General features: G+C 41.0%; 1 protein-coding gene across 2 annotated transcripts; it reads right to left on the bottom strand.

The window, feature by feature from the left end:
* Positions 1 to 25,370: 25,370 nt before the first annotated feature.
* On the bottom strand, positions 25,371 to 88,535 carry SEPTIN7 (septin 7). Of its 2 annotated transcripts, XM_082479527.1 has the most exons (13): positions 88,439 to 88,535; positions 53,303 to 53,409; positions 46,895 to 46,995; positions 46,082 to 46,216; positions 42,947 to 43,064; positions 41,012 to 41,104; positions 39,708 to 39,804; positions 37,545 to 37,596; positions 36,508 to 36,633; positions 31,970 to 31,990; positions 29,104 to 29,239; positions 26,943 to 27,082; positions 25,371 to 26,392 (listed from the first exon to the last, which is right to left on the bottom strand). In XM_082479527.1, exons 1-13 carry the CDS (start codon positions 88,446 to 88,448, stop codon positions 26,353 to 26,355), a joined length of 1,176 nt encoding a protein of 391 aa, XP_082335653.1. In that variant the 5' UTR covers positions 88,449 to 88,535; the 3' UTR covers positions 25,371 to 26,352. The 2 variants fall into 2 exon arrangements, with proteins under 2 accessions (XP_082335653.1, XP_082335654.1); XM_082479528.1 differs by lacking the exon at positions 31,970 to 31,990.
* Between the last annotated feature and the right edge of the window lie 44,236 nt (positions 88,536 to 132,771).

Genomic DNA, 132,771 nt, shown 5'->3' with positions numbered 1-132,771 from the left:
CTTAGCTTTCCTTTCAAATAGGCAGGGTCTCCCCTTTTCTCCTTCCTGCTCTAGACCTTGTTTTGTTGGGTTGGTTTGCTACCGTCAGAAATGCCATGTGGAAGGCTACCTTCAGAGCATCCCCATCCCACGTGAAAGTGGGATGAAAGTTCCCAACAGCACAGGGGGAACCCACTGCCACGACAGCCTGGGCTGTTTATTGGGAAGATTTGGGCCATACAGCGAGTTCTCCATGCTTCTTCAGACACAGAGAGCCTCAGCAGCAGCCCTGTGCAGAGCCCGTTCAGCCCCACCAGCCATGGAGCATCCAGGGCTGAGCTCTTGCCACGCTGCATGGAGACAAGCACATAAGCCCACCAGCCTCAAGCACTCCCATGGCCGCAGGGACCACATGTTGCTCACCACTCAGACTGGAAAGGCTCAAATGACTTTCTATGATGACCGGAGATGCCTACAAGTGAAGATGGTTTTAAAGGAGTGGGATTTTTCAAAACTACTGGGCATTGGCCTGACACCATTCCCAGGATGACTCTGGTGGGACCAGAGTCAAGCCAATGCTTGGTGCTTTCCAAACTCTTTCCCTGAGTTTAGAAACATGCTAGCCTCCCATTTTTACACCCCAAATATAGGGAGCTCTGCACAGCATGGCACTCAGAGGATGGGGTTTATTCCCTCTCTCCAAGGCAGAGAGAAGAGAAGTTAAACTGCTGAAGTCCTCCAGGACCAAAGCCCAGATTGAAGCTTTGGTTTGTGAATCAGCCCAAAGCCAGTACTGGAAATACCAGCAAGGGAAAAGCTGAGTTTAACAGATGCTGTATATGGTCTATGGCTAAGGAACTTTAGTTTCTTTGTCCTTTTGTCCTAAGGGAACAAACCAGACTTTGTGCACAGCTCTGAAGAGACAAGGGAAGAATGCAAGCCGAGACAAGGGAAGAATGCAAAAAAAAAAAAAAAAAAAAAAAAAAAAAAGCCCTAAAAGGCAGAGCAGAGGAACAAAGTCCATCTCTGAACTCACCCGAGATGGGGGTTATGCTAAGGAGCCTCTCAGTTTTTTGTCTAGGTTTCCCACTCGCTCTGAATTAAGCTTGAAGTCCAAGCCTGGATGGCAATGAAGGCTTGGTGAAGAAACAGCTTCCTCAGCAGATGTCAGGCAGTCCAGCACTTTCCCTCCAGTTAACATCACTGTTGCCTAAAAACAAAGCTTCCTCACGCTCCACAAACAATTTTAGGTGGTATCTACTGCCACTTGACCATCCTCCACCTCTACTTTCTTCAGTCCTTCTTGCCACACAATTATCTGCACATCAACATCTCTGCCAGCCCATAGCAGGAGCTAAGTGGCTCTGCTCCGTGCCACAGCCTCTGCTGCAATGGTTTCCCACCAGTGCTTTGCTGGGACTGAATTACTAAAGGGCACCTCCTGAATGTATGAATGCTGAATTTAGCCGAGGAGACCAAGGCAATGATTTAGTCATTCTTGTTAGACGTTATTTTTAGTCATCATCATTAAAGAGTGTAATTTGTGAAGAGAAAAAAAAAAAAAAAAAAAAGCAGACCATGATTTTGAGTAGGAATCACATTCACAAGGAACATCACTCCATCAGTTAGAGGGGGGCCGGGTATGCCCCATGCCCGAAGGCAGCCTGTGAAGAAAGCATTTGCCTGGGAAATGTTTGCACGGGATGAGCAACGGGTAGATTCACTCACACATATAAGGTGTCAAGATCTGCCAGCCACAGAATGCATCAGGGCCGTCACACTGAAGAAATATCATATACCGTTTGCTCCCAAGAAATCAAAATCCCTCATGAGGAAAAAGAATGAGAGGAAGGGAGAAGGCCCATTGAGGTTTTGTCATTCTGTTCTGAAAGAGGTAGCGCAGCCTCACTCCTGGGGTTGCTTTTCCCCACGAGCAACATCTCAAGGGCTTTGTAAGGTGGTACCTCCCTCCCTACACAAGCCCAGTTACCACCTTGCAGGTACATGGTACACAGACAGAAACGTCCTTCATTGCACATCTCTTCCTTTTGCCAAGAGCAAGCCATCGCACTGGAGTCGCTCTTAACAAGGAGGTAAAATCAAACAGGTTACATCCAATTCCCCCCACCTTGACCCCTCCACATAGCAGCAGTTGGAGAAGACCAAGGAGAAAGTGGAAGAAGCTCTGGAGGGAGATTTGTACCAGTTACCGTGCCTGCTGCCAGCCACCTCTGCTAACCACCACAGCTTGGCCTTCACTTTTCCAAAGAGAGCAGTGATTTAAGATGATGCCGTTTTGGGGGGTGCCCAGCATAAACACTGCAAAAAGACCAGAGTTTCAGGGGGGTTTTAATGTTTTGCGAAAGCACCCAGACAGCTGCCCAAATGGAAAACTGAAGCATTTTCCCTTTTCTTACTTCATCCTTGCTCCTGGCTAACCAGCAAGATCAGGCGAGCAGCAGATGCACAGAAAAATGAAAACCGGTTGGGAAAACACATATAAAAACAGCTGCAGTGACCATTTTGCAATGCGGAGAGCGCAGCTATGTGAAGAATACATTTCAATGCCAGCAAAGAAACTCGGACAATTCTGTTAATTAAGAAGCATCAATACCCTGCACCACTCTCCTGCTCCCATGACAGGCAACAGCTGCTCTTGGCTTTAGAGCAGCATTCAGCAGAGGGGCCCATGACCCGTAGCAGAGGATGGAGATCATAGAATGGTTTAGATTGGAAGGGACCTTGAAGATCATCCAGTTCCAACCCCCCCACCATGGGCAGGGACACCTCCCACTAGACCAGGTTGCTCAAAGCCCCATCCAATCTGGCTTTGAATGCCTTCAGGGACAGAGCTTCTACAACTTCTCTGGGCAACCTCTGCCAGTGCCTTATCACCCTCAAAGTGAAAAAATTTCTTCCTAATATCTATTCTAAATCTACCTTCTTCCAGTTTGAAGCCATTCTCCCTTGTCCTATCACTACATGCCCTTGTAAAAAGTCCTTCCCCACCTCTCCTGTAGGCCCCTTTTAGGTACTGGAAGGCCACAATAAGGTCTCCCCAGAGCCTTCTCTCCTCCAGGCTGAACAATCTCAACTCTCTCAGCCTGTCCTCATAGGAGAGGTGCTCCAGCCCTCTGATCATCTTTGTGGCCCTCCTCTGGACCCGCTCCAACAGGTCCATGTCTTTCCTGTGTTGGGGGCTCCAGAACTGGATGCAGTACTCCAGGTAGGGCCCTACCTGAGTAGAGTAGAGGGGCAGAATCACCTCCCTTGACCTGCTGGCCACACTTCTTCTGATGAGATGTGGGAGGGATGATTTTAGTGACCCTTGAGCATCAGCCTTCCTACCTGCTTCAGCTTCCCCAGCTGTGAAACTCACCTCTCCTCTTTTGCAGCTACGCATGGCTAGTACCTATGGAGGATAATCATAGTAGCAGTGATAATATAGGTGCATCTTCCTTGCAAGGGGCTGGCTCATTCCTAACTTACTGCTCAGGCAGGGTAGCACATGGTTTATGAAATAAGGACTCCTGAAACATAAGCTCGCTAAAACTTGCAGTAACACGGGCATCTGGCTTCTCTCTTGCAGCTTTATACAGTTCAGAAGGGCCTTTGCTCCCCTATATTGTGTTTCCAGATCCAGTATCTCACTGCTTCTGATCCAGTCCTTTGGGAAGCACAAACTGTCCGAGCTCTGCCAGCTGCACTCAGAGAAAATCCTCCTGCAGCCAGGCTTTTCAGGTCCTTCGGTTGTGCCAGTCATGCACTGCCTTCTGTGGGGCTGAACTTTCCCCGCATAAACGCTACATAATGCTGTGGCTGGTCACCAAATCACACATTTATCTCCTGAACAGCTCATTCATCATCTGCAGCTGACCATTGACTCTGCTTCAGACCAAGGGCAACAACCTTCCCAGGTTAGCGCAAGAGTATCTGTTCTCCGTTTCCCATAGGGCACCTCAAGCACAGGTATGTAGGAGGTGAGAAGCATGTTCCTCACAAGCTCCGGGTCCCAATGATGGCCTGAGCAACCACCTCCACACTCCTTGCCTCAGACACTGATGGGGGACATACCCCAACATCTGGAAACTTTGGTTCAGGGAGAGAGGTGACAGCATCGGCTGGCTCTTGCTGCTGTCTCTGTGGGCACCAGGCCCCCAGGTACATCACTGCATTTGCCTTCTCTTTATCCCTCCTCCTTAAATCATAAGAGTTTTACTTCTCCAGGATGCCAGAAGCACTGAAGCAGCACTTTGAGAACCCACTTGCTTTGCTGAAGTAGCAAACCATGCAGCGTGGCACTGGCTGGGCACTGGGAGCTCCACTCTGCTCAGGAAGGGAGGCTGCAACACTCACTTGAGAAATGTCCAATTTCTCTTCCCAAATCATATCGTAGCTTGGTTTTACCATACGATTACACATAGGAAAATTTGAAGGACTAGACAGCAGCTCGTTTCACCACCGTTGCTGCAGAGGAGGTGGCAAGGGAGGACAAGTGGGAGCAAAAGCAGCAATTTGCCCTCAGCAGAGCAAGGCTGGAGGTGCTTGGTAGTGAACCCCACATGAGCAAACCAGCCTCAGCCTCCCCGAGAACCCTGCCAGCACATCACCCCACGGGCCACCCCACACTCTCTGCCAGGACTGCCTGTGGGGTGGTGCGTGCATATACCCACGTAGGACTGGAGGGGGATAGATGAACACTGGTTCCTTCTCTTCTAGAAAGGTTTCTAGGAGCCCCCAAACTGGGTTTCGACTAGAATGATCCAGGGCATGGGGTGAAAAAGTCAATAAATGGGAGTGAGAGGAGTAAACAAAATTCATCCAGGCAAAGCAGAGGCAGAAAGAGGCGGGCAGAGGGCTCTGCAGGACTCAGCACGGGGGAAAGAGGAGAGAATAAAGGGAAAGCCTCAAATCGGACAATAAAGTGGTAAATGAGGCACAAAGGACACGTGAGAACAACTAGACCGTTGCTGCTAATCCAGCCACAGTTTTCAAAGCAGGATCATGAGTCACCAGCCTCATCAGGGCTGGAACAGAAACCCCCAACCCCCTCCCCCAGCTTACCACATGAAAGAAAAGAACATTCTCTTTTTTTTTTTTTTTTTTTGGCAAAGCCCAGGGCTCCCATTTGTGGCACATGGGAGACTGGAGGTCTGGACTCAGGTGCTGGAGGTACCTGTCCCTGGTACAGAGGGGCTGCAGGAAGGCTAGATCTGAATGGAGGGATGCTCCAGGGGAGCAGGGCTCTCCCACCAAGTTCAGGGCTCGCAAACACATCGCTGGGCAACGTGCCAGGCTCGGGTTGTGCTCCACATATTGGCGTTTCAGTTTTGACAGAAAAATTAAAAAAAAAAAAAACAAAAACGAAGACCCCACAGGACTTTTTCTGGGGTTTTTAATGAGGTGCATTCCTGTTTTTTCCTTCTTGCCCCAGCAACACACTGCGCAGTCTGAGCTCCCACCCAGCCAGTCGTTTGGGCTATTTCCACAGCCCTGAGTCACACCAGAGGCTCTAACCCTGCCGCCAGCAGTGTGGGGAACTCTACGTGTTCCCCAATACCATCACGGCCACACCACGAGAGCCAGCAATACCTCCTAAGTTCCTCCTTGCCCATCACAGGCATCTTGAGGCACTTCCAGAAAGCAAAAGGGCCCGTGATGCTTTTGCCATGTTCTAGCACATCTGTAACGATGTTGTGGCTCTGTTTTTGTGCCACTCCACGTGGGAAGCCTAAAAACGTGTGGGGGCATACTACTGCAGACAGCACACGTCCCCATCAAAGAGGGCACCTGCAGAGATGCTGCCACTGTGCTGCTTCACAAACCCGAAAAGAGCTGAACTGCGAGCAAAGAGTGTCGGCCAGCTGGGAGGGTTTTACAGCTTTGGGTTTGTTTCTCCCCTGCCCTGCACTGCAGGTTTTGGGTACCCAGAGCCGGACAGCAGAGCTATACCACCTAACGTGGTAGAAAGCAGAAATGTGGGCTCACCCCAGCAGAAGGCAAGAGGGCTGACTCCATGTTCCACATAGCCCAGGCCACTGGGGCGCTCGCTGTTGCGGCGGATGGGAGATGCACGTGTGTGCACATATTTATACGTGTGAAAGCACAGGCGTCTGAGAAAGGTTTCATTTCCTTGTGGCGGCTGCCGAGAGATGCACTGAAAGTATTTTTAGGAAGTCCAACGTCCCCTTGGCATGCAAATCAGCCGAGCAGCCTGGCAATCCTCTGGGCAGCCAGTCTTTCACTTTTCACCCACAGAGCATCACCCCCAAATGGGGTTCCCGCAGCGGGGCTGGGATGCGCAGGGGCGGCCAACCAGGCAAACATGTCTCACCACCAACCAGTGAGGTGTATTGCACCATCAAAGCCGCGGGGCTCCCTGCCCGGCCCAGCCTGCTCGCTTCAGGTGGTTCCCTCTTTTATTTTAAGCCCAGAAGTCATTATCATCAGGGCTCCGCTTGTTATGAACCGCAAACAAGCGGGAGTCCTGCCTGCACGCTCTGAGAGATGCTGTTGAGCCGAGGCAGCTCTTTTTGGGGTGAAACAGCAGGACGCTTCACCATTCTTAAAGCTGGCCTCTAGGAAGAGGTAACAGTGCTCGATGACATTAGCAGTTATTTATGTGTCTATAAATAGCGAACACCCCTGTGCCAGCTAATGCTATTTCCATCTCACAGCCGTTTCACCTGGTCCCTCACCCCGAGTTTCAGAAAAAGCCCCATCCCGAGTACCCATATGCACTTGGCAGAGTTTTTATTTCTGGTCTGGAGGATGGGATAAAAGAGATTTCCTCCAGATTTTACAGGCTGCCCAGTGAGACCAAGAGGGTGACAAGAACCAGAGGAAATCAGCCTTGGCCTGGGAACGGGGAGAGAGATGCTCCGGTCCCGGCCCTGGCACAAACCCATCCTGCCTGCAAGCGCCCAACAGCACTGTCTGTTGCCATCTCCAAAGAGGCTTTATTTAGAATAAAAACAACTGTTACAGGGCCTCTGAGGACAGGCCACTGTGCAACCCTGTCTCTCCCTGGGACCGCAGGGCCGGGCTCTCCGTTTGCCCCGCTGCCACGGCGGGGACATGGATCCACGGCTCCTGCCTGCGGCCAGTGGACAAGCAGGCCAGGGAGACTGGCCTTCATTTTAAAGGTCGCCCCAGAAGTCAGGAGAGATATGGGGTTCATTGACTCATTAAGCAAACAGGGTGAAGCTAAGCTCATCTCGCATCGCCCATGGGCGGCCAATACCCAGGTGGAGGCGAGAGCGGAGAGGCCGATGGCAATTCTCCGACCCTGCGGCTATTCAGGTTTGGACAAATGACCCCTCTGAGGGACACGGCTATAAATTGCTTAAACAAACACAAAGTTCAGACAACTGTAAAGAACGTGTCTCGCTTGCCAAAAAAAAATAATTACAAAACGCCAGCGTTTTCCAAAAAACAAGTCCATGCAGCTCTCTTGTGAGAAAGGTGGGAAGATGCCAGAAGCTCGTGAGCAGGGCAGACGAGGAAAGACTGCCCAGACAATACTTGGAGGGGTGGGGGCGAGCTTGTTTTGCCCCTAATAAAAGATGCGAGGTCAACTGGAGCCCTGCACTGGTTTGTAGGGACAGCAGAGACCCCCAGGCACGACAGGTGAGGCAATGTTTGATCGCAGCCTTCCTGAGCAGATGCTGGTGCAGCTCATTTCATCACCCCACTTGATCAGGAGGTCACTCACCTCGGCACGGTGGCTTTTGAAGTCCCCTGTCCTCAAATCAGTAGCAACTTTCCACACGATGATTTCAAACAGCTTCAAGGAGAGGGAGTAACGCAGCAGCCGTGTCCCACCGAAACAGCTCTTATGTGCCCTCAGCCTCCAGCGAGGAGCCGGGACACATGAGCATCACCTACTGCAGCGGTGAGCTTTGCCATTGTGGTATTTGAATAAAAGTTGAACCTCTGCTCCCTTTTCTCTCCTCGAAGACTGGGCAAGGGGAGGGGGAAGGTGACTCTGCACAATACCAGAAGCAGTTGAAAACCACCACCCAAACCCAGTGTCTAGGACCTGTGCTAGTGAATGCTATCTGTGCCTAGACAATGAAAGCCTCAATGGTGGAGCAACACGGCCACCAACACCAGCATAACTCCTTGTGTCCAAAGGCTCAATCCAGTAAGAGGATCTTTTGTGCTGAACACTGCAGGAGTACCCTCCTGCAGTACACAAGTGCCACGTAATTCATGGCATGAAGAAATGAACATGCCTTCCCCATACAATCTATCCAGACATAAGAGAGAAGAGCACAGATAACTTTCACCCCCAAATCCCACCTAGAACCCCTCACCCACCCTTCACCATTCAAACCACTATGCTGGAAGCTGTTATTTTACTGTTTTACTCGGAGGGCAAGAAAGAAAGAAGCCTCCAGAGGACAGAAAGCCACCAGGAGTTTACACAGCCACATGAACCAGCTGGGCCAGGTCATCAGAGCAGATGAACCTGAACTTCCCGAGTTCAGCTGCACAGAAACATGCATCCAGGTATGCAGCTTCTCGTACACCCCTCGCTTGGGAGCGCTGCCAAACCCTCTTCAAACACTCCTCCAACCACGCTGCATTCCTACAGGTGGTTTGGCACATGAAAAAAAAAAGACACATCTACCCCCAAATGCTGTTTTCTGAAATTATTTTCAGCCCCTCTTGCAAGCAGAAGATTGGTACCCTTCACATCTGTCTGAAATAGTTTCCTGGTGAGCAACAACGCATCCCATCACACCGCCCATCCCTCCCAATGGCTGCCCTTTTGCTGTGCACCAGCTGCCTCACAGCAAGGGGATTTAAAACCTTAGACCTCACTTCTTCATTTTATCACCAGGCCCCATAATCTGCTTGCGCTTTGGTTGCCACTGCAGGGATAACAACCCCCAGGCATATTTAGGAGGTAAAGCACACTGTGTGAGGAGCTTTAACACAACAGCTCAGATCCCAAATCTTTCACAAAGAACTATTTAAAGCAGGAACATAAACATCTAAAATTTTAGGGTTTATTTTACAGGGAATAAAAACAAGAAGCAACTCTTTTGGACTAAAACCTTCCTCTTCTCCCTCACCCTGACTCACTGCAGCATGACTTACCTGCCATCCCTACTGTTGGATACTGAAATACTTCTTCTGAGGTCCCCAGTACAGCAGCACACTGGAAACTCACCCATAAGACTAAAACAGCTTCTAACCCTCACCTAGGAGAGGGCCTTCATGTCCCTATATAACCTGACCCCACACCTGACAGCTGCTGGGGATTAAGTTCCAGCTGATGGAGGTCAGCAGTAATTCACAAATACCACCTCAGAAAGGTGCTGGGATCTCCATGCTGGGAGGGAATACTCTGAGTCAGAAAGCAGCAGGGAAGCACCCTGGTCCCAGGAGGATGGGATGGGATGGGATGGGATGGGATGGGATGGGATGGGATGGGATGGGATTTCTCCTTGTTGTAGCTCTGCCCATCCCCTCTGCAGCACCTGGAGCAAAGCCCAGCAGGAGCCAAAGTGAGCCTATGTTACCTGAGCAGTAAAATCAGGTAGATGAGATGGCAAATCATGACCAGGCCTGCACAGAGATCCGTATGCTGGGCTGGGAGCTGAGCTGGTGTGCTGCCCTCCTTGCCCTGCCTGCCTGCGGTGAGGGCCCTGAGCCCCCTGCCTGCGCCAGCCAGGCCTGTGGGGAGGTGGAAGGCAGCCATGGGTGCGTATCCAGAGCAGCCTCATCTCCTCTGAGGTGGTCCTGCTGAGGGGTTTGTGCCTTCTGGCTCTGAGAAGGGGTTTGAATGCCATGTTGCACCATGGATGGGGGTTTTCTAATGGTGCAAGGATCCCCTAGAAAGAGAATCATAGAATCATAGAATGGTTTAGGTTGGAAGTGACCTTGAAGATCATTGAGTTCCAACCCCCCTGCCAAAGGCAGGGACACCTCCCACTAGACCAGGTTGCCCAAGGGCACGTCCAACCTGGCCTTGAACACCTCCAGGGATGGGTCCTCAACAAACTCTCTGGGCAACCTGTGCCAGTGCCTCACCACACTCAAAGTAAAAAACTTCTTCCTAATGTTCAATCTGAACCTGCCCTCTTCTAGTTTAAAGCCATTCCCCCTTGTCCTATCACTACATGCCCTAGTAAAAAGTCCTTCCCCAGCTCTCCTGTAGGCCCCCTTTAGGTACTGGAAGGCTGCAATAAGATCTCCTTGGAGCCTTCTCTTCTCCAGGCTGAACAGCCCAAACTCTTTCAGCCTCTCCTCATAGGAAGCAAGAGGGAAAGCGGAGGGGGGCTGGCAGAGGGGGAAGGCAAGGCTTGCTATCACCTGCTGGTGAAGGGAAAGCAGGAACATCATCCTGATGCGGGACAGAGAGTGGGATTCTGCTTGGTACCTTCCCTGCCAGCTCTCGTGTATGAAGGTTTTGCAGAACCCCTGCCCCGCTCAGACCGGGAACGGTGATGTGCAAGGCTTGGGAACGCCATCCCTTCCCCACTGCTGAGCAGGTGGGCTAATTAAACAGGCTGTGCTGTTAAACAATAATGAAGATTCATGGCCTGGAACAGCGTGATAGTGTCTCAGCGGGGTCTGACAACATCGGAAAATCGTTATTGCTTTTCCACTTGTGCCTGGAGAGCGCATCTTCATGGAGCATCCCCGGCTGCCACCTGCCACCGCTGGACTGAGAGCCAGTGCACGAGCAGCTCCTGCAGCCAGCACTCGATTCGGGTTGCTGCCCCACACCGGCAGGTGAGGCTGGAGATCTGGAGACATTTACAGTTTGTGGGGGCTGTTTTCGAATCCTTGGCAAGGTCTGATTGGAGGAAAGATGTGGATTGACCTCACTGAGGATTAAGCCCTTCAGCCTAAGCGTGGGCACCCAAAAGGCTGAAGCACCTCACATCAGTAGCCGCACCAGAGCTCCTCATCTGACACCTCTCCGTGGCAAGGCAAGGGCTTGTTGATTGATTTTTGTCTGCCTGCAGGTCATGCTGACCAAAGCCACAACATCACCAAGAAGGAAGTCAACAGGAACACAGAGGAAGGAGAAGGAATTCCCGTACACACTGCTGGCTGCTGCTAAAATTAAACGGGAAGGGTGCTGGTTCCTAATTTACTATTCCTTCCTGCGATTTCCCATCCACCGGGCTTGTGTCTGCACTGCGAGAGCGGTTCCCGGGAATGGATGGCTTTCCGCAGCAGCTGTTCCCGGAGAGCGGCGAGCTGACATTGCACGGCATGTAGATATTTTTAAAGTTATTTGGCTTCCCCTGTCCTTGCATATTAGCTAAGATAACACGGCCAAGCACTGACGAGACACCTCACGTCTAAGTGGGGTTGGGGCACTGTCTTGGCCACCTCATCTGGGAGAAGAGCCCTTTTCCCCTGTGTGAGGAGCAGCCAGCTTGGCTCATGAGGAGGTGGTGGAGGCAGGAGAGCAGTAGCACCGCCAGGAGCTGAGCACCCCGCAGCAGCACCGGCTACACCACTGGCTCACCCATGGGGATCTGCACACCTGCTGGGTGAGGGTCAGGGGTGGAGAGCAGCCCTGGTACTCAACCCCAAGGCAGGTGACCCAAGCTACGTCTTGCTTCACCCAATGGTTATCTGGCGACTGGGTTTCAAAGGCGTTTTTCACAGGTTGATGCCTCCCTGAGGTAGTAACTCAAAATCCAGAGCTGCCAAGGATGCGGCGCTCATCCCGTTGGCTGCAGCCCTGCTGCTTTCCCTGGCTGGAGAAGGGGCTGAGCTCCTCTTCCAGGAGTTAACGAGAAGCCGACTGCTAATAAATCAGCCTCCCGATTGCTCTGTGCTCCCTGTTAGGCCTGGGTAAGTGACTGCAGGAGATGGCACCAGCATCACTGGAGGGGTTCAACAGCCATTACTGGTTTTGGGCAGCACCGGTGAGAGACGATACCTCTTGCCAACGGGCAGGCTGATGAGGTCTCAGCACAACCCAGCTGCTTCAGCGCTTATTTGGCCGAGTACCTACCAAATCTGTTTGCATTTATACGGGGGAGGAATACAGCCGCTGTGGGGCTCCGAGCAGCCGGAGGAAGCGTTTGCAGGAAGCCGGGGTTAAGCGAAGCCAAGACCACAACGGGGTTCCTGCCCTAATTATAGGACTCATCCTACTCAACGCAGGTGCCTGGTCTCCCCGCCACATCCAGCCCCCGGTCTGAAGGCAGTTGCCCAAAGGTGCTGCGAGCAGCCAGGCTTCCACCAGCCCCCTGGTGCAGGTGTGTAGCATCCCTCGCTTTTCTTCATTTTGGGGAATATCCTGGACATATACAGCCTCTGTGTTGGCCGAGGGCAAGGCAAGCTCCACCTCACCCCCAGGCATCTCCTGGAGGGGCGTCCCAAACAGATGTGCTGCTTCAGGAAAGCGCAGAGCACCAGCAGATCTGGAGAGGCAGAGGCACCCCACCCCCTGCCATCCTCCACACGCGGGGAAAAAAATCAACTTTTTCCCCACTATACTATTTCCTTGGAAGTTTCCTTCTGTTATATGCATGGGATGAGCCTGTTCAGACCGTTTCTGCCATTAAAACGCCCTTTCTCCTGTAAAACTTTGGTGTCCTATACCAGCTGGGGCTGGTCCAGCCCTGCCTCTGCTCTGCTCCTGGCCAGCCTTGTGATTTTGGGGTATGGAGTCCCACATTCAGGACACCCTCTTTACCCAAACAGGTTTCCTGGTAGGAATAAAGCTGGAAAAATGCACATTTTCCCACACAGGTCCCGGTACGCAGTCCCGGGGCACCACTGCTTTCTGCCCACACCGCAAAGGCAGGAGGTAGCCTAATTGAGGACAGCATCACCGAGAAACCTGATGGTGCAAAACCATCGTGCTGTTTTTAGCATCTTCTGTCCAGGAATCTTATGAGCGTGTGACTGAGGAGGTATTTTTACCTTCCTCCCTTGGCATTCCAGGCGGGATAGCTGGTGCTTCCGCAGCCTGAGCCAGTCACAGGGTGCCTCCGTGAACACCAGCCAGGCCTGCTGCCAGGATTGCCGATTTCCAGCTCCCAACACCAAGAGAGCCCGCGACTGACCGAACCGTGGCATTTCTCCACAGGGTTTAGTCTTTGGGGTCAGAGCCACAGCTGGATGCTTGAAATCTCCACCCCCCACCCCCCTCAGTCCTTCTGTAAACAACAGCAGAGGAGATTAATAGGGACAGAAAATGTGAACTGAGGACAAAAATGATGCAAAATCGTGGGAGTTTTTCAGATAAATTATATGTAAAGGCTGCCCACAGCTCTTCTGCTTGCGGAGTCCTTACTCGTGCATGCCCAAGCCCCTAAACCCAGAGTCAGGCTCTTGAAGACCCAGACAGATGAAGAGCTGGCCAAAAACCAGCAAGTGAGAGACAGAGGAATGGACTTCCAGCAGCGCTCAGCACCCCAAACCCATCCTCCCCGTCCCCACGACGCTGCTCTCCCTCACGTGACAAAAGAAAAATCACACCTTGTGGGGGAGGTCACTGGGGGACCAATCCCTCCCAGACAGCGACTGGGACCCTCACATGCATTTCCCTCATCCAATTCAGTTTTCATGTAGAAAAATGTCCACAGGGGCATCCCTGGCACACCGGGACTTCCCTGTGGACTTGGGAGCTGCTGGTCTCCCCAGCAGAGCCATTACAGCAGGTGGGACTTGTGGCAGCAGTACCCTGCCTTAGTACAGAAGGAAAAAATACCTTCAGCTGACTCCCCACACAGGCAGAAGAGACATTGTTGAGACTGGGATTGGGCCAAGGCACCAGCTCACTCCTTTCCTCCTGAGAAAATGAAATAAATTGCAGTCAGATAGGAGCAAAGAACAAGCAGTGCCTTTAGCTGTTTGCTGAAAAGGTGATTTTGCATGTGACAGAGATGTTAATTTCCATGTGTTGGTTCAGCCTGGAGTCAGACGAGACATCTGAAGGTCCAAAGCAACCTGAAAGTCACTGGCGCTTCTGCCCCTTCGGTGCAGGTGACATTTCCCCCAAGCCCCCACCACCACCCTGTCCCTGGCAGCACTCGGAGCTTGAGCTGTTCCTGGATGCAACCCCAGCAGAGAAGGCAGGTAGTGCTTTATGCACAGCTTCTTCATCAACTGCTGGCCATCTGTAAGTCATCCAGGTCTGAAGGTCCACCTGCACACTTACACCTCGGTGGGTGCCACATAACTCCTCAACTTTCATTGTAGGCACCAAAATAAATCCAAGGTGTGTGAAATCCCTTGGGGTTTTAGTGAGCCCAAACTCTTCTTTGACACAGTGATGGTCATCTGAGGAAAAGGATGCAACCTCCTCACTCTCCTTTGGACCAAGCCAAACGCTGGCAAGGCTGCGGTAGGAAGGATGGTGCTTGGTGTGTGGGCTGTAATGTATTTTGCTGCAGGGCAAAGACCTTCTCAGCCTTCAGGATATATTCATAAGGATATCTCGATTGTTAAGACGTCAATGAGAGCCACTCGAAGCACTCAGCTTGAACCAGCAGGGAGTTAGTATCCCTGACAGAATTCCCTCCTCTGGGAAAGCAGCCCTCAATGAAAACCCAGCACATGTCCCTTCACGGCGTGCAGCAAATCGGCTCAGCATGCCAAAAACCAAGTGGTGTGCCTGTCCTCCGGCACTCAGCTGGGGCCGGGGCACAGCTGACACCGCAGGCGGGATGCTGCCGGCTGCAAATTTGGGCACCGCTGCCCCTTGCAGAGACAACTGACACAGCGGTGCCCGGGGACAAGGTGCTCTGCAGGGCCCCGAAGCTGAGGTGGATGCCCCTGCCTCTGGCAGATGCTGCTCCAGGATGTTGGGAGATGTGGCGGCGATGGCAGGCGCCAGCCCCTGGAGCCGGAATTAGGTCAGTGGAGTCGTAACATCTGGCAATGTTGCTGCCTTTCCGCGGGGATTAGGCACAAGCACCGCTCAGACGCTGTGACGTCAATACCCCGAGATGCCGCTGGTGGATCTGAACATCTGTGCTCTCCCTCCACCCGAGGGGTTCAGGGGCTGCTGTGGGGACCCGGAGAGGAGGGAGCCTGTGGCCACCCATCCCGCGTTCCTCTCCTGGCCATGGCCTCCCCAGAGGGCATTGCTCTCCCTGGGGACAGCTGCTGGGTCTGTCACCTGTGAGCCATTGCGACGGCGTGGGAGGAATCCCAGCAGCGAAAGCGAGCAAACCTCCCCCAGGAAACCGGGAGAAACTGCCGGTAATGAGGCAATTAATTATCCGAAAAGGCTGAGAGCTACCCCAGGAGCTCAGGAAACCCGGCTCAGTCACGGGACGAGGCCACGGCCAGCGGGGACAGCAGCTGCCGAGGCACTTTCCCATTCACGGTGCAAAGCGAGGGTCAGCTTTTTATATCCCATATATAAGCACACAGTATCTCTGCCTAAGCTCACGTAAATAGAGTCATGCAGAACAACTTGCTGTTTTGGAGACACCAGTCTCGATTAGCACTTTAAGCAGTGTTAAAAATCCCTCTTTCTGAGTCGTGGGATACCTTTATAAGGCATTTACATTTTCTGTGTGTTTTTTTTATTTCTTTTAAGTGCACACAGGGACAGCAGCAACACTGTCAGGTGGTCCCTCCTTGTGATGCTTTCACCAGTTCAGGGTGCTCCATGTGGCTGTGGATTTCAGACCCGTTTTGTTCAGGGTTTTGTCTTTTCCACTGCCGTTGGAGCAGCAGAGAGGTGCAGAATAATTCAGGTGGGAAGGGACCATGGAGGGGTCTCTGGTCCAACCTCCTGCTCAAAGCTCGGAGTGGGATGCTTAGGGCTGTATCCAGCCAGGCTGCAAAACGTCCTGGGTGGGAGCCCGCAGAGCCTCCTGGGCACCTGCACAGCCCCTCGGGGGACCTCCCCTGAACTCACTGCAGTTCACTGACATCCATCAGGTACTGGTGGGGATGCAGTATCCACATGTGGTCTAACGAGTTCCAAGTAGAGCGAGATAACCCCTTCCCTTGACCTATGGGCCATGCTCCTGCCCTTTGGGGTGGGATGCTGCTGGTTTCCAGCGCTGCCAGGGCACACTGGGGGCTTATGCTCAGCTCCTGTCCCACCAGCTCCAGGCCTTTTCTGAAGAGCTGCTCCCCAGCCAGTCCCTCCCCAGTATCACTGTCGGGGGTTAATCCTTCCCACTCGCCACACTTGGCACTTGACCTCGCTGAATTGCAGGAGCCTTTTGGCATTTTTTGAAGCCAAGGTGTGCCACCGGGACTTCCCTTGATCTCCAGGACCTTCCAAAGGTGACAGACAGGGGTTTTTCAAAGGCAACGGCCAACCTTCTCTGCACCCTCAGGTGCACATGCAGCCTGGCTGCTCAGGCAGACGTGCGTGGGTCCAGACTTGATCCAGTTCCTCCAGACTCCTACCAAATGGGACCACCACGTCCAGCCAGGACTATGAATTACAAATTCTGGTGCAGGAAGAGCATGTGGAAGAAGAACTGAAATCATTGAGTAGGAAGGAGCAGGTGTTAAGCTCACATCTTTTCTAGTCATGGAAAATTAATTTTCTAAGTAAACGGGATCGTTTGTTTGCGTGCTTTCTCCATGCAACCACATTTCCATAGCTTCATGTGGATGAGGATTGTCCTTGTAGATGGAAAGACCGGAAGACACGTAAACCTGGTATTTAGGAAAAACAATATTAATGGTAAGAGCAGATTTAAAAAGGAAGAGCTTGAAGCTAATGGAAAACCGGTCAGAGTAAGATGAATCACATGCCAGAACGATGACCATGACAAGGGCAGAAGATGAAACAGAAAGTGGAAGCGTGCCTATTGCCAGTGCCCATAATGAAGCCCACTACTTATAATCACTTTGTGACTTAATAAACTGGTCTCCTCACCCGTATCGAGTGAAATCCCCCAGGCTTTCAGGCATCTGCCGTTGACCCTCTGTCTTTACAGACAGAATTATTTTTGTATCTTTTAAATCAGCGTCACGTGTGTCTCTTCCACAATTTCCAGGAATTTCTGGGCTAGCATTTACTGTCCGCACAGCTACAGAGATGATCTTTTGTTGTACCAAAATCTTGTGATCTGACTTAATTTTCTGGCTGCTTCTTTTTCCATAATAGGATCCCTTCTTTTGTTAGTTCCTCTGCGTTTAAAACAACGTGACCTTACCTCTGGCCCTCAACATTACCCACCAATGACCCAATCAAGATGACTACAGCATATTTTTCTTACAGAATATTTTTCTCCTTTTTTTTTTTTTTCTTAGAGCTCAGCCTCACTATGGAGATTTTGCATTATTTTATGCAGCAGTGGCAGACAGAATTGCACTGCAGTCAGAAGGGGATTGTGTCGGCAGTTTTGGGGTTGTTTTTTGCTTCTTTATGCATTTGTTTGTTTAAATCACTGCATTTTTTGCCATTACCAGCTACCTCATGGTTCATACCCATGACCTTTTTGGTTTTGCTAGCCAGAGGCATGGAAGAGCTGAGTATGTCTCAGAACAACAACAGAGGTAAGGTGAAGGCAGCACATAGAAGAATTGAACTGGCGTTCTCTCTGATGAATTAGAAATCATACCACTAAACCACTCTGGACCCTTTCTTTGCCTGTATCCTCCTATGCCAGGAGTACCATAATTTTAGGCTTCTTCAAGCAGCTCCCATTAAAAAAAATTATCTTTAGCCTTTTCCCTTTTGGGATTAGTTCCAAATGTCCTTCTCCCCATCCCACCAGTCTGAGGCTGAGCGATGCAGTGGATGAAGCACACAGAAACAAAGAGTGAAGTGGCTCAACAGGTTTACAGCAGCTTTTCCAGACGCTGAAAGTTAAAAGACACCCGAGTTATCAGCTGCAGACTAGCTGATGAGTTTGTGGTTGCAAGGATGGCAGTAAAGCCGGAGAGCCATACCTGGTGGAACCAGTGTATCTCAGGTCTAACTGCTGTGACATCAACCGGGTGCCACGGTACTTGCTTGAATTCACATTTCAAGTGGTTTGTTTGCAACCCACTAGGGCCCACGGAAGACTTCAGGAGGTTGCTGAGATTTTGCGGTGGGAACCAGGAAAAAGAACAGCAGCAGCAACACCCTTTAAACCAGAAACTCGATGCACCATTAAAGGGAGGGTGCCGGGTAGATGGGAACGGTCTTTTTTCAGCGGTGCCCAGTGACAGGACAAGAGGTAACGGGCACAAACTTGAACATAGGAAGTTCCAACTAAACGTGAGGAGGAACTTCTTTACTTTGAGGGTGGCAGAGCACTGGCACAGGCTGCCCAGAGAGGTTGTGGAGTCTCCCAGTCTGGAGACATTCAAAACCCGCCTGGATGCTGTCCTGTGCAACTTGCTGTAGGTGACCCTGCTCTGGCAGGGGGGTTGGACTAGATGATCTCCAGAGGTCCCTTCCAACCCTGACCATTCTGTGATTCTGTAATATAAGCAAGACACAAGGAGTCGTGCTTTCAAAATTCCCTCAGGATGAATAGCCAGCTCATGATCCAACGCATCCCAACACATGGGACTACAGCTCTGCTATGCCCCATTTCAGCATCAGGACACCTCTTCCTGCAGGCCAGAGCTAGTCTCAAACTGGGCAGCTGTGTCCCTGTGCCCAATGGCTGGAGAAAGCCCACAGAGAGCTGAAGTGCATGAGGAACAGCCGTGAACAGGAGAGGACGAGGGCTGGGTGCTGCTCACCCACCACAGCAGTTACCGACTGGCTTCGCATCATTATCCCCTTGCTCGTCGGAGCTACAGAAACCTCAGTACAAGGAGCTTTTGTAAGCATGGTGGGAAGACGACGTAAGGTTAAAAGGCAGGAGGGGATGATGGGGAGATAGAGGAGAAGGGCAGCCCCCTGGGGTCTTATCCCACAGTAGAGGCAGGAGAAGGAGAAGCCAGGGCTGAGGGAGCAGGACATGGCCGTGGGGAAGACAGGCAGGAGACTGGGGAAACAAGGGCAGGAGGAGAAGGAAGGTCCTGGAGGTGAGTTCTCACTAAGCTGCCCTGCAGGGAAATGCTAGGAATGGGAAACTGGAGATGTTTTTTAAATTGCCCCTTTGAGAAGCCGTTAAAACACAACACCTATGCACATCCCTGCATTCTGAGCAGCTTTTTTTTTTGTTTTCTCCTCCCTGCTTCTTTCCCAAACCTACTAAAGCCACCATATAGGGAAAGTGTTTGTCAGTAGAAGTAGAGGTGTTCCTGCATGCCCTCACACACCACCAACTCACTTCAGCTTGTGCTCATTGAAAGACATCAGGGGAAAGAAACACCTTCTCTAGACAGGAACCATAGCTCTAAATTCAAGGTACTCCCCTGCTGTGCTTCTGAAGACTTTATCTGGGACACTGGCAAGGTGCTCCTGAGGGAGGCAGACGCTGCAAACACAGCCGGAGGTTTCTCCTGCTCCAAGAGAAGGAGAAATAAACCCTTCAGGAACCCGTAAGTTGGATTTCATAAAGCAGTGGATGTTGCCACCTGCTGCTTAAACACAAGCAGACAATAGTTCCCTGGGCTTTGGGTCATTTCTGGGGTTTGAACAGTTTTGTAGCCCAACAAGCCGAGTTAGGGGGCATAGAGGGAGGTAGCACTGCATGTTCCAGAGACTAAGAGCTGGGTTTTTTTGCACTTGTAACTCAGCTGTCAGTGACTCCTCTTCCACCATACTGCTGGCGATGGATCACAGAATGCTCCCTTATCTGCAGTTTCTTCACTGTAATCAGGTTTGCAAGTCAGGTGGGCTACCACAGCAGGCAAACATCACCCACAAAGCCTTCAGTGGAGCCCAGGTAGGTTACTCAGCTGCCATTTCTTCCTTGGTGCCTCTTAGTACAAGGCACAAATCTTCAGGGATGGCGAGGATCCAGGGTGGCCAAGACTTGGGTACCCAAAAGCAAATTCAAGAGAGAAGGAGCTTTTTTCGAGTTATTTTTAAAGAGCTGTAAAAAGCGCATAACCTAAGCAAACTGGGGAACAGGTGTTGAACCGCTGCCCTTATCTGCAATTCAAAGAATTAGGTCAGAGTATTGAGGATTAGAGCGTACATGCTTTGTGCGGGATTAAATAAAAAGGGAAAAGGCCCACGTTTCTGCGAGAGAGGGGCTTGGCAGTCAGGGAGAAACCAAACAAAACCAGCCCGGGTTGCTCTGCAGGCAGAGCCGATGAAGCCACAGCATCAGATTGCTATTCTTCCCCCGGCGAAACGCCTCTGAGGAAAGATCTACTAATTATAACCACCTGGAAGAGAGCATCTCAGCTGCAGATGCAGTCGTGATGCTGGAGAGGGGACAGCAAGACAGAGCTGGGGACAGGGCTGAGCAGCCAGAGCAGCGCCATGGCTGGGAAGGGACAGCACATGGTGACGATGCTACACCCATCTGTAGGGCCAGGAGAGAAACCCCACCTGAGCTTGGTGCACAGTCCTGGGGAGAACGGAGATGCAAAGTCTTAGGAAACATCCTGATTCAGTCTGAACCTACATCCTGTAAGGTCTCTGGACAGGATGAAATTACACAGCTACTTGCTTTTTTTCCTGGGCATTGAATCAGCTCCACATGGGGTCTAAAACCACCAAAGCAGCAGCAGAGGGAAGGCGAGGAGCTCACGCTGTACCAGGTGTCAGGACACTCAGCCACTGAAGCTGGTCAAACCCGCTTCATCCATTTTGCTAAGACTCATGCCCCTGCCTCCATCCCTTGGAAGAAAGGTATTTTTTTTTTTCTTTTGCAGGGAGACCAAAAGTTGTTTTCCAGATGGAAAACTGAAGAAAACTACATTTTAGGTGACTTTCCCAAGTTCTCAGAGGCTTTTACTAGCCAGGTGATAGCCTGAAAGCTGTCACCATGAGTCTCAGACTTGGCACATACAAAGTAAAGCCTTCCTCTTGGTGAGGAACCAGTGATGTGCTGTTTTTTTCACATTGCTCCAGTTCATCTTTGCTAAAGCCCACAGACCAGGGCAGACTTTTGCTGTGAAGAAAAGGGCGATATCATATCGTTTCTGAATTTTAACTTCACCTCAGGCATAAGTGAAGTTCAAATGAGCAAAGATTTCAAAACTTCACCATCGCACTTGCCTTGTGAGAACCATATGGATGAGTTAAGTCTGGGGAGAAGTGATTCAGCAGCTCCCAAAAGGCGAGGAGCAAAATTAATCTCAAGGTATTCAAGAGAAGCTCTTCAAGAGTATAAAAAGGGATTCCTCTCTCCTTTTAGTAATCTTGTTAAACTACAAAAATCTGCCTCGGTCACTGCAATGTGACTGCTGTGACTGCTTTTTCCTCTCATTGGCTTCCATGAAGATTATTGCTAGCAGACTAAAGGGGAGGGGGGGGATCAGAGAAGCCAGAGGAATCATATTGTCTTAATAAAGCAAAACCGCAAGTTTTATCTTGACTTACATGGTCTAGCTGTCCCAGGGCAAGCTGAAAGATGATCACCTTCATTGAAAAAAATTGCTCTGGCTGCACCAAGCCAGCATCTTGGCTGCCTCAGAGACCTCTCCAGATGACAGCACAGAGGTGATGTATTACAGAAAGAGAACCAGAGCTGCCTTCCCAATCATGAGGGGAACGGATAAAGATTTCTGCTTGTTTTCCTGTGTCCGTCGGTAATTTCTTCTCACAATATTGCTCGAAAATCTGTACCCTCACAGCTCATTACAAGAAAAGAAGGTGCAGCACACAGGGATTATTCACACCTGCAGCCTCCGCAGCAGCACTGCCCTGTGTCCCATGGTGGCCACGGCTGGGCCCCGACCCGTAGTCGCAGATGCCCTCCCGCATCCCCTCCTGCTTACACGGGGATGCCCCAGGCAGCTGTGGATACCTAATGAACGGATCAAACTGCCTGATCTCACAGCTGTACATCCTGGTGACCACAAGAAGGGAAAGACCTTCTATTTGCTGGGCTTCCTCACTGCCATCCATAGCCAAAGATGGCTGACAACCTGTATCCACAAACAGAGACGATGGGAACAGTGCTGTGTTCCAGCATCAGCAGGTGTTCAGATCCAAGTGCGGGGGAAGGAATCCCATTTGCACTCTCTGAAGCCGACCTCTGCCATTTTTACCAGGATATAGCGCACATTTCTGAAGATGAACATTTGTGACTAGTCAGAAGCAAAGGAAGCTGCCAAGAGCAGCAGCCGGGTAGTTCCTGGGAGAAGCAACCGTGTGGCAACAGGAAGGCAGAGGTGGGCAAACCCACACCACAGCGCAAAGCTTCGGAAGTGCTCCATTCCTGAAGGGGTTGGTACGAGCAGCTCCTTTCAGGAAGAGCAACACAGCAGATCCCAGCGTCAGGGGCAGGCAATGGTGATGGTTGGCCACCAAACCCATGAGCCACCTGGCAGAGCGAGATACTCAACAGCACACAGGATGAAGCAGACATGGGGTGTGGAGAAAGGAATAATTTTCTTTGCTGAGCCTTAAGCAGCATAAGATCAGGAAACGGAGATGTTGGCAGCAGAGAAATGTAAGACGCATGAAGAGAGGCTTGTAAACATTAAGGTTAAGCTGGTAAGAAACCCAAGAACTGCATGCAAAAGCGACGTCAGCAGCTTGCCCTCGGGGAGAAGCATATCCTTGCCTTGGGGCACTTATCGCAGCCTGTCCTTGCTACCCAGAAACAGATGAAGCTTGATAGCGCTGCACAGACAGGAAGATGAACCCTTCATAGGAGGGTTTGCTCCACAAATTCACCTACACTTTCTGCTCATTTCCAAAGCGTGAAACTGGTCACCCTGCCCAATTCTTGACTTCCACATTGATTTATTTGTATCGAAACCTTTAAAAGCACCGATATATAAGCCGTTTAGATTAAAACCAGATTGAGGGGTTTCTTGAATCACTGAAGACAAAACGAGTCCTCAAACAATTAAGGATCCCTTTTTTACACTTACTCTGGAAATTATGAAGGTGAAAGCGTAGATCGCCTCATTTCCCCAGGTGCAAGATTAAGCAATGGTTTTGGTATTGCTCGAGCAGCCTGACCACAAGGAATAGTCAGATGATACAAGGTCACCTGAACTCAAGAGGTCCAACATGTGGCCTTTCTAAGAGTCAGAAAGGGCCTCAGCTGGCCACTGACTACCCAATGGGAAAACTACAGTGAAAACAAAGAACCACAATGCCACTCCATCAAAACCTGACACTTCGTATTTCATGCTAGAAGTAGGGATATTAGCAACCCGGTACTCAGGATGCTGAACCTGAATCGTGGTCAGCCAGATAAGCAACCCACCACGGCAATGTATTTTACATCAGAAGAAAGTCCCAAGTTTGCAGTCTTTATTCACTTTTTCATAGATAAAAATATAGATGCATTTTCATATCTGTCTCTATATAAGAGTAAATATACCCATACCCCCATATAAATGTATGGGCTAGTACAGCTGCACACTGAACAGGGCTGTTTGCAGTGCCATGCTTGACAGGACCACAATTATTTTCTCTTCCTCACTACTTCTTTAACAGAACAGACTCTAAGCCAAATTGAGATCTTCATTCCAAATCAGAGCAGCAAAACATCCAGCCTCATGAGTGCCTGAAGACTAGACTGTGTTATTCTACCATTACAGAAACACGCAGATATACAGAATTGATCTTTAATACCTCTTATTTTGTGCCTCAGTAGAGCAGGTAATATTTCATAGCATACCATAGGGGAAACAAGAGACACGTCTAGCACGTGTCCAGTGACATCTGGATGCAACAGGTTTCTGACCAATAAGCATACATACCACAAAGCCACTGCTGCAAGTTCTTTTGAGTTGTGACACAGATATAAATATAAGTACCTATTTATTAGCATGAAAAATGAGTTTGACTTTACAGAAATAGCTCATTTAAATTATTATTTATTCAGTGGAAGAAAAAAATTCTGGTTGTATACTGTCTCTTCAGCTTATAGACTTTATTGGCTACACAGCTACTATACTGCAAGCTGCACAGGTTCATGCCTCCTATTTAATGATTTATTTTTTTTTTAATAAAAAAAAAAAAAAAAACAACAAGCAAACCACAACTAGAGAGCAGGAAGTCTGAAAAAGAGTTCTAATTTTTGGCAAACTCGTCCTCTTCTTGTGTAGCCCAAACTCAGCATAAAAAGCCAAAGCATTTAACAAGTTAAGAGGTGACAAAAGTCCTCCCAAAAGGACAATGCTCCATTTCAGAAAAGAATTTGGAACATTTGATTTCTACATGCTCTAAATTTCCATTCAAATACAAATGCTATGTTATAGAAGATGTATGTGCCCTCACACAAAAGATCTAGCAAGAGCGTATACTAGTTTCTGGTTATCCTGAGAGCGTGTGTGGGAGGACAGAGAATAGGAGTGGGGAGAATGAAGGCAAGGCACGATTAAAACAAGTTTCCTGATAAAGGAAATCCCCATTTCAGAGCAAATGGGAATGCTAAAGCACTAGCATACCCACAGGCAGTACATCCTGAGTTTTGATGAGTCCTAAAAGCAATTCAGAACCTGCAGCTTCTGTCCTAGATAGTAACACTCTTGCCTGTTCTTTACATCATTCAACTTATTGAATTAAACTGAAACCTGAGGGGGTGAGGGGCAGGTGCAGTCAACGTGCATCCTCCGGGATGTATTCAAAGATGAGACTTTGCAATTCTGTTTACTTGAAAGGGAAAGCTACGTCCACTTACTGGTAATTGGTGTCTTCTCTGAGAACAGGCAGACAGGATATTTGAAATGAGTTATAATGAGGCCTTTATATAGACTACTGAAAATGCCTTCATTTCTTTGGGAAGCTAGCTGAATAAATGATACTTCTGATAAGCATAACTCATGTATAAGAAAAATGAACAGAAACGGAGCGATAGCAGCGGTAATACAAGGGACACCCGCAAAAAATGAGACATTCTTCATTGTTTCACAGGCAAAGACAGTCATAAGAATCCCCATCAATTTTTTAACAACTTACAGGCTCTATTTTAAATATCAGGTTCCTGGCTATTACATTTATTAGAACTGACACAATTAGGCAAAATAAAAAAAACCACCCTTGCCAACAAACCTAACACAAGTACCCGAAGAAGCAGCTGCAAATGTGTTGTTAGACAGCACGCACTCACTAAACCCACATAAAAGCAGAAGGCGTAAGAGACAGTGTGAAAAAGGCCTGACTACAGAAGCCGGAGCTGGTGGGACACAGCGCAGTGGTGCAGACATTTGGTGCCCTCTCCTGGGCAAGACAGACCCATGTTTTGCCAATTCAGAGGCACGGCCACAGAAACTGGATTTTTTTCTAACAATTCCACAACGCAAAGGCATTTTCTATACCTTGAACTAATTCCTCAGACAAATTAAAGACACGGGTCAATCAAGTCTGGAAGAAAGAGTGAAAGTTCAAGCATTTCCCAAAGAAGTACTTGGCTGTTTAACTCCTTTAAAATTTCTGACACTGCAGCGCGTTACATCACAACATTGTTTATTATGTGACTTTTTACAATACAAACAAAAATACAGAAATGCAGTATATGAATACAGCTAAATGCGAAATGGTGATGTTTTTCTTGAGGCCATATTCCCATTTCTAGTAAAATAAAGAAAGACTGCACACAGGTAGAAACAGGTTGGTAGTTAACTCCACAATTTTGCCTAGAAATGACCTATAAATGCATTTTCCTGCTACTTACCATAAAATGTAAAAAGGGAGTTAAAGGAAAGCTTTACTCACTGGTTCCTACCATATGAAAGAAGCTATATTCTATTTAGGAGGGCCAATATATGGAAAAATATCTAAATTAAATGTTATTACAAAAAATGAAGCAGTAATGAGATCCTGCTGGCTAAAGAAGTTACTAAATGAGAATAGCATATATTTAAAGAATCCAAAACATAAAAGGGTTGTTATAAAAAGCTTAGGTGCACTGTAAGCCTACAACTTTTGTTTTTCCATATGTACTTTTAAACAATGGAAGTGTCAAAAATAGGGTCAACTGTGTTAGACTAAATTACATTATTGTATATGCTGCACTGAATGGAATTCTTGTATTATAATAACAGAGAAGCACTGTTTGCATCATATTATGGCAATTTATCCTCACTAAAAACCGTCTAGAGTCCTTGCAGTTTTTAATATCCTGTAAACCGTCAAACCACCAGAACATGATTGTACAACAGTAACATGTTTTCTTTTGCATTAAAATGACATCTGTTTAAAAAAAACAAAAAGGAAAAAAATAAGGTACTTAGAGCTGTTATTTTTCCAAGTACACAACACCCTAGACAATTCAAGGCATCTCATTCTCCATCAAAATTAACAAAAATTTGTCATGCTGTTAAATCCATTACTATGGATACAACTGGTGCAAAATTGGTCAAACGGATCCAACAAACACTGATGTCCAGGCTGGCATATTGGCAACTAATACATAACTGGTGGTCAAAATGATGCACTTAAAATATCTTCCCTTTCTTCTTATTCTTTTCCAAGGTTCTAAAATGATATAAAAAAACAGTTTGTTAGATAATGCATACAAGCTTTGATTATTTTTTTTTACATCACTAATGTACATCTTTAAAATATGCATTTTATAAAGCCTTACTGGTTGCAATACGATATATGAAACTTACTATGTACACAGTACTTGTATTACATGAAGTCAAACATTGCATTTATCACTAGATTTCCCCTTCCAAGGACTAGGAGAATTAAACACTTTGATTCTCAAAGCTTTAACTCTTCAACCCGCAGAAGTCTGATGCAATCTAACTTTCAAATACAAATATAATTTTTTTAGAGAGATCCAGTCATGTATGGATACTAATACTGCAGATTAAAATCTGCTTCAGAAGCTAATAATTTTCCCAATATTTCTGATGTATGCTCCTGTGTACCTAAAAGCAGTTCAAGATTGTTCTTGGCTTTTAAGTGACACTTCCATAGCGGTCAACCACCACTGACCGTTATTACCACAGAAATTGCCTTTTAGTGGAAAGCTACAGAACATTTACTGTGAACTGCAGGACAAGACACCAAATTTTACCTGGAAGAATTCTGTTGTTCCAAAATACGTTGTTGGGCTTCCCAGTTTGCTTTCTCGTCCTCAAACTGGCGACGCTTTTCCTCTAACTCTTTGTGTTGTGCTTCCAAATTCTTTTTCATTTGCTCGTGGCGTCGCTGCAGCTGTAGAAAAAGTTATGAACAGAGTCAGCACAGAAAACAGCAATTTTTGGGGCCATAGTAACAAACATCAGCAACTATAGTAACATAAGAAAATATAGTATTAAATTTTCTCTTCAGAGAAAGTAACTCTTAGACCAAAACCTCTGAGGTTATAGGTATTGCCAATAACAGAAACAGGAAGGGTATTAATCCCATAGCCTCATTTTAGAGTTAACACACCCCAAATGCTGCCTGAGTTACAAATAGGTGTTGTAAGCAGCTACATGTGGCAAACAAAAGGAAATTCAAGAACACTTTCATATTTGATACAAATATTAAGCAGCAAGTTGCAGAGCATTTGAGTATCATTAATGCATAAATTAGCAGGATCTTTCACTTTGTGTGGGGAAAAACCCCAAACATTTATTTCATCATATAGTATCAACTATATTAAGAATCAATTTGGAAAAAACATGATTAAGTGGATTAATTTATTCACTAATTAAATAAATTATGATTAGTATTATTGAAGTGAATTGTTTACACTGCCAGAGCAGTATAAGAAATCTCCTGCAAGTTGATGGGACGGATTGACAATCAGATATGTTGTAGGCAAGAATGGAGACACCGTCAGGAAACGTCATTCCTTTTGTTTGATGTAACATGTTTTTGAATTAAGTTAAATAAAAATTCCTATTTCATTACTCTGTTCCAAGTCCCTCTCTTACACAAACCCTTCAAAACATATTTCCTTTTACAGATTTTTTAAATGCTTTATACTCAGCACTGTCTGTTGCCTACATTTCTACATTTAGAGAAATACAACAGAAATTTATGAAGTCATGAATGGTGAAGAAAAAAAGGAATGAATTGCATGAACATTTAAAAACTGATATCACAGGATATACTCGCCCCAAAAGTCATGAGACAGTACATGTAAAACAAGAAGAAATATTTTTGTTAGTTTTTCATTCATGTAACAAGGAGAGTGTGGAGGCCAGAAGTATAAATGGGTTCAAAAAGATTCAAGACAGAAATTGAGGAAGGATAAATCCAGTGAGTAATTAAACACTGGGATCCAGATAAAACACCTAGCTTTACAATCCTCAAATTGCTGACTGGTGTATAATAGCATTTATATCCTTATCTATTTGCTTCTCCAAAAGAAAAAAAAAAAAAAAAAAAAAAATCTAGATTGATATATTTTTCCCTCTGATCCAGTATGCCTTGGCTCCTTACAATGCCCAGGTGGCCAAGCATTTCAACTACGCTTCCAAGTTTCCTCACTTTCCCTCAAATTTGGAGCCAAACTTTCTTCAGGAACTTTGACAGTTTTGAACTTCTCTGTTAGGCTTCTTGTGAGAAGCTGCCTCCTCAAACTTAAAATTGATTTCCTACTTAAACATAATTTTATAAATCTCTTAAAAAGACCACTTCAAGAGCAGCTTGAAGCCCATAAACAGTTTCACTGTGAGGACTTCACCTGGAGGTGACAGAAATTAGAGTTAAATATCCTTACAATTTATATAAGTTCAAATGACACCAAAACCTGACAACAACATAACCTTGCCTCTTTCTTAGTCTAGTAATTCTCATTTAAATGATTTCTTATAGACATCATATCAAGTTCCTGAAATGCTTCTTTAATATGCAAAGCAAATTATCATAACCACATTAGCTTATGTAAACAATGAAACTCTCAAGAACTTTTTAAAGCATGTGGAAGAAAACAGGCATAAAATAGTCAAAAGAAGAGGGAGAAAAAGAGGTTAAGTAAGAAAGTGAAGGAGTATTTTAACATACTGCAACTGTGAAAATAGAAAAAGAATGCATGCGAACATTAAAATTACATTTTAGGTTCGGGCTTATACTAATTCAGCACACAAGAAGCTAAGAAAGAGTAACTGAGTTGTCTTTCAACGTAAAATCTAACTATGGAATCAATTACTAGACAAATGTTAAGTTTCAAAGTCTTGGCAAAAAAAGCCATCTCTACATTTGTTCAGCCTCAAGCATATTGGGGTTTAAGACATTTCAATTACCTCAGCTTCAGAGTCCTTCAGTTTCTGAACTTTTTCTTTGACTTTCATCTCAAACACCTGTTCCATTTCCATCTCCATTTTTTTCATTTTGGCTACATGCTCCCTCCTTTCCTCCTCCATCTGTGCCAACGGGCTCCTGCCATAAATCCAGAAGAAGTAGTTAGCTAATAAGAACTTTTTTCCTATCTGTTACATGAGGGCATCTGTAAAAAAAACCACAAGATAAAAATGCTGAAGCATTAAAGACAAATAACATCGCTGTACGCACTGCTAGCTTAAATTCTATTTGCATTATTTTACTAACTGTTTACTATTTACTAACTGTAACTAACATTTCATACAATATCTTTTCCTCCTCCACAATTTATTTACATTACATTTAGGTTAACAGAAACTCTTGACTTTCTATCTTTAGTAGAACCTGGTCATGGGAAGAGAGGAAATCAAAGTTACAACAAAAAAAATTAGCATCTTCTGAGTGATCTTCAGGTGTCTTTTTCTCTCCCATTCCAATATATGAAAAATATGGACATAAAAATTTTAAGAGCTTGCAGACAGAAGTCCCATTTCCTCTCTAAATCTTCACTGTTCAAAGTGAGCGTAAGAGTAAGTTAACACTACAACTGCGTTGAATGCTGTCATCATACTTCTGAAGAGATAGCGACTTTGAGAAAAAAAAAAGGTTCAAGCAACTGAGCATCAGCGTTTCAAGAAAGTGTTAGTTGGAAGATTTTCCTTTAGAAAATTTAATAAACAATCTATAAAAATAACATACATGATTTTTAATTTTTCTATGCACTTTATGGTAACTACTTTCCTGGATTCTACTGAATTTTTAAAGCTGTATAAACCCGCTATCCAGGTGATACAGGTTTTAGACAGCAAGTTTCACGTTAAATACCGAATAAACAAGGACGATTTTGATCTAGTGATGATTGCTACATACAGTCTTGTAAGACTTTTCCGCTGTTCAAAAAAGAGCAATCGAAACAAATCACTGGCCTCTTGTTTCAGTTTTGAGTATATATGGCTTAAAATGACAATGTTTTAACTATCGTGTTGGTAAAAGTGAAGAACTACTGAATATATTTGGAGATTTTACAGTCAACCTGCAGCGGATATCTACTGTAATGTATGCAAAAGTCACTCAGACTAGCAAATTGTAAAGTAGAGGCGGCAAGCCTAAGCCCTACCAAAAATAGTATTATTGCTCTCAATTCATTAAAAAAAAAAAAAAACCCAAAAAACAAAACAAAAACCCACACACAACAAAAAAAACCCCCAAACCCGTTCTCATTCAAATCATGCAGAGAAAGCATTCTAAAATGAGAAAAGAAATGACTAACTATCAGTGATGACTGAAACATAATTAGCAGTATCTATTTGTATTCAGAATTTGCCATTCATTCTTCAAGGAATGACAACTGTATATTAACTATCAGGTTTGCCTATTAATGGCTCATTTTATCCTTCCTGCTTGCCCTTTTAACCAACTAACCTTACAGTGAAAGGAATCAATGTCATATGAACTCAAGGCCATATGAACTTTTTCCTCAAATACCAGTATTGTAAAGATGACAATTGGTGGGGGGTGAGGGGGAAGAAAATGGCATTTCCATTTAAAAACCAAAAATTAAACTGAATCTGAACTGGTAGTTGCAAAACTTGGATTGATGAGTAGAATGCTATATAATATATGGAACTGAAACTGATCCTCAGTCCAATGTTTAGCCCTCCAAAAGGCCAATTACTAGCAACTTTTGTCAAGGAAAAAAAAATGGTTAGACACGGGTGGAATACAATAACACACAACAATAAGAAAATGAAAGAAGAGGTGAGTAGCAGTACTTGTGGAAGCTAAACAGCTGTCAAAACAAGACTATTTTCTTGTTGTTACCTTTTAGAAGTGTAAAGTTCTCAAATGTATCTGCTCTTCAAAAATTAACCTAGGAGGTAGATCTGAATACTGAGGAATCATTGCTGCAGTTTCTACAGACTTGAAAGGGGAGCAGAACCGTCCTTCTATTGACAACCTAATAATCTAATGGGGATGTCATGCGAGCTGTATTTGAGAAAGTGGTAAAAATCAGTCTGGGCAGAAAATTTGATATACTAACAAGCGAGCATTTACAGCTGAGATCTTTACAACATAGGCCACAACTGGTTTTGTTACGTCTTAGGTACGTGATATGGGTAAAAGCACATCATCCTGTACTTCAGGATAAAACTATGCAAGGGACTTGAACAAAAAAACAGCTGAAGGAAAGAAAAAAACCGAAACCACTAAACAAAGATGTAAAACATTTAACTGATTTAACAGGATGTATGTTAAAACAGCCCTCTAAGTTAATCTGCAAATATTAAAAATTATTCTAGATATGCGCAAAGTGGAACCTCTGCGAGCCAGTAATAAGATAAAATCATGGTCAGGAAAGATTAATTAATTCCCCAATCCACTGAAGAGTTGTAAATTTACAGATAAGGATGAAAATTCCACTAATTCTTTATAAACATCTATGTAAAGATGATGGAGCTACGTATAGAAAATGGGGTAATTTCATAATTTATGCACTTCTACTCATTGTAGAAATTTGATTCAATTTGTCTTGAGTCTTAGCCAAAAAGTTTCTAAAGAGAATAGGTTTTTACAGAGATATTTGTCACTGAAATTATTTATAAATTCTTAAATTTACATTAGCACAGCTTTAGAACAACAACAAAAAAAACTGCTAGGGAAAAAAACCAATGCCAAAAGCAGGATAACAGGAAACTGTTTTAAAATTGAAACATTAAACAGTGAAACCCTTTTTGTGTTTATAAAATTTTTGTCTTTAAGTTTTTTGGAAAAATTTAAATGACCACTTACATGCCTTCAACTGTGTCAAATCTAAAAAACAAAAAACACAGAAGCTTAGCTTAGCATGCTTAAATAAAACCACAAAACCAAAAAGCAATAATTAAAAAAGTAAATTCATTATTAATAGATTCCTAAAGCTAATTATGTGCTCCCCTAAAAGCAAATTTTTCACAGTAAAAGGAAAGACTGTTAGTTAAGCTTGTTATATTTACTTCAAATTCAGTTAGTAAATCACTACACCATGTCAATATTAATGCAGGTTTGATGTGCAGATACTTTCAGGAATAGTTTCCCTAGAATATGCTTTTAAAGGGCTTTTAAATATTTTAGTGACATGAACAACCACTTGCTCTAAACAAGTTTTCAGAAACCAATGCCATATCGAGGCTTATCTGTTAATTTAAAAATTGTCACCTAGTAAAAGACGATGTATGAAAACCCCATGAACGTTCTTGTGCTACAAAAAGAGCACTTGACTTCAATGGCCAGCAGAGGTCTCACCGGCGGCTGAGCTCAGCTCTGAAGAAGGCTTGGCTGCAGTGTCACCTCCCCAGAGCATGATGCTTAACCTGAGCACGCCTTGTGTTAGCACTTCACTAATACTATAGGAGGGGAAAAAAAGTCTGAAAACAAGATTCTGATATTAAGTGTCACCATATAGTAAGATGGGCTTAATAACATTAGAACCATTTCACAGAATTTGCTAAGAATATCAGCAAAATGAGTTAGAAGCGGTCTAAGCTAAGCAGTTAGAAGGACCTATGTGTTGTGTGTTTTGTTACCCTGTGTGACATATTATTGAACACATCAGGAGATGGACAACGCTCATCTTCACAGTGTACAATATGACTTTCAATAAATTAAGGTCTTTCTTTTAAACTCACTGAAGATATCACCTTCATACAGCAAACTGAAAAGGTTTCTCAAGTTAAAAATTTTAAATTTCAGAGCAGATACCAATTCTCGCACGTCTCCTAGTACATGCATGAAATTACAATTACCACATAGTTTGAAGAGAGAAGTTATCCATATATGTGAAGACTACCCTTGACATTTAATTTTTTTATGGGTGGGATGATGTTGAAAATTTGAAGAAATCGGGACACTAAACCACCAAAAAGCTCCATAATCATGGAAAAGACTATGGAATGCTCTTAGGCCAATGAGTTACTTGTAGAACAGTCAGTTTTACCAAATCAAAGCAGACAAATCAGAGAGAAAATTATCAACTGGACAGAAGAAATTGCTTCAATTCATCTGCCCAGTATTATTAAAACTTGTAGCACATACTTCTATTTAACGTTCACATTTTTGTTCACAAAAATATGTTAAGTTGCATGACAAACAAAGATCTGCCCAAATCACAAAAATACAGCTGTTTTAAAGGTACAAAAGGTCAATCCAGTCTCCAACAGCTGCCAGTAGGAGATACTTTTGGAAAAGTGCAAGAACCAAGGCATGTACATCTCCTCTGACGTGTACCCTCCCAGCTTACAAAAGAACAGCCCCTTAAGGACTTTCCAGAGCCAGAGGTTGTATCTGTGTTTAACAGTAAGCTTGTAATACCACCAGATAGCATCAGAGCACAGCTCCATTTTCATATAGAGATATAGGATCTGTCTCCCGTGAAAGAATCAGATTTCCAGAGGACAAGTCAAATATTAATCCATTTTGAGACCCACGCACTTCTTTCAAAAGGCAAGCTGGCAAGCATAAAATTCCTAAGGGGATGCACAGACAAAGTGTTAATATCTGTTCTTCCCTCTTTTAATTCATTTCCAGGAAGACACATGGTTATTAGGAAAATTCCTTCTATGCTGCCTCAACTATGCTAGATTCAAAACTACAAAAATACATCGAAGCCAAAGAAGCGAAAACACAGTGAAGCCAAAGCAGCATGGTAAAGCTTAAAAAAAAAAAAAAAGAGAAGATAATGCAGCTCAACATACAGATAAGATAACAAGACAAGAATAGCATCAGCTGCTTCATAACCAGTATATGCATTCAATAATTTAAAGTCACCCTGTGTTTGGATGAACAAACTCTAAGGAAAGCTTCAAAATATTTCTTACAAGTTTACAATAGATTTTGACATCTTTCAGATAGCTGAATCAAACAACCTGTGATAATTTATTTCTTCTCTTGAAAAAAAAAAAAGAAAACCTGATAGCTAAGAGCACTAAGTGTATTTATCCACTTCTGACCTGCAGTACTGCAGTGTTCGAGTGACAGATTTCTTATGGAAAAAATTCTTCCAAAAGGTATGTTTACCTAGAAATATTCAGGTGGATAGCACAGTGACCTGAGATGGCAGGAGATGCAAAAGTATGCAATGCTTCACAAAGCAGAGTAATTCCCGATTCTCTTAGCATAAATTCTAGCTAAAATGGAAATCTCAGCAACGCTAACAACCACCGACTAAGGGGGCGAGGAGGGAATGAATGACACAAAAGCAGTTTTGAAACTGTTTGGTAGATGTGTTTATACAAAAATCCATCTTGTTAAGTTTCCAATATGGGAACAAAAAATAAAAAAATAATCATTGCATTATTCTTTTTAAGAAAAATGCAGAATAACCAATTCTTACTTGAATTAGGTAACAGACTAACACAAATCTAAGCAGGCACAAAAGTGGTGAAAGTGTTACCACTAAAATTAAGATTTTTCTGAATCTAAGGAAAACTTACTATGATTTGGAAAGGGATAAAAACTAGTATTAAACAACACAAAAAAAAAAAATCAAAATAACTTCCTCTGACATCCAAAACAGCAATGAAAAAATTTCACTTTTCAGTACAGTAATAGCAATTAACAGTACAGTAAAAAGTGTAGTAATAACGAGTTAGAAGCCCTGGAGGCAGTGCACAATTTTCTGTTCTGCACTACTATTACTACACTATCACCTCAGCAAAGAGAAAGTTGGCTCAAGTTCTCGCGTTCAAACACATTTGCTTCTCTGATGTGCCAACCTGCATTGTTTTGTGCTCTAATGTGCAAAACTACCTTACATGCCTCCCCCACACACACACACTTTTTCCACACTACCTACCTCATTTGGTAATTTTAGTTCTTAAAACTCCTCCCCTCTCTACCAATGACACTGTATTGTTATGAGGACAAGTATAGGTTGAGAAAAAATTCTAACATACTTGCTGTATGCATTCAGAAGCCTCGAGATGCAAGTCAGGGATAACGTGATGGCAAGAAACATGACAGTGAGAAGTAACCACTGTGTTATGGATACACGTATTTGAAGACTATTCTTTTTAAGACTTGACCTCACTATAAACTTTACCTAAATTTAAGTACGCTTTTGAGGAGTTGATGTAACTGACATACACTATTATATTTTTTGTCAACGCTGAGGAGGGAAAGCCCCATGTAGGCTCAAGCTAGATGCAACTAAAACAGATCCACTTAAATCATTTCCTCACAGGCACTTTCAAGGCATTAAAATTGTGTAGAATAGACATTTCTTTAGTGAAAAATGGCTTTGTAGCTATCATAGGGATGGGAACAGCAGATATTTCCATCTAATTTCAGGGATCTTTTGCAGGAAGAACAGCTATAATTTGGCATATCATTAGCCAAACAGAATACTACCCTACATTTTCATTGAGAAATTTGTATTTAAATACAATACAAATTAAAAAAAGAGTATAACTAATTACTAATCATTTAATCACTAATTACTGTTTATATAATTGACACATGTACAGTAGGAAGAATACTTAAATTTAACAGCACAGTTATTCTCAAACAGCATTATAAAAAGAAAAATACAGTAGAGTCTACTTTTAAATCTTCCAATAATTTCATCAGGTTGGCAAACAACTTGCTGTCAGAGGTAATTAAAATGACATACTAGGGTTAAAAAAACAAAACAAAAACAAAAAACACACACAAAACCAGCAACAACAAAGCCCCAAACCCCTGCATTGCAGCTCTCCTCTCACAAAAGATAAAGATGTTGCAATCATTTCCCTGCCATGACAAGCAACCCTAGAAGTAGCCAGGGCAGCATTTCAAAGATGACAGTAGCATGTCTGGATTTTCAAAGTTTCTAAACAAATATTAACCCATTCTTCTCAAAAAACATCGCTGACACCGAGTATCAAGCATTCACACCAAAAGAGACAGTAATTCCAAAAGTAGTATATATACCAAAATAGAAACACTAATGCACAAAACCTTTGCAATAAGTACTAGTGAAGCAAAACTTAAAAACGGAAATAGTAAATGTAAGGATTCTCTTCAATACAGAATCTAACTAAACCCCAGCTATTTAAAATGTTCAGATAAACTAATGTAAACCTTAGTGAAAAAGAAAGAAACCCCAATCATAAGTAAACCAGAAGTATAGCGTTCAGACCAGAACACAGCGAAGAGGCAACTTACTGGACAATAAAATACAAACAAAACCACCACTCATCCAAAAAAACCCCAAACCAAAAATCCCACCACACGTACACAAAACCAACCAAAAAATAAAGAAACAACCCCAAAGCAAAAACATTAAGTGCACTACGACCTTAACAAGAACTTACTTTGTTAGCTGCCCTTTATTTTTGTTGTTGTCAACACCGTTGTATGTAACAGCTGCCAGTTTTCTGCTTCTGTAGTTCTCATAATGTACGTTGTTAGTGACATCCTTCAGGTCCTGCATATGAGTTCTGTCAATAAGTGTAATTTATCAGCTTAGTGCATAAATACAAAATACTATCTTAAAAATCAGTCCATCTTCATTTTGCAGATTGACTTAATTAAAATTATATCCCTCCATAATGTCCCATTCCCCACAATGCTGTCATTCTTCCATTTAAATTAGAGCTGTCAAGACAAAGTCACAGAAATACCCATTTGCACTGAACTATCTCAAGATTGCAATATTCCAAACATTAACTTAGAGGATCAATCTTTGGAAAATTTGAGTTGTGTGCATAAACTTGCAAGTATCTGGAGAACAGATATGAAAACTGTGTATTACTACTGTAGTAGGTGCACCAAAGCATGTCAGACAAGAAACAACAAATAAGCAAAAATCTCCTAGTTTCTATCTTTTAAGTCTGCAAAAGCTAAATGTAAAGCTCAAGACTAAGACACAAACATTAGCTTCCTTTAACAATTTTCCATCGACAGCTTGGAGAAAACCAAAGTTTAATAACCAAACTAACAGTTGTTACAGCAGACGTCACTTACTGAACTGCTGGGAGTATAGGACTCAGCACCTAACACAATGAAGCACAGGTAGTCTTGCTTTTGACAACTGCAGCACTGAAAATTTAAAAAGAATGCCTACAACTAAATTAGCACTAACAGACAATGCAGGTTCCTATGGTTTATCACAATTTTTAAGAACAAGTAACCAGAAAGTAAAGACAACTATTTAAAAAAAAAAAAATCACCACCACCGCTTGCTAAATATGTGGTTAAACAAGATACCACAAAGTGTAAGACAGTGTTTAGAATTAAAAACATGGGGATTAACATGAACTCAATAGCTCAAATCCTTTTTTCTCCAATATATGACTTGCTAATCTCTCAGACATACTAAAAAACTTAATGTTACCTATAATTTACTTACCTTATCAACATGTTCCTCAGAATTGTGAAGTCACAGTGTTCACCATTTTCAACTATAGAAAGAAAGAAATTTTTATTGAAATGCCAACCAAAATATGTGCCTTACACAGAGGTAAGGCTTTTAGATGTCACTCATCTACATTCATTCCAACACCAGGTTACTTTCAGCCTTTCCTTACTCAAATAGTATGTGTAATAACAGTAGGAGAGCATTAACACTATAACTATATCAATGTATCTCACCAGCGAAGTTCCTGTGCTCCCCTAAGCCGTGGCAAATTGTACTCCGAGTCAGTACAGCAGAATAAGGTACAACAGAAACACAGTTTTGGCAGTTTAATTAACTTTATGATCCTCTGGAGGCAGAGTGTGTAAGAATCAGACACTCACTGAAGACCTCAATCTAGATCCAGCTATATCCAAAACATTTAGAAGACAGACTTAACTCAATCTATCTCTCCCTGCCCCACCAAACAAGTTGCAGAAGTCTTCATTTTAATTTTAATGTGGGTTATTTATTAAATAAGCAAAGGAAGGTCATATTTAATTTGATGCACCTGCCTATAGACCAAAAGAGAAGGTTGGCAGCTGTCATTAGATGCCACCTACTCCAGCTGTGCCTATCATCCCATTACTGTAGAGGAGGCTGATGATGTGAGTGGCATTTCCCTGACAGATAATGAAATGACACTGGAGAAAAATGCACACCCCAGAACGCTCTGGCGTGCAGACAGAGAAGGCAACACACAAAGCTCTCAGTGCACACATAAGAAAGGCATGAAACAGGTTCCAATGTGCCCCTGAAATAGAGATGGACATTTTCATGGGAAGGAGGAAGAAAAACAGGATGAAGGAATTGTAACAACCCAGTAAATTCAGTGAATCCTACAGAAAAATGAAGCACATAGCCTCTTCATGTGCTCATCTTATATCTGCACTCCTGCATTATTTTATTCCATGGTTTTACACAAGCTGGTAAGTTCCACTTAGATAGTACATGAAGTCATACTCCCAAAAAAGCATTGCCTCCAAGTATTCTGTCCGTAGCTGACAGACTCAAAGCCACTTAAAGAGGTTCGTTTTAGTCAGGCTGCAGTTTTTCCTTTCTAAAAGTTGTACAATCACACGAGCGTGAAACATTTCTGAAGTTTGTCTTAAAATAAAGAAAAGCAGCCCCATCTTGCACATTTCCAAATGCTAACAAAGGGCCTTAAAATAAAGCTTGATCCTCTCTGGTGCAGCTGGTTTTTACTTTCTGCCAAACCTCATTTCCTGCCAGACACGCACTTCAAAGTGCTACAGCATTTTTCTTTAAAGTATTGGTCCATACTCTGCTTGTTGGTTGGTGATTCCTTTTGGTCTATTTTACACTGCATCAAATTTATAGCCCATTGCTCTCAGAAGGCTGAAATTGTGGGGAAAATATCTCTATGCAATACATACACACTACAAGGAAAAAAGTTCAATGATCATACAAAAACAGTTTAATAGTGATTGTTTCACTGTTTCACTGTAAAGCATGGTGCAAGCTTTATTTTTCATGTGCCATTTGAAATAAGTGAACAGCATTAAAGCACAAGCCATGGTTGCCAGAGGAACATGCAGTTATCTTCAAGTCTCTATAACAGTAGATAGTAAGTTTTAAATGAACAATAAATGAACAATAAAAAAAAAAAGAAAAAAGGAAATTATTGAAAGGTACCTTCCTGTTGCTACACCCCAGCAATTAAGACTCAGATGTTTGGGGAAAGGGGGAGGGGGGAGAAGAGTTCTTCAAGAAACTTTAAATTGAATTTATGCTAGTCAAGCTGATAAAATTAACATTTATAATGTGAATACTCTAGAAAGAAGAATTTAAGAAATACATAGGTTTTATATGAAGAAAATTATAGTGCTAGCAAGCAATTGTAATTTAGGCCTTATCATCAACTGCAGTAAGTTACTACACATTTTACAATTCCTCAGTGAGGCTTCAACAGGAATCTGCTTGCAAAGTTACAGGTTGCTGAACCTTTACCTTGTTCCAAGACTGTCAGAATAACAAAACGGTATATTCAACCAATTTCCAGAAGAAAGTACATTCAAATCAAGCATTTCAAGCATTTCGAAGCCAGACTACTGGCTAGTAAGTCTTAAATGGATAAAAATCATGAGAAAGCCTTACCTTCTGCAACACCCCATGGGTACTGCCTTCCTCTAACCCTCTTGCCATTGACTTCAATGATCGTATTACTACCTACCACAGCAAGAGGTAAACGGTCCTACAAGATAAAGTATTACTTTAATTATCAACATTTCTACTTCCAAAAGATACTGAAAGCATGCCCATGTATAAACTTGATGTAAGCTAGTTAGGTGCTGTAACACTGCAATGCAGCTTACCCGAAGTGAAAGAATATTTACGTTTACTGACCTCTGTCTAGACAAATTACATATACACACCCCCTTTGGAATTCTTTACATTGTTGTATTCTGTAAATCTAGTTAAGAAACAGACATTACTGCTACTTATTAAGCTAAGCAACAGGCAAACCATTTCCTATTTAATCAATTGCACAGTAATTATTTAACAATTCATATTCCCCCTGGCTACAAGGACTGTTACTTTTCACTGGATCTTGCACCCAGTTTTCAAAGGTTTGGCAAAAAACTACTTCAAGTTCTTGTTTTCAGCTGAACCAAAAATCCCTCCAGTGTAACAAGCAACAAAAGAGCCAAGAGCAGCTTCAACTAGCTGAAAGGAAAAGTGTAGAAAACTAAATATTTTGGACTTTTGTCCCTGTTTTTATTATTCTCTTTCCCTTTAGGCTTAGTCCCAGACTATCTTCCATTTCTGCTATTTATGTTTATTTATCCTGGGTGCTTCCCACAGTAACAAAAAAAGTAAAAGCTCTTACAAGCTGTTAAAAGCTACTGAAGAAACAGAAGCAAGGCTCAAGAAACATACAAGATAGACTCCAACATAAGAGCAAACCAAAAAACACAAGGAAACACAGAAAAAGCCTTTCGACAGCCTGACAGCCCTTTTGATTTTCTTTAGTCATTTGTCTCCATTATGGTTTCAGTATATCAATTAGTCAGACAGCTATTAACTGTAATGCACACCTCTGTCTGAGAGACAGCCCTTGTATACTTCAAAGCTCAGGATCAAATAAGATGTGGTAGGTGGATAAAAGTCAAATAGGGATAGAATAATAAGAAAGTGATCTTTTAAGAATTTATTAAAGAAGCATGTGATCTAGTGCTCTCATTCTGAATTTTAGCCACTAAAGGACTTAAGTCATCTGTCTAAGAGTGATCTGCTGTGCCCACCTCTGCTGAGGAACGGCAACTCTCAGAATAGCTTTACATTTGATTTTTATCTTCTAAACATTTTGGTGGGATCTTCATTAATGACAAAAAGCTTTTCACTCTCTACCTTCCCTTTCACACCCCCAGTAAGCAGTTTTTCAAAAGAAAATTATTTACCTTTATCTTTTTAACAATCTTATTTTCTTCTTCATCATCTGTTTCTGGAAATTCATATATTTTAATTTTGTGTTCCTGGATTTCTTTCATTATCTAAAACCAAAAATATGTTATTTGCTTGAGAAATTCATACTTGGTAATAACTCTATTTTGTGCTGCAATCTGATTCTGCCTCCTTTTGTTTGACATGCAAGATCCTTGCATATTAAGGTGACTAAGTTACATCACAAAACTTGCACATGTTAAACACCACCAGGAGACCCCGAGGGATTACCTGCATGACTATCTCTGCTTAGCCAGGAGAAGACAGGATCAGAGCTGGAGCCTCACAGCTAACAAAATACTATTCATCAATACGATACAGCAAAAAGTGAACGTCAGTTTTTTACAATGGGGAGCAAATAGAGATTTACACTAATGGGAATCTAGCTACACATGCAAAAACTAGTACAATACAGCTTAAATTCTCAGAGTAGTCTTGCAACTGAGTACCTTAAAAAAAAAAAAAAAAAAAAGATATTTGAATAGATAACTGCAGGCATACTTCAGCCCTTTGAGTTCCCGCAATAGATACTGCTGTTATTCCTATTCTTTTCTGTTTCTAGCTCACCTGAGCATCAGTTGCTTGAAGCAGGATCACCTGCCTGTTTTAATAGAGCTTGTGACTGACAGACTGACCCTAGTGGTTAGTTGTGTTGAAAAATATTTGCAAGCACAAATGAAAATTTAGGAATAACTGACAGTGTCAAAAATGAGACTGTACTGTTTTGGCGCTCAATTTGTCTGACGGGAATTTTATAAACAAGCTGATTAGTTTTCCAGAATTTTAGAACGGAAAAACGTTAGACCATTTAGCTGACAGCTACGCTGCAGAGCCTTGGGGAATATTTCTGGTTCGTGGTTTGCAATCTTATAACAACATAAGTTTCCAATTCATGCAGGGTCTTATTTTCAAAGTTTGACTGGGGAAAGTCTCCCCTATTTAACATCAACTCATTGGTAAAGCTGGTTAATATATTAAGAAATATCCTGCATTCTACTATTTTCTCCTCCGTATAGAGTTACATAAAAAAATTTAAAAATTAAATACAACCGAAACAGACTTTAGGTCGACAGCATCTTGCCTAAGTTTCCTCAAGACAGAAAATGTCCTTTAGTTTTAAATAAAGAGTTTTGCACACAACATCTTTTAACACCAACTTTTTTTCAGAACCTGTGTTCTTTCAAACTAGGACTGGACACTGTTCAATAAAACTAATTTCATGCCTTGTCTTGTCCTGTTCTGGGTCCTCCTTATCCTCCTCATACAATACAGCAAAGCCTAAGTGTTCTACTCTGATCATGTAGTTGAAACAACACATAAACCACTCAGACATTAATACCAAATTTATTCTACAAATACAAAAGTATTATATCAGTTATATCAATGTTAGAATTATCTCATTATCTTTAAAATGCATTGCTACAACCCAAGACTGAATGACAGGTATACTGTTTCTCACCTAACACCCGAGGCATCTTTAATAAATACAGCACATCAACACAAAAGCGAATGCCACAATCAATAATATTGCAATACTGTTAAATACCTTTTTTTAAAAAAACAACAAAAAAACACCCACAAGCAAACACAACTTCTGTTAGGCACCTAAATCTTGAAAGCTCCCTTCCTCCCTTACCGATTTTTATCTCAGCAGTGAATTACTTCACTTGCCAAGAATCATACTAAACTTGAAACCTCTTCCCCTGAGGATAAAAAAAGATTATTTCACCAAGAAATATAATTAAATCTAGAGATATAAATTACTTAGCTTTGCTGTCTCAAGTTGTTGCTTCAGGGTTTAAACTTTGCATATAAGAAGTTAAATCTCACCATTTCCATAGGGACCAACTTACTAAATTATCCCATGTTGTAATATTAATCTTTCAACTCACCTGTTTTTTAAACTGTTGGCATTCCTCAGGTGTAAGTGTGTCTGCTTTGGCAATAAGCGGAATGATATTCACTTTTTCATGCAGGCGCTTCATAAACTCTATATCCAAAGGCTTAAGTCTGAAAGACAGCATCACAGCTTTGCAATTTATATTAATTAAACAAGAACACGATGCGAGATTTGTCCTGACAACTACTTATTAAGACGCTGATTTATGAGTGAGATGCTTGAATGAAATTCAAAAGGCTACCTGCAACTGCTACAGGAAATCCCCTAGAATTGTATAATACCAGAGGAATAAGTCATAAGTTAATATTACTACTAGTTCTGACACTTCTGCTAGCTGAAATTACACTCATTTAATGATAAGAACTCTACTACAAAGGTAGTAAAGCTCATGTGACTACCTTCCAGCTAATGACATTTAAAGCCTGACTGGTAAGACCTCACAGCTGTGAATAGTTCTCTCTTCACATACCCAGATTCAGTTTCTGAAAGTCATGTTTATTTGTATGCTTCTTCCTGAGAGTAGGCTGAGATGTTTTTTATACTTTAGACTGCTGAAGACAGTTAACTGTGGCCTGTATACAAATGAAGTAGAAATATCTCATCTCTAAATCGCTATGTATAATACAAAGACCATTATGAAAGTGGATGACAATGACAAAAACTAAGCTACCCACCATACGGGTATATAAAACCATCGACGTGGGTCAAAGTGGTCAATATTACCTGCTTGCTAAAGAAAAGCCACAGAGGTATTGATGCATTAATGCTTCAGAATTACAGCAAGTTTAGTCAGGCTTAAAGGATTTAACAAGATTATTTCTCATATAAAAGAAATTAGGATTAGGAACATTAAAACCAGATTCATTTGGTACTCAAATTTAGCTTCTCCAAACGATATATAAAAGAATAAAGAAAATGTTAAAGAACACATACTCAACTTCACTTTAACATTTTCTACCTGCCACTGAATTTCTCAGCTTCTTAACGCGTTTCCATTAAACAGCTAATGTTAACGCACATCTAGATTAAGAGCACTGATTTGGCTATCCATTCCCCTTAATATGCTTTCCCTCTTTTCACTTCAAAAAGCTACCTAGGGCAACACCAGGTTGAAGGAAAGTTGCCAAAGCAGAATAGTTCAGAACAACAACAGTGCTCACCTAACGGTATTGAGTTTACAATGGAGATTGCAGCAGGAAGCCTTTACATAGAGATCCTAGAATTGCAGAAAGAGGCTGCAATTCATTATCACCCCATCCACTCACCTGGAAGTCTCCCCTTTCCCCTTCTCTCTCTCTCCGCCTACCCCCCACACAAACTAACAGTTCAGATGTTTGTGGGGTTACCAGCTAAAAGTGGTGGAATACATTAAATAAAAGGACCTAACCTGCCATTTTTTTTCTTTATAAATTGTAACAAGTTGGCTTTTACAAATGTATTAAGTCATAAGGACAAACAGAAGTAAGTTCACGTACAAACGCTTTAATTCAAATGTAAATACAATCATGCATTATTAAGAGTGAAGAGTACACAAGTCGATGGGTTGGTTACATGTCCTGCTGTCCACACAGGAAACATGACTAATGACTGCACTGCCACAAAAACCAGGTAGGAAGTGAGCAACGTCCTTTCAAAGAAGACAGTATCTTAAAAGAGGAAATGAATGCTAACAGCAGCGCAATTTTTCTCTGTGCTCCATTCATTTCCTTAATGAGAAGGCAATTCTAAGCATTTATGCCAGTAATTGAAAGACACTATGAAAACCTAGCTCAACTTTACACATTTTTTTCCCCCAACAACAACATGACATAATTGTACAAACATGCTTTTCCAGGTTTTAGCCTCACAAATTTTGTGACCAAAACTTAATTTATCTGAGGCATGACCTTTATTTTTCCTTACAAACAATTTGTACCTCCCACCGGTTTAGAAAGTTTTAACAGATAAAGGGAGGGTGTGGGGGTGTGGAGAGAAGGCAAATGTTCTTTCAAGAACATGAAAGTTAGCTCAAAAAAGATTGACTAACACAAGGAATGGATCATCTTCACTTTATTTAAATGGCATTTTGATTTTTGCACACCAGTAAAGTAGTATATGCCAAGGATTCAAGTGTTTGCATTTAAAATTTACATGCACACTGAGCAAAACTGACATTACAAACGTGCATGTTGAACAACCACCAGAAATTGTTTAGCTAAGGCAAACCTACATATGAAAAACTCTTCTCCCCTCCCCAATACTTCCAAATTTGAGTAGTCTAGTTCAACATTATTAGAACCATTCCAATGCTAGCTACAGAAGCTAGTGTAACAGTATTTTTTGCTGCCTGAGGAATATTCCTCAGAATTCCTTCAACAAGTCTTACTGCTTTTGACCCATACAACAGAATAAGCTACTTATCTTCTCCTCCTTCTGGTTTTGAAGGTATAACTTAAGAGTCTCTGACAAATTTAAGCAGTTATAATACAACGAAAAATGCTGAACAACCAGTTTCACATGCAGTCAATCTGCATCTAATACATCTTGGAAATGCAGTTCTCTCCCCCTACCACTAGATAGAAGTCTGATCAAGTTAAAAACTAAGCAGGGGTGGAAGATTGCATAATAATTGAAAAAAAAAAAAAACAACCCAGAATGCCTATATTGGAATTGTCACTAGACAAAGGATTACACCCTAGGTGAACTAAAGCATACGTACAAGGATGCATGAAACTTCACATCTTTAATTTATCATAAAATCAAAGGGAGAGAGGAAGAGTGCAACAGAAAAATTCTGTTGCTTGAAGTGTGAACAAGTTTCTCCTTCTAACCAGAGTGTGCGAACAAAAGACATATGGATCGCAATTAGACTGGCACTTGTGAACACCTGTGTATTTTTAATTGTTCTAATACTATTTTTCTTGTTAAGTAATTAATGTGCAATCATGTTTTCTGGTGTTCTAACTTATTACTTGTCTGGCTTGCTGATGTTTGACAAGCCAAAGTAAGCTCATCTTGAAATTAAGCATGGTCTGCAGACCATTAAGAAAATCCTATTTGGAACTTTACATAATTAAGAATGCCAAATTTGGATGTTTATCTGAGATAAAAGACAGAGAAAGAAAACATAAAATACACTAATACCAACCCATGTCCTGAAGGAGCAATGAAGTATAAACAACACTGCACTCTATTATCTGGCATCTGACGTCTGTTCACTCGAGATTCTGCATTCAGGTAGTCCTCAAATTTACTGTCAATGTAGTCGATAACTGGTTGCCAACTGCAGAGGTTACATGAATAAAAACCTGTAAGTTACATCATTTATGTAAAAAAGTCTGCTTTGCTAAGAAATAGATGTACACTATTTCCCCATGGCTTGTCTGTCTTTTTTTTTTTTTTAAATTAAGAGACTAAAGACAGCACATTTTAAGTGACCAGCTCCTCAAAATACCACCGAGTTACATAGCTCTGAAGATACAATCTGTGAGTTCACTGAAAAACCCTTTCAAACACAATTACCTTCATTGTAATAGCATTAAATAGAACACTTAAGAACAGTCGCCAAAGGAATACGCTTTACTGGTCACATCTTGTGACAGCACAGAAATTGGCTCTGCACACTGTGTGTGTGGATAAAGAGCCAAATGCTCCATTCACTTTAAAGGGAAAAGCTGATAGCATTTCAATCGCGTTATACTACAGTAGTTAAAGTTTTCACCTAACCAAAAAGTTTAAAAGTGTTAAAATTTTAACTGAAGATCGAAGTGCGCATTTAAAAAAAAAAAGTCACAGGGTATTATCTCTCTCTCTCTCACACACACACATCACAATGCAGAATTAGTGTGGGAGAACATACAAAGAATGTCTTACCAATTACTATTATGCACAGCATCTCACACACACACACACAGAGTACAATTCGGGATTATTGTGGGAGAACATACAAAGAATGTCTTACCAATTACTATTATCCACAGCATCTCCAAACCCTGGTGTGTCAACTATTGTAAGTAGTAACTGAACACCACCCTCTTTGATTAAAACTTTTGACTGCTCAACCTGTAAAATGAATAAGATTAAATTTTTAGCAACTTAGTCACCCATCTTAAACACTGGAAAAAGGATTCAATGAATAAGAAGTCTGACAAAGAATTGCACACTTTCCTGCTTCAGAGGCATACTGGGTCCGTGTTTTGCTTGTAAAATCTCAGTAATTTGATAATCATTAGTTATTTTTTTTTAAAGAAAAAAGGCTCATAATTTAAAGTTAGTGATAAAAGAACCCATCTAAGTATATATGATATATTAATATTTTACTTCCTGTCAAAATAGGAAAAACCCTAACCAACAATACTCATGCCCGTATTAAAACAAACAAAAACAGATGTTCTGAGATATCCAGACATTCCGATAAAACAAGCATTATACTTGATGAAATTGTGAACTTTGGTCACTTCAAAGAAAATTACACTTTTCAAAACTAATCCTCCCCGTAAGCACCTTAGACACTACATTTCTAGTTCTGTTAACCTATTTTTAATAATACATTCATTCTTCGGCTAGTATAATGCTTGGGAAAGGAATCATAGAAAGTGATGGTTTCCTGTTACGAACAGATTGATATTGGAAGGTAATACAATCTAGCTGCAATCTGCTGAGCTAGACCTCATGTGACAGTAATGGATTGGTTCCTGTTAGCTCAGGTCACTGACGGAAACCTGGCTCAGACAGCAACTGCATCAGCACAAGGCATGATGCAAGATCTGGGCGTGGGAACGTGAGACTCAAGTTGTGACCACCCATCTGCAGCACAGCTCAGTCATCTTGCAATAAGCATGTCAAACAGATTAAGCACGTCATGACACACAAAATTTAGGCTAAACAGCAAATAAATTGCTACCCTCTTCTTTCTATCAATAACTCAGTAATTATTGATAATACCAACGTTGGGTGTATCTGCCTGAGATGTGCTGCACACCACTGTTGCGTCAGTCTGATCCACAACAGTAAGAAATGACAAACTCATGTTAGTGTGTTGGCTCTTTCCTTTTGCTCACACATTTAATCATAGTTTTTTTCCCTGATATTAAGACAGTATCTATTAATTCACTAGTCATGCCCTTTTCTAGATATGGATTCAAGAAACCCAACGTGCGAGCCATTTATTCAGAGCCATACACACGAGCTGGCAGACATTGATGCCACCTTGTTGCTCATTGCTTAAAGTTTCTTAAGCTTCCTGAACCCTAATGGGAGAAAGAAAAGAGAATTATATTTAACTAGGTGAACACCTGCAAGAACATTCACTAATGAACTTAGAGAGCAGAAACTTGGATAATAAATCCTATCTGGATGGTCTCTTGACCAGCTCAAGATTCGCAAGATCGTATCAATGCTGCTTAAAGCGCTTGCACATCCCTAGTTACACAGGCAAAAGACTCTCTCACAGCCACACCTGAACATTGTTGCAAACACTTTGCAATCACTGGTTACGTGATGCAATGTAAATCTACAAGATAAATTAATACTCTGCAGAAAGTCAAACTAAATCTCTCTTGCACAAGCAAAACACTGATTCTAATTCAGAAAAGAATATACAGAACACAGAAAACAGTAACTGCAAGAAAAGCTCCATATTTAACCTCTGGGTATGCAGGATGCTATTTTTATTTACTCATCAGTAGGAATCCTATCTGAGCTAGATCAATCTCTTTCACCACTAGGTCTCAAAAAAATTAACTCAGCTACACTGTGGCTGTCTACAGCATGCAGTCATCACAAGTTTGATCATCACTCAACAACAACAACAACAAAATCAGTCATGCAGCTTCATTATAACCAGAGCCCCCAACACCAGGCTACCTGGATGCTAGTCACAAAATAATCCAGGTTAGGGTGGACTTTGAACTCGGGGGGCGGGGAGGGGGGGAGGCTTAATCTCCTACTTGAGCAGGCCTTACTGCAACATTAGGAAAGTTTAAAATAAAGAAATAAAATAAAAAAAAAAAACAACCCACACCCACCAGGCTAAGACACTACCAAGTTGCCCTTTCACTAACTGTACAACTCCTACCCTTCCAAAAGTGTCCAGTCCAAAGCCATGAGAATCTAGGAATACAAGCAGTGCTTTAAAAATGTAAGTTTTAATTATGGTGAATGTATTTCTCCCCCCCTCAAGAGTTCTATGAAGAAATTTTATTGCACACGATCCATGCCAGAACTCAAGAGAGTAATCCTCAGCCACACAGTCAACTCAGCCAAGAGTTTACTACTCACAAGGTTTAGCACACAGGAGATTAACTTCTGATTCCTCGCATTCTTTTTGCTATCTTGCACATAGTAACAACACAGCCCTCCTATAACCAAGCTCTCTGCAAGTATAACAAACCCATAACACTTTCAAAGTACTAGAGATGATAACGTTAAGAGCTGTACTCCTGCCAAGTGCTAGAAGCTTCATTCTCCAGCACAAAAATTCCCAGCAAGAACCATTAAATTATTAAGCACTCATGGTGGAATGCTTTTACAAAATAAGCAATTAATAAAACAATTGTCTTGAACATGCGTTTATAACAAAGGAAAAGGAAGGTCAGGAGATCCTCAGAAATGCCACACCAAAATTTTTCCCAATTCTGCATGTTTGTAAAAGGTAAGTGTTGAATTTGTGAAGTCACCTTCTGACAAACAGCCCGCAGTAACTGAATCCGTGCAGACTGTGTCAATACCTTACTGGGTGGCGAGGATTTAAGTTTATTTTTACTTTTTGTAAATTCATATGCGTATCTTGCTATCAGAGCAGGGTTTTCAAAACCCTACAGAACAAGAAACATTCGTTGATCAAATTAGATGTCCTGGGCTCATGTTGCGGACAATCAGACCACATCCACCATATGTCGTAAGCAGTAGAGACTTCTGGTAAGAGACAGTAGGTGAAGAACCTGCCATAAAACCTCTGTAAAGCTGCATTTTTCTAATCTAAATGGATGTGTCCATACATGGTCAAAGGCACAGAAAGCAGCAACATCTGGAAAAGATCCAGAAAACCACTGTAAACTAGTGTCATTCATAGTTAAGCATCCAACTGCATCCTATCATCTGACTTACAAGTATTCCCAAGGGATTCATGGAAACATTAGTTCAAGTCTTGGAATTTAAAACTTTTAATAAAAAGTCTCCTCCAAACGGCCATTTTCCCATGCACTCCAGTCAACTGGGTCACAGGGGTCTCCTTGGCAGTTACTACACAGCATTCATGACCTGATGCTTGTTACAGCTTGACTACTTTTAATGGATTAAACGAGCCTTTACCATACTGCATTTAAGATAGTCAAATAATGATCAGAGAAAACATATTTCATCATTTCTGAAGAAGTTTCCTTTGAATTCATCTGACATCAAGTCACTTACTATTAACTGGTTTTCTGTTTTTTCCGTTACTGTAATACAAAAGACCTGCCTCACAAAACAACTTCAAACTGCTATTGTTTATTCATTTATGCGAGACTCTCATACAAATCCTGATCAGTAAGTTATTCCCATCTTATAAGGGCAGGCTATTATTACCACCAAGATTTTAGGATGCTCTGGTGGTCTGTCTCATTTCTACCCTACAAAACTCTTGACATCCTCAACTTAGAAAGGTTAATACTGGCAAAGAGTACAAACCCCATGGATCCAAATAGCAGCTCCCACTGTTAATTCTTTGATTTAATATTTGAATGGAATCGCCTCCACATCATACACATAGTTGCTAGAACACACAATTTTCAAGGTTGTAGGGGGAAACAATTTTATCCTCACTTAGACATTGACACTGAAATAAGCCAGTTTCAGTTTGTTTCTTAAAATGCTATGCTTACTGTTTTTTCATTCATCACAAGTAACTGAAAGCAAAGAATACAAGTATACTCAAACAAAAAAATAACTCATTAGATAAGAGCAATAGTTTCTATGGGGGAAGGTGGTCTTTAAATGTATTTTATTTTAATCTTATTATTTGCTAAGTCATGACAGACCCAATTCACTACTGAAAATAGTTTGGTCTAGCTCTCAGCCACCCTCAGGCTTTAGATCACACAGTGGAAGTAGGAAAAAATGCGATGATTTTCCAGACAGGCTCTGTTCAAGCCCTCTCCCCCACTCCCCAGCTTTACATGCCAGAAAAAAAAAAAAAAAAAAAATTAAGTGAAGCTTTCTGAAAAGTATGGGAAAGGTATAGGGTTTTTTCTTCAACCAGTAAAATTAATAAAAATCAAACCATCTCTGAAGAACTCAAAAGGTCAGGATGAACAGATCATCTAATCTTGCCGCCTAACAGATGAAAGCACTTAATTCAGATTCCAGAAGCTCTACACACAGACTTTTAGTTTAATTTTTCTTACACTTATCCATCGTTAGCGAGGGTGGGACCAAGTGATTTTTGAAAGATGTTTTGTTAGGTTTTTGTTAGTTTGTGTGTAAATTTTTCCTATGATTTTTCCCAATTAAAAAAATCTCTTCCAATGACAGGGGATCCAACCCACTGTTAAGTTCCTTAAACTATCATTCAATGAACACAACCTGAATTGGTTTAGCAGAAGCTAAACCAATGTGTAATCAACAGTAATGAAGTCACACTACACCTCTTTTCCAATAAAAAAAAAAGTCCCCCTTCTACTTAGTTTTCCAATAGTCATTGATTATTTCATGAAATGTATATTATACCAGAACTATTTGCACATCTTTTCCATCCCATTTAACATCTCTTTAAAACAGGAACATAAATTCAACCCTTTAATTCAAATAATGGTCTAATGCCCCTGCTAACAAGCTTTTAAGTCCATTTTGTCAGAGTCACTATGGTTTTACATTAAACTGATAAAATAGTCTAATAGACACGGCCAAAGCTTAGAAAAAAAAAAATACACTGTTAATAAAACTCAGGATGTTCAAAAGCTTTCTTCCAAATTAAAAAAATTGATATTCTGCAAAAAATGCATTTTGTATTAGTATTCAAGACTGCTTATCAGTTAGCTCAACATCAATGTCATTTAACCTTCTTAGTATAATCATAACTAACTTTTTCCTGGCCCTCTGGTAATTATTCAGTGTTCTGAGATTGGAATAAAAAAAGCCTTACCCAAACCTCAAACAAAAACAAACCAAAAGCCCCACAAAACAGTAAGGTCAGTGGATCATAACACTGGAGCACAGTTATTCAATTCCATTGAATAAAAAAAAATCTAAACATTCAATTTTACAGTTTCTGTTTAGCACCTTGCATACCCTCCTAACTCAATACAAGGCTTAATGACTTTGACACCTCTGTAACTGCATAGTCACTTCAGCCACTGGTCTGAGACTGTTGTATTTTGCAGCTGGAGGAACTCTGCTGGACAACAGCAGCAACAGTGAGCACCCCTGGTCCTCATCTGTATGAAGTTAGATTACCACAGTCTACCTTCACCAAAATCTTAAAGAAGTGTCTGACAAGTGTCAAGAGAGATGAATGGAGCTCATGCATCCTTATTCAGCTGCACAGCTATGGAGGCAGAAAACACCCCACTGAAACATAATGATTTCCTAAACTACCCACATTATTTAATTATTTCGTAGTGTTATTTTTTTAAATAAACTTTTTATAATACAAAAAGCACGCTCCTTTTCTTGAGAGAAAATATAATTGATCAGTAGCAAATTAGTACACAAACCAAATGGATCAAGTTCAGTTTTTCAGTCATTGACTAAATATTTCAGTTGTATCATGCACTCGCAAGAACATCTTTGCCTTTAAGTCTAGTGCCTAAAGTGAGCCATGTGCACCCTAGTCCCAGATATGTTTCAGAATAACAATATACAGGGGGGGCGGGGGGGGAGAGTACCACAAAGGATACAAGTTGCAGAAGAAGTGTGGGATATTTTTGAACACTTCCACTTAAACACTTCCAGGGACCGGGCCTCCACAACTTCCCTCATACACATTGGATCCTTGCACTTATGTCAAATCCTTTAATACGCAGTTTTTAAAGGCCTGCCATAGAGGGCTTAGTGCACATCTACGTATTTCTACAGATATACTCAATATTTTAATGGATAATAAAACATTCAATTTCTGAACAGGACTGCACCGGGATAATGTTTCTAAAGTACACGTAGCACACAAAGCACTTCACTTCAGGGCTTCCACACTTCAAGAGGCTACAAACTTCATAACCTGGAAGTTTTGTGTAGCTAGGGTATACTGAAATACACACTGGATATTTCTTAGTGATTCACATCCTGGATAAACTTACTTGAATTATAGGTGCTTATGTGACAACTGTATCCCGTTATGTTACTAAATTGCAAGTTACATCGTTCAAGCTGCATTTTTTTCACCCAGACATACCTGTACAGTCTTCTTAATTCTGTGTGAAGGACCTGGATACTCTGGGGAATACAATTCTGTTAAGAATAATGAGTTGATTAATGTTGATTTTCCCAGTCCAGATTCACCTAGAAGAAAACAGAACAGTTTAGACCTACATTTCAAATACACTTGAAACATACTGTCTGAAAACATGCACTGCACTCTAAGGCTTTAAGAAACTATCATCTTTTCCAGTTTCAAGGAAAAACTTGCAAATCCAGCTATCACTGTTGGATACTTTAGACATTAATTTTTCTGATCACATTAAGTACTGAATGCATTTAGCACTTCTCCATCGTTCCCATTACAACACACAAAGATGATATTGCCCCACATTAAAGTTTATAAACAAGCTATCTTCCTGGTATTACTTCCTATCATGGCACCAAAGCAGACTAAACTATCTCCTTTATTTCAATTATTATTTGACGGTCTTATTGTCATGGGGGGGGGGGGGGGGGGGGAAAAGATTGAGATTATTTTGGTCTGACTCCTAAAGCCACAAAGCTAAAATGAAGTTCCAGAACTATGTGGTTTGCCTGGGAATTTTGTTGTCATCGGGGCAGGGGAGGGGGATTGCATTTTGTTTGGCTGGTTTTTGGTAATTTGCTCATGAGCAACAATAAGTCTGCCTTGCTAAAGAATCTGGAGACACTACTGCCATGACAAACCAAGCAGATACAGCTACAATTCCCACAGCAAAAATTATCTCCCACTTACAGCTCTACAGAGACAAGAGCAAGAATTTCAGATCAACTACTTATTACAGTATTTAAAAAGACAAGTCTCTTGCTTAGTTTTCTACTGTAAAGAAACTACTTCAATACAACAATTCACACTGGCATGAGAACTAAGGAAAAAAGTATACAAACATGATACTTTCTGTTCAAGTTTTCATATGCAGTGCGGTTAGTACATTGACCTAAACAGAAATAGTCACACAGAAATTTGCTCTTAAGCTAATGAATTTGGGTGCAAAGTACTGGTGACATACTTTCAATGAGGGAGGAGAATGAGCTGCACTGCCCCCATGCTTTGAAAAGAAAAAAACTAACCTGCTAATCCCCCCCATCCCCAAACAAATACTGGTTGATATAAAGACAAAACTCAGAAAGCTTCACAACTTGTCTTGAGATACACGTCCTGGGTTAACGCAAATAATCGAGGGTTACAAAACAGAAAGCAGTTACCAACCTCAGCAGACAAGACCCTGTCTCCAGTGTAATAGCCGGCTCAATTTCATACACAAGCTAGCTTATACACATCAGCCATCTCGATTACAATGGTGTAGCTCAAAGTCTCTGCAGTACCAAACAGAGCAATCTGATTAGCTATACTGTAAACGGATTAGCAGCTGATGAAATGTTGCAAGCAGAGCTCCTGCAGGATGGCTAGCTACCTTATTAGCAGTGCTTTTTCTTCAAACCCAACCCTGTCCAACAGACAAGCTAACCCATCCTGTAGGCATGGTCTTGCTATAACCAGAAAGATGGGCTGCAGCAGCCAATGAACATGGAATTACTCAAGTCATAACCTCAAGATAGCAGTGCTAGGAATACTAACCCCAACACAACAGCTATATGTAAGCTAGAAGGGACAGGCTTGCTGACAAGTGCTTCATTACTGTAGATTTTGCCCTCTTCTGTGGTCAGATGTATTAGACATTTCAGAACCATGCAGTAAACACAGTGCCTAAGAGAGTCTGGTTGTATGGGACACGTCTTCTACTTTGCACTGCGAGATCTTTAGGGCAGGGTCAGCTGCAGCTGAGAGGCTTCCCGACTGAGTTTGCAGTAGAAAGCAGCTCTGAAAAGCACAGCTTTCCATCCTCATAGCTGCAGCCAGTTTGAGGCTAAACCTTCTCCATCCCACAACTCTGCTCAAGACACACATTATCATTCCAGTTAAACTGATGAGTTTTTCACCCATCCTACTGAACCCCGCAAAAGGGCAGCTCCGATTGTGCAATGTACAATTCATATCCTTTCAGCAAACAGGTTATTTTTTTAGTTGACCATAATCTTGCAAAAAGGCTCTCTACTGCACTACTGAAGAAAGATTTGCGTATCAGATTCTACCGCAATATACAAAAAGGGTTGTCCCTTCTTCTCCCCTCTATTAGGGTTATTGCTTATCTTAATGTGCTACGGCATTTAAAGTGGAAAATAGTCAGAACCACCACTTCTCCCGAAAAAAATCACACTGCTTGTCAAGTTGCCATTGAAATTTAACATATGGAAATAAGATTCCCAGCTTTGAAAGAATGTGATGGAAAAGCAGCAGCTTGCCCTAGATGGTTCCTGCAGCTGTGGCACTTCATATCAAGCAGTTCCTGAACTGCTGAAGCATTATGCCCTGATAGATTTGAGGTTTGTTTCCAACCCCCACCTGGATGCCATCCTGTGCAACCTGCTGCAGGAGACCCTGCTCTGGGGGGTGGGGGGGTGGACTAGGTCTCCAGAGGTCCCTTCCAACCCCGACCATTCTCTGATTCTGTGATACAGCAGCGATGGGAAGGCAGTTTTGAGCTGGAATTAGTGAAAAGACTATTTATTTTAGTGAAAAGGATATTTATGCACTACCTTGCTCCCACAGGTGCCCATCACCCTAGATACCCAGACCCATGCTAACTTTAATCAACCAGTGCTGATTATACCAGTTTAAACTCCTTAACTGCTACCAGTATTACATGTGTGTGTTTGCATCAAATACACCAATCCTCGATGCAGTTGTGCCTCAGATCATGTAACAGTCAACACTTACAATGGTAGCAAAAGGCTGTAATATCAAATAAAACAATTACACTGTAACTGTAGGTAAAAACCATAACTGGAACATTCAATACTGTACTATGGGGACTCATGCTGCTTCCACTGTAATCAAATAGGAATTTCTGCTGACTACAGGGAAAGCAGAACTAGCAAAAATAAGTGTATCTGAGCAATTCTAGCAGCCTTTTTGGACATATTAAAATATTCTGATCTTAGCTAGAAATAAGGTAAGGGGGGGGGGGGGGGGGGGGGGGGGAGGAAGGGGACACAAAACAAAAAAACAAACCACAAACAAAATCCTCTGTTCTTCACACGTAGAACCTTGCTCAACCCAAATTAGTCTGAAAGGATTCCTTAGTGGAAAGGCTGGGAACGAAGCTTCCAAGGATGCAACAGGTTATGAATATGACAAACAAAACACAAGAGAACAGGGAAAACAAGTGGCATTTACTTTGCCTTAACATGAAAACAAAAAGATGTGTGTCTTCCCACTCTGAGTAAGTACTTCTGATGAGATTTTGCCCTTTCACCATTATATGAAGTGGCATCAGGATGCAACATAATAGAACCATTTCAGCAGTAATAACTTCCAATCACTCAATGCATCATGACACAGTTAGATCTAGCTGCCTAATTTAGAGTGAGTGATTTTTAGAAATACCCTATGTCTTCTGTTTTCAGCATGAAATGTTTTGTTTCAAAAAAAAAAAGTTTACTTTGACATTGAAGGGTAATCCTGAATCCAAGAGAAATTATTTTTGGTATCCAGCTACTACTTTTACATTGCACTCACTCTCCCACTAAGTGTTTTACACACAAAGTTCTTCTGAACAAATACATGGTTCCTTTTCTTCGTTATTTTGTGTCTCACGTTTATAAGCAAATTAGCGTTTCAAAATGTCAACGTTTTCTCAAGCTATTTTTCTACTATAGTAATATTCAAATACATGGAGCTGGCCACTCAGTTGGTAGAAATAAGCATGTACTTTTACTAACATACTCCTGTCAGTTTTGCAAAGGACAGAATCTTTTGTCAGCCCTCTACAAGACTAGCAAAATTTGCAACTCCTCTCAAGTCTCGGAATTTCTAAATGGCTGTACAAATATCAGAGCTTTTCCTGTACATCTGAGTTAACAATTACCTGTTGACAATTAGCATCTTTATAGAGATGGCCCTCGGCACATCATTTAACATTAACCTTGGATAGCAAAAATTCTTTCTCTGTGAAGAAAACACTGATCAAGTACTTCCCTTTTTCTCTACACAGATGAGACTAGCTATAACAGTATGGAGAATTAACAAAAAACTGGAATCAAGAAGTGCAATCCATGGGAATGGGGGGAAAGCCGTGCTCCAGAGATGAAAAATAAAGTAACTCGGGTGGTTCTCAACTGAGCTACATAAATCTCTCACCTTCATTTCCAAATCCCTCCCTGTAAATGAACCAGAAATCCTAATCTGTGATACCCTGTTAGAGAATCATACCACAACTAAGTTTCAAGTGTTCAATACATGTTTTTTTCCAATTCAACTTCTATCCATCAGCTCTTCTTATGACTTTATTACTATAAAGAAACTTCAACTGTATGCATCTCCTCCCCACAACAGAAGGGAATTGTTATCCTTAAGCCTTAATGACAATCATTTTTTCACCGTTCGTTGTTATGGCACATTGAGACAGTGGCATATTTCCAACCTCCCCCGGCTTTTCAGCCTGCACCATTCTTAGTCAAATACCTACAACAAGAAATGCACAAGCAAGCCAGTCCAACCTAGCTTCCAGATTTGTGTGACTCGTATTGGAGACTGCTATTTTCTCATTTTACACCTCCTGATAATGTCCCCCACAACATTTTCTAGCTAACACATTACTCTGAAAATCCCAGATCAGTTTTCTGCTGTGATCTCCAAGTATTTTTAGGATCTTGTTTTCTAAAAATCAAGGCCCTGAACTGAAAAGCATGACTTACATTCTTAGACTTATGACCCCATGTGAGAGTTCATGAAACGTATCAACTGATTAAGACCACTAATCAATATTGAACCTTCTCAGTGTGCTCTCTGCATGTTTTATTTCCTACCCTTTCATTAAAGAAAGAAATTACTCTTGCAAAAGTCACCAGAACTTTTTCTATTCTTCACTAACAATTACTTGGCTATCTATCAAGAGTATTTCATGCTCGTACCCTGTGACAGTCAACCGCACCTCTGGGAATGTGACTGCACATGCTATCTATACTTAGAATTTCAAGTCACTTTCTCAAGCTTCAAGTGGGACTACAAGACTGCCTAGGAACCACCCACCTGCAAGAAAAATGTTTTTGGTGATCACACCATTGTAAACTGAGACTTCAGTTAAATTCCTCAAAGTATGCTTCATGTATTGTCACCAAGAAAATGACCCAGTCTCCATCACTGTATCCATTAAATGAGAATGGTAGAAACTGCAGATGCAGAAGGTGCATTAAGTGTCTACAGCTCTGGTGGGCAAGTGATGGTAAGTCATGCCAGAGGGGCTTGTAGCTTATTAGAGACAAGCCACCAACACCAAATGTCCCAGGGTAAACAAGTTTTTTTTCAAAGCTTCTGCTGCATTCTAAGTAGAAGTCTGTGTTCAGAGTTACTTGATACAGTCAAACACAAGCTGCAGATGCTTTACTGCTTTATCAGAATGAAGATATGCAACAATATGTTTCTTCTCTCATGTGAGGGGGCAGAGACTTTTAGTGCATTTGAATGCCCCAGAGAGTTATGATAATGGGATCAAATTCAAGAGAAAAATGTTGTACTTCCCCACCACTTACATATACAGAATGTTTACATCAAAGCACATTTTATTTTTAGCATGTGAGCCATTTTTTTCCTGGAATTTTTTCTATTTTATAAATTCTAATTATTGTGACAGTTTTTGCTTAAAATATAATCCCATCAGTTTGACGCTGGTGACTCAAAGAGGGGCAGAAAGCCTGTCAGAAAACATAAAAAATAATGCATTTCATCTTCTTTCATCCTTGTACCATTCACAGATTATGTGCACAACAGCACCTGCAGCTTTATGCAAATGTGCAATGGCTTTGATGGCACTGTCACACACAGTTTTTTGCTTTTATACAGAAGGGAAGCTACGTGAATAATCAAAGAGCCTGAAATGGCATGATGGAACCATCCTCTTGCTGAGGGGGAATGACGCTCTGCCATGTTATTATAGATGACCACAAAAACAGAGACTACGAGATGCTTTTAATTTGAAGTCTGATTTTAGAAGCTTTCATAAAGGCTAGTTCCTGTCTTCAGCACCCTACAAAATATGAACCAGTGTTTTGATAAACATACAAGAATATCCAAGTAAAACCCATCAGGAGGAGGGGTGAGAGCAGCACTGTGCTACACAGCTGCTCCCACATATCTACAGTTCCATGCAGGACAATGTCATGTGAAATCTTTCAAAAAGTTCAACTTTGCATTTTATTGACATTTATAAAGGAAAGTAAGCCAAAGCGCCACCATTTCACAACCTGAATTCGGAGCATAAGTACAGAAGTAACATCTGTTAGAACCACAAAGCTGATCCTAGCAAACCAGAGTAACAGGGAAGTCTACCAGTGATAAATTCACTTTTGCCTATCAGCAAAAATCAGAATTTCAGCATTCAAGATACAATAAGACAACTTAACTTTCTTAGAGCAAAAATTAAACTGAAGACAGACTCTTGGCATATGGTTCTTGTCACAGATGCCATTTAAATAATTCAAGAGAGTCATTAAAGCAGAGAAGTACTTCAGAAGAATATTATAACAGATTCTAGATGGAATTTTTCAAGTACTATTACTTCCCCTCAAAGCAGAAGCAGTTCTAGCTTTCTACAACTGACAGAATAAATGGCCACAAAACAATGGCTTAACTTCACAGGTGAGATTTTGGCTGCTGCCAAAGGAAATGGTCCCCTACTCCCAACTCGCCACTTGCACTAGAATTCATAATGCAGCATGGTGGGGCAAAAAGCAATCCAGCAAACGAGGGCATTAGGGGCTTGTGGATGGGAAAATGAGGAGGAAAAAGTGCTGCAGAGAGAGGAGGTAAGTCAAATCTACAGGTTTCCAAAGAAGGGGGAGGGTAAATGTAAAAATTTGCATTTAAATCTAGACCTTTTCTCTGCAACAAAAAACCACCACCGATTCACAAGTTAAAAAAATATGTGGCACTTCATAAAGAAAGTCACATTTGCTTTTATTACATATATAGGCTTTGCTCCTGAGAAATAGCACATCTACAAAGTAGACATTTAAAATAGAATGTTACTTAATTAAACATGAGGTAAAGAAAGCAAGTTTTCTTATTTAAAAAAGTTCTAGTCTAGCAAAACCAATGAACCAAAATCACGTTTCTCCTCATTTTTAGTTTTCCAGCATGACTGCACATAAAAAAAAAAAGACACACCCCACAGCATTAGTCCACCCATATCTAGTACCAACAATAGCCAAAATGTGACAACTTGGACGTCAGCATCCAAGCTTGCATGGAATTACAGGTACGCAATTAGCAGCTGCAGCCTAGGCTTGCCAAAGCTTATCTCACTTTGTTTTCTGTATTAGTTAAAAGAAAACTCCTATGTCTGATCAAGCTGTAGTCATACTGCAATGCAGTTTCAGAGACATTACAAGCAACAAGAAGTTGTAAAAACTGACCTACATGGAAAATCTGCATGCACAAGCTATCTGTGAAATAACTGGGTTAAGGGATTCAACTGGAAATGACAGAAGCTGCAGAGCTCCAGGACGACGAGTCTTCTACAGTTAAACCCCAAAACCAGCACATACCTTGAATTTTCACAGGCTTTGATGAAGACAAAATAAAGAGCCTTGACAAGAGAAGAAAAAACCCATATTGCTTCAAAATGAAAGAAAGAGGAACAAAAACGGTTGGGAAAGATGCTAAAGGAGGGTGCTCTCTTTAAGCCTAAGAAAGCATACATCTAAGACCACCACTGCTTGATTTGGAAGAATTACCTGTCTAGAGAAAGTTGCTGAGCTGGACTTACTCTCTGGAGACATACGCAGTGACAAATATAATTGATTTCCCAATTATATGAATTTAAAAAAAAAAAGAGAGAGAACAATGATAGGAATATGAAAATTGTCATCTATACAATCTACACATTACTACTGACAACTAATTGTACAGCATTTCTAGGGCATAATTTCTAACATTTGCTGACTCAAGAATGAAAGGTACGTTAATCAACAGATCACAGATTAAGTAGTCATAGTAGGATCCTTCATTACTTGGGCAGAAATAAAACCCACACAGCAATCTACATGCTAATGAAAAATTAACAAAAGTGTGATTAGGTTTATTTAATCTTTAAGTCTAAAATACTCGGTACAGATAGCTTGCATCAGTTGCATTCTAGTATTACAGATCAATTCAAGCAAAAGGAGAGAAAGGTAAAGCACTTTAGGCAGGATGTTACTCAAAAAACCCACCCAACTGATACATCTAGAGCATGAATATCACAGAAAATTTCAGAAGGACAAAAAAGAAAATTATTTTTATTTACATGGAAACTAATGAGTCTCTATATAACTCAAAGAGCACCTAGATTGACTTACTCAACACTGCATCAGCTCTTCCCTTGAAAATTTACACACGAACACAGTAAAACCTACTGGAACTAAGTGTTGAGAGCTCTCAAAATGGTGCAGGTGGAACATTCTGCTATCAAATTCATCCACAAAAATCTGCCAGAGGACTGAACTTAGAAGATTTCTAGTGCCAGTCGAAATTTCTTTCCACACCTTATACCTTGTCTCTTGATGACTTCCCTCCTTAATGTCTTTGGAAGCACTTGTTTATTGCAGGCAGCACAAAGGAAACCACATTAGGACAAAATGCTTAACTGGCACAAGTGGCAAGAGAAACCTATAGATAGCTTGACAGAATTCTGCAAATACACCCCAGTGATATTATTTTGGGGCAATAAGGAATGAAAAGTTAGGACAATGCCATTTGCAAGTTCGGATAATTTTCCTTTTCAAAGTTTGGTCTAGTGTTAGTCAAGGAGCAAAAGGATCAGAGATGTGCTCTGGTGGATAGGCTGTTGCCACTCTAAGCAACCTTGGCAAAATACACAGATTTGATACTGAAATTACTTGGGCACAGCTACATGCTTTTGCTCCCTAAGACAGCTTTCACTGTAGTTGTAAAAATGGGTGTTTTAACTCTAACAAAGGCCAAGGTAGGTTGGAATAAGCTTGTGTTATCAAGACTACACCCTTTTTAATATGGTGAGAAGAACTGTTTTGCTTAAGTGCTAAGCCATTGCTTCCAAATCGTCGCCACCACTATTTAATTTTCTAATAATTACTTAGAGGAAAACTGAGACACTTTTATAGCCAAAACCAGAAGCATATATTTACAAAGCTGAAAGGAAAATGGATAGGTCTGATAAGGTGATATCCTACGACCTGTTTAGTGAGCTTGCTTTGTTTTGTAGTGAATAAGCATGAAGGACAGACACGGGAGGTGGACCAGGACTCCTTCTGGAATTCCTGCCAGCTAGGGAGGACAAAGCCCAGAGCCAAGGACGCAGAATCGGGTAAGTCACAGGCTTGTCCTTTACAGGAGGTGAGGAGGATATACAATGAGTTTAAGCAAATTAAATACAAGACATAATTCTAAAAATATTTTCTCATGTAAATTCTTAAATAATTCAGTCAAATGCAATGTAAAAAAAAAAATACTAACTCAGTAAGTTAGTGAAAATCTGCCATCCTCTTTTGTCTCTCAACATCTGCTGAGTGGCCAGCTATTGGGTTCTGCTGTGCCTGGCACTGATGTAGCAGAAAAGTGGTGAATGAATACCTGCCAATAGTCAATTTCCTCTAAATTAGCAACTTCTTATATATTACACATTTGTCAGCAGTGTATGCCTCCAAGACCTAAAAAAATAAAGAAATCTTGCCATTTTCTCCTTCACTACAGTACAATGGTATCCCTTTAAATCAGCCTTTTTAATATAAAATATTACAAAATTCTCACCTCATCTCCTGTTTCAATACTTATGCTACTCTAAGGCTCTGAGTTTCACTATAGATTTTAAAGTTACTTGTTTTTGTAGGGCTAGCAGCACATAAAACATTCTAGCAATTTCTACATTCCATAAGTTAGAATATGAGGATACCACCTTTGCAGTACTATGAATTTTCATTTTATCTGAACTTCAAAATCTGAACTGGAAGAGTCTTATGTTGCTCTCCCACAGCAAAAAACTTCCCATTCCTCATGTGCCATCTTCAGGAATTTGCTTGAGAAATTGTCAGACTCCCATTCAAGTTTGTTGTTGAAAGTGGTATACCATATACTTGTACATACTGAAACAGTAATTCTACTAATGAGACTTCAAAAATAAAATTAAGAAAAGCTTCAGTGATGTATGGAAGTCCAAATAAGATACATCTGATTAACATGTAGTTATTTATTTACAGTTTAACATATGTGAAATCTCCTCATTTAATAAAAACTTGGAGTCATTTGAAAATACGTACAAATAAGATTTCCATGCCCAAAAAATGTTTTGCTTGAAACACACATCCTAAACAACTGATTTAAAGCCCTATGAATGCTAAATGATGTCATTTACAAAACTTTCAGTTGTTCTTTTTAAAACCGGGAACAAAGACTTGCCTTCATCCTACACCACACTGGGCTGCTGCAACACCAGTACTTCAAAAAAGCGTCAACTCAAAAGCATGTTGCCATAGTGTAGGAGTTATGCACCCATTAAAATCAGCTGATGTGATGCATGACTTCAGCTGACCAGTGCCGAGCAGTAAGGTTGTGCTCTTCCTCTGAGCTCTCAAAAATTTCAGACACATACAGAATCCGCAACTTTTAAACTTTTACCTAGGAGTATTTTTCAATCCTATCCTACAAGACTGACTTGTGCATAGCTTCATTTAGTATTTTTAGCATAAAGGTATCCATAGGATATACTGCTCTTCCAACTATAGAAGTATTAAAATTCTTAAAGGAAAAATATCTCAGACATGAACACAGATCCTTCCTTACAACCACCACAGTATAGTCAGTAATTACAATGCTGAATATTTTTAGCCAAAAGTAAGCATTATTTCAATGCAGCCAAGGCTCATTTTGACAAGTTTCTGAAACAAATGCCTAAATCGCTGTCATATCAAACAGTACTGCTACAAAAAAAAAAAAAAAAAAGAAGAAATCCCAGCTTCTATGTCACCCCTTTGTGCTGACACAAGATTTTTCTTTTGCCATGCTGCAAATGGACTGAAGACTAACCTTCTTTGCAGCTCCCAGAAAACTCTCCAGCTGGATTCGCACACTACTCCAATTTGGGCCGAGTGCTATTAGTTCTTTCAGCAGCAGCACAGACTTAGGCCAGGTTAAAATCTGAACTTCAGCCTAGAGGAACAGCTGCTATTGTTGGATCACAGTTTTTCCTAATTAAACCAGAACGACACTTCATAAATGCCACTGAGGCCTGTATGTCTCTTCAAGTACTTAAAAATTAGAGAGAATCATTTCTGTACTCCGATTTATACAACTGACGCCCTCTACATCAACCAAACTTTCCCATCCAAGCACCTTCAAAAAGTTGTGTGCTATATTAAGAAATAGTGTGAAAAGGGAATTCCAGAATCTGTTAAAACCACCCAACTTAGTTAAAAAAAAAAAAAGTCTACAAAAAAAACTAGTCGAAAAGAGGCTGACCACATATGGAATGCACAGTTTAATTTTTTCCACTTCACTTTGTTCTGTTTTTCATTAAGCAAGAAAACCCTTGAAGTTTGGGGGCGTGGGGTTTTTGTTTGGGTTGGTTGGGGTTATTTTTGGCAGTGGTGATTTCTCTGCGCCGCCCCCCCCCCCCCCCCCCCCCCCCCAAAGAAAAGTCCCTGTCTCATTTCCCTAAAAGTCACTGTAACCTGGTTTGTAAAAAGAAGCTGACAAGCACACAATACTGAAATGAAAATACTCATTTAAATTTTACAGTTTTTAAAGATGTGCAATTACTGAAAAGCTAGGAAAAAAAAATGAGAAAAAACACAAACCTTGAAATGAAGAAGTCTAATAGTGACTTCAGTGCCACATTAAAAAAGTGGTTTTCTGTTAGAGTGTTTTATCCATTAACGTCTGACGCTAATCATCCTTGCCATGTTCCGATGAGAAACCTCTCAAAGGAACCAAGGATCTTGGAGACAGCAGCTCTAGTTATTTTCCAATGGTAACTTTATGCTGTTCACATTACAGATCTAACAACATTAAAATGATCAAAGGAGGGCTAGAAAAAGACAGTTTGCCACATCAGATTGGTCAGTGGAAAAAGAGCCATGTCAAAGAAATCCACTGGTATCAATATGAAAAAAAAAAAAAAAGCAGCCAGGAGAGGTAAACAACAAGAAAATAGAGCCATGGTTAAGGCAGTAACTGCCAAGGAATTTGCATTGATTTTAATATTTTTGAAAAGGAAGATGCAAGTCTGGATTCTTCCTAGCTGTTTCCAAATGCTATGGTTAAATTAGGTCACTGTGTGGTACAACATCCTTGTAAAAGGGAGGGAGAACTTTTACAGTTTCAATAACATTAGTTATTGTTCAAGTTTAGTATGATTAAAAAAACATGGCAAATTTTTGTACTTGAATATCTAGAGTGTTACTGGGAACTCAGTTCTCAAAAGCAAAGGCAAGACAACAGCCAAGTCAAGATCACAAAAATGGAAGGCCTAAATGAAGCAGCCTAAAAGATAGGGAATGAGAAGGAAGAAGCCATCAGATTCAGTAGTTATGTTGCACCGTAAAGCGTCTCAAACATCAATACTCATCAGAAGTTAAACCAACATGCAAGCACACACCAGAATCAACGGAAAACCTGGGATTAGGATGAAGGGAACCGGGAGAAAAGAAAGTTGGAGAGTTTTCAAAAAAGTACAGGGAATTTTGAATAAAATTGGAAAATAAACTACTATCTGTATCTGAAAGTAATAGCTATATGCAGGCAGTACCAATCTATGCTGCTTCTGAACAAAACATCTCAACAGTGAAGCACTTAAACCACGCAGACTAGTCAGAGAGAAAGCAAGGACAAGAGTCCTAAATCAACTATTATAGCAGGAGAACAGTACTAGTCACTTCCAGAATCCAATTATACTGGAGTGAAATAGTCCTACAGAAAAATCAATCAGAAAGCTGTGGAAAATGGTTGTAGGCAAGATTCAGAGTTCAGCAAAAATCTCTGCTGCACTGAACTGTGTTACAGTGTACATCAATAAGCCCTCTGCCCTCCCAAGAATATTCCTTCCAAAAATAAACTCATGATAAACAACCACAACAAACTTTCTCTTTATAGGATGCATTTCAGATTAACTATTTTTTACAGTTTGATCTAAACTCATCTGTACTGTAAAATAAAGATCAAGGTTGTCACTACCACCCCTCTGAATCATCTTTCCTCCAAAATTTCCATGAAGGCGTCATCCCCTCCCCCCCCAGCCCTTTCCCCAACTCATCTCTAGCAATGCTTCATTTGAATTATAGGCCTAAATTGCTCCAGGGATAATTCAGGTTCTGAAATGACCAGCAGACTTATTCACAATTTGATGCAACTTGCTACTTTTACCACCTGAGTAATTTTCTACAACATTCTCCACCCCATCAACTGGAAATGCAGCACTGCAATCTCTATCGGGATGCTGTAGTTTTTCCTTCAACTATACAGGTAATTTCAAAAATTAAGCACATTCCTTCTCTATTAGCTAACTTCTTAACTACTGGAAAAGGAGCATCCTCCTGCCGCTAGCACACTGCAAAAAGAATACAAGATGCGTACTCATCTCTTCTCAGATTTAAGGGCTTCCCCTCTCACCATCATCACCATAAACTGTGTCTTTTCTGCTGCTTAAAACAATCCTAAAGGACTGGACATAAAGTTAGCATATTTCTGCATCAAAATTTTTCTTAATACATACCTAGCTATGATCCTGAAAGGAGTCATTTAAAGCATATCCAATGAAGATTTAAGCTGAAACACTTCTTTAAAAATAAAATATTTCAACCAGCCACTCCTCAAGTCCTTGTACCAGGCCTACTGAAGGTTATTTCAGCAAAAAGTATATGCCAAGGTTGGTGGATTTTGGTTTTGTTTGGTTGGTTTTGGGTGGGCTTCATTGCAATGATTAAAAGGGCAAGTTACCATGAGTGAAGGAAATCAGATAAAGTGACCTGGATGGCTTCTTTAAGTCCCAAAGTATAGATTTTTTTTTTTTAAATTATTTATTTAAATATAAATAGCTCATAAAGAGCTACATTAAGATCTTTAAAGTGATCAGACAACAGTAATGTCTGCAACACAGGAAGAAATATAAAGGTCATTTTCAGCTAGAGTGCTTCTGATAGCAGATACAAGATACTCTCTAGCATTAACTTTGTTATTTCAAATTAGGCCAGATTTGCTCAAAGCACAGCATTTGTATAGATGCACACAAAAAATTGGTCACATCTTTATTACTGACCAGATTTTAAAGAGGAACTGTTAGGAACAATTTCTTGATCTTAAAGATCATTACAACTATTCACCGTTACTCAGCAAATGTTTGAAAGACTACTACAGACATACCATACCTACATTCCTGTGCGCTTCCACATGCTTAACTGATCATCTTCCAATGTCAAAAATGGGAACAGAGGTGGGGGAAAAAAATAATTAAAACTCCATTATCCATTAAAGAGGAAAGAGAACTATCTGCTAATTCCTTCATTAGGAAAAGAACACACCAAGCCCATTGCAGATCCTCAGGTGCTACCTGTCTATGCTAAACACCTCAATATTCATGGAATTAAGACAAACAAGCTTGAAGCTTTTACCACTGACAAGTTTGCAACAGTTGGCAAAGCAATCCACCAGTAAAAAGCAGTCAGAACTGCTCTGGCTAACTGAATTTAACTTGAAATGTTTAAGTTACAGCTTACAGCCTGTGTGTTAAATGTGTCATGTGCTTTTATGGATTCTCAAGAGTTTCTATGCACAAAAACCCCCGGACTTCTAAAACTTGCTACTAGATACCTTCCTGCTTTTGCTCCTTTCAAAGACATCAGCATCACTTCACAGAAAATATGAACTACTTCCTACATACAAGGAAAGCCAAACACTCTAAAATTTGCATAAAAAGTTGTACTACAGGAACTAATTAAGACTTGACTACACCTAAGGCCATGTTTACACTTTTACTGGAACAGCTGCTATGCTCAGAAAAATTGTCTTCATTTGTAAACAGTTAATATGGGCTTAATTGCAAGTATATGCTTACAAAAATGTTTATAAATTCTATGCATTATTATTGTACCAGTTGTTCCATAACTGGCAGAACCAAGTTTGGTATTCTAGACACCAGTGGCCATCACTTCCTACCAGGCAGTTAGAGATGGTTCCTTTTTCAGCCCTCTTACCTCTCTCTTCTTCCTGAAAAGCATCCTCAGCATAAGCCTCAAGGCAGACAGACTGAAGGCTAATTAGCAAATAGACACTATTAGAGTAATCCTAGACAGAATCTTCTGATTTAGTATTTTTTTCTGAAAGCAACTGAGTTCACATGCTTCCAGACTGCCCCATGATGTGAATGAAAGCGCAGTAAATGGGAAAAACTGGGAGATTCACTTCAAAAATGGAATTAAGATCAGAGCTTAAACTCCCTTGTAGATGCAACCATCTCGCATGCTGTTTTGCCAGACCCGAAACACAAGTGAGACCTGCTGGCCAGTAAAGCTTTTGCCAACAAATGCAAACTGTGGAATAGAAAAAGCTTATTTATATTGTCCCTCGGGGAGAGAAAAATCAAACCACCCTATAAAAACTCTGCAAAACCAGCATCTACATAAATTACATGATATTTCTAGTCTTTGGCACCTTCAAGACGTCCCAGTGTCATCTGGTGAGGTGGTGGAGTAAAAGGGAACTAACAACAGGCTGCATGATCACTTAGTCTTCCACCCATGAAGAACAGCAAATGTTCTGGTGCCAGACAAAAGGTATGAGGAAAAAAAAGAAAAGGCGCATTGATACTTTACAGACACCTACAAACCCAAGTCAGGCTATAAAAGCACTGATTTTTAAATCCAAATGCAGAATACTTCCCCAGTGTCAAGGAGCTCTTTCACATGACAACTGCTGGCCTTAGTTATCTAAAAGCTTATTCCTAGATAAACTATCCAATTACAGGGGTATAAATTATATTCAATCCAGAAAGGAAACAAACTTCCCTTCTCCCCTTTTCCTCAAAACTTAAGGGTCTGTCCTCTTACACTCAGGGAAGGGAGTGAGGAAGTAAGCTTTTATTCAACCAAGGGAGGAACACACCCAAAACAGTTTTTTCCTTATATTCTATTTTATATACATCTGTATTAATGCTTTTGGACTCCAGCTTCCTTACACAGAGCCTTGCTGTTGGTCTGTTTACTCCTTTTCCCTTCAAGCACAGAAACATTATTTCCTCTACAGCAGAGCAGTATTTCCTAGTCCTCATCCTCTCAGACTATCTAAAGTAGCCCCCATCGAGACAAGAGCCACTTTCACCAGCCCCACCAAAGACAGTGGTGGTTTGCCAACCAAGGCAGAAAGATTCATGCAGAATAGCGGAGATGCTCCCCCTTCCAGAGCCAAAGCTGAAAATTATAATAATGTTGGTACCTTAGAAGTGGAATATAATTATTGGGAGCAACTAGTTGACTCCACTATCAATCAGGGACTAGAAATTAGTTCTCTTAACGTTCTATTCAGGAATCCCGCCCAAGATAACAAACCTGAAACAGCCAATGTAAAACCATGTAATTCTTGCAACCACGTTCCTACTCTCAGAGAATAACTCACTGAATACATTTTATTCACAATTCTAACATTAGTCCTTTGAACCAGGCAGCAGCAAGCTGCAGAATATGGTTAGACTCTTGAGTAGTATTTTGGTAAGTATATACAAGCGCCTTACATGAAAATGAATTTAGCCCCTTTGGATGATAGGGGAGGAAAACTTAATGCAATCTCTGTCCTCACAGTTCTGAAAATAAAGGACGGCACAGTACATAGCAAATATACTCTTACCTGGCATGTGTTATTATGCACCAGATCACATAAGTCTTCATAAAAAAAAAAAATTTGAGAACCTTTTTGCATTTTGCTTTATGTAAAACAAAATAAATCAGTATTACTGAAAAACAGAATAAAAAAACCCCACAGCACTGCAGCTTGGAAGTTGCCCTTATCTTTTTTACTCGCTTCTTTCCAAAAGCGCTACTGGACCCAAAGCATAAATAAGATATTTTTAGAACTTCAGTGCATTTAAGTGAGAAGGATCAACATTAAAATACTGCTGCATTTCATATACCCTCAAACAAAAAGTGCCAAGAAAAACATGCATGTAACGAGACAGAAAGCTCTATTAATTCATCCTGTTCCTAGCATACACAAACAGAGCTTAGTTTTGATTTATGACCAATGCTAACTACTAATTAGCAGGCTTGGAACTGAGATACTAAGAAGTCTGTTCTGAAAGGCAAGCTAGAGTAGTTTTGACAAGCTTGAGTAGTTAAATTATCAACATAGTACAAGTCATAGTCACTATGCATAAACTCAAATATAGCCAACAGGGAATACAGAGACGGTTAAAAAAAAAAAAAAAAAAACACACACACCAAAAAACCCACACCACCTTTCAAAAACAGCATTATACAACAACATATATACACAAATAAAAAAGGTAAACTTTTACTGCCTTTTAGCAAACTTTATACTTTGCTGGGATTTTTTTATATTTATATATAAAATATTCACAGTTTTCTTTGCTACTTTGCAAGACTCTTACAAAAACAGCCAAAACACAGAACCGTAATTTCCATATCCAGGTTTACAAAAAATATAAACCCCATATTCCTATACTGAAGGTCTCTATACCTTCGAGTGAAATGAAACATCTCAAAATAGCTGAAGAAGGCAAAGAGCTTAGGAATAGCTTCCATGTATTCTTTTGCATTCTTTATAGCCATACTGGACTCTGAAAAGAAAACCAGTAAGTTCTGCTGTTCTGGATGCAGCTTATTTATTATGATCTATAGTTTTAGATGGACACTTCTGATTAAAATGTTATGCCAAACACCCTTCTTTGAAGCCAGTACACTGACACCACCCCCCCCCCAAAAAAAAAAAAACAAACCACCAAACACAGAGAGTTACCCAGAGGATTATTGAATGTATTAATGTATATAGTGATACTTTGATGACAGAAAGGGCAGGACCAAAACACATTTAAGGCTTAAAGAGAAACACCCAATGAGCTCATAAGTAACAAAAACGGCAAAACAGCTTCTGATGAAAGAGGTATGGAGAAGAATTTATGCTTATAAAAATTCCCCATGATACAATATTCAGACCAATTCCAAAAGCTTAAGTGGAACACTGGCAATTGCATTCATTCGGAAGAGAGTGTCTATGCACAATGCCCCAGGCACAGCAACCACCACACTTAGCCAGTCAAACAAGCCTCCCTCAACAGACCCGCTTTGTAACAAACTGTATTAAGTGGCATCTCATTTATCCTAACCTTTTAGGGAAACACTGTATACCACCTCTACCTCACTCAACCACATCATTGCGATGTGTCCTCTTATCCTTACTTGTTAAGGACTTCAGTCACCTCAAAAAAAGATCACAAAGACCTGTGGTATTCAGCACATTTGAGATAAGAAAAATCCTTGTGGGTAGCAGGGTACCGTGTGACAAACTCTTGTGGCATACTGCAAGAGGCTGAACAGAAATTTGCCTTTGTTAGCAGATCCCATCAAGGCAACTTCTCTATGAACCACAGCTCTCTGCCGTCCCTGCCTATCTTATCACCAGCCAGCCACATGGTTTCCACTTCTTCAGCAGCACCCAGCGCTAAATCTGAATCATGGGATTTGAACTGAGAGGACAGCACACAGCTGGAATATCTGTCCCAGTCACATTTTTCCCCACCTTTTTATCCATGGAAATTCAATTACTAATTATTTTTGCAAATCAAAATTTACATCTCAAGATTAAGCCGCAATACAAGAAATTTCCTTTGTCTTCTGTTTTCACCTTCCCTCTCAGTACTTTCCCACCTTCGCACCCAGAATATCAAGTCCTCACTTTCTCCCAGAATAGCTTAAAGAACCACAGCTTTTGCTTGCTTCTAGAAGCAGATAACTCTGAAACTATACATATGTTTTGACATATGCAGTCACTTTGTTAGAGTATGTGGAAAGAGCTAAAGATGTTTTTGAACAGTAAGTAATAAAAAGCCTTCCGGAAATGGTCCAAAGTACACCAACAAAAAAGCTGCAGCCAGAAACATCAGAAACAGGATCCCTACAATTCACTGGACATGAAAGGATGCTAAATATACTCAACAGTACTGCTATGACACAGCAGCTTGAACAAAACAGGTAGATAGGCATGTAAGATACAGCCCTTGATCTTCCATTCTCAGAAGCATAAACATAATCAAGGCATAATTTAACTAAAGAGTCATATGTGATCATCTACAGAAACAAAAATGGTCTTTTTAGTTATCTTAGTCTTCTTAGCCAGAAAACAAAAATTTCTCAGTTGCTTATTTCTCCTTTATTTTTTAAAAAAATCTCATTTAAAATCTCCTCACTGTATCAAGAAAACACAGCTGAGGTTTTTAAAATCCTTTGGCTCTATATGTAACAAAATCTATCATAAAACTTCATCTATGAAGAGGCTTTATATAAAAATCCAAAGGGGAGGGGAATCTTACACAGCAAATTGAGACTGCAGCTCATTAAAAGTAGAGAAGATGCATATTTATGCCTCTTCTTAAATTTATTGAGGTGTTCACGTCACTCAGACAACATCGTCAGTACTAGTACATGCACCAGAAATCTCTTATGTGAAAAAAAAAAAAGGTATTTAAAAAAGATAGAAAATGGGGAAAATTCTCAGGAGAGGAAATATACAGCAATTACTGCCAAACTAAATTTGGCATATACAGCCAACTCTCTAAAAGATACCACAATTTGCAATATTTCTAACTGTGCCAAAGTTAATCTTTTATCTTTTGTGTAGAGTTAAAAGTTCTAGAGGTTCTCAAATTCTTATCTAATAAGAGCCAGCCTCAAGCTTCATCTAAAGTACATTGACAGTGGGTACTGACAGAACAATGTGTCTACCTGAAGAAAACACAGCTTTTAAGAGGTGACGCTTTTTCTAGGAAGTACTGACTCTTCTAGTACACCTGCAAAAGTCTAGTTCTCAGTAGCTGGACAATTACCAAACAGCTTTCTCCTCCTTATTAAAAACCTACAAAAAACAGCAAGAAAAAAAATCAAAACCAAAAAAATTCCACCACTGTATTATCCATTGGATAGGGAAGGTGGTTCTGGAGAATCAGAAGTTTTACAGCCAAGGACAGGGATGAAAACACAAATTAAGCCTTTAACCACTTACTGGGGAGAGAAGGCGACTTCAAGAGGGAGCACTCCATAAAGCATGAATATTAGCAGCACATAGAACAAGTTAAGGAAATGCCTTCCCAAACCCACAAAATACAGTCAGTAAAGACCCATCTTTACTGAGTCTAGGGCCCTAACCTTAGTGCTTATTTTTGCATTTGGCAAGTCAAGACTGACCTAAACTTGGAAAGATATATCTAAATTAAACAGCTTAGAAACATACAAACAAGTAAAGAACACACCATCATTAGTGAAACATGGCTGTTGGGCATTCTTTTAAAAAAATATTATTTCATTTAATAAACTATTATTTAAATATTAATCATATTCAACATTCATTAAATTGATTTTACTTTTTTTTTAAGCTGACAGCACCAGTCAGTTAAGGAAACTGGTTAAATACACAATGTTGACAAACATAACCTTATTTGAATAAGCAGAAAAAATTCTCTGCATCTGCCACCAGCTCATCTTACTAGTAAGAAGAAGCCTTTCTTGTTATGCTTTTTGATGGCACAAAAAATGATGCAATAACTATCAGTTTTAAAATGCCAAAGGAATAAGACAATCAACTACAGGTTTACTTATTAATTGTATCATCTTTTCTTTAAGAGTTTATTAAAAAAAGACATACATCAACAAAGGTCTTCACACTCTGCATATTCAAATTAGTGTCATTCAAATAAGAACTGTCATGTGCAATTTAATTGAATGCTAGTTTCTATCTGAGGCAACCCTATTTAATCTTCGATTAAAAAAAACCCTACTTTTTAATAAAATATTCACAGTATCTGGTTAATGAGAACTGAAAATGGCCTAACTTCAGCTGATTAGCAACTGCAAAGCATGCCAAGATACAAATTTAGCCAAAGAAAAATTCTAAAGGGTATTAGATTCACAGAGATTTCAGAATCCTTTCAAGCTGTCAACATCTTCCCTCACTTGAACTCTACTTCTAGTTGAAGTGGTATAAAAGCATTTTTGCAGTTCAGTCTTTTTTGAGGCAAAATGAAACCGCCTAAATGGTAAAACAAGAAAACTGAATGTTAAAGACTTCTATGAAGCATCTCATCCATATGATGAATCTCTAGATTATAATGTTGTCTGTCTCTAGAAATGCATGGACTATCAAGTTAACATCACAAACTGATTTGACACAAACATTTGTCAAGTAATTTTAATAACCAGACTGGAGAGCCTATGTTTCATCAGAAGTTCAAGAGTACAACAGATACCAGACTGCTGTATACATTAATTTATTCACCAAGACACGTGCATGCATTGGACCAAATATGCTCTACCATACCTACATTACCAAAATATGACTGTGCAGTGAACATCAGCAGGATAATCCAGCTGGATTTGACCCTTGGCTTTCCAAACAGTAGTGTACAGTAATAAAATAACCTGTAGAAAAATGAACTGACATTTTGCATAAACTCAGGATTTTGTTTTTCCCTTGCCTTCCTCCACTTAAAACCTATATTGCTTCTCCAGATACTACATCGCCATAGATAAGATACAAAAGACCTTTCAGAAAACTCCAGTATCAACTGTGACCCCAAGTACAAGGAAAAACTAAAAAAAAACCAAAACCTAGCCTGAAACACAATTGCTCTTTCAGCATCAACATAAAGTCAGAAAATTGCTCACTATCATTTTAAAAGAATTCAATAAGCCTTATTGATAAGAGCTATGTACAGAACTTAAAACCTTTGGTCTGACCAAGTGCCCCATACCAGCACCTTCCTGAAACGCTCACAAACTGTCATCAACTGCGATCTCAAAATGGAACCTAGCTTATTGTATCTAACCCAATATCCTTCTCCTGACAGAGGACAAAAGAACATGCCGAAGAAAATACCCATGAACGTACTTCGAACTGGGGCTGAACCCAATGACTTTGAGAGATTCCATCCAACCTGAAGTATTGCATGATTCTGTAAAAAGGCATGCAAGCAAGCAGCGATATTTCCTTGAAATACCATTTATCTCTCAAAGTTTATGCTGCTAGTTGATAGAGATCTTCATTTTGACCTCTTAACAACATATGCCTGTGGGAAGCTACAAACAAAACAAGAAAGCAAGCATCATCTATAGGCAGGCTCTGATGCTATTAAACTCAAAATTTATTTCTCAAAAACCAAAGGCACCGACTTCAGTTAGTCACAAACTCTGAACAAGAGATGGCTGCTTAACACTTATTAGCAAGAGGGCTATTCTGAAGCCTTTTAAAAGCACTCTATAGATGCACAGCCAGGAGACTGCAGGAGGCATTCAACTGGAGACGTCTCCAATTGTCTTTACAGATACCTGCTTTCTCCAAATTAGTACTATGTCACGATTTCAGCTACTGTCATTATGCTAATCGTCTTTCTGATTTCCTGTATTTTCTACTTATCCTGCTGTTTGAATCCTTGCCTGATCTCAGTCAGACACTCAACACAATTTAATAGGCATTAGAAAACACAATTACAGCATTCTACACTGTGCCCCAAAAGCAAATTACTTCTTAGAAGTTAAGTTTATTTTTAGTAAAAGAACAGACAGAAAACTTCAGAAGAGTGCCAGAACTGAGGGACAAGAAGATATATATATATATACACTGCCTAGAAGTTTGTTTGTTTGTTGGTTACATGCTACAGTTGATGTTTTGAACTTGTAGGTCTCAACTAATTTCTAATTAGACAGCTGTATAAAAATGTTTTGCAATTAGTTGTAGAATAAATGCTTTTGTTGTTACTTAAAGCAGAAGCTGGTTTTTTGAGCAGAACCTCAAATAGTCCAAGTATCTACAAAGTACATAAAATATTTCCTCTGAGGCAGTTTTATTTTATTCTGTTATCTGAATGCTTGCCATTTGACATAAATCAACCAAAGCAGATAAATTCACAGTAAAATAAAAATTTGGACGCTGCCCTCTGTTCAAACCATAGTCTAACAGTATATAAAAATCATATCCTTTTATTTACTGTATGGACTGAAATAATTGTGATAATTCAAGCCAAATTGTTCCAATTCAAGGAATACTTAAGGCTAAAATCTGGCTCGATCATCCAAGTCTCAACTCACTTCTTTCATTCAGTCTCTGAAAATGTTTCATCATAGAGAGTGACCTCACTATTAAACAGTTCAACAACAGCAGGTAAAAGGACCAAAGTATACGGAGCAAGAACTGTATTTCAGAAACACAGTGTGCATTTCCTCATAAGAGAAGTACAGGGATTTAGTTTTCCAACCACTATACTGTCTTATTAATTCACTTAATAGACTAAGTAACATGCATTATTGGATTAAGCTCTACCTTTATTGTAGCAGAAGCAGGTACTGATTTTGCAAAATCACTGACAGAGGACACTTCCCTGCAGTGGTATTTGGTTTAGTTTTTTAGCCTCAGTTACTCAGGAAGAAGTAGGAGACAAAATATATACTGTAAAATATACTGTAAGCACCCCAGACCATAAAAGAATAAAATTGAAAAAATTCCAGCACAACTTTACAGAACAAGTGAATATAAAGTGCTGTTTTATCGATACAGTACTCTACATACAGGAGGGGATTTGGTGTAACAGGCAAGATTGTGCTCTTCAAGGTCTGACTTTGCCAGGGTTTCACTAAAGTTAATCAATGGGCCACAAATGGTAGTGCTGTGGAACATACTCGGGGTGTAGGACAAGAGGCTTCACTCCTACTTCTCAGGCATTAGTCCCCTCATGCAGGCTTCAGAGTACATGGAAACAAGGTCATTAGGATTTTGTTTAGCACTATTTCTTTCTGCATCAGAAGACTAATACTAACAAAGTTACCTTTGGTATTTTCAGAGCAAGGAGTGCCATACACTACACCTCTACAAAAAGATGATATGATTTCTTTTCACAACTACATTTCTGTTGCTGGGAGCACAGAAGAATGGTTAGCCACAAACCAGTGGAATCATCTCAAAGCGTTCTACATTCCCCAAGTCTTTTGCCAGAAGTCTGGAGATACAAGATTAGAATTCTGGTGAGCAAAATGTAGTTAGTGCAGAAGGGAAATCTCCCCTAAAATTAATTAAAATTAAAATTGAAACTCTCTTATGTTGCTAACCTCTCGACAGGTCATTAAGCAAAATATCATCACATGTTATCCAAGACAAAAGAAAACTGGTGTTCAGAGTCAAGCTTGTCTTCAGGTCCTTTGAAGAGCTCTTTCTGGTATTTACTTGTGCCATCCTACATGAAGACAATGGTATTTTTACTTCAGGGTATTGCATTAACTGCTCAAAGGCCTCTTTGACAGACTGTGCCACTTGTCCTGTAAAGCATTTTCCGGGGCTGAAAAAAAGAAAACAAACCAAATCCCCTTCATCAATGGCAGATGTAAATAGCTAATAAGGAAAACAGTAAAGCAAAAATAACCAGAAACTGACAATAAACTTTCTCATACCTTAAACCAAGGAAGAACAGATGGTAGAAGAGTTACTGACTTTCAAGACAACCAAAAATGTTTATTCTCAGAAAACCTACAGCTCCCTTCTAAAGTTTCTGTCCCACGCTGCAGTTAGCAATATCTCCTCATCAGAAAAACTAATTTAGATGCGAAGGCAAATTAATGGATCACAGTTTAATACAGATACAAAGTAGATGTTTTGCAGATTTACATTACAGGGTTTGAGGAGATACTTGCAGATGAAAGCTCAACTAGGTCTTTACCAGAACATTGTATCACAGGGGAACCATTCAGACCTTTCATGAGACAACTTCAGAATATTCCTGAGATTACCTGATGTGTAACAAAAAATCAGATTACTCCAAAAGAATACAAATCCAACTACATTTGTTGCAACAGTTCAAAATCCTTTAATTAGTGAACTGCTGGTCTGACTGGTGACAACCAGAGCCTTGATACGGGCATTTCTGTCACAGTAGAAAAACATTACGTTTTGTTATATCACTAGCAAATAACATTTAAGGTCAAAAAATACAGGTCTTAAATGAGACTAGATCACGTACAGCAAGTTCCAAAACAGTGGAATAAACTGAAGATCAATGTTACTTGCTTGTAAAACACGTGGTTCCCTACCATGTTTTTGAATACAAAGCACAGTATTTCTGTCTTGAAAGACAGAAGACATGGGCAATGTGGATCAAGGCAGTAATAGTAACGGATGCATGCGCGCAACGAATTCCTTTTGCTGCTCCACGCCATTTGAGCTTATCAAGTGTCACTAACTGTTTATCTGGCAATTATATTTTTCAGCAGTGGTTTGTTTCACAGTTCTTCGTTTTAACACAATGATCGTTAGCCTGTACTGCAAAGTGCTCCACAGACATCCAACAACTCCTTTCAGACCACTGACTTACTATTTTTTAACTGACTTGGCAAGAGAAAATGGACCCAAGATTCAGAATTAGCCCATAAATTCAAAACTTAACATACAAATGACTTCAGACTGCAAAATTGCTGTTTTAAAAAAAAGCACTGCTGTTTGCAGTTAGAGATGTCCCCTGGGAATGCTTCAGATTCTTTTCAAATAAGCAAGTTGTCACCTTACATAGAAAGCAGCACTACTTCATGCATCCCAAGTAGTGAAATAGCAGAGCCAGATGCTGTTAGAACTGACACTTGTTGTCCTTATCCAGCCTGCATTTATTTGTGCCCTTCCATCGCATTGCTTCTCGTTCTGCGGAAGGCCAAGAGTTTAATTCCCTTAAATCACAGACCATTTCTGCCCTTCTGGAGAAGCATCTGCCCCATGAAAAACACTCATTTAGCCTTCACAGCAGAAGTTTTATGACCAGAAATATCAGAATGACGCACTTCGCATTAGGTTTGTCACACTTATAGTTTTTAATACAAGATCTCAGCATAATTTCTAGCTTAAAGCCTCATCGATAATGGAAGGCAAAACATCAGCGATACAAAGCCAGAACTGCTTTTGAAATTAGCAAGTCAGAAACCTCCAAAAGCACTTTCACTTCAAACTATGGAAGGAACTATGTTGAATAGCATCATTACACACTTAATACAGCTTATATCAACACCGACAAACTTAGCACCATTCCAAGATAAAGTGTAAGAGTTCTTACATTTGTGCTCTTGGTATACATAAAACTACCTACAGTGAAAAATTGGGATGGAAAAAAGGCTGACAAGGACTCGGACAAATCTGATGAAACAGTCAGCTTCAGCAGCCTTTCTCACCTCCAACCACTGATAAGTCTAAATATTCTGTCGTAAGTATTCTTCTTAGAAGATATTCATTCTCTTTAATAAAAGAAATTCTAGACAAGAGTATGGTATAGATGCTCATTTGTCAGTAAATGTGCTCAGAAGCTCAACAGAAAAACATTCGAAAACCAAAATGAAAGTTACACACAATACTACATACAGAAACACACTGGAAAAAGGAACAACATTGAAGAGCTTCAAACAGATTCACAGTGAAGATCTGAACTGACTATTGCAAAATCAGCCAGAGGGAAAACATGCATATTGAATCAGAAGAGTCACATTTAATGGGTCACTGTGGCATTACTACAATTGGAAGTTTAGCCACAAAATACTCCATCCAAGAATATCACTTTGGTTACAATATTAACCTTTTCATTCATGAAATTGTCAGCATTTCTAGATACAGCAGGCAAGCCGAACATTTTCAGCCAACAGGAAGAAAGACACAGTTTTCAACTCATACAGTATTGATCTATACAAAAACCTGACTTCTACTTTGACTTTCGCTCCAGGCTTGTAGCAAAGATGGCCCCAAAAACAGCCCTGTAGTAAACTGGCACCTGATTATCCAGGGCTAAGGAACTGGAAACCATAATAGTGTGACTTCTAACAGGTCACTGCTTACAAGATGTGCAACATTTAGCTCACACCGTACCAATGCACCATGACAGCTCACGACAATCTGTTGTCTTTTGAGGGTAGAATCAAAAGTAGTGTTGGCTAGCTGGTAACCAATTTAAAAAGTAAAACATATAGATTAGTTAGGTACCTTTCTCCAAGATGTGTTTAAGTTCACACATTACATCTACAAAAGTATAACTAGATCATCATGCAGCGACTATTCTTATTCCAATACACAAAAAAAACCCCAAACCCAGTCTCTTTCATTTCAGTTAAATTGCAACCTACAAACCTGTCACCAAAAGCAACAAGGACCAGGTTCAAATGCTGATCTCCCCATAATGAACAAGCATACTGTAATATATGAAATACCAACAGAGTAACTGTGTTTGTGTGCACATGCACACACATTCAGGTGTGTAAAATCAGCAAGGACATTTTAGTTTTGAGATAAAATGAAAAACTGGTAAGGTAGGATAATGAAAAAAATCACCTAGAGCAAAAGTATTTATGTAGTTTGAAACATAGCAAAAGTTACAACTGGCCTGAAGACAGCTAATATCATGACAAGATTAATTATGTAGGTAAGTACTGAAAAACTCCATAAGCTTAAAAAAAAAGACAGTGAGGATGACACCTACACAATGCAAAGTACAGTATTTCATTAGACAGTTTTCATTAAATTCCCCGAATTAATCTATTTGAGACCCAAATTTACAGACTGAGAGAAGTAAAAGAATTCATACCATTTGTTAGAAGACTGACAAGGAAATGACATATGAAATAGAAAAAAGAAAATGTTTCAAACAGAATCCTCACTTGTTTAAAGAAACAAAAGCCAATTAGGTTGCAGGCAGATTTTTGCCAAATTGTGGGTTCACATCCACACACTTAGGCAGAAGTCTCGTCACTCCAAAACCTTTGCCAGAAAACAAACAAAGAATTTTAAAAGATAAATTCGGCTCTGACCAAAATACTGCTACACAAGAAACAGTTCAGTTTAGTTTAAATACAACTACCAAAACTTTACAAAACCTTTTCTTAATTTTTCAAAGCAGTATTTTAATATAATAATACTTGGTACTTGACGTTAGCTATCAGAACTAAAATTCACATGGCAGCAAGCATCCAGTAAGAGATACCATACTGAAGGTGGCTTTCATATAATCTACTCAAGAAGCTTCAAATCCAAACAGTTAATAAAGAAAAAAAACCCAAAGACTGTTTAAAAGTTGTCCAGTAAGCACTACAATTCCAATTAATGTTGTAGTTGCAAACAATGAAAAACTGAGAATTGAAGAGTAATCATTTTAAATACCAGCTTCAGTTCTGGCCACTAGAGTCTTTTTGCACCATTCTATACAAGCCTAAGCTATTGCACAGTGAAGGAAATGTTTAAAACGAGCTTTACAAAAATTAAGATAAAAAATGTGTTTTTTTCATATTAAGTGATTAAAAACCACTATGCTATAAGCAACTTTTGAGAGTATTTGAAGAGCTATGGTTTCTAGATAAGCTCAAATAGGTAGATTAACTGACCTTTCCTGCCACTTAGTTTCAACAATAATACACTGTAAAAAGTATCTCTTCCTCCATCAGGTTTTAGACTTTGTGTAAGTTTCTTTCCCCAACGCTGGAAAAAGGCATAGGAAAATACCACAAAAGAGGCAAGAGCAAGCACACTGCAAACAGTATTTCATTACATTACAAAAGAAAGGGGGGACATACACCAAAAAAAAAACCACCAAAACAACAACAAAAAAAAAACCAACACCCAAGCAAAAAAAAAAATACCCATACAACCAAAGAAGTATGAGAGAATTCTCTAATTGAAGCCAAGTAGTCACATGACTATATTTCAACCTCTCACCTGAAAGTAACTCTGTGGAAAATCATGCATTGCTTGCCAGTAAACTCACTGTTAGATTACTGACCTTTCATATCTTCAAGAGATATTCACTTCTTTTCCACAGAAAGATCTTCAGACTTCATCTATTCTGCCTTCTCAAAAAACCTTTATCAACTTCTTTCCACAAAAAGGAGTGATACACTATTGGTGAGGCCTTACTCCATCAACAGAGATTACTCCAGAGGAATGTGTCATCTCCAGGAATACCCAGGCTTCATTCTCAGTTCCACTGGTTTTCTACTTCTTTCATTTTTAACTCCGCCAATTCTCCTGCATTCAATATATTTTGCCTCAGCATCCTCATCAGGTACACATAAGTATTAAGCTATCAACTTTAATACTCTGTAGACATCACCGCTGGAACACAAATCCACAAGAACCAGTACATGAAAGGCAGTAATTTTTTTTTTTTTTTTTAAGGTTACAAAATTCTTCAGAGTACCTTATTTCTGTAACTTCACTGAAATCTCATAATTCTGCCAACAGAATACCTACAACTTAAAATCTTTTTTTTTTTTTTTTAAATCTACTTTCCTAAGGGAGCCATATCTGCTACACAACAGTTGAACCCAGACTACTACTTTTCTTTACAGAAAGAGTACCCGGGTAACCGAAAGCATGCTGTCTAACCTGGCCCTAGCCCACTGGCACAGCAGTACCGGGCAGGCAGTTAGCTGTCGTGCAAGTAGCCCAAAATGGGCTGCAGCCAAGGTTGTAGCACAGAACATGTGACAGTTTTCAGAGGATGATAGAATTGGAGGAATTGAGGTATTTTGAAGAAGTTACAGGGGAAAAGAAGGCAGCACACACACTGAAGAAATAAAAAAGGCTTTGCTAGTTCTTTTCCATAATATGCTTTTACTTTTTAAGATATGTATGCCAGTGTACACCCCTGAGCATATACAAAAGGAAAGGCTCCATAACCGATAATGCAACGGTGTAGCCCAGGGAAGCTAAGAACTGACTGGAAAGGTCAAAACTCACTTTTTTTCCTCCAGCAGATTTAAAAGAAAGCATGTTTTAATTTAAGATATATTTGTATGGTAGTAGAGTCTAGAGGCCCATAAAACAATGGCAAAATTAGGCAACTAATACTCAGCAATAATACTTCACTGCTCCTAAGAAACCAAAGGCCAAGCGCAGATACTTTAATTAAGAGCATTTCAAATCACAGCAACTCAACAAGAACTGGGAACATCCCAATACAGTTTCTACTAAATTGTACTGCCTATTCACAGGTTATTTTTCACTTAATTATTCTTCCTATCTTGCCATATGCTTAATGATTTTGTTCCTGGCTTTTAAATTAGGGGGGAAGGATGTCAGACTAGCAAAGAACAAGTAGCTGTGAGCACCTGAGGCTCTTGGTACCACTGGTTGGCTTGATAAATAAACTGCCCCAGAAAGTGAAAAAATGAAAGGGGTAATTCTAATCAGACCATGATCCATCACCAGAAGATACCAGTACTAAAACAGTTCATCTTCTTCAGTGAACAATAAAAGCATTTTAAAATCAGAGTACGCTTTTTCTTTAATATAACTTCAAGTCTTGCAAAATACAGCCCTTTCCTTTCCATCCATGCCAAAAAGCCATGTTTAAACCAAAACATTTGAGTGTACATATAATTACAAACAAAACACTATGACAATACTGCATGGCATTTTCCTTTTAGTTGTAATCTACAGGTGATGTACAAGGCTAAAGCGACAATTAGAAAACAAAACAGACAATTTACTATAGGAGAGGTTTCAAAACAGTTTTCAAAGTCAAAGCTACCACGTGGTTGTTCAAGAAATAGAAACTCTGTAGAAAGGTCCTCTGGAAAGTGACTTGACTGTGTTCTACACTTTGCAAATCAGATGATTTAAAAAAAAAAAAATAAAAATTAAGAGTCCAACCCCTTTAATAAGGCTCATGAAGCCTGAACATCTTAAAGGATATAGCTCTAGGAAAAGCCACCCCAAGTAATTATTCTTAAGTACATAAAATCTGCAGGAGAAAAATTTTTTTTAAAATTATAGTTTTGCACCTACTTGTGTGGTGATTCAAGTCACATTGCCAGCGCAATTTCAATACAATAACAACAAAAACAGGGATTTCCTGATTCAGTGTTTAGAAAAAAGATGCTGAAAAGCAACTGCTTGTCTACACCTCATCACACTAAGACAAAAAGAAAATCTCACACTCGCTACTTAAGCAAGTGTAATTATATTAATAAACAGATATAACTACAATTTCACAATTCAGATTCTCTAACTGTGAGCTACTAACTGTGGTAGTATTACTTCTGGAAGTTTTCTTTTCTTAAGCATCTAACTTAAGTATGTACTTTTCTGCAAAAAACCTATACAGCAGAGAAATACAGAGAATACACTTTGGATTTCAAACAAACCAAATATTTACATTGGGTTCTCAAGCTTTTCAACAACTATCCTATACTTGAAGAGATTACACAAGATTATGAAGGAAGCAGCCTCCCGAGGCAAACTTGACATTTTTTCCACTGGTGAGCTTTAATATTTCAGATGTAGAATTAGTTGCTTTAAATTACTATTTAAATGTCTTCTTTTGAAAGCATCTAGAATGAATCTCAGTTTCATGCATATTTCTGCTTACTTTATGTCTTATCCTCAGAGGATGCAATTGTTAGTTTTTGTTCTACAAAATCAAGTCATTTCCAAAGTAGCATGATTTAAACTACTGATTAGCCTTTTAGAATACGACTAATATGAAATTCATTGTCTCATGAAGATTTTAAAGACAAATTAATGTCCAATGACAACTGATCAATAAGGAAAACAAAGGGCTATTTCAGTCTTCAGATTCTTAGGAAAAGTTTAGAAACACTACCAAATGAAACAATACAACTTAGAAAAAACTTAAATACAGTTAATAAGACAAACATTGAAATCTTTATTATGGCTAAATATTATAGAGTAATCCCAGTTCCTATTAAGGTTTAACAACTTTATTATTAACTTTTCAATGATTCTTAAAAAATGAAAAGGATACTTTTAACATCAACTTTTTGTGTTTAGCTCATAGTTCATAAACATTTCACCCTTCAGTTACATTTAATGTAAACACCAAACCACCTGGAAATTAGCAACTATATTTACAGAAAAGATTTCATTAGCATTAAAAGCTTCAAATAAAATAATATTACTGAGTCCTGACTCAAACAGCAAGTTACAGGACAGAGCGCTGCTCATGTAGCTGAAATGGAGCCACTTCCAAAGCAATGCCCCCAACCATCTTAGATTAGCTCAGATAAGGAGCTTTTATGTCATGAACCTGTTCCAGTAACTATACTCTAGGCTATTCAACAACTACTCGCTCAGCCTTATGCATGCCCAAATTTAAAAGCCCTCTCTCCAGCTTCACTGGCACAACAGAAGCGCAGGAAGCCACCACACACTGCTATGGGCAGCTCCATCATTTTCTAGGGCAATGACAGTAACTCAGCAGGCTGGGACATATACATTTTATGGAGTACATTCACGCTTTATGCACAAGAAAGGTCAGTTTTACAGAACCTATCTCCCAGCAAAAATTCTTACTGGAAACAGTGTCAGATCTGTTAGATGCTGTACTTACTACTTCCTCAGTGACAAATCTCTTACATAGTTAAACTGAAAACTGAATCATTTCTACAACAGTCAGTACAGCTGTACAACCATACTGGCAAGTCCCCCCAGAACGCTGATCTGGTGACTTTTTATACTACATATTTCAAGACAAAGCAGCCAGATATCACACTACGCACATCTATTAAATTTAACTGATTCCAGACTAAATGTACAACCAGATAATAGTTTCTATACAAATGCATTATCTGCAATATCAAACCTCACAGACACCTGAAAACAGCTGGACACAGAGATCATAGATCCCAGACGTGATTTATTTTCTTCCATGTACCTGTCTAGCAACCACAAGCATTGTTTTTCTCATTTTTAATTTCACAACAAACAGGTAACATACTGATACTGAAGTACCTATAAATAAAGCATAGCCAGCAGAGTAGTAATTGTCTAATCTACAGTAAAAAGCAGCCATGCACACATGACTTTTGGTAGTAGAAAGAGGAAGAGAATATTTTAGATTATCTCCAAGATATGATATACATATTCTTATTCAGTCAGCACTGACCATATAAAGATTAGCTCTAAATTCTAAAACTTTTAAGTTTAGATAATAAGTATAGATAATTCCATTTATTACTACAGAATTGCAGCATACTGTCAGCTAAAGGTCTCAAACCAAGTCAGAGTACATTATCTCAATAGATAAACACAGCAATAAATAACTACAAGTCTGAGAATCTAATTGCATGTTACATTACAATGTTTACCAAAAGTGATCAGTAATACACGAATTATTTCACCTTCATATTAAAAACAGATGTATTTTTTCAGGGCATACTATTACCAGACACATCACTGAAAATAATTTCTCCCCCCATGCCCCTCCCCAGATGTTAGAGTACTAAAAGATCTGCCATCATTTTGTTTAAACACTCACTTTCAAGTATCCAATTTCTATAATTGGAGGTTGGAAGGAGAGATTTAGATAAATTTTTAAGTCTTAGTAGTAAGTACAAAAATATTAAAAGTAAAACTATTAACAAAATTTTCAGATCAACATCTTATTTTCAATCTAGTTTTGGACCAACCTTTCTTCGAGACAGCCACAATTTTCCACAGCTCTCCTAAGTGCAATTGCATTAGGCTGTACTACAGGCAAATGTAGAGAACACCAAGGTAATTTTTACACACTTTCTCCAGTTCTAATACACCACTACATCTACTACTTGTGCTTTAAGTGACTTGCTTTTTGCGAGAATGAAACTTGAAAGTACAAATTATATCCCATTCTGAAATAATACTTTATGAAGACAGTTCTCTCCCTTCCTCCTCCATTTTTCCTGCACATGGCAGAAAACCAAATTTTAAGACTAAAGAGTTTTGTACCAAATAATAAATTATGTACTTGGATGCTAGATTACAAAGGAACCTGTAATCAAGTTCCAAAAGAAAAAAACAACCCTGAAATTTTAAAATTTTAACTCACTTCATAATCAAAAGAAAATTATAAGTGATCTACAATGAGTTTTCACCAATTTGACCTTGATTTCTAACTCAGTCAAGAGTACTATTAGGTAACATGTTACATGTACAAAATGACTGCTCAAGATATCCATTGTATTGATGACAAAACATCAAAGCATTATCAAACTAGCCAAATCACAAAAGATAAAGGTAGACCTCAACAAAGAGACAGGTGGCTATTATTAAACATTTAAAAAATTGTTATTATTATTTTAATGATTAGCATGTCAAAACTGAGTCACATATCCAGTATATACATATCAGTTACACACAAAGGTACCCAACCTTAATAACAGTCTACTATCATATGAGTACTCCAAAGAAGCGGGATTGGGGGGGAACTGGATGTCCTAGCAGGAGATGACAATTTGGGTCATCACTGAAGCCTAAATGAACCACTGCGCATGGCATTATTCATCCATACTAACTAGTTTCCCATTCTCTGCAGTCCATAGGGAAAGCACTGTTTACATTTGGTTTTCTTTGCAACCATACAAACTAGAAAGGTTTGTTTAAATTAAAGCTTTGATTCTGTAGCACAGTTTTGTGGTCACAGAAGTGTAGGATACACAGGATCCTGCTGCCTGGTTACATGCAAGGAAAGATTTCAACTTTACTTCTGGATCGCGGTTTACTGTGTTGCACTCAATTGTAAAAGCAGTGCAATGTTTTTATTCAAATGAAAATCCAAGTTCAAACTACTTCTACTGTGTCACACTTGCAAGTCCCATTTTAGACTAGATTCACACCAAACTTTTTTCTTTGGCTGTACAAACTATACAGTTCTCATTCTTCATTCTCCTCCTCATCTACCTGCATATCAGAACACATGTTCTTTTTAAACACTCTAGATTTAACAGTCTAGAAGAGGAAGATCCATATTTTCTCATGAGATCACTACATCATCATCACCACAGATTTTTAAGAACTATGTGAATATACTTCTAATGATCACTACTCGAAACAAAGAAAGAAACTTACCTACTACCATGAGTGTGAATTCAAATCCTCTCTTCACAGACTTCCGGTAAACTTGATTTGGAAGATTTGCAAACCCCACATATCCTTCAAGGTTCTTCTGTTGCTAAGGCAAGAGATATTTAGGAAAAAGTTAAAAGAAAAGCTTGTAGCTTCCTACTTGTATTTTTTTTTAGTTATTTAAACGTTCCCTTCATTTTCACATTTGTAGAAATGTGCCAGTCTACTCAACCTCTCAATAACCTAAGCTGTCTAAATCAAAGACAGTGCAATGAACTAAAACAACAAATAAGAAAAATTGATTTTTTTTGACTGGATAACCAAAAGACTGGCACAGAAAGTTAGCTATGCTAACAGTATTTTGAGCGAGTACAATTACTGCATTATGACTGTGCAAGCATCAGAGTATACAAGCACAGACAGACTAAAATATAATCAACTTTTTTCCAACGACCATTTGAAATGCAGGCAAGTAGTACAAGCGGAGCTCTCCTATACTCCCAAGAGTCATGGTGGTACTGCCCCAATATGATGGGAACCAAATTGACACCATCTACTTCTGGGTTACACAATTGGAGGACTTCATGTTAAATCTAGATCTAGAGCTACACTGATGCAGCATGCATTGCAACAAATCCTCCACATAGGCAGAACTTCAGTTGCCTTGTACTGTGAAGAAGTTATTCAAAATATTGCCTACTATGAAAAAAAGAGGAGAATTTTGGATGTTAGCTATTACTTCTTCTCACCACACTAATGAAAATGTTGAAGATCCTTACAATGCCTCTCCCTCACTGTATTAGACCCAGAGATGCTCCAGAGATCAGCCATGCTACTTTTAAACCTCTCTTCCAGTAGAGTCCTAGAAATGTGTTTGATATCGCAGTAGGCCTGAGGATTCTCTTATGAGACAAGACAGTTTAGTTCTTTTACAGAGAATCTGAAAATACTTTTGGAGACAACTGTCTACTTAAAGCAACAAAAGGTACTGTTTCTCATGGAGCAATGATTTCAGCCTTTAGGCTTCACATCCATCCAAAGTTGAGAAGATGTGATTTGGTACTACCTCAATTTCAGAACAGAGAGTTACGTACATCCACAGACCTGAAGCACTGGCTACAAGCTTAAGACTATCTTCAAGAGGACAGAGGAATTCTAAAAAATAAGTAAAAAATAAATGTTATCTGTTCTACTACAGGCACTGTTGCCTCAGAACTCCTCTGTATGGAATAGAGTATGGTTAATTTAAGTTTGGTATGAGGTTTATTCATGCCTATTTGAATGGGTTTTTTTCTAAAATTGACCAAATGAACTTATTACAGTAATAACTCTTAGAGTTTAATTTTTTTTTTTTAATTAAAGGAAATATTCCTTGCAAGGATACAAAAACACTATCCCTTTTAAAGCACTGAATGCAGGAACTAGCTTTTTTGCAATCCAGCAGCACTAGTCAATGAACTGACTCTCTGCTTTTAGTCACATAACCGATTTCTTCATTTGGCAAACAAGCCATTAGTCTCAAGCAATGCTACACCACTACAAAGACACATTATACTGGTGCCATCATCAAATTTAAGTCTGAAAAGTCCAAACTTAGCAGGACTACTTCAAAAGAGATAGATTTAATCCTAGTGCAAATTAGAATCAGCTCTCATTTAGTGACGATACACTGCATCAATTCACCTTCAAGTTTAAAACAGGCAGTATCTTTGAACTCATTAACTCATACAGAATGAAAGAGGAACATCTAATGATAGCCAGCTAAAGCTAGGTGTTATAGTTTCAAGTTCAAAGACACACAATGCAACAAATGTTATTACTTCTCTAAATGTGGGAATGTTTGCCTTGTGCCATGAAGAAACTTTTTTTAAGATGCTTTTTGTTTCAATTCAGTCTTTGGTGCAGCAATAGTTTCATCTGAAAGGTTTCAAAAGATTAAAAAGAGTGAGCCAGGAATTTAAAAATCCAAAGACTGTTTTCCTTTTCCAATCTATTACTACAACTACAGGCAAAGAATAAAATCTATCACAACCTAAAACCCTGAACAAGAGCCAATGCTTCAGAGATATTACATGACATGCACATGGGTTCTTTTTAAGATATTAAAGAGCTCCTTAACAACTATTAAGGATATGCAATTGCTATTCATCCTACCAGATGTAACATCTAATCAGTCAGACACTCCTTATAGTTCTATTTGTCAACCATCTGCATCTTTTAATGTCTACATACCTTTTAACATGCATCATGCTTACCAGAAACAACTCACCCCCTCATTAATCCTAGGTAATACTTCTGCTTAAAAGAATGGGTTTACATGTAATTCTTGTTTTAAATTGTTTTTATTTCTCTTCCCTTCCCCTTCACATATAGCTCCACATTTAGGATGGTTTCACTAAGAACTTTAAGAATGCTGAGTATGAAATGCTAAACAAGAATAGATGGCAACTTTTGGGTTGTTTGCTCTGTTAAGTGGGTCTATAGCACTTACACCCACAATTTTAGATAATGAAATATAAATGTTACTAACCAGAAAGATGTATGAAGTTTTACACTTGGTATTAATTCTGTACTTAATGTGAGCATTTATACTCCATAGGAAAGAGTCTTTTAAAAAAAAACTCAAGTCAGACACCAGAGTCAGTTTTCTGGTATACCAATACCAATTAAAATTGAAGCTTTCAACATACCAATTTTTAAACAGTTGCATTTGTTCATAACTTTCTACTTCTAAACAGACCAAAACAAACTAGGAATTAATTTTCTTAAATTCCTGCAACAGCTTTTAAAAAAGTTACCTATTACTTTTTGTTGTTGTTGAAGCACTGACTTCCACTGTATTGATTATGGTGCCAGGTGAGATCTCGTTTCTAATACTTACAGTGGCTTCTCCCTTAAATTTTACCCCTTCTTGATTTTCAACCAGCTTCTACCTAAGCTCAGTTTCAGTTCACCTAATAAAACCCTAATGCTTCTTCTATTTCTACAATAACTGTAAAACACCTTTATCAAACTCATACTTACAGCTACTTTGTAAACAACACATTTCCATCATTTCCAGTGTTGAAGATATCGATAGAATACATCCAAAAGTAGTCCCGTAAAATGATGAATTTGAACCGTTGCAGCAACGAGTCCACACAGGTGCAGCAGCAATTCAGAAAGAGAAACAGGGGTGGTGTGAGGAGAGAAAGAAAAGGAAAGAAAGTTACTTACATTTGACCAACAGTTACACACAATGCTTAACATACAGTGGTTTATGTAACCTTAATTTCGTTTTATACATGACAGCTTCATTTCATGATAATACACCACACGACTGCCACACCATTTCATGATCAATACAGTTCGTTATTTGATAGTTCTTTTTACTCTAGTTATTCAGTGTGCATTTGTTTACCATGTGCTATCTGAACCTGGAATGGGTTCAAGGGTATTTATTTTCTTCAGCAGCGTTCACCAGAACATGTAATCTCATTTCACCACACTACTGCACAATATTTTTATTTTAGAGTGGAAAAAGTACAAAGATCAAAGCCATCATCATCCTCTCTTAGGATTTTGTATTTCTATGTCGCTTCATACATTCAGTGAACAGTGTCAATTCACTTGATTTGCAATATTGAGCATTAGAGCACTGCTGCAAATTTGGGCATATCTGTCATGGTTGAGCAGACAGAAAATAAAGAACAAATTAGGGGACACAAGTTAAGTGTCTGTTCAGCATCACCTAACTCCACGGATGACAAGAGATGAACGTTAGTTCTCCAACACAACACTTAGAATACTTTAACTACAAACCCTTATCACAAAGGCCCTCTAAATCTCTTCTCATGCTTGAGTATTTCAAGACACCAATACAAAAAGAAAGAGAAAAATAATACCAAAAATACCTCGATACCAAGTTCTAGGCCAGCAGTCAATGATTCTTCTGCACCCTAACATCTAATTTTTTAATCAATCCCATACTCTCAGAGGCTCAGAGCCTATTTTTAAAAAGTTTACACTACAGTTCAAAGTGCCACTGGGGTCCCCTTCTCCTTTTCTGCCTAATGGGACACGACCCTTCTGTTTTTACAGTTCCCGTCATATTCTATCAGTGTCCATAGCCATAATGATTCAGCTCATTGGGTACTCTGCTGCTGCACTCTTCAAAAAAAAAAAAAAAAAACAAAAAACAAAAAACAAAACAAAACAAAAAAAAAAACACCAAAAAACCACAAAGCACTGCCAATTAATGCCAGTCCCTCTGTGCCCTGCAGAGAGGTGGCCACAAGACACTCCATGTAGCTTTGGGAAGAGGACAGATGCATGTGCAGCAGAACTGGTGCAAGCTGTACATGCTGGGATACGACTAATGCTGCAGATCCTGCAGCAGTATGAATGCCCAAAGTTTTTGATAGCAATCAACCTAAGCACTATATTATATCATTTATCATGTTGCACATCATTACTTTCAACTTTGAAACAAGGTAGCATTGCCAAGCACAGACGACTTCTACATCAGCTCACCAAGTGCACAGGAGGGCCTGGTTCCCTACACAAAAACAGTATTATTAAACAGCACGGTTTTAGAACCATCATCCAGCAAGAACAGCCACACGGGTCAGACCAAAGTTCCTGCCTTCAATAGTGGCCAAAAACATACGTCTATGGTACCGCATACAACTGAGTAAACAGACAGCAGTATTTCTCTAAACACCTCCGCAGCTGCCAAAAATCTACCTCTCAAGTATTTGTTAAGATGGGGGTATTTTTCCACTTAAATAGCATTTAGTTGATTTTTCTTCTATGCGCTCATACACTCTTCTTAGCATTACATAAACAGAGCATCCACAAAAGCCCCTGTACCAAGGATTCCCTCCGATTACCTGTACATTGTGAAAGGGAGGACTATAATTTCAAAATCACTACCTGTTTAACTGCTGCACAGTACCACCCGTGTTGGAAAATAGCCTTAATAATCCAGCATACTTCATTGAGAAGAAGCTGGTTTGTACCTCTGATCACCTCTGCTGCTCTTCTGTAACTCTTCTAGCTCTGTACTCTTCTGGAGAGGCCAGGGTGCGAGCTACATAGAGCATCCACGAGGCAAGAGAGTCACAGATCCAGAGTGGCATCTCTTGTCCTCTGATGCTTTCCTACTGATTCACAGCATGCAATTTGCTTTTTTGACTACTTCTGACTACTGAGCTGATGATACAGTCAACCGTACACAGGCCCAAGACCTTGCTCCTGAGCTTAAAGAGATGTTCACAGCTTATCACTGAGCACACAGCATGAAAGCAGTTTGCATACATATCACTTGACATTCACCTACACTGCATTTCAACTACCATTTTTACCAAGTCTTCTAATATTTTTAAGCCCTTGTAGCTGTCCATCATCTAGCAGCGCAAATGAAGGCAAGCCATACAAACAATTATCAATTTGGCCTTAGCTGACTTTTCATGCATCCACTCTGTGCACTCAATGTTACTTTAATGTAGGTCTCCCCCAAGCAAAATGTCAAAGCCCACATAAACCAGCTGCAGAGCTGGCGGTTTTAGATCCATCATCTGAACCAATGAATTAATAGCCAGTAGCAAGCTGCTGTAAGTATGTAAACAAATGCAGAGAGAGAAAGGAGGCACCATCAGTGGCTTTCCAAGGAGTTTTAAGGAAAAACACTGATAATAATAAACTCCTCTTTTCCTTGTCTTTTTATCAAGTCCGTCTATCATCTTTGTTATTGCCCATACACCATAATTTACATCTCTCTTTTATTCGGTGCTGTGTCCAGGAATAAATCTAAATTCATTCTTCAGGTACTACCACCTGGGCCAGAAGATGACAGTCTCTGGGATAAGGTCCATTGCCTGACAAAACAGCATACCTTAACCCTCTTATCAAGAGGGGATGCAATTCCACAGTGAGCTAAAGCCATTTTTTACCTCTACTAGATGCAACTTGAGAGCTCAGCTCACACTCTACACGGGTTAAAAGCAGCTGCTGTGCACTGGTAGTATCCGGCAGCCTGTTATATGATGTTAAGAAAACTCTTCAAGGATTTATGACCTAGCCAAACTAACAGGAAATATTAGTATCTCAATATGGAGGTGATACATAAAGCATAAAGCTAATACATATCCCCATCTTGTCCTGCCACATCCTAGAGGCAGACTGCAACTGCGCATGTCTTGAAACTGACAGTTTTTGTTACCACATTCTTAAAATAGGAGCTTTAAGTAGCTTTATTTGGTGTAGTAGTCCTTCTACAAGCCCTGAACACTTCTTAATATAATAAAGATATACGCAATCACCATTAACAAAAAAAATACCGAATTTGAAAAGTATGGAAATAACAATACAAAAGGGGAAAACTCATCAGCTCTACCTGTAAAGTTAAAATTAAACTTATGCTGAACATCTACAAACATGTTTCTCTTGTCACTATTCAAAGTAAAGTAAAAACATCTGCCAGGTCAGTAATGTCTGCTGTAATCTGCATGGTAGAAGTCTAGTACTGATGGAAAAGAAATCAGCACTTTTATTCCCCCAAACAGGCATCAACCGCAGACAGCAGAAGCCTATTAAAAGCCTTCATTTATCATAAGACAACTTGGTTTTCAAGTGCCAACCTAGGGTCTTGCCTACATTAGAAAAAATAAAACTATCCTCAAAAAGGAGCCAAAAAAAGAAAATCGTTCTGACATGTAACCATGATTAAGAAATCAAGATCTCTTTCAGTCTCTAGCAGCAAGCTGATTAACTCAATAATCAGTAACTTCGATTGCTGATCCAGTGAATGAACTTTTCAATTCAACTGTTCCCCAAATTCTCACTGGACATAGTGAATCAGTATCAGCAAAGAGTGAGCTTCAGACTGTCTCTCTTTTCCTGTGCCAGACACTGTCATCTGGTTTATTAACAAATAGTGCTGAAACACATGTGATGTCTAAAAGCAAAAGGACTCTGCAAGAAGAATTCTGCACTGTAAAAGATCAGAAAGAGCAGACAGTATAGTCCATCTGTTGGGCTACAGGCAGCGTGTCCAGAAGGAAAGCAGAAAACTGAAGAAAAACAAAGGGGATGTAGCGGGCACGGTAGCAAACCTTAGCTTGCACATTAAAAAGAAATTTGTCAGCCTTCAGGGCCAGTGTACAATATACATGGGCATGTCTGAGCAAACTGTGCATAGACCGCAGCAGCTATAGCAAACACAGTCAGCGCTACAATTCTTACGCTGGCCAAAGAAGTGCAAGAAAGCAGACAACTACAGGAAAATTGTCAGTTAACTATTTAAAAAACAAAAGTAATTATAGATAGACAGGGGGGAGGAGGAGAAAAGGCTGTCAAACTACCAAAGCAGGCCTGCATAACTACAGCACACAGCATTAAAGGAAGTTCTACCCTTCACGACTCTACAGAACATTCAGGCCAGCCACCCATATTGACAGTTTTTATGTAATAGTTCATTCTTCACTAGAATTAGCTAGATAACTAATTTCTTGAGGAAAAAGTAAGCCTTTTTTGTGCATTTAAAATACAATTTAAAACTACAGGAATAAGATTTTAAAGCTTCTTGGGTTTTTTTGTGCATTTTCTCCTTTATTCTGGCTTTAAGAAAACTTTCATCTGCCTGCAGAAAGCAGCACACAAACCACCATCACATAGCAACTTTCATCTAACTGAAACGTCCAACTCGAAATCAAATTTGACAGAAAAGTGACAAATTATCTTCCACTCCATAAAGCAGGGGTCAAAATGACTACAGCAAGTAATGGCACAGGAGACAGGGAAGTTTACAGGAAGAGGTCACCAAAACAGCAGCAAGGGGAACTAGCGTTAAGAAGAGCAGCAGATCAAGCATCAACCACACCTCCTTTGGTGTGTCTAGCACCACTTTTAATCTTCCTTCCTAACTCCTCCTCCTCAGTTTTGCTATCCTTGAATATTTATTCCAATACAAAAAATACAAAAAACGAGACAAGGGTTGAAGATGAAAGATGCAAAGGAAAGATATTTTTAAAAAAAGCTATGAAAGATTCCTGGATACAAAACCTCCAAGGGAAAGCAAAAACAACAACAACAAAAAAAACCCACACCACACAAACAAAAAACCACCCAACCCATACCAACCCAAACAAAATTAAAAAGTATCTGTATTCCATTTCATATTTAACATGTCTCTTGTCTATTTAGTTTGTGGAAGTTTCCCAAAGAGATGTAAATAAAAGTTTTTTTAAAAAAATAAAAAAAAATGGTGGGAACTTCCAAGCAGTTTTATCTTGCACTACTTTCATCTCCTATGAAATCAACTAAACCATGGGTTTGAAAAGAGCCATTTTTAAGGAAACATAAATTCTCCACAAAGTAGGTTAGTCCCTCAACCTGGAGACCATTTCGAGAGTCTTACTCAGCACTGGAAACATAGTAGGAAGAACCAACAAAGCATAATAAGTATTAAGAAATACACTGAAGTACCATGCTGTGATGTATCATTTAGTTCCTTTGCCATTTCCATCTTCTCAACTTTATCTAAGTTTCCAGTTCCTTCTGGTTCACCTTAACATTGCATTTTTCCTTCAAAATTTGCATACAGTTTGGTCAGTTAACACAAAGACTCAGCAGGTGGTGATAAACTATGGTTTATAGGTTTAGACCTATAAAAAAAACAAACAAAAACAAAAGCAAACCAACCAATTCCCTCTCTCTCCCACCCCAAATCTCTGGGTCAAGCAACAGCAAGGGCATCTCACATCTGCCCAAGCACACGACTGAATTTTTCAGGAAGAGTAGATTCCAACTGGCAGCATTTCAACTGAGGGACTCAGAAAAAGGCATTTGCAGGTGTGCACTCTGTGATACTTTCTGTTCTACACCTTGAATACAGACAGAAGTGAACTCCCCAGCAATGTATCCGATCCTATTCTCCTCATCAAGTAGCTGTAAGGATGGCAATACAAGAAACAGTATTGTTACCCTTCTAGCCTAAAGCAGTTACTATCATACCTAATAAGATTTCTTGAACATGTAGGTGCAGAAATGCTAATGAGAGGTGAATCACTCATGCAGAAATACTCAAGTATGTTCAGCACACTTTAAGTGAAGTGTGTTCCCCTTAAAAACATGAGAGAAATTACAGTATTTCACCTCTGATGCTTCTGTTAACATGAGGAATTCTCATTTAAAGTAACTAGGGTGAAGGGCTTTTACCCTACATTTCTGTATGGTGGATACAACTCATTCCCATATGGAAGCCATGTGTTTTTCTATACATTCTCTTATTTTCCTACACGAGTTTCTATGCTGAGCACCTCAAGCTCTGACTTACAGAAGCCTTCAAAAACCCTGTAGGTTTCATCAAGGAAGACATTTTGAGCTAAAATTTTCTAAGAGACATTATCTCTGTCACTCGTCTTTTAAGGTTTGTTGTATTTTTGCGCTGTAGCAAACTAGCGCCCCAAAACTGGGAAACCCAAGTTCTTCTGAAAGCACCAATCCTTTTGTCTTAGACAAGCAATTTCTCTAGAATAAAAAAAAAAAATATATATATATATATATCTTGAGATTATCTCATCATTAACAAGCTGTCACCAACTAATTTAAAACACATTTATATGAAAAAAAGCATAGTGGTAGTTCAAAGTTAAGTTACTGTATTTTTTATCACTTGAAGCAGGTTAGGTATTTTTCCACAGCATTCATTTCCCCCCATGACTGCATATTTTAATGACACTAAAACACAGAAGTTAAACCTTTAATTATAAACTGAATTTTCAAGATAGTCTGAAGTTGTGTTTATTTTCATGTTTCAATACTTCTACTACAAGGTTCAAACACTACTGGGAGGGGTCCTTAAGGATATTACTAAATTACTAACACTTAGAGGACTTTACTTTTTAGCTATTTCCACACTATCTGAGGAGTTCTGTATTTGAAATATAAAGAACACTAATGAGACCAAGAAGGTTAAAAAAAGACACAGGCACTATTTTAAAGAATTATGTCAACTAATAAAACCTCTCCGTGTGTCAAACTTAGACGTTTTGAAACACAGCTGGCTGGCTGCATGGTTTTTAATTGTCTTTATTTTTAAGCTAGAGAGATACCACAGAAAGATAGCTCCCATTATAATTACTGTGTAAGGAAGATAGTAAGTAATACTCAAGATTGTTTCCCTGCAGGTTGCAATGGCAACCAATACAAAAGAATGGTCCATACTGATAATATAATGTATCATCCAGGTTTAATGTTAAGATTAATACAATATACAATTGTTACTCATCTCTAGTATAAACTAGCAGTTAGAAACCTTACGTTTTCAGTTCATTTATCCCATGTCAAGGAATTAACTTTTAACTTAGCATTTACTGCATAAGTTTTTCAAAGAGGAAGGCAACCCGTTTGAGAGCATACAGAACACCAACCATCTATTTTCCTTGGATGACAGAACTAAAGACTGCAAGGACTGAAGCTGCAGCTCCACAGCGAACCATCCCGGTGATCAACAGCACCAAATCTGTCAGTTTCTCAACTTCCCAAGTACTTTTGGTTTAGGCATTAGTAAAGCTGGCTGTGAAGGGCATGCGTTACATGGTCCAATATGTATACCAGCAGAGCAGCTATCCTGCATGGTTAGCCGGGCAAAATTTCAGAGTGGGAGTTAACGCCTCTCCATACCTGGCTTCCGCACCAAAGTACTTGATGGCCAAGATTTACAACTGAGAACTCAATTCAAAAGAACAAGAAACCCAGAATTATTTTTGCTACCCACAACGACAAAGACTTGAACATACGAAAAGACAGTCACCTTTACCTAAGGGAATACTGGCTGTCTTACAGGCATATTGCTAGGCAAGAAGCCACAGACATAAAGCTTGGGCCAAGTGAAATTCATTCAGCAACCAGAATAGAGGCCATCCATTGAACACTGCTTCAGAGAAGCTGTGTCTTAATCACTTTCAAAGCCTTCTCCAAAATCAACTCTTGCATACATTTAGACGAACAAGATGTCAGTGTCCATTCATTACTAAAGTATTAACACTCAAATAACCTCACTTGGTCTGCATAAACTACTGAGTACTGATATAATTTAGAACTCACCTGCTGAAAATTTCAATTTTTTAAGTATTCAAAATACAACAAACCTTAAAGACCTTTTACAGAGGCCCTGTTAAACACCTAAAAAGGAACAAACATCAACCAGCTCAGAAATTAACTTGCTAATTGAATTTGAAACTGCTAGTGAGGAAAAACTCCCTGCTAAAATTCCCAGCTTTCCTTGCAAATTTGTATAGGATGGGGGCTTATTACCCCTACCTTCTCCACCTTTCAAGCATCTAGTCTTCAGTATTGTTTTGAACTTGTAACATTAAGACATTTTTCCTTTAACTGATTGAAAAGGAGATTCCTTTTATTCACAATCCATAACTTTACAAGACCTGAAAAAGGACTGAACAAGCATATCCTCTAGTTTTTGCCTCAGTCTCTTTAAGGTTTTGTTCCTCGCTGCTTCAGTCTGCCATTTACAAACTGCAGGTTCTTTCCACTGCTCTGAGAACTTAAAGGTTTGCAGATGCCCATAGAATTGCAAAAAAAGCACTGAAGGTCAATACTTGGCACAGCTGAACAGGACCGCCAACTTCAGTAACTAATGCTGCAGCAGTTTGCAGGCAATTCTCCTCTGCAAGTTCTTCCTCAACTGAGTACTAAAAAAATAAAGAATACAGAAAGCAGCAACAGCATGGCTCCCCTTTACCCATCATCAAGAGATTATTCAGACCTTGATTTCGCACCATCTGGCAAAGCCTCCCAAGAGGAAACTAATTTAATCTTAAATCTCTTAGTTTCTTAGCATACCTTTATTAACTACAATTAGGAAGCATTTGTTTCCAGAAGTGGGGTTGGAGGAAGAAATAAGATGGGTTTCTTGGCCTCATTCTACTTTGGAAATTTTCACTATCCCAAACTTGAAACCATTCAATTACATTTAAGCCAGCGTCTGGAAGTCAGATTTTGAGTCACATACTCCGAGATGTGCATTCTTGTTTTAAAAAGCTACAGTAAGTATTAGTAAGACTGCACAGCCAGAAAAACTTAGCTGTCAAAAAGCTTCCAGAAAAATTACATTTCTCCAGCATTAGATTTTAATGTCTCACAACTGCTTTGTTTTTGACAAGTCAGCTAAAACAGCTGAGATAAACTTACTTAAGACACCATTACAATTAGTATCTGGTCAGGACTACAAGACCCTCTGCACTGCCAGATTTCTGCAGCCATCATTAGTCAGAGGTTTAGTTTTGCAAATCACTCAAGATGGCCCTAATGCTAATATTAGTATTACCATAAACATCTTAGGTAATGACGCAACAGCAGACAATAAAAAGCAAGTCACCTCACCCATTCAGTGCTCAAGGAGCAAATGATACCAGCTGAAACAAGAGCCATTAAACTTTGCCCACTTGTGTTTATCCTCAGCAAAGTTACCAGCTTAGCACCAAGTGGAGAGTACTACCTTCTTAACCACTAGCATTCATTCCTCCAACGGGATAGGGTTTTCCTCTTCCCTATCTTAACCACCGGTAGAGTGGAAATAAACAAGTTGTACAACTAGATCAACTACCACATGGTATTGTGCCCAAGGCAGAAGAGATACAACTTTCAGCCTACGTTAAGATTCAGTGTTAGGGTAAGAACAGAAAAACAAGCTTGCTTCTCTGTGCAGCAGTGCCATGTTGCACCAGTCTGTAACAGGCATTAAACCAGGACTGTGAATACCTGTTTACTGCCAAAATGGTCAGCTGAAGTTCCATCTCTTCCTAGAGCACACTTGCATTTCTTTTTTCATGCCAACACTTCCGTGATACCATGATATGAAAGGTTCAGGGAGCTCAACTGATAGACAGAAAAATAATCTTGAGGAAGAAAAAACAGGCAGTTCCTGCAAGCTGAGCTCCATGAACAGACTGTCAGGTCAAAGAGGCACCACTGCAAGGGTTGGGAGAGCAGCAGAATTGCCTCCTTTCAAGCAGCTGGCCAACAGATTCACCCAGCAACTGTACCATCAGAGGTGAGCTTAGGCTTCCCTCGTATCAGTTCTGGTAACTGTACAGCTAGGGAACAAGCCAGACTAGCTCACATATCCAGCTGAAAACTACTCTACCCTAAGGTTAAACTTCCATTATATCAGCAAGTTCATCTAATCATACCAGTATATGAACACTAGAGGTAACGCAAAGGAGAAGAGGAAAAAACACATAATCAAGACAGTATTTTTCAGTTGCTGTCCTGTTACAGCCTAAGCTATAGAATTGCATGATAAGGTTCTTAAGAAAGAACAAAAAGGAAAGCAAAGGATACTGTTTGAAAATACTGCCCGGTATACTAGAACTTCCTGCAAACTGTGAAAGAATTACACATAAATGAGATTAAAATACTCCAACTGTCCAACACTGGAAAAGGTTTAAGCTTTATGTTAACATTAACTTAAGCATTCTTGGCAATTTTGACCACCTCACTAGGTCAAATTTCATTTTTATTTAAAGTTCAACTTGAATCATTACATGAATGGTGTTTTAACATGAGATATAAAAAGAGGTAATATTTCATACATTATTCTTTTAATAATCTGTCTGCCCATAATACAGTGACAACCACTGGCACCAGTATCAACATTCATGCCACCTTACATTTTTCTCAGCATCAACTGCAATGACCTACAATGTTTTTTCAGACAAATGTCACACCAGAAATTCTGCCACCAATGACTTTGGCTGCCTTTCTGAAAGGTCTCTTTGTAATAACATTACTGTACAATAGACTGATTTCTACATATAATAAGACTTTCAATTGGAATTTGATAAACTGCTGCTTTGTAGCTCGATATTCGGCAACATTGTTAAAGAGCATGCCTTATATATCTAGTTTGCATTTCTCTTTTTCTGGTCATTATTCCTGTCATGCTTTACCCCAACGCACTGGAAAAAGCCTAGCATGTGATATTCTCTCCTTTGAGGGCATGCTTCTAAGACCACTGTCACTCCTTGGTCTTTTTTGTGGTCAAATGAAAGATGAGTCTAAACTTAAGTTTGGTTGTTTGGGGTTTTTTATTTTTGTTTGTTTGTTTCTTCAGGTCTCACATCTTGTGAGTATGATGCAATGTTCCCATTTAAAAAAAACTCTATTTTAAAAATGCTGACAGCAAAACTAGGCGCCATATCTTAGTATTGATCCCCCTAAAGCTACAGGGAGCCAAAGGAGAAAGAAATCTCCCTAATGTTTTGATCAATCCTCCCCCGATTGTAAGTCCTAACATCTTTATTATTCAGGTTAAAAAAAAATAACCAAAGGAAAAAGCACACAACTGTTATGTGTAAAACAGGGGGGGAAAAAAAAAAAAGCAATTAAAAAGCCTACATCTTGAGATGCAATTTTCAATGTTGACAACAAAAAAGTTTCTAAGTCTTCTGAGCAACTAAAAAATAATTCAGTTCTATTTTAGTTGCTTAAGTGCTTCTGAATGTAACACCCATAGTGTTATTGTTCTGTAATGCTGCTTCCAAAATTATTTGCAAATGCATTCTGAACTATCATTGCATTAAATGACAGAAATCTGGCATGAAAATGGCCACACAAAGAGCCATTTGGAAATAAGATACAGAACTAGAGCCACCGAAGAACAGATTCCGCATAAACAGCTTTAAGAAGGGTTATCGGGCAACGCATTGTTCTGTGCAGCAGCACCACCAGTCCAGACACTGAAGTCTGTGTGTGACTGGCAGGTTTCTGTAAGGCACATTTAGAAGCATGGAACGGCACTGATGCACAAAAACCAGAAGTAAGATTAAGTGGCTTTTGTGGGAAGGAAGTCCAGCATGTACATCAGAACAAGGTTTAGTCAGGCGTGTGTTTTACATACCTCTAGTTCAAACTCTGTCAAAAGGAAAGTGGATACATATTGTCCTCTGAAGTGCTTATGAACCTACTGGTTACTTTTTGATTTTTAATGTAACACAAAGAATACAATAACTTACAGTAGCTTCGCAGCCATGCTTGTGCAATGCAGCACATAGCTGGTTTTGCAGGGCAGCTGCGTTAAACTACAGCAGAAGGCAAAACTGCAAGTTACATAAGTAAATATTGATTTGATTCTTTCCTATTAAAAAGAAAAAAAAAAAAACACAAATAGAAAAGAGCTATCTGATGACATTACAGAGCTATCACTATGCTACCATTAAATCAGGGCTGGAAAAAAGTCCAATTTGACTCATGCCTGACATATGTGAAACTCACTCTGGCAAGGTGAACAGGAAGTCACTGGTTTCTGTGAACCAAGTTTCTGGCCCTCACAGTTGAGAAATGTCTTTACCTCACCTATGCCACCATCCCCACCTCTGTAAGACATCTATTCTATAAACATCAGTTCAAGATGTTCAAACCCTCCTAGGGAATGGTTTGTGTCCGCCTACGGTTTAGTACTACCCCAAATCTGAATTACTAATTTAAACGAGACTTAACTAAACTACTTAAATGGTGAGTAAATACCATTCTAATTACAGAGAACACATTTGCAATTAACTAGCTTATTTCAGAAGCTAAAGTACCAACTTACAGAAAACAGAACGTCGCTCATACATACGCATCTCCGGTCTAGACAGGTTAAGTGAATAGTCTGACAATAAATTAAAGCGAAAAATGTATGTCACACTACAGTTCCGAGTAGAAAGCTCTCTCCTACACCCTCTCAGAGGCAGATTTTCCTTCACTGGCTTTGCGTTTAAAATAAGGTTTTGAATCTGTAGCCATTGTATTTTATAACTATTTATTGCCTTAATGGGTATTTTAAGATAGTATTAAAAACACCACTGCCACACCATTGGGTAAGCTACTAAAACTGCATAAATTTAAGTATGAGAAGTATGAGTCTGACCCGTGGAAGAGAGTAATGAAAGTACCACTAAGATAGCCAACCAGTGAGATAAAAAAAAGATAGTTCTGAGCACGTTTAGACACATTTTATGCAAAAAGAAAGCAAAGTCTATTGCATTTTAGCTTACAAAGAAAACAAATCCAATCCTTTATTTCCATATAAGATAAACAATCATGTTTTTATCCCTATATACACAAAAACACATTTGTCACACTGAGTATATATCTGAAGCACCATTTTAGCTGAGACTAGTCACTTGTCCTTGTGGGTAAACTGAAGGAAATGCTGTGAGTTATTATCAGTGCACAGACTGACATGCACAGTTCTGGGTGCATTTGCTTCAATTTTGTAATGACTAAATAACAACCCCTTCTTGCATAGCAGCAAATGCAGAACAGGTGATGCTCTTGCATTTCAATTCAGGTTTCAACACAGACAAGGCAGTAACTGACATTTAAAGCAATGGCTTTTTGAAACCTGGTCTCCTAAATAAAATTTCTATTTATTGGTTTTCAGTATTCACGTGTTAGCTAAGCAAAAAACCAAAAAAAAATGCAGTCATCTGAAGCCAGAAAGAAATAATGCTCTTATGTTCAAAGTCACCAACCAAAGATGCTAGTAATCTAACAGAGCAAACAAGGCAAACATTACAAAGTAAGCAGGTATCAAAGTGAAAGATGTTAAACACTACACAAAAATACACCTCCCCCAATTTCCTAATGTTTCAGCAAGAACTTTAAAATACATGTAGACAGAATTATAAAGGAGAAATATTTTACAGTTATATTAGTTTGATATCTTGGTGAAAGTTCTAGTCAGAAATTGTTAGCACTGAAAAGCTACTACTACAAAAAACTCTTGCATAAGAAGGTATGGTCTACCTTTTAGCCGAGATGTACAACAGTGGTCCATCTAACTTTCATGGAAGCTGAGCCTGCATATTCACACAAGCTGACATTTTTTTGGTCCCGATATTAATACAGGTAGTAGGTATGTCTACCTATGGAACCATTTCTTTCACTGAACATAACCTAAAGCCACTATCAGTCAGAGGGAAATTCCAATGGCCAAGAAAAGAAACATTCAGTGAATGGGTACTTCTGACAGTCTTCTGTTCACTGATTTTTTTTTTTTTTCCATCTGCAGGAGGCGGCACACAAATCACACACAGAAGATTCTTGAACGTTGTCTTTCACAGAATTACATTTCTACACAACTGGTTCAGCGCGAAGTCAACAACTTCAGGCTAAAATAAGTTTAGCTGCGTTGCCTTAAGTTGCCCGTTGAAATTCTCGTACGCAATCGCGCCTTTTTCCCAGTCACCCTCCTGAAACACCACCCCCCCCCGCCGATTTTGCAGGACTAGTTGGCTAAGCCAGGCGATCACAGAGAAACCGCTCAGAACGCATTTCACACAGATTTCCGGGGGAGCTGTACGTAAATTGTAGGGTGGGTTGTTTGTTTGTTTGTTTTTTAATATATTTTTGTTTTGTTTTACAAACGCCGGCCGAAGGCCCTGCCTGGCCCTGCCGCCGGGGCCGGAGCCCGGTCGGGGCGGCGGGGGCAGCGCGGGCGGGCGGGCGCGGACCGGGCGCCCCGCGGAGGCGGCGATCAGCCCCGCGCACGGCACATAAAAGCCAGACCCGAGCGGCATAAACACACACCCCCACCCCCCACCCAAAAAAAAAAAAAAAAGGAAAAAATAATAATAAGAAAAGAAAGGCAGCTACCGAGGCGGGCAGGCACGCCGCCGTGCCTCCGGCCCTCTCCCGCTGCCGCACACGCATAGGCGCCCCCTTCCTCCCCGTCCTCCTCCTCCTCCCCTCGGCGCTGTGATTTCAGTCCCACCCGCTCCTCTCCCGCATATTTGAAGGCTGCTTTAATTCCTGCAGCAAATTCCTCCCTCCCAAATTTGGGCGCAAAAGGAGAAAAGGGGAGGAGGGATGGGGATGGAGGAAGGGGGGGGGGGGGGGGGGGGATTGGGATGGAGGAAGGGGAAGGGGAGAAAGCCAGGGAGAAGAAACATCTCCGGCATTCTGTCTGCCTGGCTCCCCGGCTCCGCGCAGGCATTATACAATTTCGGCGAGGCAGGAAGTGACTGCGGGGGGGGTTCGGGGGAAAAGGCGGCGGCGAGGGGCGCTGAAGCCGCATCTGAGAAGAAGGGGGGGGGGGGGGGGGCGGTGAAAGGGACTGGGGGCCCCGCGACGGGGCCGCCGCTCCGCCCGGCTGCCGGTCGTCGCCGGGATGGGGGTCTCGGCGGTGCCCGCTGCCGCCTCCGCTCCTCCCGTGCTGCCTCCCAGCCCACCCATCATGGAGACCCCGCGGCCCGACTGTCACGGCCCTCCCCCCGCCCCCCGCCCCGGCCCCGGGCTGGAGACTCACCCATGGCGCTGGCCGGCGGCGGCGGTGGTGTCGCTGCCGCTGCTGACGCTGGGCTCCGGCTGGCTGCCCTCCCTGCTTGCCTGCCTGCCTCCCTCCCTCAGCCGCGGCGGCACCGAGCGGGCCGCCCCCTCCTCCGCCTCCCCGCGCCGCCTCCCGCCAGCCAACCCGGCGGCCGCCGCGGCGATTCTCCAACGCCCCCTACGCCGATTCCGCCGAGGGGCCGCGGCCCTTTCGCACAGCGCCTACGCGCGCCTGCTCTGGCGGCCGGACGGACTTAGCGGCGCGGCTCGGCTCGGCTGCCCGCGCCCGCTCCTCCTCCTCCTTCTCCCTCGCCGCCTCCGCCCCGACTCCTCACACGCTCGCTTCCTCGCCCGCCTCCCCGAGCACGCAGCGGCGGCTTCCGGCTCGGCGTGGGGCTCGCCGCGGTCCCCGCGTCTCTACCGCCCGCCCCTCCCAGCCGGAGGATCGAACTGTTATTTCCTCCCGCTCCGTGTCAGGGGAATAAAAGGACCGCCCGGCGGCCATTTTGAAACCGGGCACGCTCAGGAGCGCGAAAACCTCCACGGGGGCCGCAGAGCTTTGCCCGAAAGAAAGATGGCCGCCGACGCTGACGGGCTGAGCGAGGCGGTTACAACGCCCACTCTTTCTCCGGGGCTATTCTCGGAGCGTCGCTAGTCCGTACGCGCCTTGCGGAGCTCAATGAGCGCTACGGCGCCTTACGCTCCCTCCGCCCGCCCGCCTACGCAATTGGCGTGCGAGAGGCGCGCAGGGGAGGGAGACCCGAGAACAGAGAGAGGAGCTGGGGAGCAGCCAGCGGCAGCCCCTGGGCCGCCTTTAGGCTGGGGGCGCTGAGGCGAAGGGCCCGCTAGTCGCCCTCACCCCCGCGGAGCGCTCGGGCCGCAGCACTGCGGAGGACCGTCAAGGAGTCCGTCTTTCTGCTTCCCCGCCTACGCCCTCCCGCAGCCCCTCCGCCCTGCTGAGGGGGGCCGCCGCCGCGGCCCGGGGCGGGGAGGGGGGGTAGAGCTCGGTGCCAACCCGCCGCGGCTCCGGCGTGCCTGCCCCCGTGTGAGGCGTTTGCGTCCCGTTGGTAACCGCCGCCTCATGCAGGGAGCCGCCACCCAGGCGGGTGCGGAGCCGCTTCCCGCCGCCGCCGTGGCCCTCCCCGGCTACCGACGCGCCGGCCTGCTGCCGGCGGGGCAAGCGGGAGCAGGCTCTCCTTGCCATCAGCACGTGGTGATTCGGTGCCCGAGCGCCCCAAAATGAATGAGAACTCATTAAAAAATAAATAAATGAAATACATGCGAAGGCTGCTTGTTGGCAGGCAGCAGATAAAATGCGTCTTGGAGGCCAAAGGGGTGCTCATACACCCCCAGGAATCAGCCTGACAAGCTGTACCACTTGGGCTGGCCTAGCGTGTCCCGGAGACCCAGAATTGGCTCCTCTGAAATGCTGCCACGAGTCGGAGTGAACATCCGCTGCAGTAAAGAAGTGACACTGGAAAAGGATGGACTCCCCAAGAGAGGCAGAAAAATTACTTTTGCCTTTCCTATTCGATAACAGCTCTCAACATTGTATTTCCTTTTTGTGTATCTTTTATCAGGTATCTTTGGAGCCTTTTAAACTCGGGGGTATTTTACACCCAAACTGAAATACTCGAGACCTGTATTTATGATGTGTGATTTGAAACCTAACATCCTTTCTTTTGTGTTAGGGATTTGCAAGTATGGTCCGTTCCTTCCCTTTTATTTCACACACAACACAGTATACTTCTCTAGTAGGGAAAGGTACTTGGCAAAAAGGGAAAAAATATAAGTCCTGAGTCATGTGCTCTAGGCAATCCTGCTTTAGCAGGGGAGTTGGACTAGATGATCTCTAGAGGTCCCTTCCAACTCTGAAAACTCCGTGATATAAATTTATTGTGCCTATGATATAATTTGTTTCTGCCATTATTAAGAATACACTTTAAGAGCATTCCCTGGTAGTAGAAGGATGAAAATAGCAATTTTCATTTCAGCAGCAACAGGAAAACTTTCAATAATGCTGTTTTTCTGTGGGTAGAGTCATAGCAAGGCAGACAGGAGCAACAATGATGATGCTAAGATTGTCCTTGTTTCTCTCCGATTTCCATCCAACTATGTCTGATATCCCCTTTTCAGGTGCATTTGATAAACAAATGCTATTTACAATGACGAGGAAAACACATCATCTTTTCAGAAAGGTACACAGCCCTGCACAATGTGGTTCAGCGCTGTTTAAGAAGTGGTAGCATTACAATATACTGTGGTTCTCAGATGCCCAAGGGAAAGAGGTTTTTATTATCATTGGTCACAGGACTGCCAAATGTTATCTCATAAATCTGTGTCTTTCACAATGGATGAGGTAAGAAATAACCTTTTTTTTTTCATTCTGTTTGGTTTAGGTGGTAATGACCATGGCAATGAGATAGAGCTACATAGCTTTCGTGGTTATTTGAATACCAAAAAGAGACATTTTACACCACAGAAGTTGTTCGCTGAATACAAAATACGGTCTCCGCAGCTCTCCCATAAAAATACATTGTGGGAAAACAAACAATACAAATAATACTTGGTTTCTCTCTCGTAGTAAGGGCTCAAATTGCTTGAAAACATTTATCTTGGTTTTCAGATATGCAATGCCGAGAAAATAGTATGTAGCTGATGGGGATATCTTCAAAAAGGGAATAATGCTTTTTGAAGTAATATCCTTTTAAGTAAGACATTACTTTGTGGGTTGATCATCGGAAAAACAAAAGTGAGCTTGCACCTTTGAAATCTACTGCAAAACTGGCACAGGCGTAAATGAGGAAGCACGATGCAAGCCAGTGGGTTTTATGTGAGGTTAACGTCCCATTTTTCTGTGTTGTGAATAGCAGGGGGGTTTCTCTTTTCATACGGTAATTTATGGGGTTAGGAAGATTCTGCAAAACTGTGTGCATTTTGAGAAGAAATAAAGCAAATGCAAATGGGTCCCTGAGGTTTGAAGAATACTGTGTTCTGTGTGCAATATAATAAATCCAAACTTTTCCATTCCTGTAGTGATCTGCTGTTCGTCCTTCAAAAGGAAAAGACTTGACTAAATCTGTTATTGAACTTCAAAAAACTGAACTCGGCAAGTACTTTCTAAGACTCTTCAGATCCCATTTCAATTGATTCTTTTGAAAGAAAATGCAGTTTGTGACTGCTTTTTGTGAAATTAATAAAAACCTTTGCGGTTAAATGTAGAACGCTACCTGCCACAACTCAGAACCCATCTGTGTCCTTCTTGTCTTCAGATAGAGAAACAAAACCCACTCACCTGATTTACAAAATCTGCTAACTAGGGTTGCCGCCAGGTTGGTTCCCAACCAGCCTAGCCAGTTTCAGTGTCTTCTTGCCAGTGAGACATATGAAGACTATTTTGGTTTTGGGTTGTGTTTGTTTTTGGGTTTGGTTTTTTTTTTTAATGCAAGCAGACGTGACTCACTAGATGAATTTGCACACAGCATTAGCTCCAGCATGGGATGTGGTGGAATTAGTGGAATTACTACGCTTGTACCCTGTTGACTTGCTCCTGCACGGCAACTCCAATATCTCCTGGGTTTGCAGGGCACGTGGTGCATCTCCAGACTAAATTGAGCTTGCTCAGTCAGTCCAATGTATGCAGCATCCTTTTGAGCTGCTGTGCAAGTGTAACAGATCTTTGCATACCAAGCGATCGCTTGCCAAAACAACCAGTTTCATTTCACCAACTGGGTGAAGTCCTAAACTCCCACTCCTGTAAACAATCTAGCTCTTGCAAGATAGGAGGCTGAGGATGCTCAACAGTGAATAAGCACAGTATCCTCCTTCAAACTCATCCTTAAATCAGCTTGGCAGTAATGCCTACCAGCATCTTGACCACTCTTTGACCACTGCTTGTCATGCTGACCAGTAATGTCTCCTGTCCTTGTGCTTTGTTGCCTCTTGGACCTCTTGCCCTTTACATTGGATGATCTTTTGTAAATGCTGCCATTTTGCTTTGTTTGCTAGTACAAGAAACGGCCCGACACAATGGTAATACAAATGCTAACAATAGTATGAGGCATCTGGTGTCACATCTAATTGGGCCCTGATGTCTTCTTGTCCAACAACCCTTTCCTATTTTGAGATATACTGAGTCAGTAGGGCCACTTGTCTGAATAAAGGTTTCCAGAGTCAGGCCTGTATTTTCTGTATTCAGAGGAGGGCTGTCATAAAGCAGAAAACCCCTGCAAACTCACAAGCAGCATGGTAACCAGCTATCCTAACTATCGTCGCTGCCATCATGGCTGCTGTCTTTGGCCGTGATGTTGACCTGCAACATTATTCTACAAATACGCAAATGAAGCAACATAAAATGTATATCTCTTGGCTCGCTTTTAAGTGTCACCATTTGCTGTTAAAAAAATGCTCTGCCACAACGAGAGAGAGCTATATTCATCAGCAAATGCTTATAAAATGCTGTAAGAGTTATGAACACAGGCTTCTATTGAACAATTGCTATGGGAAAAATACAGCATCTCTTGTTTTGTAGTGTGTTTACTGTATCGTCCTGGTATACATCCATTACTTCAATTATCTAAAGAAAGAGGCTTTGATAGATTATGACCCAATGATGTGATCCTTGTGAGAGGCACACACATGCACTTATTGTTTAAGGTAGAAAATGGTTGCTTTGTGCAGTTACAGTTGTGTGGCAGGGAATATAGATCAGTAGAAGCAGGAAGGCAGCCTAACCCTTAGTCGTGTACTCATACCAATAGCAATTACTTCCTTAAATGAGGTGAGATGCAACCTTCATGGTGGTAGTTTCCTTCATCCTTGTGAAGGACTTGTGGCTTGGGAAACGCAGCAGATTTCCAGTAATGTTAAACTATTTGGAAAATGCACCATCTAATACGTTGTTTGTACAACATTCACAGATGCCAGGCGGTGAGCTGGCAGATGGAAAGATATCTTTCCTACGCCAGGGAGCCAGAGCCTTAAGCAAAGGCACCTCTCACCCTTCTGCTCCTCTGCTTGCAGGCAGCAGCAGCGGCTGCTCGGATGACCAGGAGCAAGGTGATTATGTGCAGCGCGCGTCCTGTAATTCCAGTTCTCCGTTTGTTTATTTGTTAATAAGTAAACTCCATTGGGGTTGGGCAGGTCTCAGTAAATCCTTAAGAGGCTTTCTGTATATCCCGGTGTGTAAATCATTAATAACCAGTGCTGCAGCCAAACGTATACCGATGAACCGTTGTGTCTGAGCAGAGTCCCACAGCCATAAAGGGTCTAGTCACACTGCCACCGTTGCGAGAGCAAGGCCTTCAGAGCATCAAGTTTACCACCTATTTACATTAGCAGGTGCTTCCTCACGTAGCATAAGGTACTGCTGCCATACTTTGCATATTACAGTGGGAAAAAAAATACTAGGCATTTAATGCAATGTGGCGTTTTATTACTTTTTGTTTGTTTGTTTAAGAAAAGGAGTTAGGCCCTCCAAAAGAAAAATAATTTTTCTTAAAATGAATTAATGAGCTTAAAATTAATTTCCTGCATATATGCTAGACAGGGTTTTTTTTCATTCCAGAAGTAAAACATTGTATAAAACATAACAGTAAAATATTACAGAATGAAAACAGATGAATTCTGTATGTACAGTAGTCACCTCTTTATTCTCTTTACTCATATCAGAACATTGTTTTTACAAAAAGTAAAGTCAATGACGGGTTCTGATAGCAAAGAAGTACTATGTACCCTGTGCCACTGCGGTCCCAGCAGTCCGGCTTTGTGTTTTTCCAGTTGTCCCCTTTCGATGAAAGGACATCTACACCACCCTAAAAACACCAAATCGGGCTTTGTCCTTGTAAACACTAAAGCGATAGTATACCTAGTACTTGACATTAGACTTGAGGTAGCAGTATGCCACACCAAGGCCTTGGATACAAATGCAAGTCAGACCAGCGCAGACCCTGCTCCCTCTGGGCAGGCAGGTCCCGAGTCCACTGCTGTGCTTACTCTTCTGACTTGCACATGACCTGGCTCCCAGATCCACCCTTTCAGGCTGCACCTGGCACTTCAATGAATCAATTAAGCAAAATGAATTGCTTATCGCGACCATACCAGGAGCGCACCACTTCACAGAGAAGAGGACTTGAACCTCCACATCTGTCTAATCTACCATGCATAGACATGTAACTCACCCAAGGTAGTCAGACTATCCTTCCTGTTTTTTTCTGACCAGCTGCTTTGTATAAACAAAATTATTGGTGCCTTAGCACCAAAACACCCACCGTACTCTTCCTGAGAGTCACACTTCAGATATTCAGTTGCGCTTTTCAATTTCAGGTATTCCATGTGCTCTTGATCTTTAGGTTCCAGCTTAAAACCACTTAGTGAACCCTTGGGCTAGACTCAATGAATACAGTCTTTACAGTTCACTGCTTGACTTTATCTCCTGCATTTGTCAGAGGATGGCTTATTTGTACTTGTCTTTTGGGCTTTGGTGATAGTTTATCTAGCAGCAGCCACTAAGCTGAACACACCTATGCATGTAGCTATAGTTAATCCAATACAGGTACTCATCCCTTGCAACAAAAGGTGATAGGAAACACTTACCAATAAGTAAAAAAGCAAAACCTTTTTTTTTTTTTAAGCTCTGTGTAACTATTGGTGTCTGTTTACACATGGAACTGGCTGAAGCCTAGTGCCACTGATGCTGGGGGGAATTTTGCAATTGGTTATACAATCTCCTACAAATCAAATCTGTCTATTATCAGGAGAAAAATATCTCAAAACTATGTTTTCTAAGAAAACCACGAACAGCTAAAACATGAATGTAAAGGTACAGAAAAACTCAAAATGTTATATTTCAATCCAGCTAGTTAAATTATAGATGCATAATGTAGAAAATGCTGAAACTTAATTCAGATTACTTCATATTTGTACTCTGAATTACATCATGCCAAACTGCTTTTTTACATAAGGAGAACAGTACTTAGTGATTTTGCTATGATGACTGAGCAATACTAGAAACAGAGAACAGTTCTGAAAGAATCTGTTATGTAGACGTTTGGGATTCATAATGGAAGATAATAGTCTTTTTGATGATGAATCCACTATATAAGCCAAGAATATTTCAAGAGCTTATTTCAAAGTAGATCCATTAGCATAACCCAAGACATATCCTTGGTCTTCCAGATAAGAAAGTTCTTGTATTATTGTAATAACAGAAAGTTAGAGTGTTAGAGAGTTTTTGAAGAAATTATGTGCTTGTTACAGAGCCAAGCTTCAGGCTCAGCTCTTCCAGTGTGTACATTTTAATGCAGCACACATAATTTGTGTTAGTGTAGAAAAATTAGGGTTCAGGTTATTTGCATAATATAGATTTTTTTATGAAGCAACATTTTTTTCCCACTTCTGGATCATGGGGTCATTAAATGTCCTTGGACTAAATGGCAGCACACACTCTTCCTACCCAGGATGTTTCTAAGCTCCTTGCCAACATTTCTTCTTTATTTTTTTTCCTAACAGTCTGATGTAATGTCCAATGTTCTGTAGAAAATGTGGTTAAAAACGGTGGCTGAATACACATGAAGCATGTACTGTTTGGTTGTACATTGATAGCACTTTTTGATAGTTAATTTTGTGCTCTACAGAGTGCATGGGAACACGTCCCTTATATAATCTACTAAATAAAACCACTCTTTTTTTTATACCTGGACTGCCTAGTTGCATGACTTCATGTTTTATGAGTATACTAGTATTTGTAATACCCATGCCTGTTTTCAGATATTACTCATCTTCACCAAAGACACTGTGATAGAAGTAGTCTATTGGACATGCCATTTACATTTATGTGCATTCTTTATTTCCTTGAAATATCTAGCTGAAGCATTGTTACTGAAAGAGTGTTCAGTTGTGCAGCAAGCAAATATTTGCCTATGTTATCCTTCTTTAAAAAGTGTTTTGACTACTTATATGGTAAAAAGAATCACAGTATTGTTCTACCTATAGCATATTATTATGCAGCTCATGCAGTTACTGCTGCATTGACTAGCTGGTCCAAAAATTCAGTGTATTTAATTCCAGTTTGCAAGCCAGCAATCTCCCATTTTATATCAATTTATTTCTCAGTGGTTTTCTAGTTTATTGTATTTATCTAAACTATTTAAAATGTCTGCAAATATCCCCATGGTAATGGAATTCGCTTGGCAGCAACATGTAGTTATATGAATCATAACTAGACGGTAAATATGTGGCTTAAGGCATAACTAAATACCAAATGGAAGTTGATATGTTTGATAACAGCTGAAGGTGTTTATTGTGAATATACCTCAACACTATTAATATTCTTTCCCAGAAACCCCTGGTTCTCCAAAAAGTTGGTTTGGGCGCGTTTGAAAGTTTGGTCCTGATGTTTTGGGTGTTGTCCCCCAAAAGAAACCCTTTCCCTGTGGATGGATGGGTCTCCCCATAACTCTGTTGTGGCTGAGTCCAGAGAGCACAGGTGGCTGTTGGAATTCTATATGAAAGAATTGGGGATCATTGAATTTTTATCATTATGGATCTATTGGTGCTATGGGCTGTCCATAGTAGATAAACGGAGAAGTAACCCTTTAGAAAGGTTCTTAGCTTGAGCCTATGTCTTTGACAGAAAGCAGGCTAAAGCAGCATTTATGGAGCTTCAAAAGATCTAGTGTACGTGCATGTAACTTCCAATGAATAAACAAACCGCTGTTTTTTGTAATGGCATGTAATGGAATAAGATGGCTGAATACTTGCAGAGCATTTTTTGCAAAAGAACAGTATTCGATTTTCTTGGGCTACAATTGGCAAAGAAGCCTTTTTCAGAGTATTCATAACTACCACAGCTCTGAAAAAAGTGTCCATTCAAGTTAATGTCTTAGATGGACCCATTAGCTACTGATGTCTTGTTGCATAAATGCACACAGTTGCAAAAGTGACACAGGCTTTTAATGTAGGACATCTTAATCCACTGTGCTAGCTACATGGCTTCTCCTTCGAACACAGAGGGAAGACTGTGCAGTCAAGGGTATTTTAATTCTACATCTAAAGTTCAGAAAATGGAAGAGAGAGCATTGAAAGACTTAAATAAACCACAATGTGATAAATCATAACAAAGTACAAAATGAAAACATTCCGGTTATTTAGAGAATGTTCTCAAAGAATGGAATACATCAGTCTTGAACCAAAGCATACATTTATCCAGACTGCTGTTAATTCACAGTTTATTTATAAAATGATTCCATTTTTGATAACATCTATATATGGCAAGGTGCCTAACCTCTGGGGCACAATGGGGAGAAGTTATTAAGCTAGCATCCTCCTTCCTCTTTATCTGCAAGCAAAGAAGCTGGAAGGAATCACAGTGTTACTCTGCTGTCTGAACTCAGGCAGCAGCACCAGGTGGGTCTTACTAACTTCCACTCATCAGAGAAAAGACAGAGCTCCTCAAAAATGGCAACAACAGGAAATCTTGGTAGGACGTTCTCAGAACGAAAACCAAAAGCAAGACTGTAGACCTGTTGTGATACAGAGTCAACACTTTGACTTCATTCATGGAGGAAACCAAAGTAATCACACAAAGCAACGAAATTAAATCAGAAATTACCTTATAAGTTTTGTGTCAGTTTGTGATAAAAACTCCAGCTGTTTACAGGCAGCACAAACCCCAGGGTTATTATAATTCTGCTTTTCTCTCTGATTACTTGACTGGGAAAATAGTCAAGCTTAATTTCTATTTGTGCAAATGTTTGATAGAACAGTGAGCGCTTATGAATAATGCAGTATAAGGTAAAGTACTGATCTGGACTGAAACAAAGGTCTTAAAATACATTTTTGTGTACAGAAATTCCATTTGCTGTACATTGCCGATAAATATAGTATGGCTGAAAAAAAAAATCTGATTGGCCACAAAACGTTTTTCTCTAATAGTTGTGACCTAAAAATATATTTTTGATATTGGAAAAAATAACATATTGGTCATTTTGTCTGACGGATTTTACCACTTCCTGCCTGATTGTTGAGGAATTCAGAATGCTTTTTGGCCAACAAGAAGTATGTCTACACTAGGGAATTTCTTGCTCTCTTTTCAGGAAACACAGCTACATTAGTGCTATTAACGTAGGCTTTCTCACCACCATTTATCTAATGCTGTCTGGCCTCCGTCGCTTTTCTAGATCCCTCTTATCTGCTCCACAGTGGGCCCCTATCCTGCAATTAATTCCACTTGGTACAGAGGTTGGCAGTGCTCGCTGTGGTGTCCCAGCCATTCCCGACATCTGTATGTACACACGAAGGAGACAGCAGTACCTGAGCCAGCAGATACCAAGCCAGCAGCTTTCTCGCGTTTGCATGGAGATCAGATTGAACTTCTTCAGATACGGTTACACAAGGTCACCACTCATCCTTCGGCGTCTGAGCCTTTGGGGCAGGGACCGTACGCTCCCAGGGCAACGGGGTCCCCATCCTCGCTGGGGTAAGTAATTAGAAAAAGCGGATGAGACCTGGCTGACCTGCTTTCCATTACCTCCTGCTCAGCGTGAGCTGAGGAGGTACTTCACTCTCCACACTCAGTTGTTTGTTTTTTTAAAATAAAGCTTTTATTTTCTAAAACATATCAAATTTATTTAATAAGAAACAACGCATCAGCAAATGGAAGGGTGTTTTTAAGGCTTTTCTCCTAAGCAAAATGGCTTTCACTGGGCATTACACATGCCCCTGGTAAATAAATTAGGAGATAAAGAGCATTAAACTCATAAAACAATTGCTGTATTTTGCTGATGGTTGGCATCCCTGCAATACAGCTGCTTCTCCCGGCCTCCTGGGAGCAGAAAAAGGGACAATAGCGAGCTATGCAGTGTGACTGACGTCTCTTCTACCCCACCAACACACATATTTACCCACACTCACCATCAGATCAGTCATTTCTATAGGTCTGGTATCATCTTAAAAGACTTTCTGTCACCCAAACGGGAGTCAACGGATGATCGATGCAGGAGGTCACACAGGATGGTCTTAACAAACTCTTTTGGCCATGCAGTCCGTCACTGATTAGATCATCTCCCTGTATCTGTCAGAACATGTCTTTTTTCTGAGCATCTAGTCTGGCAGGTGCAGCTCTGCCTGTGAGCCACCCAAAACAGCCAGCTGTGCTTGCAATGAAACATTACAGTCTGTGATCATCGGGGAGATGAGTCCTCGCCGAAGGCTGTAAATAAACAGAGAAGAATGCAGTGGCTTTGGGCCTTCTGCCCAAGCAGATAAACCTTGACTGCTGTTGCGCCTTTGCTTTCTTAAGAAGCCCCAAGTGCTGTTTCTGATCAGAGAAGAAAGAAGTCCTCTGCTGTGACCCTCGTCATCGGCTGTGGCCGTTCCAAGCTGGAGTTCACACTGAAGGCCAGCAGAGCCAGGACTGAACCCGCAGCGTTGCTCCCTTCCACGTGCAATCCCCCGTGCTGTCATCCACATGCGGCCCCTGATTGCTCTTGCCCAGTCCTACGCGTTTCCTCCTCCGCTGCTGATTTATGAAGGCTTTTCATTAGTCACACCCTGTTTCCCAGTGCCTGTGTCCTATGAGGAGCCCTCTGCATTAAAGTAGGTGTTGAAAAGGCGAGAGGGAACAGGAAGGTAATAAGTAACTGGGTGATGGTTAATTCAGTTATCCTTCCAGGAGCTAAGAGACAAGAAATCTCATACACTTTAAGGAGAAGTCACTCCTCAGGAAATCCTTATGGATCATTGTTCCTATGGAGCAGGAAAACAAGCCTCTCACAATAGAAAATATCTTCCCATCAGCAGGATTAGAAAATGATAAAGTAACCAAACTGTGGCAGAGTGAGTCACTGCTCAACAATTTTTCTTCAGTGCTTTCCCAGTGATTGCTAGCAAAGGTCATGGGTTGCTAAGCCAGAGTTTGGAGGCTCTAAGATAGGAAGGGCCATCAGGAAGCCCTGATGCTCTCAAAGATGCTTACTTCTAAATTTCAGTCAAGCTCAGAAGTAAAGTATCGGGGGAAGATACATCTTCCGTGTTCTAAATTCAAGACTTGCGTTTTAGCAGATCCGAGGGAAGTGTTGTGGTTGCTATGGATAAAATATACGTAGGGTCCAAAACACAGAATTCACTCTTTTAGTAGACAGAAAGCAAAGAAGATAGGAGAAGTTAAAAGAGTGTAGTGCTGTCACATCCCCTGCTGAGACATCCAATTCAGGGTTAGCTCCAGATTATGACACAGAAAATAGCTTTGGCTGCAGTGTTCCCCTGCCTGTCGTGATAATCTGGTCCTAATGTCCTTCCAGTCCACTGAACTGACTAAACTACATAAGGTCTTCAAGCCATCATTTAGCTCCCTCTTCATTCCCTCTTTGAACTGTCCAAGTGATTAACTTACCACCTGTAAATCTGCGATAGTAGGAGGAATTCCGTTCAAAAAAGGAAAATCGCTGCTTTCTGCTTCATTTATCTTAAAACTAAAGTCCTACAGAGGTGCCACTTCCTGCAGATGGAGGCTTGTCTGAAATAGCCACTCTCCCCTAACATTCAGTTATCTCTGGTGTAGCACCGTCGCCTGTAGCAATGCTGAGAACAATTACGATAAGACATCAGTGTTTTATCACTGTGCGGTCTAACCTTACTTAAAGCAAGTCTGGTTGATGTAGTAATAAAAAAAATACCAACGCCTAACAGCACGTCTCCTGCCCTAAAGCTTGTATTGCTATTGACACTCCAGCCACAGGGGAAGTCCCAACAACGGAAGACGTTAGGGAGGAAAGTCTGGTGGAGACCCAGGTTTTGGAGTTACATTGGGGCAGCAGGTATAAGGAGCAGAAAAAAAACGGAACTAGATTTCACGTCCATTTTGTTCTTGTCTTCCTGCCATATCCCTGTGAAAAATGATAGAAAAGTGAGCAGGTAGTGTCAATCAACCACTAACGACCTCCTGGGGAATTTAAGGCTTTCACAGAGGTCTCTGGCTCTTTTTTTTTTTTTTTTTTTTTTTCAAGATTACAGGGAGATTGTTTCATTTCTGTGTTTCATGGTGGTTTGCTTCACTGTGATTTCCCCCTGCAAGGGTAGAGCGACAGGCTGTGCTTGGGTAGAGCTTCTATCCTGAGAATGTCCAGACATGCCCCATACCCCTAATGAGATTATTTTTACTCTGTCTTAAGGGTATTTTAGGCCTTCACAGAAACTGGGGTTTAGCTGCATACCTTACAGGCATATTATATATATAAAGACCGATGTCAGCTGCATACAGTACTGCCTAAAATATGTCAGAAATATGGAATGTATGATAAACAGAAAGATGTGCTTGGGGTTTCAATCATCTTTCTTCTTAGTGAGGTATTTCGAGACTTCAACTGAATGCACATGTCTTACATTAGAGAAGCTTAGCAGGCTCAGAATATGTATATCCCCATTTCCCTTCAGCCTGTGAAGCTGCATTACTACCAAAGCTGAGTAAAGTATCTTTATTGAGTCAGTGTAAACAGCTCCTATTCAGCTCTCAGCCCTGCAATCACACTACTGGGTGGGTTGTTTTTTTTTTTTTTTTCCTGCAGCTTTTTTCTTTTTCGGAAATAAGAACCTTCTCATGCCTGTTGATTTCATCATTCAGGAATTTAATTCAGCAGTCACCTTAAAAGGCCATTCATTTAGACTTTTAGGGAGGAGTGCGTTTGCTTCCTTTGCAAAATGTGATGTCAAGGCTTGCATTTTTTCACCCCCCTCAATTCATCTTGAAATAGGAAACGCAGAAAGAGGAGGGTCCATAGTAGAACAGAGCACACATTTATATGGTCACCTAAATGAACAGAGCTGGAAAGGCTCACAAGTGATGTGTCTTACTGAACGTGAGTACACTGGATGCTCTTTCTGAGGGTCACAGGTATGGGAAAAGGCCCAACATATTTCAGCAGGGTGCTGATTCAAGCTTCTTAATTATCCAGCTAAAAAAGATCAAAGAGAAGTCAGATGAAAGCTAGGGGCTGGTGTGGCTGTAATTCCCCTCCTAACTATCTGGTTCCCAGATTACAATGATGTCAGGCTGTATCTGTCACAATTAACATGGGGAGGAGGAGGATAAAACAAAAGCCTGTTTACTGTATGCTTCCTCAAAACAGTTTTGGTACAGATTTCTCCAAATGAAATCAGTTGTTGTAGGTGAGGCTGGTGGCTCCAGGTATTATTAAAGTTGTCTGCACATCTCGTTACGAAGCCCCGTTTCCAGCCGCTTGTAACTTCCTCTGAGTTTGGCTCCTAGAACTGAGCCATGCAGACCAGTCCGGCTGCACTAGGCCCACATATGTATGCGTGGCTGTACTGCTCAGATAGATACGGGATACGGATAAAAGTGAAACATGTTTCTCGCTTGGGTCAAAGGGGTTTTTGGAGTGAGGATTTGGCCCTCGCAGTCAGGAGGTGTGGGGGGAGGAGGGAGGAAGTGGTGGTTCTGAAAGGGCTCTCTCTTTTACGCTCCTTCAGCAAATGAAGCCACAGTTCGCTCAAGCAGAGAGGCGCCTTTCAAAGTTTGCAGCTCACACGTGTTCAGCAGAAACCTTTACAATTTTAGCAGCTAACCTGCCTGATGATTTTCTCTGCCTTGAGCACACGCCAGTCCAAATTTAAGATTATTTTTTTTCCCCGTACAGTTGTTACGAGCCTCTGTGGCAGGTCATGCTCAATGAGCAGGGGGGCACAGCCTGGTTTCCAGCCAGCATCCCCTGGCTGGCACCAGGGAGGGGAAGGGAAGCTGCTGGGGGCAAGGAGCCTCAGAGCAGTGGGAACTGGACCCGGAGGTGGCAGGAGGAAGGGCGAGAGGTTTAAACCGACAGCAGAGATGGGGGAGAACGCTGGTGCCTGAAGGCAACTGCAAGGCAGAAGTCAGATGGGAGCTGGGAAGGGACCATCATGGCTGGGGGACCTGCGAGGTACCCACAAGCAGAGCCTGGGGCTGAACCTACCTAATGTGGCACGGGAGAGGATAACGGCGCTGGTCCAGGCAACAAGCTGTGCGTGGGGCTGTTGTCTGCAGCCCACTTATCTTGGATTTACTAGGGCCTGGGATTTGCTGAGCAAGAAGATTAGGACTGGGTGGGAAGTTTATGGAGTGGAGGTGAGGACTGGCTCAATCAGAGGTACAGGACTTAAAGCTGAGAGCAAGGAGAATATGTGGTGCGAATAACTGGTCTCTGGGGTTTGTATGCTCCCTTGGACTCCGTCCCACTGCTCCTTGCACACCAGGCAAACTTTGCATATGGTTACCTGGAAGCTCTTCATTTCCTTGGTGAGCGTTGTGATGCCTGATGTGAGAAAGTGCTGAGTGTTCGGAGCTACAACTAAAGTACCTGGGGACTACATTTTTAGTATATACAAAAAAATATGATGTCAAGTGCTTAGAATTATCAGTTTGTAATATCTCAAATTGGATGCATAAAAGCAATTTCTCTTTTCTCCCATTTTTCATCCACTCACTCTGGAGTTTTATGAAAAAATACATTAATGCTTGTGAAGTTCTCAGATTTTATAGCATTAAATGTCACTAAAAAGTACCTGGGGGAACAAACAATTCTTCCTTCAGAGCAAAACAAATGAATACACCACAGTAAAGTCTGAAGCCCCATTAAACAACTAGGAGAAAACAAATCACTGAACAGTTGCTCATTACATGACCAGCTCTTGTTCCTTGTACTGACTGAAGTACAGCTACTCTGAAAAAATAGTTATGTACCATGCTATGAGGAGCTGAGTCATCCATGGAAGTACTAATTGGAAAAATACTATCCATTTCTTTTCATGTAATAGGAATAGTTATAGTAATAGTGTAAAAGAAGTGGTTTTGAGCTTTCTTCATTTGTAGATCCCTATAAACTTTGCAGGAGAGATGCAGATCCTTGGACAGGGACAAGACATCAGCTTATTCCTTAGTTACCTCTTCTGCAGCCCTTGGAAGTCATTTGTGGATCCCTAGGAGTCTGTAGACCACATGTTGTAAACCACTGTCTCTGACTGTATAGCTCACAAAGGCAAGAAACCCCTGTTAACTCAAAAATCATTTTCTCGGTCTTTCCAGTAGCATGCTCTGTGTAATAAGAAAGCGTATGAAACATTCAACGCCCTTGCTGCTAGCAGTAATCTTGAAAGAAGGGAACGTGTTTGTTTTGACGTTGCCATATCAGATGTTCTGCCTAGGAGTTTGTCTCCTTGTTTTCTTTATCTGTTTTCTCTTCCTTGATCGCCACTGCCATATCTTGCATTTCTCTGGTTGACCATCATTATTGTACCCCCAGTCTGAGTTAGGATCCCAGTACACTAGCTCATTTCTGCCAATTTAGTCTAGCTCCTAACATGTACCAGGTAGGGCTGCAACCTGGTTTAAAGGCTCACATACTGGAACATTTCCATTCCATTGCAAATTGAAAGCGTTATTTGATTCTGCAAAACCAAACATTATGAAGGTGTTTCCCCTTGGAGTTTGGGAGCTTCTGTCACCAATGTGCAAGGATCTGTAATTATAGCAACGTTCCCTTCCATCCACCACAGCTGTCTCCGGCAATGTTCCCCCTCATTAGAAAACTAGCCTATAATTTAAGATTAGAACTGGAACATAAGGCAGTAATTGCCCCTTTCTGTTTGAGTCTTTGCAGGATTTACGTTGTCAAGCTGAGGCATTTGTTGTGCTTAAACCTTTCCACTCCTTAGCAATAGGTTTTTACTTGAACTTTATGTTGCTTTGCCTCGTTTGCGTCAGCAGGTCCCCTAGTTCAAATGCTGTGAGCACTGGTTGTAGACAGCATTTACTTCAGGGAAGTGCAAATCTCTGATTCTCTTGATAATGTTACAGCCACTGATTATTTTTTGTTTGTTTTCTCACCACCTGACATTCAGCATTTTGCTACGTGTGTGACCTGTGTCGCTTTCCCGCTAAGTTATTCTGGCTGTGAAAATTATGGAAGAAGAATTGAAAGTGATGCGTAGTAATAGGTTTATTCAGTTCACCGGACTGAATATCTGCTTGTTTATGGAATATGGAGCAAGGCACACGTATCTTTATTCATTACCCTTTAAAATAACGCATCTTTTAAAATTTTGTTAATTCCATCTATGTGATATATGAGAGATCTTCCTGAGTTCAGAATATGTCACTGCTGCCTCTGTATGACAATCTTAGTAATAGGTGCTGGGCTGGTGGCGGGGGGTGTAACTCTCTGCTCCCTTATTTCTGCTTCTTTGTTCTTCTAAGCCCTGAGCCTTGGCCACTCTCCTCTGAAAAACCCTGTGTTTGCTAGCAGAATCATAACAACACATAGATAATATAAATTTGCCAGCAGGCCCCTTTTAGCTATTCATTTATTTTGATTTCAGTTTGCAAAACATAAAAAAGTACGCATTCCGGGCTGCGAGCACGTTCAACAAAGGATTAAAAAAAGCAGACCAACCCCTAAGAGCTTTAGCAAACCGCTAGCTTTTTCCCACATGCCAGGGCTCATCGTCAGATTTTTCAAGACAAGCAAAGTGGACAAAAAGGGCTTCGTGTGGGTGGGCTTGGGACAGAGGTCTGATACGTGTGAAGATGGGCTCGGAGCACTCAAGCTGTTCGCTTCTCCAGTCTTTCTGCCTCTTGCCTCAGTGTCTGCGTGGCAGAGGTGTACACGTACACACACATGTGCGTACATGCGCACACCTTGCACCAGGTGTGTGTATAACATCCACTTACTGGGAATTATGCTGTGAGTAGCTACTGACTGCATTAGCTGTTCCTGATGTTTCCTGTTCCAGCTTTCCCCCCTGAGCCACCACCATTAAGTGACTTTCGCTTTACTGCCAGCACACGACACAATGCAAAAGATAAATTTCAAAGAAGTTCCACAGATAATTTATCACCACGTCTTTCCAATTACCCCCAGTTAGTATGGATAAACATTTCCCCAGCAGAATATCACCACGTCTTTCCAATTACCCCCAGTTAGTATGGATAAACATTTCCCCAGCAGACAAAACACTAAACCACATTCCGGTATTCGCCTTGACTTTTTGGAGAGATTGACTTTTACAAAGCAATCTGCTGCTCTATGGGAAGAAGAAAATTCCGTTTCTGAAAATCAAGCCTTTCTTTTTAGAGAAGCCCGTGCACTTTTGCATTTGCTGACTCGCTTCATGTGTTGCCAATGAGTGGGGATGGCCCGAGCCTGACTTTTCCTTTCTCATTATATTTGGTGCGTGTTTGCTTCCCTCGTGGGCTGTGTTTTGAATGTGTTTGTTTAGTTTCTCACTGTTTGCCATACTGACTTCTTTATTCTTTCTCTTCTGAGTTTGCTGCATATTTTATTTCTGTTTTGCATCTGCACTCTGCTTTGCTTTGCTCAGCTGGGTTTAGCATCCTGATTGTATGAGGATGTGCCTTTTTTGTCATTTTAACCTCTTGAGGGTTAGTGCTCTCTTGAAGAGAGAGACTGCAGAGGAGAAATCCAAAAATTAAAATGCTAAAGTAAAGTCCTACAGACAGCAAAAAGAAAATTAAAAAGCCAAAAAAAAAAGTCTGTGCAAAACTAAAATTAATAAAACAGGCACAGGATTAAAAAAGATGCATAATTTCTTCCCACAGACATAATCCAGATGTTACTCAATAAAATAATCACGTTTAAATATAAAAAAAAAATCGTATTTATTGCATGGTATAATCACTGTATTTTTTGAGTTCTTCAAGAAAAATAAGAAAAATCTAGGTTCAGTAATGCACACCTTTCACAGGAATCCAAACCTTTCTTAGCATTGCATGGCATTGTGCAATACGATCCTCTTATCTCTGGTAAAAGTCTGCAAGTTTATCAGCAGCTTTTGACACAAATGAACTTAAGATCTGGCTGCTTTTCCACAGAAGCTATCTGGGATCAATAGGGTCATTCTAAAGAAGAAAACTGTCTGCACTCCGTGCAGAAATATCTGAGAGGGTCACATTTGTTATCTTCCTTGCTTCACATCCCCTTGTGGAAAGCTAGTTGTCAATATTTGCATCAATGGGATGAGTTTTAAAATGAACACTTATATGTATCTCATAATCTGTACTGAACATTACAATCATCCAACTACAGCCAAGCCTGGGAATAGTGAATGTCAGAAGAAGAAAAGAAGCTAACTTAAAATAAGTTTGAAGAAACGATGAGTAGAGCTGACAGATGGTACAGCACTTTAAAGAAATCACGACTTTCCCCTCTTTCCATCAGTTGCTAAGGAGAGATTATGTATGAGAGAGTATCAAGAATATCAGCATTCAGGTAATACTTAATTCTGACCAGTATTTGAACACCCATGAAGCCATCTTACACTCTTTCCATCTTAATCCAACCTGTTCTTGGGACTGCGACAATTCATCTCTGTGACTCTTTATTTCTAAGACGGAAGATGGGAATGCGCTACTTTTTAAACTGACCAGAAAGCTGCTCAGAAGTGTTAACCAGTCCACAATGCAGTTATGCATCTTTTGAGCTGCAAAGGCAAATGGGAACATGTCAGAACATATTTCCCTGCAGCTTAGTGAATCCACATTCAGTAGCTGCTTTAAACCAGAACAATGATCTTTCTCTTTTCGGCTTTCCACGGGATAGGGTTCAACCCCATTAAGACTGTATTTCCCTCCCTACCACTCCAAGGATACTCGCTAAGAGGGGATGATGTAATTCTCATGACTGAAATGAAACTCAGAACAGTTGAGGAGACTGAGTGTGATGAACATGCATTTGCTACAGAAATTCAACCAGCAAACTAAAAAAAAAAGTCTGGGCACATAGACTGCCTCAGGGCCAGCACCCCAAATGCCTGCCTCCAAAGGATGCTGGGCAGAGGGGCGGTGGGTGAGGCTGCACAGTGGTGGCCCCATCACCCCCATGTCACTGTGCCACCACCTGGCAACGCAGCAGTCACAATGCCCCAAGGCAGGATAAAGGGGGCATCCTCCCGTGTTCCACTGCCAGAGATGGCCTGGGGGCAGCCTGAAGACATCTGAGAGGAAGTCCTCGAGGAGGCGGTAGAATTTCTTGGAGGGAGTGAGGGAGGAAGATCAGAGGCTGGATGACTGCTAGAGGTTCTCTGCAGCAAGGCCAGCTCCTGGCAGGGCTGCCTTCAAAGCCCATCTGATAGATGGAAATCCTGCTTCAGCCTTTGGAAAGGCCCTCAGGAGATGAGAAGAACCACCAACCCCTGGAGCTGCCCAAGGCTATCAGGTCTTTTCAGCTGGGGTAGCGGTGGTAAGACCATGGGAATGCTTTCTTGAGGAGCACTGCAGAGCTCACTATCTTCATCCTCTGGAGAGTCAGGGGCAGCAGCCGTAAGAAATGGGATACAGAGAAGTTGCAAGGGGTCCCAGTGCTTTGGAGCACCCACTGGTGTCCTGCCAGGTGCAGGAAGGATTCTTGCCCCCAAGGTCCATCAGGCCAGAGCCATGTGGCCACTCTCAGAAGCCCCTGAGACGGCTCCAGGCTGGAGTAGAATAGGGCTTGGGCATCTCTTGGAAGGCATCACCAGCCTGTGGGATGAGGAGGCAGGTCTTGCTCACATGCTCAGGGAATAGCCGATCGCCAGCTCTGGGGTCAGGAAGGAATTTTCCCCCGGGGCAGATTGGCACTGGTCCCTGGGGGTTTTTTGCCTTCCTCTGCAGCACTGAGCATGACCACTCGTCAGGGCTCCTCTGCTCCCTTTTGGCTAGGTTACTGCCTGCTGCTGATGCACCATGAAGATGGTCTCTCATGCCCTGCAGCTGGGGGGAGGAAGGCTTTTTTTCCCCCACAGTGGGCTAGCAAGTGTCTCTGGGGTTTTTTTGCCTTCCTCTGCAGCATTGAGCACAGCCCCTTGCCAGGGCTCCTTTGGGCCATTTTGGCTAGGTGCCTGCTGCTCCTGCTCCACGAAGATGTCTCTCATGCCCTGTATCCGGGATGGGGGGGAGGAGGCTTTCTAGAGTGCCAGGATGGGCCCCAAGGGTGTCCCCCAGGGGTTGCTTTTTGTCCTATGTAGCATTCAGCACAGCCCCTTGTCAGGGCTCCTCTGGGCTCTTTTGGCTTGGTTCTTGCCTGCTGCTCTTGCACCTCCAAGGTGCCACTCATACCCTGGCTCTCTCAGGCTCTCTTGTCCATTGCAAGCTTGTAGTGGGACCGAGCTCTGCTCTTCCCTTAGCTCCATTTCCCCAGGGGTTCTTGCCTGTGCAAATCAGCCCATGCTTGGAAGCACTCCAGACTTGCTGCACCACCAGAAGCTTCGACTTTTCAGCTCTTCCTGCATGCAATACATGCATAGGACAGGCACAAAACCACTTTTCATGCATCACTGGCCAGGAGGCACAGCAGAGCAAGTTTTGGAAGGCAAAAAGTATGCTTGTCATCACTACATGTCATGCTTTTGAAAATACCCCACAGTACTCAGACCACCACCACCACCACCACTACTACTATTATGACTACTGCTACTACTTCTTCTTCTCCTTCTTCTTCTGTTGTCATCGTTATCATTGTCGTCGTCTTCTTCATCTTCTTGTCTTTGTCTTCTTCGTCTTATTCATTGTTGTTGTCTGCTTCATTATATTCTTATTGTTATTATTCATCATCGTCTTCTCTGTCATCATCTGTCATCTTCATCGTTGTCTTCTTCTTTTCTTCATCTCCTTCATCGTCATTGTCTTCTTCACTGTCATCTTCTTCATCGTCATCTTCATCGTCATCTTCATTGTCATCTTCATCGTCATCTTCATCGTCATCTTCATCGTCTTATTCTTATTCTTATTCTTATTCTTATTCTTATTCTTATTCTTATTCTTATTCTTATTCTTATTCTTATTCTTATTCTTATTCTTATTCTTATTCTTATTCATCGTTGTCTCATTGTCTTCTTCTCCATCATCGTCGTCTTTGTCGTTGTCATCTTCTTTGTATTATTATTATTATTCCTCATTGACATCATTGTCTTCTCACCACTGTCATCTTCATCGTAATCTTCTTCATTGTCATCACCTTCTTTGCCATCATCTTCTTCATCTTCTTTGTCATCTTCTGCGTCGTATTCTTCATCGTATTCTTATTCTTTGTAGCATTTTTATTCTCCCTTATCCTTATCCTTATCCTTATCCTTATCCTTATCCTTATCCTTATCCTTATCCTTATTCATCACTGTCTTGTCATCTTCTTCTCCATCATCGTTGTCTTTGTCATCGTCATCTTCTTTGTATTATTATTATTATTCATCATCATCATCTTCTCCATCACCGTCATCTTCATCATAATCATCTTCTTCATTGTCGTCACTTTCTTCGCCGTTGTTGTCTTTGTTGTCGTCTTCGTCATCTTCTTCTTCTTCTTCATCATCATCTCATCATCTTCTCCATCATCGTCATCTTTGTCATCATCGTCATCTTTGTCGTCATCATCATCATCTTTGTAGTATTATTATTATTATTAGTCATCATTGTCATTGTTGTCTTCTCTGTCACCATCATCATCATCTTTGTCGTGGTCATTATCTTCATCATCCTCTTCTTCTTCTTCTTCTCCTCCTTCTTTGTTGTCGTCTTCGTCTTCTTTGTCTTCTTCAACTTCTTCATCTTCCTGTTCTTTTGTGTGTGGTTGGTCGGGCCTGATCCTCGTTCTTCATGTTCTCACTCTTCAGGAAACAGGGACTGCTTGGCCTATACTCCTGCTGCACCTTTCTGTAGCTTTGCTTTGCCAGACTGCAAGGCATGTTTTTTTCAAGCTAAACTAAAGAATGCATCGAACTGCTCCTGGCTACACATGCGCATTGTGTTAATGCTTGTGGCCATCAGCTCTGAAATGGGTTCAGAAGAATAACATAAAATAACAAAATAGCATAAAATAAAATCCTGTTCCCACTTTTAGCCTTCGTGTTGTGTGTCCTTGAGAGTGTTTTTGGAGCTGAAAAACCTTTGGCATTTCAGGCAAATAGTCTCATTGTTCTTCAGCTCATGGTGAGTGCAGTGAATAGAACATAATAGTTATGCTATGAGAGCAGCTCTCTGCAGTGCAGGCCCCAGGCTCATCCAGGAGACAGGGGCAGAGACAGAAATACCTACAACAGCGCTCAGGCAGGGACTAAAGGCCCCAGGCTGAGCTGAGACATGTTCCCTGGGCCCTTGGCAGGACATGATATGAATGTGGGTCCCAGAGGAGGCCGATCCCAGCCATTGAGGCCTATGAGCACCCCAGGACCCTGACAGAAGTGGACTCGCGCTGCTCATATGATCTCCTCTAGACATTCATGGTTGGCTTCTTTGGAGGCCAAGCATTGGGCCAGATGGACCTTCTCTTGGAGGTAGTACTGCTGTTCTCATGCTCTTTTGTTTTAGTATATTTTTCCAAGGGAAACGGCTCAGGCATTTCTAAAAATGAGTACAAAGAGAAAAAAAAGAAATCCATGGGGAAATGAACAGGTATTACTCACCTCAAAAAGATTTGCAACCATTCAGTTGAGAAGCATGTCCTGCTTCAGACCATGGGCTTGATCTTTAAGGCTTGCTCTAGTGTCAGAGATGCGGAGTTTTGCCATCCTGTGGAAACCCAACTCAACTGGATGAACACAGAAGGCTTTCAAAAACTGCACTTCACACATGCTTTTTGCAAATTTGTTCAGATGGTCCAGTTATCTTGAGATGATCCACAGCTCTCACCCCTATCAGAAGGTATGTGCCTCCTTCCCACAAAGCGACTGAGCCAATGCCTAGGCTGGGACATGGTTACGTGCTCAATCCCTTCTGCTGGTGCAAGGCTGGGAAGAACTGTCGAGATTTCCTCAGCACATACTGTGAGGGAAAGGAGAAGGTAGGAAGAAGAATAGCATGGAACAGTATAGGTCAGCTGGAAGGGACCTACAACGATCAGCTAGTCCAATTGCCCAACAATTTCAGGGCTGAGCAAAAGTTAAAGTATGGCATTAAGGGCATTGTCCAAATGCCTCTTAAATGCTGATAGGCGTGGGGCATTCCTGTATAGCTTCTGTGGGAAATATAGGACTGGCCTGGGTGGGATTATGTCTGCCAAGGTCTATTGCAATTTGCTGTGTGGTGAGTCTTGGTGTAGTTTGGTGACTGCCATCCGTGCTGCTCTAATGAGACTCATGGGAAAGGGATGAAGGTTGGAAATGGGTGACTTTGCACTGTACACTCGGGGGCTCTCCATATGCATCCTTGTGGTCCTGACCTTTGGATTATACGATTTGTGATTCAGGTCTACGGCTTGGGTGGAAAGACAGGGGAAAAGGCAAGGGAAAGTCAAACAAAAGAATTTAGGATCTTGTATTTCTCATGAGTACCCCAGCATGCAGTAGACAGGATGGACGCTTGTGCAATTTAAGAAGGATGTGAAGGTCCTTGAATGCATCCAGAGAAGGTCACCAAAGCTGGTGAAGGGGCTGGAAGGTATGTCTGCTGAGGAGCGGCTGAGGACATGAGTTTGTGTAGTTTGGAGAGAAGGAGGCTGAGGGGCGACCTCATTGCTCTCTACAGCTTCCTGAGAAGGGGAAGTGGAGAGGGAGGCGCTGACCTCTTCTCCCTGGTACCCAGTGCCAGGATACATGGGAATGGCTCAAAGTTGTGTCCGTCGAGGGAGCTTTGGACTTGACATGAGGAAACATTTCTTTACCAAGAAAGTGGTCAAACTCTGGAACAGGCTTCCTGGAAAAGTGGTCTATGCCCCAAACCAGGGGTTTAAGACGCATTTGGACAGTGCCCTTAACAACATGCTTTAACTCAATCAGCCCTGAATTGGTCAAGCAGTTGGGCTAGATGATCATTGTAGAATCATAGAATCGCCTCTGTTGGAAGGGTCCTTTAAGATCATCAAGTCCAACCATCAACCTAACACTGCCAAAACTACCAGTAAACCATGTCCCTAAGCACCATGTCTACCCATCTTTTAAATACCTCCAGGATAGCGACTCCACCACTTCCCTGGGCAGCCTGGTCCAATGCTTAACAACCCTTTCTGTGAAGAAATTTTTCCTAATATCCAATCTAAACCTCTCCTGGTGCAACTTGAGGCCATTTCCTCTTGTCCTATCACTTGTTACTAGCAAGAAGAGGTCAACCCCCACCTCTCTACAACCTCCTTTCAGGTAGTTGTAGAGAGCAATAAGGTCTCCCCTCAGCCTCCTTTTCTCCAGGCTAAACAACCACAGTTCGCTCAACTGCTCCTCATAAGACTTGTTCTCCAGACCCCTCACCAGCTTCATTGCCCTTCTCTGGACGTGCTCCAGCACCTCAGTATCTTTCTTGTAGTGAGGGGCCCAAAACTGAACACAGTACTCGAGGTGGGGCCTCACCAGTGACAAGTACAGGGGAACGATCACTTCCCTAGTCCTGCTGGCCACACTATTCCTCATACAGGCCAGGATGCTATTGGCCTTCTTGGCCACCTGCGCACACTGCTGGATCATATTCAGCCGTCTGTCAATCAACACCCCAGGTCCTGCTCTGCCAGGCAGCTTTCCAGCCACTCTTCCCCAAGCCTGTAGCACTGAGTGGGGTTGTTATGACCTGAGTGAAGGACCTGGCACTTGGCCTTGCTGAACTTCATATCATTGGCCTTAGCCCATTGATCCAGCCTGTCCAGATCTCTCTGTAGAGCCATTCTACCCTCAAGCAGGTTGACCCTCCCACCTAACTTAGTGTCACCTGCAAACTTACTGAGGGTGCACTCAACTGTAGGTCCCTTCCAACTGAAATAGTCTATTCTAGACACTATTCTAAGCCTTCCTTCAACAAAAGCAGTGATACATTGCCTGCTAAATTACCTCCTTCGACTCCTACTTTAACGATATTATATCCACTAATTCCTCCAAAGACAAGAGCTATAGGAGACACATTCCAGCTGAGGATGAACCAACACAGTCCTCAGAGCTATATGAAGCCATGTTTACATCATCTTCCTCCGAAGTGACATGTAGCATGCTAAAAAGAGGCCATGTCCCATCTTCTCTCCCATCTGAGGTAAATCTGGCCCTTGTTTTAGTAAAGTGATGAAGAAAATTGT

Source organism: Vanellus vanellus, assembly GCF_965231255.1.
Source record: "Vanellus vanellus genome assembly, chromosome: 2".
NCBI classification, from domain to species: Eukaryota; Metazoa; Chordata; class Aves; order Charadriiformes; family Charadriidae; genus Vanellus; species Vanellus vanellus.
The sequence above is the reverse complement of the archived record's forward strand: the minus strand, read 5'-3'. Positions and strand labels throughout refer to the sequence as shown.

What these genes read in the sequence shown, in the direction of transcription:
- SEPTIN7 (XM_082479527.1), bottom strand. An exon ending in GCCAACAGTTTAAAAAACAG is followed by an intron (nt 41,105 to 42,946) that starts GTGAGTTGAAAG and finishes TTTTGGTTTTAG; the next exon opens with ATAATGAAAGAAATCCAGGA. An exon ending in AATAAAGGGCAGCTAACAAA is followed by an intron (nt 31,991 to 36,507) that starts GTAAGTTCTTGT and finishes TTTGTTTTTTAG; the next exon opens with ATTTGACACAGTTGAAGGCA.